The following is a 144,179-nucleotide window of genomic DNA, read 5'->3' as shown; positions in this document are numbered from 1 at the left end:
GATTCGTTGGGATGGTAGAGATGCGCAGGCTCATGCCTTGATTGCGCTGTCTGTCAAACGTACCATTATCCCACATATTCGCTCCTGCAGGACTTCTAAGGATGCTTGGGATGTACTTGCCACATTGTATCAGGCAAGAAATGAGGCTCGTGTTGCTTACCTCCGAAAACAGTTGGAGAGTGAGCATATGAACGAAGGTGATTCAATGGATAGCTTTTTGACAAAGATCAAGGATTTCAAAGAGCAGCTCATTTCTGCAGATGAAATCCTGTCAGACAGTTCACTTGTGCAGACTGTTTTGAATGGTCTACCAGATTCTTATCAGGGTTTTGCTTCCACTCTTCGCTTGATGATGAAAGGCAATCCCAATGCCTTATCATTTGAGGAGTTAGTTTCTGTTTTGCTGCAAGAAGACCAGTCAAGGCAAAACAGGAATATTATGCGTGTCGCAGATCAAGCTTTCGTTGCTAGTCAGAGAAGCGGGAAAGGTAAAGCTGGCTTTTCTTCTAGTAAGTAGAAATCTGCAAATGCTGCGCAACCAAAGAAGGAAGACAAAGATGAGAAGAAGGGTGACAAACAGAAGACATTTTGCAAGTACTGTAAGGGAAATGATCATGTCATCAAAGCGTGTCCTAAGCTGGCTGCGAAAGAGGCTAAGAAGAAAGAGGCTGGTATGGCTGTTGCAGATGCCTCTCCTTCTAACAATGAATCTGCTAATGTTGTGCTAGATACAGAATGAGCATTCAATGCGCAGTGCAGTTATGACCCATCTTTGCATGACACATGTATGTCTGCAGTAGATTCAGATGTATGGTACTTTGACAGTGGTGCCACTAAGCATATCACCTCGCAGCGCAGTTTATTCACTTTCCTTGAGTCTGCTCCCACAGGGAATACTGTCACTTCTCACGTGTAGAAGGATTATAACATCTATATCCCTTTTTCTCAAGAGAATACCCAAAAAACACACATTTTTCTGCCTTTGGATCTAGCTTAGTACGTAAGTCATCCGGCACATGCACATATGCAATACATCCAAAAACTTTCAAGTGAGACGAATCAGGTTTCTTGCCAATAAACTTCTCCTCTGGTGTAACATCATGTATGGCTGCAATAGGAGTCTTGTTCATGATATAAACTATTGTAGAAACAACTTCATCCCAATAGCTATGCAGCATATTCTTCTATGTCACATCAATGCTTGTGCTATCTTTGCAATGTGCCTGTTTTTCCACTCAACAACTCCATTTTGTTGTGGAGTGTATCTACATGTAAACTGTCTCCAAATGCCATTCTTTGTCACAAATCAAAGAACTCATTGGAGAAGTACTCTCCCCCTCCATTTGACCTTAGGCACTTCACATGCTTCCCTATCTGCTTTTCAGCCCATCACTCTGAAATTCTAAAAAATGAGTAAAAACTCCACTCTTTTCCTTTATGAAATACACCCACACTTTCCTCTGTGGTCATCAATGAATGTTAGATAATACCTACAACCACCCATGGACGTAGTTTTTGCAAGACCCCATACATCTGAATGCACAACATCTAGTACATTCCTGCTCGTATTTTTTTATGTGGAAATACATGCTTTGTCCACTTTCAAAATTGACATGCTTCACATACTTTCTGCATACCATCAACCTTAAACTTAGGTGGCCCTACAATTTCTTTAGTCTCTGCATAGACTTCATTCTTTGCACATTTACATGCCCAAATCTCTTATGCCAAATGTTTGTATCTACAATAACTCCTGAACCATTTTCAAACATTGCAGCACTCACTTCAAGCATATTTACATTCAATGTAAACATTTTTGCCCACTCTGTTGCCTTTTGCAACCAACCTTCACTTATCTTTAAAGTCTTCTACCTAACAACCATTAGGGTTAAACCGCACCTACAAACCCTGCTCAATCATCTAGCCAATAGAAACCAGATTCTTTGTAATGTTAGAAACATGAAGTACATCTGCAACAAGGTACTTCACCTTACCATCCTCCATAGACAATGGAACATCTCCAACATGGGAAATCGAATGAGCAGTGTCAATCGAATGAGCAATGTCAACCCCTATTTCAACAAAACCTGGTCTTTCAAGACTCTTCATTTCCTTGAACCATTCACCATGACTTGTCATATGGTTTGAAGCACCTCAATCAACATACCATACATCATTCTTACATGCTGCAACATCATTCCCAGACACAGCATTAACTACATATTGCATAACAAACAACCTCTCATTATCCTCATTATTTCTGCTAGAGGCACATAGTTATTTTGTTGCACTTTTCCATTTCACATGTCATTCTGCTTCTTATAGCAATCTACCTGCACATGTCCATGCTTACCACGGTAAAAACAACCTCTTGTATCATTATGCTGCCTGTGTGTTAATTACCATGACCTCTTTAACTACCCATGCCTCTAAATTGGCCTCTTCCACCTGTGTGTTGTTGTTGTGAATCCTGGCAGTGTTGCTGCCTGCTGACTATAATTCTAATTACCTGTTCAACCACCACCTTGGCTATGGGCTACGGCCCGGGCCTCTACCTCATCCTCTACCTGCACTTGTGTAGAAGGCATGTTGCTCCGAACTTCCTTTGTTTTATGAAGACTGGTCTTCATCCAAACTCTTTTCTTCAATGATCAGCATTGACACCAGATATATAAAGTTGGGAATGTTCTCTCGAGTCTGAATAATAGACATCTTGAACACCTTGTATTGTGGCCTGAGACCACGTAGACATACTTCCACACAAACACCAATAGATGCAAGGGATTCCACAATAGCATCATCAGCAATACAAACACCAATAGATGCAAGGGATTCCACAATTCCCTTGATCTTCAAGACATAGATTATTCACATACATATTTTTCTTCTCGAGAGTATGAAACTCATTCTTCAACTAAATCTTTCGTGCCTTGGTGTTAATCTAAACCTCTAAGCATGAAAGTTATTCCTATCAAAGCTTTTCTGCAACAATCTGGTTAATTCCATCATTTGACATCTCATCTGCAACATAAAATCACCAAAAACAGCACTCTAGCTTAACCTGTACAAAGTGATGTATTCTCTGCAGAGCGGTACTATACTGCACCCAAACTGTCTCTCATAACTAGTGACCTCAATTTGCATACATACACCCCTACATACACCCAATGGCAAATTTAAGACCTCTTTTTAGTACACACAGTGTCTGCACAACCAATTTCTCTTCCTATAGTTCTAGAAACAAAAATCTATAGAGAATCAAAACTTACCCACGCAGTGCACGCCGAACGCCTCTGCGAACTGAAAAATGGAGATCAAGATGCGCCCGAAACACGTTTTTGGTCCAAAAAGTTATATCCAAAGGACTTTACAGTTTCCCTGTAGCCCTGCGAAGACAACTCCTCATCAGAGTGCGTTGCTCCTACCGGCCAGTGCCTCTAAGGAGCTCCCAACAAGGGTGCAGTAGCTAACACACAAAGGGGGAAGAGTAGATGAAGCTCTTACCCTCATACAACTTCTTGTGCTTCTCTTGCTTGCAGCTTAGCTCCATAGCATGAACCAGGCTCCGATACCATGAAAAGATGCAGAGGAGAAGGGAGCTTGAGCTCTTGCAAGCACACACATACTCACACAAACCCTGGAAGAGAATGCACAAGATGAGAGGCTGAAAATTGTTCTTATTTTTCTTCAACAAAAGGGGTCCACAAAGGAGGTATATCGATGCCATCTACCAAACCCGTGAGTGATGTAAATGTCGAACGGTCATGCAGGCGCCTCGTGAGAGTGTCAGCTCATATTGAGCTTGACATCTTAATGGGCACCACTATGATGAAGGATCCCAAGTCCTTGCCTTCGACATCAACAAAGTCCCCACACTCAAGTAACTATTTGGATACTACAAGCGCATACAAGGGATGGTGCCTCTAGATCTTTGAAGACATGATGGAGACAACCTTCTGGACAAGATGTCCATCGTTCCCCCCAATGCCTTAAATTGTGGTATGATTTTGTCTCCCCCACCTACTCCCTCGACTACTATTGCTACTAAATTTTTTGCCAGTTTCGAGGATGGACCTAAATTAGGGAGGAGGGTATGTTAATCATAATGGTTAACATTACTCAAAGCATGGTTACACTTCATGTAATTTATTTTTATGAAAAACCATGCTAAACAATTCATGTAAAAAGATATGGGAAGACCGAGCTTACGACATGTGTAATGTTGGCCACCATGAGCTACAAAGACTAGATGTACATAGAGCTAAACAAATATTTTTGGGCTCCCAATTGTTAATAGGTAGCCGGCCATTATAAAAAAAAGAGCTTTTGTATATAAGTGACTTAATGTATATAAGTGATTTAATGTATATAAATGACTTAATGGATATAAGGCACTTATGTATATAAGTGACTTAATGAAATATGAAAAGGATACAATCCCATTATCATAATTGAGTCTTCTTCTTCTTGCCTCTTGCTCTCTTGTGGCTATGGTGGTAATCTTGTATGTTGATGCATGCTTCCTTACTTGATTGTGAGTGTGTGCTTGCAGGTGATGCTCCCTATCTTCTCTCCATCTTTTTCTTCTCCCTTGTCTCTCTCTCTCTAAGATGCCTCCCTCCTGCTTTTGAGGTGTAAAGGTGTAAGAACCTCCCCTTCTATTCTTGAAATTATTCCCCTCTCAGAAATAGGAGAAAGATCTTGTTTTACCCTATTTTGGCCTAGAGAGAGAAAATATCTAGAGAGAGATAATCTAAAATTTAGATATCTTTAGATATAAAAAATCCTCCTAGTGTCTAAAATGGATTCCCCTGAAACAGAAATTCAAAATGAACTTTCCAATGTGCATTAGAAATTAATTGAAAATGGTATAAGGGACCTTAGCCTAAGGGTCTACATTTTTAAAAAAAAATGGATTATGGTCCTATTAAAGTTCCAATGGGCCAATTGGATTAATCCAATTGTTGGGATGAGATAAATCCAGAGAATAAAAGAAAATACCCAAAAATGAGTAAATTCTCACATAAGATGAAGAGTTGACTGAGTATAAGGTTTATTAGTTAAAAATTATGAGATATTACTAAAAAAATGAGATATTTTAGAATAATGATGCATTTTTTACACCTTGGTAAGGAGAGGGGGACTCTTGAGGTAGGTGCCTATTTCACATGTGTGGAAGGGTTTTTAATTGAAAAAAATTGTGATATTTTTATCTCTCCTCTCTCCTGGATCAAACCAAATCAAAAAGGGAGCCAAACTACTCCAAATTGAGTCAAACTGAACCTGGAAAATTCTAGAACTCAGTTGGACTTGGTTAGTGGCCTCCCTCACCTATAAATAGACCCTTAGTCTTTTGTAAAAAAATATTAGAGCTATATCATGCCAATATTATATTAAAATAATCATATTTTCTATTATCCCTTAAATTTTCCTCTCTTGGGAGCTTGGAGCTCTCTCTCTCTACAACAACTCTTGGAGTTGCTCTTCTCCTCTTGGTGGACCAATTATTTGGTCGGGGGCTTCACTACTAATAGAGAATCATGCCAAACTTGGAGGTAAAATCAATTTTTATGGTTATTTCCAATTTATCTCAATGACTTTCTTCTTCTCAACCCCTCTCAAGCTTGAGAAGCTTTCTAAATAATTGTTTTAATTCAAATCAAGCTTTCCCTTAAAGTCTTAATGCTTAATTAAGAGAAAGTTAATCTATATGCTTATTCATAATGCTTTCTTTAAGTAAATCTCTCTCTCTAAAAGAATAGCCATCTTTATGGCTAAATCCTTTGAAAAAGGATGCTTCTCAATTATAGTCTCTTAATTCAAAGCTAAACTCTAGGCTTGATAAGCTAGAGATTAAGAAAATGATTTTTTTATGATTTTGTGTTGACAAAATAATGGTTATTTCTTTTAGATTATTTATAAGTAGTTAAAAACTACTTTGATTGATTCTAAATGAGAAATAGATTATCCTCTCAATTTGGAAAAAGAGAAATAATGGAATCAGCTTAATCTAGTGGAAAAATCATAATTAAGTTTATGATTATGATTAAAATTATGATTTAAATTTATAATTTGATTTTAAGCATAAAAGAGGAACTAGTATCATATTTCCATTACAAGTTTTTATTCTTTAAAAAAATTTAAGAATTATCAGTAATAGCATAGCGAAGCTATGGTAAATTTTTAAAAAATAATAAATATCTTATTTTTATGCATAATGCTAAAAGAGGACTTCCTACCATATTCTAGGATTGGACATCCTATGTAAAAAGAATGATTTTCATCATATTCATGAGAAATAAGTTTTTGTAATTATGCATAATTAATTGATTATGAGAAAAGAGTAAATTTTGGTAAAAAAGAAGAATTTCCATGATATTTGAGATCCAAGTAATTAAATGGTAAAAGAGTAATTTTTGGTAAATTTATTTTTATGCAAAAAGAGGAATTCCCATGATATTTGATATCCAAGTAATTAAATGGTAAAAGAGCAATTTTTGGCATAATTCAAATTATGAGTATTTATCAAAAGTGGAATTTTAAGCATTATTAATTTTATTGGAAAATATGGGTAGAATTGATTTTTGTAGATTCCATGAATCTTTTACTCAAAAGAAGAATATTGAATATATTTCACTTGAGAAATTTGAGAAAGAATATGAAAATATCCATCAAGAAAAAGTACCTTTAACTAGGCCAAGCAATTGGCAGAAATTTAGAAAAGTCCCATCGATATCAAAAGTAGAAAACAGTACTAAAAGTGGATGTGATAAGATGTGATGTAGAGCCGAATAAATGTAAATGAATGTGACAGGATTAACTGGATGCGATGTGATTAGATGAGATGTGAATGTGATAAGATGAGATGTGAATGTGATTAGATGAGATGTGAATGTGAGTGGATATGGATGAGATGTGAATGTGAGTGGATATGGATGAGATATGGATGAGATGTGATGTGATGTAAATGGATGTGGATGTGGATGTGGATGTGATGGGATGTGATGATATGTGATGTAAATGGATGTGGATGTGGATGTGATGAGATGTGATGATATGTGAATGGATGTGATGTGATGTAAATGGATGATAATGAGATGTGAAGTGATACTTGTACATGTGAATGAATGGAAGGATGTGGATAGATGTGAATGTGAATGAATGGATGGATGTGGATAAATGTGCATGTGAATGAATGAATGGATGTGGATAGATGTGCATGTGAATGGATGGATGAATGTGGATAGATGTGCATATGAACGAATGAATGGATGTGGATGGATGTGCATGTGAATGGATGGATGGATGTGGATAGATGTGAATGTGAATGAATGGATGGATCTAGATGAATGTGATGAGATGTGAATGGATGTGATGAGATATGGATAGATGTGGATGTGATGTAATGTGGATGGAATGAATGAGATGTGATGTGGATAAATGTGGATGTGATGTAATGTGGATGGAATGAATGTGATGTTATATGGATGGAATGAATGATGGATGAGATGTGATGTGAATGGATGTGATGTGATGTGATGTGGATATGGGTAGATGTGAATGGATGAGATGTGATGAGGATGGATGTGACGTGATGTGATGAGGATCTAAATAGATGTAATTGGATGTGATGAGATGTGATGTGGATGAATGTGATGTGATATGGATAGATGTAATTGGATGTGATGAGATGTGATGTGGATGAATGTGATGTGATATGGATAGATGTGATGAGATGTCATATGACATGATTGGATGAGAATGGATGAAGGATGATGGGAATAGATAGGACTGGATGTGGAATAAGCAAAGTGAATTGATTTAGAAGAATGTGGGATAATGAGAAATGATGTGGAACAATGTGGAAAGATGAGAGTTCATTAGAAACTGTATTTATGACCTATTTTTAAATGACTGTTTTATGTCAAAAATGCTAGGGAAGCATTTTGACCATATTGTGAATGAGATCATGGAGACCTAAGTAATAAAGTTGTAACAACAGCAGACGTCTCGCGTAGCAAGGTCGGTCGAGGTTTTGACCAGCCTTGGTTCGATTTAAATGGTGAGCTTCCAGTACGGTGGATGAGGGACCAAGGAAGCGGCCTATGAGTGAAGTGCTAGGTGACCTACGAAGGAGCCTGGAGGCTGCTAACCATATGGTGCTCAGGCGCTCTAGGTCCCCAAAGATACCCACGCGTGCGTCGAGGAAGAAAAATGGAACAAGGTGTTAGAGTTGTTTTCTGAACTCGGGCATGGATCTGGTTAATCGGCCTTGCTAGTCCTCAACGGATGAGTCCATGGCTCTTTTATATGGATCTGTTGGTTGATCTTACTGATCTTCAATGGAGAGTCCATCTGGATTTTCTTATGTAATTATATTTCCGGGTACTATGAGCTAGGAACTATTGAAAAGGTCCCTGAGTGAACAGGTGGTGAGCGTTCTGGTTTTGCCAAGGATGCCATAGGTACACCGATGAAAAAATGATTGGAAATTAGAATTCAAGTTGGATATTTTGGAGGATTATGATCAGTGATACTATGGTTTCATTAAAAGATTGTTTTAAAGACAGCTGAATCTGTGAAACATGCAATTTCATATTGGGTGTGTAAGTGGTGTGACTATCTTAAAGTTTTCCCTTGAAGCGCCGGCTAGGGGGCCTGGGAACTCTTTTCCCTAGTACCCAAGGCAAAACATAACCAAAATTCTAACTGGATCCTATCACTACAGTGGTTGGGCGGTTGGCTAACCCACAGGATTGGATGGGGTTAGGTTGGACTGATGGATCCCTAAAATGAGACTCAATTTTATTATGTTATGATAGATGAAGTAAATCCCGGATAGTCTTTGTTCTATGAAACGGCTGTGCCTCTTGATGAGGAAAAAAGCATTCATCTCTATGATCCAAGTGCAAGTCTCTTCCTTGATCTGACCATGTGACTTACGGGTTCAGTCGGATCAGTTTAGTTAGTTAAGGTTCTTGATGACTACGTTAGAATAAAAATATCTTGGAGAATCTCCTATGTCTGTTGGGCAAGGAAATTTTTTCGGGTTCGGTTTTGGAAGAATCGAGGGATTAGTCTCTTGTCTGGATATCCATGGGTGAGGCCCCGAGTAAGAGGTTCTGCCCTGCACAAGCACAAGAAGTGCTACTTCCGCCTGCTGGCACCCCTGAAATTTGTTGTACGATGGGGGCTGGGATCTTTCAGTTGGTATCAGAGCGAATTGGCTAAAGTGGAACAACTGAGAATCCAGAAATGTCAAAAATTTATGTACCAGTAAAAGATTGTAATTGTGTGATGAAATTCATACAAATTGATATTCAGAAAAAAGATTCATAAATTGGAAATTGGGTCTTTAGATGGAAGTACTGCAATTGTATGGAATCCTTGACTTGCTTGAGGCCTAGATATGTATTTACCTTTTAGTGCCAAGGACCGTGACTACCCGTATATACTGTGGGTATATCTATAACTCTTTACTAACAATATATATGAGTAAATCTAAGCCCTTAAAGTTATAAGCAAAAATGCTATCCAGAGGATGAATTCGAATGCTGGTTGATATGATTTTAGAATTTTGGTTGAGAATTGATGAGTTGATTTGGATTCTGATTGAAAGATGATGATTCTTGAATTCTGGTTGAAGGAAGATAAGTTGAACAAAGCCACAATGAGGATGAATGGGACGAATCCCAGTGATGATGTTAGTAACTGGAATGACGATTATGACTTCAACAAATCACTAGGAGATTAGTGGATTGTGATGATAGATCGCTGCTGTTAACCTTTGACCCAGTGGATCTAATTAAGGGATGACAAATTGAGAACTTGCATGACTGAAATTCTCGTGGAGGAATGTTCAAATGAAATTTTCAGTCTGATGGACCATTATTGTGTTAAGGGTATGAATGATATATTCTGAATGAATTGTTCGCTGATAATGAGTTCTATATGTTCTTCTCGTAGAAGGGATTTATCCCAAGATTCTGTGTGTGGGTTGACTAGACTATAAGGAACCCCATAATCAGTTGGATCTTAAGGTGAAAGAGTTTATCCTCCTGCTGCTACGAGATCAGGACATCTCGCATTTTTTAAGTGGGGTAGGTTATAAGATTCCTCCCTCCAGCTTTTGAGGTGTAAAGGTGTAAGAACCTCCCCTTCTGTTCTTGAAATTATTCCCCTCTCTGAAATAGGAGAAAGATCTTGTTTTATCCTATTTTGGCCTAGAGAGAGAAAATGTCTACAGAGAGATAATCCAAAATTTAGATATCTTTAAATATAAAAAATCCTCCTAGTGTCTAAAATGGATTCCCTTGAAACAGAAATTCAAAATGAACTTTCCAATGTGCATTAGAAATTAATTGAAAATGATATAAGGGACCTTAGCCTAAGGGTCTACATTTTCAGAAATTTTTGGATTATGGTTCGATTAAGGCTCCAATGATTAATCCAAGTGTTGGGATGAGATAAATCCAAAGAATAAAAGAAAATACCCAAAAATGGGTAAATGCTCACATAAGATGAAGAGTTGACTGAGTACAAGGTTTATTAGTCAAAAATTATGAGATATTACTAAAAAAATAAGATATTTCAAAATAATGATGCATTTTTTACACCTCGGTAAGGAGAGGGGGACTCTTGAGGTAGGCGCCTACTTCATATGTATGGAAGGGTTTTCAATTCAAAAAAAAATTGTGATATTTTCATCTCTCCTCTCTCTTGGATCAAACCAAATCAAAAAGGGAGCCAAATTGGTCCAAACTGAGTCAAACTGAACCTGAAAAATTCTAGAACCCAGTTGGACTTGGTTAGTGGCCTCCCTCACCTATAAATGGACCCTTAGTCTTTTGTAAAAAAAATATTGGAGCTATACCATGCCAGTATTATATTAAAATAATCATATTTTCTATTATCCCTTAAATTTTCCTCTCTTGGGAGTTTTCAGCTCTCTCTCTCTCTACAAAAACTCTTGGAGTTCCTCTTCTCCTCTTGGTGGACCAATTGATTGGTCGGGGGCTTCACTCCAATAGAGAATCAAACCAAACTTGGAGGTAAAATCAATTTTTATGGTTATTTCCAATTTATCTCAATGACTTTCTTCTTCTCAACCCCTCTCAAGCTTGAGAAGCTTTCTAAATAATTGTTTTAATTCAAATCAAGCTTTCCCTTAAAGTCTTAATGCTAAATTAAGATAAATTAATTTTTATGCTTATTTGTAATGCTTTCTTTAAGTAAATCTCTCTCTCTAAAAGAATTTAGCCATCTTTATGGCTAAATCCTTTGAAAAAAGATGCTTCTCAATGATAGTCTTTTAATTCAAAGCTAAACTCTATGCTTGATAAGCTAGAGATTAAGAAAATGGTTTTTTTATGATTTTGTGTTAACAAAATAATGGTTATTCCGTTTAGATTATGTATAAGTAGTTAAAAACTACTTTGATTGATTCTAAATGAGAAATAGATTATCCTGTCAATTTGAAAAAAGAGAAATAATGGAATTAGCTTAATCTGGGATAATCATAATTAATTTTATGATTATGATTTAAATTTTTAATTTGATTTGAAGCATAAAAGAGAAACTACTATCATATTTCCATTACAAGTTTTTATTCTTTAAAAAAATTTGAGAATTATCAGTAATAGCAACGAAGCTATGGTAAAATTTTCAAAAAATATTACATATCTTATTTTTATGCATAATACTAAAAGAGGACTTCCTACCATATTCTAGGATTAAACATCCAATGCAAAAAGAATGATTTTCATCATATTCATGAGAAATAATTTTTTTGTAAAATTATGCATAATTAATTAATTATGAGAAAAGAGTAAATTTTGGTAAATTTACTTTTATGCAAAAAGAGGAATTCTCATGATATTTAAGATCCAAGTAATTAAATGGTAAAAGATGAACTTTTGGTAAATTTATTTTTATGCAAAAAGAGGAATTCCCATGATATTTGATATCCAAGTAATTAAATGGTAAAAGAGTAATTTTTGCATAATCCAAATTATGAGTATTTATCAAAAGTGAAATTTTAAGCAATAATGATTTTATTGGAAAATATGGGTAGAATTGATTTTTGTAAATCCCATGAATCTTTCACTCAAAAGAAGAATATTGAATATATTTCACTTGAGAACTTTGAGAAAGAATATGAAAATATCCATCGAGAAAAAGTACCTTTAACGAGGCCAAGCAATTGGCAGAAACTTAGAAAAGTCCCATTGGTATATCGAAAGTAGAAAACAGTACTAAAAGTGGATGTGATAAGATATGATGTAGAGCCGAATGAATGTAAATGAATGTGACGGGATGTAAATGGATGTGATGTGATTAGATGAGATGTGAATGTGATAAGAGGAGATGTAAACGTGATGTGATAAGATGTAAATGTAATGTGATAAGATGTGAATGCGATGTGATAAGATGTGAGTGGATGTGATGAGATGTGGATGAGATGTGATGTGATGTAAATGGATGTGGATGTGGATGTGGATGTGGATGTGGATGTGGATGTGGATGTGATGAGATGTGAATGAGATGTGATGATATGTGAATGGATGTGATGTGATGTAAATGGATGATAATGAGATGTGAAGTGATACATGTGCATGTGAATGAATGGATGGATGTGGATAGATGTGAATGTGAATGAATGGATGGATAAGGATAGATGTGCATGTGAATGAATGGATGGATGTGGATATATGTGCATGTGAATGGATGGATGGATGTGGATATATGTGCATGTGAATGGATGGATGAATGTGGATAGATGTGCATGTGAATGAATGGATGGATGTGGATAGATGTGATGGATGGATGGATGTGGATAGATGTGAATGAATGGATGGATGTAGATAGATGTGAATGTGAATGAATGGATGGATGTGGATAAATGTGATGAGATGTGAATGGATGTGATGAGATATGGATAGATGTGGATGTGATGTAATGTGGATGGAATGAATGAGATGTGATGTGGATAGATGTGGACGTGATGTAATGTGGATGTAATGAATGTGATGTGATATGGATGGAATGAATGTGATGTGATAAGGATAGATGTGGATGGAATGTATGTGATGTAATGTGGATGCAATGAATGTGATGGATGTGAATGGGTGTGATATGGATGCAATGAATGTGACGGATGTGAATGGGTGTGATGAGATATGAATGGATGTGAGTGGGTGTGAATGGATGTGAATGGGTGTGATGAGATGTGATGAGATGTGAGTGGATGTGAGTGGATGTGAATGGATGTGATTGTGATAAGATGATATATGAATGGATGTGATGTAATATGAATGGATAGATGTGATGTGGGTGTAGGTAGATGTGAATGGACGAGATGTGATTATGGATATGATGTGATTGATGTGGATCGGGGTAGATGTGAATGGATGAGATGTGATGTGATTGGATGTGATGAGATGTGATGTGAATGGATGGATGAGATGTGATGTGATTGGATGTGATGTGATGTGATGTGGATATGGGTAGTGTGAATGGATGAGATGTGATGAGGATGGATGTGACGTGATGTGATGAGGATCTGAATAGATGTAATTAGATGTGATGAGATGTGATGTGGATGAATGTGATGTGATGTGGATAGATGTGATGAGATGTAATATGATATGATTGGATGAGAATGGATCAAGGATGATGGGAATAGATATGATTGGATGTGGAATAAACAAAGTGAATTGATTTAGAAGAATGTGGAATAATGAGAAATGATGTGGAACAATGTGGAAAGATGAGAGTTCGTTAGAAACTGTATTTATGACCTATTTTTAAATGACTATTTTATGTCAAGAATGCTGGGGAAGCATTTTGACCATATTGTGAATGAGGTCGTGGAGACCTAAGTGATAAAGTTGCAACAGCTCACGTGGAGAGTCAACGGAGGACGTCTCGCGTAGCAAGGTCAGTGTCGAGGTCTTGACCAGCCTCGACTTGATTTAAATGGTGAGCTTTCGGTACAGTGGATGAGGGACCAAGGAAGCGGCCTATGAGTGAAGCGCTAACCTGCGAAGGAGCCTAGAGAGTGCTGACCATACGGTGCTCGGGCTCTGGGTCGAAGATACCCACGCATGCATCGAGGAAGAAAAATGGAACAAGGTGTTAGAGTTGTTTTCTGAACTCGGGCATGGATCTGGTTGATTGTCCTTGCTGGTCCTCAACGGATGAGTCCATAGCTCTTTTATATGGATCTGTTGGTTGATCTTGCTAATCTTCAATGGAAAGTCCATCTAGATTTTCTTATGTAATTATATTTCCGGGTACTATGAGAGCTGGGAACTATTGAAAAGGTCCCTGAGTGAACAGGTGGTGAGCGTTCTGGTTGCCAATGATGCCATAGGTACACCGATTAAGAAATGATTGGAAATTAGAATTCAAGTTGGATATTTTGGAGGATTATAATTAGTGATACTATGATTTCATTAAAATATTACTTTTTAAAGACAGTTGAATCTATGAAACATGCAATTTCATATTGGGTGTGTAAGTGGTGTGACTATCTTGAAGTTTGCCCTTGAAGCGCCGGCTAGGGGGCCTGGGAACTCTTTTCCCTAGTACGCGGGGCAAAACATAACCAAATTTCTAACTGGATCCTATCACTATAGTGGTTGGCCGATTGGCTAACCCATGGGATTGGATGGGGTTAGGCTGGACTGATGGATCCCTAAAATGAGACTCAATTCTGTTATGTTACTATAGATGAAGTAAATCCCGGATAGTCTTTGTTCTATGGAAAAGAATCAATGGTTGTGCCTCTTGATGAGGAAAAAAGCATTCATCTCTATGATCCAAGTGCAAGTCTCTTCCTTGATCTGACCATGTGACTTACGAGTTCGGTCGGATCAGTTTGGTTAGTTAAGGCTCTTGACTACGTTAGAATAAAAATATCCTAGAGGAATCACCTATGTGTGCTGGGCGAGGGAAGTTTTTCCGAGCTTCGATTTTGGAATAACCGAGGGATTAGTCTCTCGTCCAGATATCCATGGGCGAGGCCCCGAGTGAGAGGTTCTACCTTGCACAAGAAGTGCTACTTCTGCTGCTAGCACCCCCAGAATTCATTGCGCGATGGGGGCAAGGATCTTTCACTCTCCCTCCCTCCCTCTTGCGCACATAAAGTCATTGAGATAGGATTCGAGGGTTCCATATATCCTTCTCTCATTGCTTTCTACCTAGCACAAGTTAAGGTCCACTTGGATGACACAAGTGATGGTAGAGTGAGCCCCTAACAGCTTCACATCGAGGATTTAACCCATTTAGGGTTGGCTAAGTGCATGTTCCCAAACCGAGCCTCGCATCCTCTTATTCCTCTCTCATACAAGAAATTTCAGCATGTGAACTAGCCACAAAAGGCTCAATATCATCTGAGCCACTTTGGAATAAAGGTAACAAAGTATCAATCTGTGGGCTAAATATTTTTTGTATGAAAACATGGGCTGATTTGCATACTCATCAAACACAACATCCCGAGACACAAGAAACTTATTCATTGCAGGGTGAAATAATTGATAGCCTGTTATACCCAACAAAGATACATTTCATTACCTTTGTATCCAACTTGCGATGTTTTTGTTCCCACACATGCATGTAAGCTAATGAACTAAAAATGCTCATATGAGTAATCACTGATTTCCTGCCATCATGCCATGCCTCATACCTAATCATAAATTTCAAAACTTTGATAGGGAACGGTTCAGTGCATAGTTTGCACACAAGAACGCCTCTAACCAAACCTTAGTGGGTAAATCTTTTCTCTTAAGCATACACCTGGCCATTTCCATGAGAGTGCAATTAAACGAGAGTGTGATTACACCTTTCAGTAATACCATTTTTCTATGGTGTGTATGCACTGATGATGAGTAATCCCACACGATGACAAGAAAGAGGTGAACTCATGAGACATGTACTCTCCCCCTCTCGATCGCAAGGTAACAAGCTTACATCCACTTGCATTTTTCAGCCAATGTTAAGAATTTTTGAAAACATGCAAACACTTCTACTTTGCTCTTTAATCCATAGACCTACGTATGGTTAGTGTGGTCATTAAGCAAAGAGCCAAAGAGTAAAGACAAATGATGGTCCACTTGTGGGGAAGCTAACGTCATTTTGTGAACAAGCTACAAAGAATGGGTAGCTCTCACTAATCCATCCTTGGGAAAAGAAGCGCGATGCATTGTTCCAAGTAAGCATCCCTCACAAACATGTTTGAGTGGTGCCTGCAAATCTAGGAGCTCATGCACCATGTCATGCCTCTTAGGGCAAAGAAGTGCACTAAAATTCAAATGCCCAAGCATGTTGTATCTCAGTGTCATGCATAGTAGAAGTCACTACTAATGCATCATGTGACTGCATCACCCTGTCTCATAAGCATCAAGCCTATAAAGACCATTGCGTAAAGAACCTGACATAATAATCAAATCCCCATCATGAGACGATCATGTGCACTGAGCACCTATTGTCCAAAAATTGGACTCAAAAGCCATCCTTGGCAATCATCGAAAAAAATGAGGTTTTTTTTAATGCCCGACACATACAATGTGTTATGCAAAGTAACAACATCACCACTACATGTGATCAACTCTACATCACCACTGTCTCTCACAACATGAGGCATTATCACAATTCCCCCTTAGGTTCATCTTCCAAAGAAACAAACAAATTTCTATAAGAGGTAATGTACTTTGTAGCACCACTATCACCAAGCATCAATGGGATCTGCCACTATCATGCAAGAATCATGTAATGAAGGATCATACTAACAGGTGACAACAAGTGCATCATCATCATGCACCAAGTTAGCTTCATCATTTACATTAGGTAAATCTATAGTGAGACAAAAAAAATCATGCTAATTCGTTTTCTTCTCACTTTTCATACACTTTCTGCATTCCTCAATAACATGACAAGGTTTTCGACAGTAATTGCATCTCTTCTTCTTTTTCTTATCCTCATCTTTGGAAGAAGAAGAGTTTGATGGAGTAGGTGCTTTGGCCCTACACTTGGCACTCGATGTGACTGCCTAAACTTGCCCCTTTACCACGACGAGACATAGAAAATGTACATTCACTAAAAGTCATGCTAGACATGTTTTAACATGGGACTACTCTTCTTGAAGAAGAAGACCCAGCAACTCATCAAATGTGTACAAGATGGCATCTTTCTTCAATATCAAACAAAGAGTAGTAGAAAAACCCTGGTAAGATTCTGGCAATCCATCGAGTAAAAGGTAATAAGAGAGCTGTCCTCCAAAATAAACTCATCAATGTTGTATAGCTGCTCGTAAGTCCTTGTGACCCTGGTAAGATTCTAGCAATCCATTGAGCACAAAAGTAATACGAGAGTTGTCCAAAATAAACTCATCAACATTGTATAGTTGCTTTTAAGTTCTTGTGACACATGTCAATGCATCCATAAAATCACCTACCTCTATATGCTCTCGCTCTAACTGCTTTCATAAGATAGGCAACACGTGTCGCATCATGAATTTGATACAAAGAAGCCAATACATCCCATGCCTGCTTGGTCAAAGTACATGATCAAATGTGTGGAATGATATGCCTCTTGCACGAGAGAGAAATCAATGCATGTGCCTAAGCATCTCTGCAATCCCACCGAAGTTATTCCTGAGAGTGGGAAAAATAGGTGCATGAGGCTGAGTGCCTATCTGACTAGAAACGTCAACACCCATAGTGCTTGACACACTATAGATGTAGATGCTTTTACAAGTCTTACTTGAGTGCGTGATACATAGATCCATAAGTTCTTTAACCAATATGTGGCGCATCATCTAAGCCCACATGGGATAGTTAGTCCCATCAAGCTTGTCCTCAATAGACAACATCCCAAACAAATCACTGCTTCCACCAGCCACACTGCACACAAATGATAAATTCAATGACAATGCACCTATTCCCATAATATGCAAGTCTGATTGTGAAAATCTCAACCAAAATGGATGGAATGTGATAGAAGAGAGGACCTATAAATAAGAACAAAGGTAGAGATAGAGATATGTACCACAAGCGACTGAAGAAAGCTGATTCAAGAAGCTCAAATGAGTCGATGTAGATTTGGTTTGATGAAAAAAATGAGAGCTACAAATCTAGCAATGTGAGGAGACTAAAATGCAAGAAGAAGATACCAAACCAAGTCGTAGGCTGAGATGTAACTTCTGAACTGTTTCCTTCGATGGAGAACCTGACTGCATGGTTGGCTCTGAAAGGGGATGTAAACCCTAGTGCATTGGTCAAAATGCACTTGGCTCGCCACATGGCCACACCATGGTCTTTATAGAAAAATGTGTAACCTAAAAACTACACACATGCGAAAATGCAAAGCTAAAGAGAAAATTAGTAAACTCCCCACTCTAATACCACAGTTGGGTTGGTAAGCTCTCAACTCATAGCACATGCACGCGTGCACACACACACACACACAGTGTAGGCACAGAGAAGAAACACAAAAAAGCTAGGACAGTATCTCCTTGATATGAGTGAATGAAATAATTGTACAAGGATATCTCTAAGTACTAAGTGCCACCACATTGGGGTGGGAAAAAACCTCTAGCTAGAACTAGAGAAAGTAAAAAGTGTATGTGTCCGTGTATAGGGAATGTTCACACCAAAATTGTTCAAAGGACACTATAAGTGTAACCATTTTATATACCCTAAGAGGAGCAAGGTGTAAGTAACATAAGCCACATAATGAGAACATGCCCTTTTTCATAGGAGAACTTAGCCCCCTCCCTCCCTTGTTGGATATGATCACTCACTTCTTAGAAATTTGAAGGATTTTGAGAGGGCATGAGGTGCATGAAGGTTACAAGAGGAAGCTATGGTGGATTGAAGATGAAGAAAGGCATAATTAAAGCAGCAAAGTACACTAATTATAAGATTAATGATACTAATTAGCACTTATCATAAACTCACATCTTGCATTGATGAAAATGAGCTTCATATACTAACCATTTATAGCCACTTGATAGATATCATCCACTTGCCCTCATCCACGACATACATCACTCATTAAGATTCCACCTTTTTTACCTACTTCTAGACTTTGCTTCATCATTTACACATCACACATCATTCTAACCTTTGAAAACCTTTCCCTAAGGTTGACACACTCCCATACATTAACACATACATGTGATAACATATCCAACACCACATTTTCAACACCCCCCTTGATGCCCAAATGTGTCTTATCCCAAGGTAAGAATGTAACATATATAACATAACGTAACACCACATGACATCTTTACCTCCCCTTCATGAAGATACATATATCACTTAGCCTACATCATCGGTGGCTATAAGTGATTACATCAACAAGATATCACACATAATATGAACATAGACATCTAACATAATCATAGACATAATTATACCTAGAATAGATGTTCTTTTAGAGCATCATCAAGAGTTTCTTCCACCATTACATTTGATTGTTGCTTCTCCTTTGACCAAAAATTCTTCTCACGGTGACCTACCTTGCCACATGCACCACATACAAGCTTGGGCTTGTTTGGATGATGACATTGGGCCATTACATGCCCCATCCTTCCACAATGGTTACATTAAAGCAATCTGCTCGTTGAGCTTTATTGTGCACCTTTTAGCTTCTTATCCTCTTCAAATAAAGAGGATTCAACACCTTTAAGAGTGAGATTTGGAAGATTAGTGAGAATTTTTACCTCGAAGAAAACCCTTGAGGCATGCTTTGGATTAAGACCACTATTGCATCCTTCTCATTCACAGATGCCTTGATACCTATAATAAGCTACATCAGAATACTCTTCATCTTATCAACATGATCCACCAATGAGTCCTTGAACTCCATATCAAGCCTATAGAATTGAATTTTTAGATTTCTTTTTGAATTTTTAGCCCTAGCCCCAAACACTTTCTCTAGCTTATCCCAAGCCCTAGCCCTAGCCCTAGCCCCAAACTCTTTCTCTAGCACATCCCAAGCCCACAGAATTGAATTTTTTGATTTATTTTTGAATTTTTAGCCCTAGCCTTGAACACTTTCTTTAGCCTATCCCAAGCTTCTTTGGCATACTCTTTGTTGCTAATGTGATGAATGATATTGTCCACCTAGACTGAACCCAATGATATTGTCAAAATTTTATATCCTTGTTAACCCAAATTTTCATCTCAATATCACTCCCTTCCATTGGTTTGTCCACCATTTACAAATCCCCATGACTCCTTTTGCATTAACAAGTACATGGTCATCATTTTCCATGTGTGAAATCGTTCCCTGCTAAACTTTTCAACTAGAACTTGGCTTGTCATGGCTAATGAAGGGTCTTACCAAGATTTATCAATGTATCTTAGTAGTTTCTACTCCCATGCAAATATTTGAGCTGTGATTTGGCTCAACAGCGGTGGGTGCTAATGATTAAGCCCACTAATCACTCTTTACCAAAAAAATGTAGGCAACTTTTGAGTAGACAATTGAGATAGCTATACCCACAAGTGAGGTTACCACACTTAATCAAGGATTAGTAAAACCTTACTGAAAGCCTCATGAAAGAAGAGATATACGTATGTATCTCTGTGTGGCTGCCATTCATGAAACCAGCCTCACCAACATATTCAACGTGTTCAAAAACCCTTGCTACTGAGACCAGCTCGAATGGTCGTGAGAATAAGTGTGAGTGTGACAAATGATCTTTTTTCCCCTATATTAATGATTCTACACAATTTGTGATGACTTTTCTTAGTTCCTCGTAGTGCTAGGTCTCATCCCCCTAAGAGGGATTGATTTATTGTTAAGAAAATGTGGAGATCTCTTTGCTCAAATGGAGATCACTAGTTTTGTTGAGTGGATAAGGTTGAGATATTAGAATAATGAGCTACTTAATTGCTACTAATGATGCATAAAATCCCTAATTCTAAATGTTGGTCAAAGATTGTGGTGTCTAGCTCTAATACCACAAGTAAGAAATTTGAAGGATTTTAAGAGGGCTAAGAGGTGTGTGAAGGTTACAAGAGGTGTGTGAAGGTTACAAGAGGAAGCTATGGCAGATTGAAGATGAAGAATGGCATAATGAGAGCATGTAGAGCACACTAATTATAAGATTAATGATGCTAATCATAAACTCATGACTCGAATTGATGAAAATAAGCTTCATACAACCATGTATGGCCACTTGATAGATATCCTCCCATACACCACCCCTTACATCATCAAGATTCCACCTTTTTGACGTGCTTCTAGACTCTTCTTCACTATTCACACCACATTATTCTAACTTTTGACAATCTTTTCCCTAAGGTTCACACATTCCATACATTGACACATACATGATAACATATTTGGCACCATGTTTGGCACCACATTTTCAATATTCTTGTGGCACAAGATGTTCTCAAGAGAATGCAGCTCCCTCCCAGCCTAGCAGCCTCATCATATATAATAGCCTCATCATGGTGCATGTTTTGTTATGAGTTGTGCCTCTCATCAGGCGTATTTTATGATGTTGCATTTAAAACTAGAATAACTAGCCCATATAATAGCCTCATCATGGTCCATTTTTCCCTGTTAGTGGCCCATATAAGTTGGCATTTTTTTAATAAAAAACCCATGCTATAGCCAATCAATGTTTTACTCTCAGGAGAGGTGTTCTTTTCTATAGCTAACATACATTCACCATTTTCTTCATCATGAGGACCCACTCCCATGCTACACAAGAGATGACATGAATTTTCAACTTTAACAGTTAGCCTACGTTTTCTAAAGTCATCAATAAGGGGGATTCTACAAAGATCCGCATGACGAAAAAATTACGACCGTGAACAAAAAAAGCTGGCCGTGAAAGTTCAGGCGTTTTAAAAAAATCAAATTTAATATTTCGTGGGGTCCAGTTCACAGCGTGAACCATTTTTTACACTTTCACAGAACTAGAGTTCACGCGAAAAAAAAATCGAATTTAATATTCCATGGGGTCCAGTTCACGACGTGAACCATTTTCTGCACTTTCGCGAAACTAGAGTTCACGCAAAAAAAAAAATCAAATTTAATATTCTGTGGGGTCCGATTCACGGCGTGAACCATTTTCTACACTTTCACGGAACTAGAGTTCACGCGGAAAAAAAAATCAAATTTAATATTATGTGGAGTCTGGTTCACAGCGTGAACCATTTTCTACACTTTCACGGAACTAGAAAAAGATTTGTATCTGTGTAGACTATCAATAATTGAATAATATAACGAAGAAGGAACAATTTATCTTGTCGTACATTGATCAAGCCCTAGGGTAGCTGGCTATGAACTTTATTCCTTTATGGATGGTTTTAGTGGATATAATCAAGTGTGTTCATCTCATGAAGAACAACCATAGCTATATTTACCATTGAGTGGGGAACGTTTACTTATAGAGTCATGCCTTTTGGGTTTTGTAATGCTCCTGCCTATATTCCAATGGGTGATAGGAGCCTATCAATAGTCTTTAAGGAAATGGATGGAGATCTTTTTAGATGATTTTTGTGTTTATGGTACTCATGAGGATATGCCAAAAAAGTTGAACCAAGTGTTTGATAGAAGTACAAAAGGAGGTATATCCCTAAATCCAAAGAAGTGTGTTTTTGGAGTGAGTAAGGTACTCTCTTAGGCCATGTGGTATCTAAAGATGGCATTGTTATGGATAATAGTAAAATATAATAAATTAGTGAGTTACCACCTCCACAGGATCTTAAGCAATTACGTGGATTTTTAGGCCACGTGAACTATTATCGGCATTTTATTGCAAACTTCCGAGTCATTGCTTTGTCTTTGATTGTGTTGCTACAGAAAGATGGTCCATTTATGTGATTAGGTTTGTGTCAAAAAGAGGCTTTTGTATGCCTTAAGCAAAATCTGGTAAAAGTTATAGTCTTAGTACAACCAGATTAGATTAAATAATTTCATATCCATGCAAATTCTTCCATGATAGCCATAGGTGTTATTCTATGCCAATGTGATGATGATAAGGTGGACCACCCTATATATTTTGCAAGTAGAAATTTAAGTGATGTTGAACGTAAATACATAAAAATGGAAAAGGAATACCTCTTGATGGTATTCTTAGTTGAGAAGTTATGTCATTGTCTTTTGGGGATAAAATTGATATTTTATGTAGATCACAAGGCTCTAAAGTATCTCTTGAACAAGCCAGAGTTGGCTGCATGAGTTATCAAATGGATGCTCGTGTTTTAAGAGTTTGATTTTCAAGTGGTAACTAAGCCAGGAAAATTGCAGTTTATATTGCCTAGGAATCTCCATTTGATAACCTCTTTCACATTTAACAATATCTTTGTTAATGTGTTTCCCTTCTTCATCCTCCAAAGGTATTCTAAGATGCTCTTACTCTCTCCTCTTGCAACTGAGGTTAATGTACTAGCTTTGTTGTTATCTTGTAGGGGTTCCATAAATCTATCATGTGTCTGATGTGGGCTTGAGATTAACGAAGCTTCAACTATTGCTGAGTAATTGCTTGAAAGAGAGTCTTCAAGTACATAGAACTCCTCTCCATGATGATCAGAGGTAGACTCTAGTGAGACTCGCAACTCTTGGGACCCAATATTTACTATTGCTTACAATCTAAAGAATGGCATGGGTGCTACTTGTTCTTGTAAGAACTTTGCATCCACGATAACTCGACAATTGATGAAATATAATTCTTCTTAGAAGACAGGAATGAGATTGTGCGAAGCTCATTATTATAAACAGGAGTAAAAAGAAGTACACTATGTTACAAAAGGTACAAAGTATACACCAAATGAAAGGGTGATAACACCTTTAATTAATGTGGCCATTTTTTAATTGACCTTTATAATATGAATTATTTTTTTCTCATAATATTAATTTTCAAAAAATAAAAAATTTTGACACACACACACATCATTGTGTGTGTGTGTGTGTGTGTGTGTGTGTGTGTGTGTGTGTGTGTAGAAACATCCACACACACATATATGTATATATATGTGTTGTATTTGGACCATATATGCAAACATGTACATATATGTGTGTATTTGGACCATATATACAAACATATATATATGTATGTATGTGTGTATGTATGTATATATGTATACACACACATACATGTATTTGGACCATGTATATAAGCATATATATATATATTCATATATGTGTATGTATATAAGCACACACATACATGTATTTGGACATATATATAGACATATATATATATATATATATATATATATATATATATACGTACGTACGTACGTACGTACGTACGTACGTATGTATGTATGTATGTATGTATGTATGTATGTATGTATGTATATTTATATATATATATATATATATATATTTGGACCATATATATAAGTGCGTGCGCGCACGCACACACACATACATGTATGTATGTATGTATGTGTGTATATATATATATATATATATGCATGCACACACATATCTATATATATATATATATATATGCATGCACACACATGCATGTATATGTGAGTGACTGGGGAGTTTTTTGAGATCACTGGACCCCGCCATGCTCGGGCAGGAGTCCGTCAGCTTGGTAGACCGGATTGGACCACATATATATGCATGTATGTGTGTGCATATTAATATATGTGTGTGTGTGTGTGTGTGGACCACACACACACACACATATCTGTATATATATATATATATATATATATATATATATATATATATATATATATGCACACACATTTGTATGTATGTATGCATATATATATATATATATATATATATATATATATATATATATATATATATATATATATATGCACACATATACATCTATTTGGAATATATATATATATATATACATATATTCTTATATTTTATATTTTATATTTATATGTTAATACACACACACAAACATGCTCTAAATACATGTATATATATATATATATATATATATGTACATGTGGCAGTGCCATGTGTATTGCCCGTGCACAGGAAGTACATGTGGTAGTGCCACATGTATTGCCACGGTGCATACAATACACATGGCAATGCCATGTGCATTATCCACACTCGAGAAATACATGTGGTGCCCCTACCAATGTGGTAGCACCCAAGCACCCTATCTCAATGATTCTCTCTCTCTCTCTACCCCCACCCTCTTGCAACGTGGCAGTGCCTGAGCCCCTTGTCTCAACGGCTCTCCCCCAACCCCCCTCGACAGCTCTCTCCCTCTCGCATACTCTTCTCGCTCTGTCCCATACTATCCCCACCCTCTCGCATACTCTCCTCATTTTCTCTCTCTCTCTCTCTCGATCTCACTCTTCTTCACCTTCTCACACCCTCTCTCTCTCTCTCTCTCTCTCTCTCTCTCTCTCTCTCACACACACACACACACACACACATCTAGCCACCTCGCATCTCTCTCCCAGCTCTCCCTCCAACACACCATCCAAGTAGTAATATGCCCTCACACTCGATTACAATCTAAGGGCCTCACTGACATGTCATACGAGATACCACTATCTGGACTCTTTGATCAAACATATTCAAGAAAGTATGAATTCAAAAGCATACAAGCAAGCAAGAAGAGGGAAGGAGAGCTCACAAGAAAACTATTGGAAGGGAATGATGGTGTATTGCTTATTGTCAAAAATGATGGTGTATTGCTTATTGTCAAAAATGACATATGTATAAATGACTAGTTTTCACACTAGGCCACACTAAAAAATGGTTTAGTAACTCTGTAGACTTTCCTTCGTTGTTGACACATTAAGCACATGGTAAGGCTAGTTTATATGTTCTAATGCCAACTTACAACAAATAAATACTCGTTGTTACGGATAAGATGGCAAAGCTGTTAGAAGTCATCTCATGTCTTTACTAGACACCAGGGCCTCTGTTGTGGGTGTGCCCGCCCTTTGTAGGTGTTTTCTCATTTTTTTCTCTCCCCATATTTTTTCCCCATTTTTTCCTATTTTCTTGCTTAGGTGGTTGCCTTGTGTTGGCAGAAGGACCCATGAGCTGGCCAACTGATCCTTCAGGTCCACAACCTCTCACAGCTGCTGCTGTGGCTGACTTGATACAGCTGGCCGACTGGTGCATTTTGCTAGTTGTGGAGAATTCAATCCCTGTCAACTGCCTTTCTACATGCCGACTGCTTGTTTGGGGCCATATAAAATGGCCCCATAGCCTCTTGCCATTGTATCTTATATCACTTTGGGATCTTGTGTATATAGAGCAGAGTTACACGCATATCTCTCTCCTTCTCTTGTGCTGTCTATTTTCTGCAATCTACTTACTCTTGTGGTCTCTGATTTGGTTATCATCTCCGCTACGTATTTTGACATGGTATTATTTTATGTGGATGATCTCATTCTCACCGACGGTCATGTGGAGCACATTGGTGTGACGAAGGCTGCCTTGTCAAAGGAGTTTGAGATGACCGACCTAGGCTTACTCCACTTCTTTTGGGATTGGAGATCTGACAGACCCAGAGGGGATTTTTTGTCTCTCAGCGCAGCGGTATGTTCATGAGTTGCTTGAGGCCTTTGGGATGGAGAACTGCAAGCCTATTACTTCGTCGATGGACCCGAATACAAAGTTAACTGTTAATGATCCTTGTGAGCTAGTTGATGCCTCGCAGTATCGGAAGTTGGTTGGTTCATTGATCTGGTTGCTGAACACCAGATTGGACTTGAGTTTCTCCATGGAGCTGTTGAGCTCTTTTATGCAGACACCATTGAAGTCTCATTGAGAAGCAGGATTGCGGATCTTGAGGTATCTGCAGAGTACGGAAGATCTAGGACTCTTCTACACAGGAGGGGATGGAGCCAGACTCCAAGGTTGGAGTGACTCAAATTGGGGAGGAGATCCAGACACGAGGAGATCTACTTCAGGTTACAGTTTTACCCTCGGCTCAGGAGCAGTTTCTTGGAGCAGTAAGAGGCAGCCAATTATTGCCCTATCTTTGACAGAGGCAGAGTACCGGGCTGCTTGTGGTGCTGCTTGCGAGGTTGTGTGGCTACGGAGGCTACTAGGCGAGATTGGGTTTTCACCACACGGAAGGAGCCCACAGTCACCCAATGTGATAACCAGAGTTGTATAGCTATTACTCGAAACCCGATCTTCAATGCCCGGACGAAGCACATAGAGATACAGTATCACTTTGTACGTGAGAAGATCTTGGCTGGTGACATCTTGCTACTTTATTGTTCTACAGAGGACAATGCGGCGGACCTCTTCACGAAACCTCAGGCTATGCTCAGGCGGCACTTCAGCTCCCTAGGGTTGGTTTCATAGCCGGGAGCTGAGAGGGGGTGTTAGAAGTCATCTCCTGTCTTTACCAGACACCAAGGCCTCTATTGTGGGTGTGCCCGCCCTTTGTAGGTGTTTTCTCATTTTTCCTCACTCCCCATATTTTTCCCCCATTTTTCCCTATTTTCTTGGCTTGGGTGATTGCCCTATGTTGGCAGGAGGGCCCATGAGCTGGCCGACTGATCCTTCAGGTCCACGACCTCACAGCTGCTGGCCGACTTGATACAGCTGGCCGACTGGTGCATTTTGCTGGTCGTGGAGAATTCAGTCCCTGTCGCCTTTCTAAGGCCGACTGCTTGTTTGGGGCCATATAAAATGGCCCCTTGCCATTGTATCTTGTATCACTTCGGGATCTTGTGTATATAGAGCAGAGTTACACGCATCTCTCTCTCCTTCTCTTGTGTTGTCTATTTTCTGCAATATACTTGCTCTTGTGGTCTCTGATTTGGTTATCATCTCCATTGCGTATTTTGACTTAATAAGTACAATTGTATCTTATTAAGTTGAGCATGAGATAGACAAATAGACATACAGACAAATCAAGTCCTTTGACAAGTCAAGCCTTTGTGGTACTACAATTGTGTGTGAGTATGAGTGAGAAATAAAGAGATGTTGTGGGAGGACTATGTCACTGCGTACAAAGACTAAGGTCTTGCTTATTAATAGAATTAACCAATAAGTCACTCCACCAACTAAAAATGGCCATGCATAGATAATTACCTAAGGAGAAAGAGTTGGAGGCTCTTTAAGCTATCGGAGCGTAACCCAAATCAAGCAAATTATTCATCCCAACCCCCCTCAAACATGCCCCTATTATGGGATAAGAGATTAAGGTACTTGAATCATCATAATGGTCTTACGAATTCAAAGAAATGAGATCTCGGTATAGGGCTATCACTGTTGCAATTCACTATTTACGCATAACAGCGTTGTAAATCCCACTCTTTACATCAAACGTAAGCGTACTCACACGACTTGTTGATGATAAAAATCGAAAAAACTATATTGCCCATCTCACTTATCATTCTCCAATTATCATTCTCAAATGCCAAACAGTTGGCGAAGGCACGTCTCGTAGAAGAGGGATGGGTTGCTACAATTGGAATATTATGAGATAAAGTATCTTGGAGAACAACTTGATTATCTTAATGTTGACGTATTTAGAGTTGGATATAAAAAATGTATGAAGAGTTTTAACATGCATTTATGCCCCATGGAAACAAACTTGAAGCTTGTCAAAGATAATGTTTTAAAGCCTATTAATGTCACTTATACAAGTAATCAAATGGTTATTTGATCTATCTAAAAATACACAAGACAAGATTTATGTTTCTTTGTGACTATTCTCGGAGTCAATTCATGGATGAACCCAATTAATCTCGATAGTTGGTAACAGAGAAAGTTCTCAGGTATCTCCCAAAAAAAAAAATCGGCTATGGACTAGATATTATGCATCTTGCATACACAAATGCTGATTGGGGAAATAATATTGGAGACAGAAGATCTACCTCACTTGGAAGTAGTGGTCAAGCAAGAGGCAACCCACCAGCGCACATTCATCTACTGAAGTGGATACAAAAGGGCAACAAATGTCACTAGTGAAATTGTATGATTAAGAAGCAAGATGCTTGAAATTATTAGTATTTAAAATCAATAGCCTATTAGAGTGCTTTATGATAATCTTTCCAATATGTTCTTGCCAATAACCCCAATTTTCATGCAAGGACAAAGCACATTGAGATACATTACTACTTTATATGGTGATTTGTTATGGATGAAGAGGTGGCCATAGTTTTCTTTACAACACATATACACACATGTGAACAAGTCTGCCCCCTGTCCCCTTGTACTTTATATGGCGATTTGTTATGGATGAAGAGGTGGACATAGTTTTCTTTACAACACACACATGTGAACAAGTCTGACCCCTGTCCCCTTGTACTGTCACTCCCAAGCTACAGCTAGCACAAACAATCCTATAGCCTCACCTAAAGACTTTAGATTGCTTACCACTACAAGTATGCACTTGAGAGAGGAAGGGGAGGAGATTAATTTTAAAACATTAAACTAATCCGGAGGCGCGAGGGGGTGGGGGTGGCCCAAAAAATTGTGAACTAGCTAGGAAGTGTAGACATTTTAAACTAGCTATGAGAGAGCTTGAAGAGAACTTATGGATTATATCTTTTGAAAACTTAAAAGGGAAAATTCCTGTAAAGATGCACATCAACCTGCACTCTCTCAGTGAAAAATTTATGGATGTAGAAACAAACACGGAAGGAAAGAATGTCCATGCTTTGCTACATGGTCGACAATAGGAAACACAAAAGATGTCTAGGAACCTTTAGCCATTGCAGGTTCCTGGTTTACAAAAAGGGAATCGTAGGACAATGATCTCGCAGTCTCAAAGAAGTAAGAGACGCTCTCCTCCGGAGTTCCTACAAGGACTCCATGACCTAAATTAAGAATATGCCGTTGCCTACCAGCCAACTTTACAATTCTGCAACACGAAGCCTTGTTAGTCTTCACAGCTTGAACACCACCATATACTAACATAATTAGAGAACACCAACGTACCTCTCTATCTCTTCGGATATAGCTGGCATAGGTGCAAATAGAAGAGCCGGATCAACATTGCCTTGAACACCCACTAGCTTATCAAGGCGTCTACGTCCATCAGCCATGTCAACCGTCCAATCCAAGCCAATAACATCAACACCGGTTTCTTGCATGCGCTCTAAAAGTCCGCCATTTCCATTGATATACAATACCAAGGGTACACCAGGACAACTTTCCTTCACAATTTTGACCATCTGCATGCATAATGTCACTTCATAAATGGATGTGATCACAAACCGGTAAAGAGGGCGCACACATAGTAGGTTGGAGAAACTCGTGATGCTAACTTCATAAAAAATTAGGCTCTAGTTGTCACCAATTCAGCCCCTGGTGCAATCACGTTTGATCATCACTCACACACACACTTCAACAAGAATATACATAAAAGCTTCTACCTGCTGAATGTAAGGCTTTGACCAGGAATCCCATTGCTCTGGTGTGAGTTGGCCACCCCATGAGTCGAAAATCTGGACACATTGTGCACCATGCTTGATCTGAAATATCATGTAGTTGGCAATCTCTTGAGCAAGATGACTGAGCAAGTCCCGCAGCAGCTGCGGAGACTGATAGCACATACTTTTTATGACTGTATAGGTGCGTGTAGTTCTTCCTTCAACAATGTAAGTTGCCAACGTCCAAGGTGCGCCAATAAAGCCAAGAACAGCAGCACCATCACCAACCTGAGAAACCATAGACAAGACAAGGAGAGGAAGTTCATTTAGTTGGTAACTGCTGTGCATAAAGGCATGAAAGCTACTGTGTGTAATGCATAGACAGCGCAGAAAAACAAGCAGAGGTGCTAGGCTCTCAGGAGCATGCATTGATTCTTCTGATACCCGTCATATGAGATGGGACACAAGGTGATGCTCAGCTGACTAGGAAGCCACAATCACAACATATGAGAAACACCTGCACATGATCAGCTCAAACCAAAAGAGGCCCACATCCCCATGCTAGACTTGCCATCCATATGGAGGTGATGGGATGTTGGAGCAGTGTCATTGACTACATCATTGCACACCCCCCCCCCCCCCCCCAACACACACCCACACACACAGATGTCATATGAGATGGGACAAGCAGATGCTCAGCTGACTGGGAAGGCATGATCACAATGTCAAGGATTCACGGGACAGAATCTGAGATTCTCACGTGATGGAATCCTCCCACAATCTCCTAAACACAAGACAAGTACATTCTTAGTTCCTATTTAGGATTTGGCATGCTAGCTCGCCACCCAGCCATAGATCCAAGAACGTCGGGGATCACCCCCGAGCATAGGTGCTAAGGCTCCGTCCATACAAACCACATCAAAACAGCACTCCCGTCCCATACCGCCAGGCCCCCGATGTGCACAATAATACAATACAACAATAACCCACACTTCTATAGATTTTGCCAATAGCCAATATTAACTTATAAGCTGCCTTCACCCTTATAATCAACCTGCTTACTAATCTTTTTGACCCCCTAACCCACAGATTAGCCAACTTAACCCTAGGATTAGTCACCCTAACCCTAGGGTTAGCCTCAAGTACATAACATACTTCCCTCTTCAACCACTTACACACTCGGGAGTGAATCTGGGACATTCCTACTAGAAATCTGACTCTCAAGTCCAGCTCACCCAGAGACAAGCTTAAATTAAAGCTGTTACAGTCCCTAGAAATCTCATGTGAGCTCCGATTACTACAGAGACTCTAGGATTTGGGGGCACCATCAGACATGATCTGGGGGATCATTGCATTACATGAATCAGTCACAGGGTAGGTGAGATGCCCAGGAAGATTATCAGAGGAGATCTCCAATACCATCGGAGCAAATCAAGGATGCCCACTGTCTCCCACTCTCTTTGGCCTCTATATCAACAAGATTCTGGCCTTCATCGATAAAGGAGGGGGAGGAGGCGTATCACTAGCAGGCATCCTTGTTTCCATACTATTTTATCCTGATGACATTTTGCTTATTGCAGATTCTCCAGAGGCATCTTGACACATTGTAGGACTTTTGTGCACAGCAGGATAAACCAAGGTTATGTTCTTCGACACATTCCCTCCTTTCACATCTCAACTTGAGTGTCACCTACATGGGCAGCCCAGTGGAGATCGCACACTCATATATGTGTACTTGGGAGTCACTTTTTCTGAACCGGTCTTCTCGATGAGCCATGCTACAGAGAGCAGACTGATGCGAAGAGTATGCATCTCTCGCTCTCACTCCAAGCACATTTCCAAGAGTCGAGGACCAAGATGTGGCTATTTGACACCTTGGTCACTCAGGCATTGATGTACGGAGCACCCTTTTGGGCACCTGATCTTACAATGGCCAAATGGCCGAAGATAGAGAGGCTCAAGTCATGATGCTCTCCCATATGATACGCAGCAAACCATCGGTCCAACATGATATTATCTTTGCAGAGTTTGCTACAGCACCCATGGTAGTAATGACACTCTTCCAAACAATCACATACATTCACACATGATGCCATATCCCCCTGGAGACTCCCGAGGCTTGCCCTACGGTCCTCCCAGCAGCTAGCAATAGATGGGCATGAGTAATGGTATAGCTGAGTATGCACCTCTTTCACAAGGTCGGGACTCAAGATGGATCACCTCTCCCGCCACTCCAATATGACCCGGACTCCCCATTCATGAGGCTCTCTCAGAATGACAGGAACCGGGTGATCAGATATGATTTATTGGGACTATCCATACAGGATACCTGCAACACGTGAGCCACTCTCACACAAATGGCAGTACTATATGGACACTTTCATGAGGCTTACAGAGGATAGTTTCATACCGAGGGCCAGATATCTAGTTGCGGGTGTCATCGCACCGCCTGAGGATAGAGACAAGGAGAGCCATGCAGATACCTCGTGAGGAAAGGATATGCACTATGTGCCAGTGGGAGGTCGAGTCAGAGGAGCATTTCATATGCAGGTACACCGTATATACCTAGGTGAATCTAGGAACATGCCCAAATTCACCTTTTAGGAACGTGCATGTTATATACTCATGGTAGTCAACCCACAAGACTATATAACTATCGACTCCATTATGCATAGTATGGACTAGATACTATGACATCCCCACTAACGTCATCAGTGCCCAATAGTGGGTGTAGAACTCTGTATCAAGATATGCTCTCACACGCGCACTCAACACACACACACACATAAGAGCATATATCCACACAAAGCCCTTCGTACTGAGTTTCTATCAAACCTCCAGAGATGCAAGGTAGAAAGCACTAAGGGAAGTAGCAAATAGAAAGAATTAGTACAGCAAAGAAGTAGTTGATAGGGCAAATGCACCACAAAAGATAGAAAGAATTAGCACAATATCAACTGGCCACAACTCAGACGAAAACTTCACAATGTGAAATCTGCATGTCTGCTAATACGGCTGAATTATATACCTAGATGAATCCAGGAACATGCCCAAATTCACCTTTTAGGAACGTGCATGTTATATACTCATGGTAGTCAACCCACAAGACTATATAACTATCAACTCCATTATGCATAGTATGGACTAGATAGTACGACATCCCCACTAACGTCATCAGTGCCCAATAGCAAGTGCACCGTATATCATGAGATACTGGGGAGGTTCCACTATCTCGTCCGAGAGGGGTTTGGACCCTTATCTAGGATCATGGATTACCCAGATCAGCAGTGCCTAGGCCTCTTCCCACTAGACCTTCATCGCCACAGAGACTCACTAATTAGGGAGTAGAGACCCCATGGGAGACATCCACCCTGGCCCCGGGCAACCATCACTCAATTCTTCCTACCACAAGAGGACGTCACACCAGCCATGGATCATGGATGACATACCCACAGCCTCATTGAGCCACACATTCTCAAGTGCCCGACCTCCCGCCAGCCCCACTCCGGTGTGACTCTAGATCGGGCCACGACACTACAGCGAGTCCAACGTCCCAGACTCCCTCAACCTCGCTACTGTAAGAGGATTAGGGCCATCATCTTACACCATCACAGGACTTCCTCACCCCAGCTCAGCTTTACCACTCTGAGTGCCATGTTGTGGCACCCCATGCGGGATATCTTAGGATGATATGCGAGCCTTATGCTCTTTGTACATGGATCACTCCTAGCATCTCAACTTTAGCATTATAGCTTTGTCATTTTCTTTCATTTTAGTACTCATGATGATGTATTCTATGGACATGATGTTATCCTTTTGGTCTCATAGGTCATTATTGGCCTTTTGTAGACGTTAATATCACTCTCTCTCTCTCTCTCTCTCTCTCTCTCTCTCTCAGTTTAGGGTGGCCCCACCGGTTACAGATGCCCTTTTTCAGACGGTCACTTAAAATCAGCATGTATACACACTTGACAGAAATCGCCTCCCACGACTAGCACTAGAGTCCTCTATGCAATTATACAGCAAGAGGGAGAGGGAGCGATTGAGACGAGCTGGACTGCCCCCCTCCTCAGCAACATAACCACTACCATTACCGATACATGCATGGTACTCTGAGGTAGTCGAGTGGTTTCATGCACATGGCATACAAATGGACCATCTCCCCCCCTTTAAGTATAGCTTGGATTCCCCATACCTTGATCTCTCACGTCAGGAGATCAACCGGATCATCCAGTTAGATCTACTCGGACTACACATACACCACACATGGGTGTCTCCATCAGAGATTGGTAAGAAGTGTGAGTTCTACAGAGATCACTTCTTGAGACTCTCCGAGGATGGATTCTTTGAGATCCCGGGATACATATAGATACACATGTCGCATGCCATGCGTATCACGATCGGCCAGCTCAGGGTATCCTCCCACCGCCTCAAAGTAGACACTAGCAAAGCTGAGGATATCCCACATGAGGAGAGGACATACACAATATGCATCACAAGAGCAGTAGTGGATGAGGCCCATTATATGCTCAGTTGCCCGGCTTACTATGAGATACGAGGGAGATTCCACTGTTGGGTTTTATGTTGTGTATGCACCCAGAGGAGTGCTAGTGTTCATCAGTAGATTACTGGGGCACTTTTTAAATCAGTTAGTGGAGGTTTTTTCCCTCAGTTTAGCTTAGTTACACTTATAAACAGTTTATAAGTGTTTTGGTCCACCCGGCACATTTTATGGCCGGACATGTGAACACATCTTTTTAGGTCACTTTATTATGTGGCTATTGTACTTCACATTATAATCTGAATACACAACAAGAGTCGTGTTCTCTCTCTGCTTCCCACGCTTGTGTTTGCTGTACCTCCAAACCCTAACCCTAACAGCTGCCAGCCTTCATTTGGTATCAGAGCCTCCAGGTTACCCTTGCCCTACCCGTACACTGCAGCCTTCCGTACTGCACTGACCGTACAGCCTCGCCTGCAACAGCCCGTACACTGTAGCCTTCCGTACGAGTTCGCCAACAGCAGCTACAGTTCTGTTCCGTACACCTGTGCCTACTCCGTACACAGACAGCGCCTCTGTGCACATCTGCGCATGACATTACTGTTCCGTACACCTGTGCCTGCTCCGTACACAGACAGCGCATCTGTACACACCTGCGCAAACAGCCGTACAGCTGTCAGTACAGGCGACCAGCAGCATTCAGAGTTCCGTACCAGCTTCTGTACCAGTCGACTGTACCTGCTGTGCTTCGACTGCAGTTTCACCTCCTGCTTCCGTACTGTACCTGCTCGCCCAGCTTCTGTACTGCTTCCGTACCTGCTTCCGTACAGTACCAGTCGACTGTACCTGCACAGTACAGTCAACTGTACTTGTTCATTACAACTACACAACCTACTCAGTACAACTGTGGTAAGCATTACAAGTTTTGATTTTTGGGCATTTTTATTTTCTCTGTGAAAATCCACAGGCAGATACAGGCAGACTTTCTTGCAAAGAAAACTCTACAGGTTTCTTGCAAGGTTTTGGGTGCAGTAATTTTGGGTAATTTTTGGGTATTTTGGCACTGTGTAAGCCATTTTTGCTGCTCTACTCAGTCAGTGGTGCATTGAGTTGTACATTCAGAGGATTGATAGTGCAGGCATATTTGGGTAATCTGTATTCAGTGGAGTACAGTTGCTTTCAGGGTTCTTGCTATTGGGTTTTTTGATACACAGGTACAACATTGTGCATTGGCATAATGGCAAATCAACAACAGAGTGATGTATTCACGTATTTGTCTAAGGAAGACAAATTGGACGGCACGAACTACTCCTTGTGGAGTTTTATGCTGAAAAATGTGCTTGTGGCAAAAGGTCTTTGGGATTTTGTTAGTGGTGATGAGCCACGTCCAGGTCCATTGGCTCTAGAGACTCCTCCCCAAGGGGGTGCTCGTGGACGAGGACAACAGATACAGGCTCCAGGTCAGCCATTGCCTGTTCAAAGAACAAATGCTCAGAAGACATGAGATGCCAGAGATGCACAAGCCTTGTCACTCATTGCATTGTCAGTACAGAGGTCTATTATACCTCATATTCGTTCAGCTGGCTCTTCACAGAATGCATGGGTGACTTTGGAGCAGATGTATGCTGCTCGTAATGAGGCTCGGATCTCATTTTTGAAAAGAGAGCTGGAGAATCAGAAAATGCATGAAGGAGATGATATGTCTAGCCACTTAAACAAGCTGCAGGATTTGAGAGAGCAACTCATCAATGTGGATGAGATTATTCCTGAGACAGCTTGTGTCCACCATCTTGCACTCTTTGCCAAGATCTTACTTGGCTTTTCATACCTCTTTGAACCTCAGCATGAGGAATGCTACTGAACCCCTTAAGTATCAGGAACTTGTTGCTCTCTTGCTACAAGAAGAGCAAATGAGGAAGAATATGAATATGAATACAAGTGCTGAACAAGCATTTACTACAGGTCAAAAAGGGAAAGGCAAATCTCAGCCAAAGAGTTCAAATCAGAATTCAGGTGATGGTGGTTCATCTCAGGATACCAAGAAAGGTGATGGACAGCCCAAGAAGAAGGGCAAATGCCATTACTGTAAGAAGCCATGTCACAAAATCACAGAGTGTAGAAAGAGGATTGCCAAAGAGAAGGCAAAGGAATCTGGGATGTCTGTAAATGATGCCTCTAAAGCTCCTCCAGAGACTGCTTCTTTTGTTGAGGACAAGGATTACTGTTTCTATACATGCAGCTATGATGCCTCTTGGTCTTCACAGGCACTCAGTATGACAGAGCATGCATGTACTTGGTATTTTGATAGTGGTGCTTCAAAGCATATCACATCTCGCAGGGATTTGTTTTGTCATGTAGGCCCTGCCCCTGTTGGCAAAACTGTTCAGTGTGCCAACAATGCTTCATATCCAGTTCGTGGCATTGGGGAGATTCAGCTCACAGCCATTGATGGCTCCATTCTCCGCCTTACAGATGCCTTATATGTACCAGGGATAAAGAAGAATTTGTTGTCCATTTCTTCTTTAGCACATTGTGGTATGCAAGTCCACTTTGATGATGACAAATGCATGGTCAGAGACAAAGCTAATGCTTTGACCTTGATGCTTACTGGTACATTATGTCATGGACTTTATCAGTTGGATGCATTTCAGCCAGTGGATCAGTCTGCTTATAATGCATTCACTCTTACTCCAGCTATGGTTGATGCGGAGTTATGGCATGCTCGCATGGGGCATGTAAATTTTGGTAGTCTTATGCTTATGCAGCGACATAACATGTTTAAAGACCTACCTCTCATGGAGAAGCCTCCAGATCACATTTGTGAAGGATGTATTTTGGGAAAAATGCATAGGTTTTCCTTCCCACGTGATCAGGCTCTACGAGCAACTGCAAAGTTGCAACTTATACACAGTGATCTTTGTGGTCCCATGCAGACGAAGTCATTGGGAGGTTGCTTCTATTTTGCAACATTTATTGATGACTTCTCTCGTATATGCTGGGTCTATCCTTTGACACAGAAATCACAGGTATATGATGCATTTTTGGCCTTTGTAGCACTTGCTGAAACAGAGTCAGGATGCAAGGTTAAGACTCTCCGTTCTGACCGAGGGAGGGAATATATGTCACACATGTTGAATTCCTTTCTTGAGAGTAGAGGTATAAAACATCAGTATACTACTCCTTATACTCCACAGCAGAATGGGGTTGCAGAAAGGAAGAATCGGTCACTCATGGAGATGGCCAGATGTATGCTAAAGGCAAAGAGGCTATCACATATCTTTTGGGTGGAAGCTGTCATGTGTGCTTGTCATATTTTGAATCGATGTCCCACAAAGGCATTGGTTTCCATTACTCCTTTTGAGGCTTGGCATGGCCGCAAGCCTTCGGTATCACATTTTCGTATCTTTGGGTGTCTTGCATATGCACACATACCCAAAGAGTTGAGGAGGAAGTTGGATGATAAAGCCATAAAATGTATTTTTGTTGGGTATAGCCGTGAGAGCAAGGGCTACCGGTTATATGACCCACTATCCAGGAAGATATTCACTAGTCAGGATGTGATTTTTGATGAAAAATCAGAAATATCCATGGCTGGTTATGATGCAAATCAGGCTGAAAATGATGTGTTTGAAGGTCTACTACCTATGGAGTTTCATTCCACAGTTGGTGATCCAACTCATGAGGGTACAGGACAGCCAGCAAATCATGAAGGTGGTGCAGAAATTCAGCAGCAAATTGAGCCAGAAGCTGAACCAAATATGGGGCAGCAAGCACCACAGGTTAGACACATACCTAGATGGTATTTGAGGGCATTACAGGACAGCCGTCTAGAGGGTCCTCTTGCTGGTCGTACTCGTAGGGAGACACGGACCAATGAGCATGCACACATCATGGATTTGAATATGGTTATGGCAGCCAGTTTACAGGATGATGATGAGCCTGATTCATTTGTGGATGCACGAGATAATGTGCATTGGAACAAAGCCATGCAGGATGAGCTTGATTCTATTAAAAGGAATCAAACATGGGATTTGGTTGATCTGCCCAAAGGCAAGAAAGCAATTGGTACTAAGTGGGTCTATAAGTTGAAAAGACATGCAGATGGATCCATTGACAGGTACAAAGCCCGTCTAGTTGCAAAGGGCTATGCACAGAAGAAGGGCATTGATTATGAGGAGACATTTACTCCTACATCCCGTATGTCGACACTAAGGTGTGTCATTGCATTGGCTGCACATCGTGGTTCGGTTGTTCACCAGTTGGACATAAAGACTGCTTTCCTACATGGGGACCTCGAGGAGGAAGTTTATGTATATCAGACCATAGGTTTTGCAGAACATGGTCATGAAGGGAAAGTATGCAAGCTGAAAAAGGCCTTGTATGGTTTGAAACAAGCTCCACGAGCTTGGTATGCAAAGATAGATGCTTTCCTACTCACTCAAGGATTTGTGAACAGTCCATCAAAAGCCACTTTGTACGTAAAGAAAGAAGAGAAAGATCTACTAGTCATCAGTCTTTATGTAGATGATCTCTTGCTCATGGGATCAAATGATGACAAAATTGCAGCTTTTAAAGTGATACTGCAACAGACATTTGACATGTTTGATTTGGGGCTTGTACACTACTATTTGGGCATACAGTTTGTGCAGGATAACAGAGGCATTGGGTTGTTGCAATCTCGGTATGTTGCTAAACTTCTGGAGAAGTTTAAATTTCAGGATTGCAAGCCTATTAGCACTCCTATGGAGCCAGGGATGAAACTGTCACTACAAGATGACAGTATTTCCTTTGATGCCACTACATATGCTCAGGCTGTTGGGTGCCTTATTTACTTGTGTACTACACGGCCAGATATTCAGTATGCAGTCTCTCAGTTGAGCAGATTCATGCACAGCCCGCAGTTGTCACATTGGCAAGCTGTGAAGCGTGTATTCCGATATTTGCAGGGTACCTTGTCTCTTGGATTGCTTTATCCTGAGGGGGGTGACATGCAGTTATACGCTTACAGTGATTCAGATTGGACTGGTGATTTTGATATCACACATTCCACTAGTGGAAATTGTTTCTTTCTTGGCTCTTCATGCATTTCTTGGCTAAGCAAGAAACAGACCACAGTGGCCACTTCGTCTTGTGAGGCAGAATACAGAGCAGCCTACACTACTACTGTTGAGTGTGTTTGGCTGCGTCGTCTCATGACTGATATGGATATTTCAGTGGAGGAGCCTACACCTATCTATACTGATAGTCAGAGTGCCATTGTTGTGGCCAGGAATCCTGTGTTTCATGCTCGCACGAAACACATTGAGATTCACTATCATTTTGTTCGGGAGAGACTCCAGGCAAGTGATATCAGTCTGATCTACTGTCCTACAGATTAGAATGCGGCAGACATCTTCACCAAGGCATTACCACGTCCGAAATTCGAAGCATTCCGCACTGCTTTGAATTTGTTTCCTTTTGGTGGATGATGTACAGTGATCACATATCACTCCAGGGGGGTTTGTTGGGTTTTATGCTGTGTATGCACCCAGAGGAGTGCTAGTGATCATCAGTAGATTACTGGGGCACTTTTTACTTCAGTTAGTGGAGGTTTTTTCCCCCAGTTTAGCTTAGTTACACTTATAAACAGTTTATAAGTGTTTTGGTCCACCCGGCACATTTTATTACCGGACATGTGAACACATCTTTTTAGGTCACTTTATTATGTGGCTATTGTACTTCACATTATAATCTGAATACACAACAAGAGTCGTGTTCTCTCTCTGCTTCCCACGCTTGTGTTTGCTGTACCTCCAAACCCTAACCCTAACAGCTGCCAGCCTTCATCCACTGCCTCTTCCGAGAGGGATTCGGACCACTCACACAGGTGATACAGTTTGAGGATCAGAGGTGCTTTGGAATGTACTTGATGGAGCTCAAACGACACAGGGATGTAGTGTTGAGGCAGCATGCTGAGAGACAGCCTTGGCTCCGACAGGCCATCACAGATTTCTTTGTGGTGCATACATCCACATCGGAATCCACTGCCCACAACAGTTCCTCTACTATGACATCAGAGCCCACCACCCGTACCCACGCTCTAGCTCCACACCCCAGAGGAGTTCTTAGTCAGAGAGCTCGCTCCATTCTGCGAGCCAGACGTCCGCGACCCAGAGCATCAGGACCCTCCACAACACAGAGACAGATTTGTGAGGTTCTCCGCCGACGTGTCACGCTCCCATCACAGAGGCCTAACATTCACTCCACCATCAGATCTCGGTTCTAGCCGAGGCGGGTATCGTCATTAGCTGATCACAACATATCTCACTCTGCACAGGATCATCTGGTGATCACATGTACTGTCAGATGTTTTCATTTTACTTTTTCTTTCAGTTTTCCATGGCTCAGTATATCCATGGTACCATTGTATTACTTTTGGTCTCATAGGCCCTTGGGGTCTTTCATAGACGTTAATATAACCTTCTTTCTTTCTTTCTTTCTTTCTCTCTCTCTCTCTCTCTCTCCCATCATTTTCATTGTGCACTAGCACGCGACCCCCTCCGCCTCCCTTTCAGTCTCACCTGCGCCCTCTGCTCCCACTATATCGTGTGTCCCACTCGCCTATGCCCTCTACTCCGTCACTTTCATTGTGCTCCTGCGCGCTTGCAGCACGCCACTGCCCTGCCTGCATTACCTCCCATACTCTAGTTCATGGGCCCTACCCGCTAGCACTGTACTACTAGGAACCGGCACAGAGGAGAACCCTTCAATCCAATAATGGAGGGCTCTCCAGACACACACACCAAAGGTGGACAAGAAAGGAAATACAGCACAGTTTGGACTCTGGAGTAATACATAGAAGATTATGGATTCCCATATTAATGGCACGAATGACAACCATAAAGGAGGTATGCAAGTTGAAGGACTTGGAAATCGAAAATATGCCCAAGAAGCTTGGAGAACTACCAAGGGCACACGAGCTTATGTGCATGTGGCACGCCTCCATGCAAGAGGAAATGGATAACCAGAAATGCAGGCCCTGTTGATGAGCCAGCTAAACAAGATGCGGGGAGAATTGATTAAGATGGTTGAAGCCAAAAACAGCCAACAAACCCTGCTCATCACGGGGTTAAGGCCCAAGTCGCCGCACTCAAAGCAGAAAACACTAATCTGAAAACATGCACACAGTATGAGGAAGGTGAAATTCAACCATCTCTTAATGATGAGCTGAATATACTTAGGGAGCAAGTGAAGTCCCTCCAAGAGAAGGAGGAGAAAATTACCAGTGAGGCAACCACATGCGCTGAAATGATCCAAAAGACACAGAGGCAAGTGGAGGAAGCGGGCAATTGGATTGCGGCCGCCAAGAAACAACAAAACCCACCCTCAACCCCAAACATCATCAATGACACGCTTGAAGAGGAGAAGAGACGAAAGATCTGAGCACCACATGTGAGAGTGGTGGGATGGAAGGAAAGGGTCTCACCGAAAGAAGATGCCATAGCACTATGCAGGAAGATGGGATTCCCGACACCCCCTTCATCGAGGCATGGAGAGTGGGTAAGGACAGCACAAAGGAGCACGGACTCATCCTCAAGTTTGAGGGTTTGGAGGCAAAGCAACCAAAAGGCAGATCTTAAAGGGGGGGAAAGACTTATCTTGAGGATGACCTCACACCAGCCCAAGTCACACACAGGAGGGAGTGCATGCCATGCATACTAGAAGGACGGAAGGCAAGGAAGTGGGCAGTGTACAGAGATGGGAGGGTGATTATCACCGAGTGGCACTCTCCATGACAATGCGCAACCTATGAGACCAAGATAGAGATTGCGGTCTGGAACTGCAATGGCCCTATGCGGACAGATGCAGACCTGTTTGAGGAAACATTCAGAGGGTGTGACATGGTCCTATATAGAGAGACACACCAATGCCCGGGGAGCCGACTACCCGGATATAAATGGGAGTCCGTCCACCGCCCACAACCACGTATAGCAAGAGGTGCTAGAGGCTTAGGAGCAGTGGCCATATTATACAGAGAGGAGCTACAGCATGTGATACAGGTGGTCAGATGGGATGAGGATCATGACCGCGAGGGCCCGAGACATCTAAATTTGCAGTGTGCTACTTTGCACCAGCCACATCCAGATCTTCCGCCCGTGGGGAGTCTCCATACTTGCCACTTTATGATGATATTATGAAGTTCTTGTTGGATTATATATCATCTCCAAAGGGTCTGCATACACCTTTTCATGCTTGTACTGGTCATTTTATGAGACTCTACATTGGCATATTTAGCAGATATTATTTAGGCATTTTTCTACCATTTTTTAAGGTATTTTATAGCATTTTATGCTACTGGACAGTTGTCGGCCTGCTCCAACTGACCAACCAGCTCTCTAGAGGGATATATAAGGGTGCTCACCCTTCCCCTCACTTTTCATCTCATTCTTGCATATCTGCTAGAGGTCATTGGCTATAGCAACAGTCTCTTATGCTTGTAAGCACCTACGGACTTCCCTCGTGCTCATTTTCAGCAATAATCAACTGTTTCCAGTCTTATACAGTTTGAGCTTTTGGCTCTACAACCTATAATGCTCTTTCTTTCATGGTATCAGAGCCGAACGATGATCTACAAGCAGAAAAGTGCTGCGTTTTCTCTCTAGGAGCAGAGGTTTCTAGGAGTTGCTGCGTTTTCTGCATCTGTAGCCTGGGACCGTTGCGTTTTTGTTGTTGGAGACTGAAGCTCTTTTCTAGGTGCTGAGGACTGGGTTCCTGAGAGATTTGCTTTCTCTAGTTCTCTTTAGCCACCCTCCCTCCTTTTCTTCTTTCCTCCTCTTGTTGTGCACAGCTTGAGGGGAGGCTATTTGCTGTTTTTTTTACAGCCCTCTTGCTTCAAAGAAGATTTATTGTCAGAGGATAGGGCTCTCGGAGATTTCTTTGCTGCCGTTTCTTCTCCACACTCTTACGCACTACAGTGGGCTGCGGTGGTGCTTAGCACATTGTCAACGGGACTACCTGAGTCTGAGGAGGATTATATGTCAGCAAACATGGCGTCCAGAGATTTCTCTACAGTTGTTCTTTCTCCAAATTCTACCCTAGGAACTTCTAGGGCTGAATCCTACTATCTCTCCTCCACTGGGGCACTTTGGATTCATCAAATTCTGGAGCATTTGTGCTATGCCGACACTTCCCCGGTTACCATCTTCTCGGATTATCAGAGTGCTATAATCTATTGCTCTAGCTCAGAATCCTATGATACGGGGACGATCCAAGCATATTGAAGTGCATTATCATTTTGTATGCGACTGGATCAAGTTGGGACTTCTTCGGCTGGCCTACTGTTCTACCAAGGACAATGTGGTTGATCTCTTCACCAAACCACTTTCGAGAGCTACTTTGGAGGTGTTTCTTCTGCATGCTCGTATTGGACCGCTCCTCTGGCGCTGAAGAGGCGGTGTAGGATTATATATCATCTCCAAAGGGTCTACATACACCTTTCCATGCTTGTACTGGTCATTTATGAGACCTTGCATTGGCATATTTAGCAAATATTATTTAGGCATTTTTCTACCATTTTTTTAGACATTTTATAGCATTTTCTGCTACTGGATGAAGTCGGCCTGCTAGAGCTGACCGACCAGCTCTCTTGAGGGATATATAAGGGTGCTCACCCTTCTCCTCACTTTTCATCTCATTCTTGAATATCTGCTGGAGGTCATTGGCTGTAGCAACAGTCTCTTATGCTTGTAAGCACCTACGGGCTTCCCTCGTGCTCATTTTCAGCAATAATCAACTGTTTCCAACCTTCTACAGTTTGTGCTTTTGGGCCTACAACCTCACCCCAGTGAGAGAGCTATGTTTTTGTTTCTATTTTATTTTCCATTCCATGATGAGATATGCCATGGACATTATTGCATCACTTAATCTCATAGATCCATTGGGCCTTTTGAAGACAAAGAGATCAATGCACATGGCAGAGCAATGATTAGTATGATAAACAGCCTTTGCATGCTAGTAATGAATGGTACATGTCTTTTCCCACACACAAGGGTCCCAACATGCTTTCCTGCTAGTGGAGGATCTAGTATGATAGACTATGTTCTGGTCTCCCTAGATGCTATACATCTTATGGTGGATTATATGATTGGCCCCAAATACCCAGAGTCAGACCATACTCCTCTCTATTTCAAAGTGAACATTTCAGGCATGACAAAAATGGAAACATTCACCGCAGTAGATTGGTCTTTCAATATGGACAATAAAAAGAGAAAGGAATATGCTGAAACCATTGACAAATCACTCGGAATCACACACAAGCTGAGTTGGACTGATGTAAAAGAAGCTAAACTATCAGCGGCACACTCACTATTGGGCAAAAAGAGTAAGAAGAGATGCATCAAAGGGCTGCCACACAATAAATGGTTTGATGAAGAATGTAAGGAAGCCAGGCTGAAGCTTAAACAAATGCAAAATGGTGATGAACGTAGGGAAGCTGAAAGGCATTTTCACGCACTCACCCGTAAAAAAAGGAGGAAATACCTGTTGGATAAAGAGTGGGAGGATGCAACTGAATTTGCCAAAAATCCAAGAGGTACATGGAGAGGCACCAAAGGGAAGAAAACTGATATAATGAGAGATTTCACTGAGGATGAAATGCTCCAATATGTCAAAAAATTGTATACACACCCGCATGCTCCACCCATGGTCACAACCACAGTCCACCTCCATGATGAGGCATTTTTCTCATTAGAAGATGTGAAGGAAGGTTTAAAGAAAATGGCTAATGGAAAGGCCGCTGATACACTACACCTCAATGCTGAGCTAATCAAATTGACAAAAGAGAACACAAAAATGTATTGCCCGCCTATTGAATGATGCGATTGTTAATTGTTTTCCGCCAGATTGGCAAGAGAACTGGATTAAACTATATATAAAGGAGGAGATCGAAACCAGCTTACCAACTATAGAACCATAATGGTTGGATCCACTATGGCAAAGCTATTTAGCACAATAGTTGAGAGCAAACTCAGTTTGTGGACAGAAATGCACAAAAAAAGAGCCATTGGACAAGCTGGTTTTCGAAAAGACCACAATACTGCGGATCATCTGGTCACAATACGAGTTCTCATGGAGGAGAGCCGCTTGCAAGGAAAGCCCCTCTTCTGTTGCTTTATATACTTTAAGAAAGCATTTGACACAGTGCCAAGAAATAATTTGTGGGAGAGAATGGTACACTTAGGGGTGCCAAACGACATGAGAGTGGCAGTAAATAAATTGTATGAGAAGGTGGTGTGTCAACTTAAAGCCACAAATGGGATGTCATCCATTTTCCACAGTAACATGGGTGTTAAACAGGGCTGCCCGTTGTCACCAACATTATTTGGTTTATGCATTGACAAGCTGGAACAAATGATAAGCAAACAGCATCTGCTGAACAGATTGAAGGCCCCAAACTCTTGGAAAACACAATATTACTGCTATTATATGCAGATGATGTAGTGCTCTTCTCATACACAGCAAAAAACATGCAGGAAATGATGCACACGCTTCAAAATTTCTGCAAGGAAAGTGATCTAGCAGTAAATGTTGACAAAACCAAAATAATGGTAGTGAAAACACTGCAGCCTACCAAAGCTCCAAATATTATGTACAATGGTCAGCAAATTGAAATGGTGCACTCATTTAAATATTTAGGAGTTAATATTCCAACAAACCACAGATGGAATCAGTGCATACAAAGAAGGATTGATGCTGGATGGGGGAAATATTACCGCTTTGAGAATGATTGCAGCAACAGTAACATCAGGAGATGGCACATCAGACGTATCTTATTTGATGCTTATGTCGTACAAACTACTGTGCTATACGGAGTAGAGGTATGGGATGGAAGTATCTCACCATCAACATGGAATGACCTTGAGAAGATGCAAAAGGCGTTCCTCAGAAGACACCTAGGAGTCAAAACCACTACACCTTACTCTATATTAATGCTTGAAACAGGCAGCAGACCCATCGAGCTTCGAGCACTCCAAAGGGTTTTCAAGTACATAAAAAAGGTCAAGTCCATGCAGATGGGGAGACTACCGAAGAAAGTTTGCTAGCAAGTAAAAGACCTCAAAAAACAAACAAAAGCAAGATGCTATCTTCAGGATGGATGCATGACATCAAAGGCTGGTTTCAAAGATGGGAGGTAGACTCCTATCTAAATGCAGCATCAGATGAAGTAGATGAGAAGGCATTTCATCAAGCACTATTGGAAGCACTCCACTGTAAATGGCAATCATCAGAAAAAAGGGCTAAATTTGAATATTATGGCTCACACATCAACCCAAACTATGGGGTTACATACTCAAGTGAAGAAGACAATGCTCAGAAATACATAAGCATGCCTATTCCCGCCAATGCAAGGAGAGGTCTTGCACTTATCCAGACTAGGTCACACACACTCGAGATTGAAAAAGGAGCATGGAGCAATATCCCAAAAGAGAAAAGACTATGCAAAGTATGCACTTTGGGAGCAGTGGAGATGGAGGAACATGTCCTTTTAACATGCCCACAATATGACCACATAAGAAAGGACTTTAGTACCATTCTAGAAGGATATCATGACTTGGTGGATCTGCTCACACATGCCAAGCTTGCTGCTGTAGGCATTTATATCACCAAGATTCTTAAACATCATGGCTACCTTACAGCACAATGCGACCATACGACAAGCTCCATATCACTCCCATGAAGGGAGAAGGCTGTGTATTTCCCTCCAATGAAGGGAGGAGGCTTTGTTTTTTTTGTTTCTTACAGCTTTGTAATAATTTCGTGGAGGTCCCATGGGCCGTTTATCGGCTCCCAGAGGACGATAATACATTCTTCTTCTTCTTCTTCTTCTCTCTCTCTCTCTTCTACACACCATCATGATGATGATATTTCATCCTCAATAGCTCCATGTGTGATCTCCTCTGATATCCAATATGATATCAGAGCTCAAGCCATGAATCTCTCCTCCTCATGTTGGCATCTCTGCGTTTTTAGGGTTTCTGCACCTTTAGGATTTGTGTTTTTAGGGTTTCAATGTTTTTTCCTAATCAAAGCCCAACGTTCATCCATTCAGCCCATTGTTTTTTCCTCATCATGCCAATCTGTGTTTTTATGTGACGGCCATCATGATGTGCTTTCTTTGCTGCCATCTCAGCTGCCTTTGATGTAGCTTCTGCCACCTGTATATCTCCTTGCAAGGCAACACTAGGATGTCTACACCACCACGTAGTCATCTAATCCACTTCATGTGCTGACCAGCAGGCAGCCCGTCAGCAACATCAACATCATCTACACTCAGCTGAGGGACTTTAAAGACATTTGGATGCCTTACAGGATTTTTGCACTGAGCATGACCGCACTATTAACCTCGGTAAAACCAAGGTAATGGTCTTCAATACCTCCCACCCCTTCGCATCCAGATTGGGCTTCACACACAGAGGGGATCCTGAGGAGTCTGTCTCACCCCATGTCTACCTTGGTGTCACTTTCAATCACCCACGTTTCGCCATGCTTCCTGCAGCACATGCTAGAGTGACACGGGGATAAGCAACCTTGAGCTTACTTGAGCGGCCGTGCTTCGAGTGTAACGGGCACGCCCGTGCCATGGCTTAATCTTCAGCATGAACTGTCTAATCCCTGATTAGTGTAGCAGTGTCAGTAGCAAAAGCATCATCATCTTCAGTAGCATCAGCAGCACATCATCCACATGATCATCATCAGCATAACCATCAGCATCAAACAGCATCATCCACAGCATGGAGGACTTGAGAACCTGGTCAGCAGCCATCATAGCACTGTCGGCAGCCATCCAGGGGAACAAGGCTGCAGTCGGCAGCATCTGCAGCTATGGACAGCTGGTGTGGGCAACAACAGAAGCTAAGCGCAGCAAAGAAGGCATTATTTTCAGCATTTTCTCCCACGACTTGCTGGCCGACAGCATGCATTCTGGCCGACTGGACCCTCAGCATTATATATAAGTAGCTCACATAATTCAAAAGTTCTTAAGTCATATAATCAGAAGTTTAGTTCATCATTCAGCCATAGCAAGTAGGAGTTATGTAGAAGGGGCATAGGTCAACCCCTTGGGGCTGACCAAAGCTCTCATTCATGTAAAACCATCAGTTACCTTTTTGTAACATAGTAACACAGAAAACCTGAACACTAATCTCTCTCTTCTTCTGTCTCCTATCTATCTTAATCATAAGTAATTAGCATCATTGTTCTTATGCATGCTTAGGGCTGTGGATCCGTACAGCAAGGCATCGGCACATGCAACATTGGTATCAAAGCATTCAAGCTCAGCCCACTAAGCTATGTCCCAAGGAAGGTGCACAGTTCCAACAGAAAGGATGTAGCAAGGTAGCAGATGGAGTGGTCTGCAACAAGCGAAAGAGGATGCAGTCCCTGAGGGTAGGTACGCACATGGTTGTTAGAGACGTCAGAGGCGTTTGGTACGGGGCGGGTATGGTACGTGCCTCGATAGACTCGTATTTTTAGAGACATTAGAGGCATATTCGAGGCGTCTGTTTATATATATATATATATATATATATATATATATATGTATATACATATGTACATATGTATATACATATATACATACATATATACATACATATATATATATATATAGTGAAAGTTGAGAGAGAGAGACTAGAGTGTGTATGTATGAGCCTTGAGGGAGGGAGAGAGAGGGTGTGTATAAGAGAGGCAGCGAGAGTGTGTGTGTGAAAGAAAGAAAGCTATATTGAACATCTGCAAAAGGCCAAAATGACCTATGACACCAAAATAGTACATCCTCATCATCTGGATACATCATCAAGATTCAAGGGTACAAAGTAAAATGAAATGAATTGAAATGAACCGGTAGAGTATAGAGATAGCTCCAGAAGTGGGTATAAAAAATATCATCATCCTAGTGTGTTGGAAGTTTGAAGTTTGAACTTTGGGTCTTGAGAAAGGCTTAAGAAAGGGAGGGAGAGAGTGTGTGTGTGAGAGGGGCTGCCTTGGGCCCTTAAAGCCCCCGTCTAAAGACTCAAACCAGCAAAAAAAAAGTGGACGCCTCGATCAGGCAGTCATACGCCTCGAACTGTTAGACGCATGCCTCGTAACAACTATGGGTAAGCAGACCATGTACCTCAGTAAGCTCCCAGATCAGTTCCAAAGGCCTAGCAACAGGCATGATCAGTTCCGGTAGGTGACCCATCGCTATGTCAAGGTGTGATCGCTCCCTACAGGAGGCCTACAGTTCGGAAGACAATATACACATATTTAGAACACTTAATTTAACTGTTATTAAACAATGGAAACAACATCAGCAACACAAATACTGGAAATACAAATGACACCAGCACTATAGCCAGAAAGAACCGGCCCCCCTCTCAATACTTTTTGTATTTCTTGGAGTATTTATATTTGTACAAGTGTCACGGGCCTGACATGCCAGATTTCTCCACAAGGGAGTGAAAACAACCAAATAAAACTGGTTCAAGTCGATGAAGGGGTGTTGGTCTGAGTAGCCCCAAATCACAGGCTCATTCCCACCTTCACTGGGTGTACACGTGCCTTCACTGGTCTTCCGGGACCGTGCACCAACACGCCCGTACTAACGCACGCCAAGGAGTATACCGCGGAGGGAGCATGGCCCGGTTCTCCCCAATGAGCTTTGCTCCCAAATTCCCTGGTGAGTCTAACCTTCACTGGCTCTCAGAAGCTCTGAGAGCGCGGTTAACAACACCACACAGGGAAGTATACTGACCTCACCAGGAAGAACATTCCTGAGCATGATCAGCATATACATGCTTTGCTCCTACACTACACAACTTAAAGAATTCTCTGAATTTTAATTAACAAATTTCAGTATTACACAAATGAGAAAACATGAGGGCACCTGGTACGGTGAGTACAATCCAGGTACAATTTGTAGCGGGTACAATCAAGCACATCAGGTACAGCCAGATAATATTCAGGTTTTGTACTTGCAGGAGGTACATTAAATGATTCACATGTGTGTAGGTACAACCAGCCAGGTACTATGCAGGTTCTGAACTTGTAGCAAGTACAACAGGTACATCAAATGCTTCACACGTGTGTAGGTACAACCAGCCAGGTACTATGCAAGTGCTGTACTTGCAACAGGTACAGTAGGTACATCAAGTGCTTCACATGTATGCAAGTACAACCTTCTGGTTCAACACGTGCAGTCACTGGTTATAATAGCAGTCTGCAGGCAGATACAGGCTTGGTACAGCAGGCGGGTACTATACAGCACCAGGTAGAGGCCTAGTATAGCAAGTGTCTGCTGTACAACAACAGGTACAGGCTTGGTACAGCAGGCGGGTGCTGTACAACAGCAAGTACAGGCCTGGTATAGCAGGCGGGTACAGCACACGTACAGTAGGTGTGGGCAGCCCTGCAGGCAGGTACAGCAATAGCTTCAGGCGAGTACAACACGACTGTAAGGCAGGTACAACACTCAATTCAGCCTTTTGGGAAGAGAGGCGATGGAGAGAGAGAGCAACCAGCAGGCGATGGAGAGAAAAAAACCACCAGCCACACACGTGGAAAAAAGTATTTTAAAAAAGTGTTTCATGCAAAGCCTTTATCAAAGGTTATAAAACCTTAATACCCATTTAATACTATGGGCACCCACACTAGAAAATGTCCAGCCCTTCTTTTAAATGTGTGTGAACACATTGCCTTATAAATATTAAGGTTGGCTATGACTTACAAATTTTTACATTTTGAAAAGAGAAAAATGATAATACTTACCACCTATTCACACGCCATACCACCAAGTCAGCAAACAGCATTCCACGGTACACTGGGGGCATCCCCGTCCAGTGTACTGGCACGACAGAACAGGGAGACACGCGCAAATAAGTCATGCAAAAACAAATTTATGCATGCAAGCATAAATGCATGTGCACAAATAATGGACGAAATCTCCCTTTCATGAAACTTGTACAAGAGGTTCTTGTCGGGCACAAAACTGGCGCGACAAATATAAATAAATGTGTCCTGGTCTTCATTTGGAGTAACAGTCCCATAGGTGAGACACCATCCTGGCCATACACGGGTGGCACCAATAGACTCCCGTCCATACAGCACGAAGCAAATCACACACGGGTGCATAGTTGCCAGGCGTTTCAGAAACGACAGGTATGAAACGGGTTTCATACGTTTTGAAACGTTTCATAAAAGATAAGAAACGGGTACAAAAAGGTTTCATACAAAATAGAAAAAACATGTATATTTTTAACTTGAAATATAGAAAAGAAAAAACTGTTGACATAACTTATAAGAGACCACATTGAATTCATTTCAATAAAAACAAAATACATGTAAGATATGATGATATCACAAATCACGTGGGTGATCACTGATGACTAAGCAGAAATCAAAAGGATCACCACGTGGGTATCGAGTCATGACTCAAAATCCAAGATCAAAATAAATAGCATGTCCAAAGTTCAAACTAAATAACATGTCCAAATAAAATGATACTGGCAGCAGCTGCTAGCTACTATCTGCATCCTCATCTGCATCCTCATGCTCATCCTCATCTGCATCTTTTGCCTTTGCAGCCTCACTCTCAAGGTCACTGCCGGTAGCCGAGTCCTCAAATGCCTCATCCTCTAGAGGTGCAGGTGCACCACTAGTACTAGCCTCTCGAGAAGATCGTGTAGTGCGAGCCGGAGCCATGATCTCCTCATAGAGCATAGAATAGATGTCTCTCGCCTCCTGAGGAATGTCGGGAATCTCCTGCACTTCATGATATCAATCTTATCTGGATTCACTTGGCGAGGCTCAATGGGATGACCCTTTTGTTCTAGCAATCAGAGATTGCAATGACAAAAGACAAGCCTCTCCAATTGTGCTGAGGAGAGTCTATTTCTCTTTTTCGTGTGAAAAAGAGCCCATGTACTCCAGTTTCTCTCACAAGGCCCTGAACTGCAATCCTGGGAGAGAACTCTCAATGCAATCCGTCCAAAATAAAAAAATAAAAAAATAAAAAAAATAAAAAAATAAAAAAATTGGATGATGAAAAAAACGCGTTTCATACAGGACGAAACGTTTCGAAACGTTTCGTACGTTTCAAACCTGTATGAAACGCGTTTCTATGCAACTGTGCACGGGTGACACGAAACTGGTTCTCGTCCGTGTGACGCAGCATTGATCGCACACGGGTGGCACTGATCTGACTCCCGTCCATGTGACACCATAAAACTGGCCCTTTCACATGGGACACTGGCCTGGCCCCATGTGAACATGGCACAAATCTGGCCGCTCTATGGAGAGAGAGTCCCATAGAAGTGGCTCCAGAAATGGAGATAGACCAAATGGTGACATCCCCCCAGGCTTCTAAACAGTTGACCTTAACTGAAAAGCCTCAAGATATGCCTGTAAAAGCTGAGGGTAGTCAACAAAATAATCCTAATCTACCCACTTTGCATCAATTGGTAAATAATTTTTAAATTTCACAAGGTATCTCTTAGAAAGCTTCCCATGTGGTAACTTTCTCTCCTTGTGAAATACAATCTTTTCTGGCTAAAGGATCTCCTCAAGCTCATCAACTTCTTGCGGATCTTCTGTGCCAGGCTCCTCTGGAGCTGGCCCCACATATTTCCACAAAAGACTCACATGAAAAGCATTGTGAATCTTCCAATGGCTGGGTAAAGCAAGCTTGAAGGACACTTCATTGATCTTGTCAGTCACTTTGAAGGGTCCATAATATCGAGTAGAAAGCTTTGGATATGATCCCTCTCGTCCTGGCCTCTTCCGAAGCCTAGCTTTCTCAAATTTCAGCAATACCCAATCACCTTCCTTGACTTGCATGTCTCTTCTATGCTTGTCAACAACCCTTTTATGCTTATCTTGTGACCTTGCAATGGCTGTCCACACCTGAGCAAAGGCTACATCCAAGTCACGCACATACTCATCAGCTGCAAAAATCTCATCCTTTGTACGAAGGATGGGTGACAAGATCACACTGCCATAAATAATCTCAAACGGGGCCTTTTTCGTGGAGACATGAACTGTGTTATTGTAGGCAAACTCTACAAGTGGAAGATACTTCTCCCATGCAGTCTTTTGATCTGCCACATAACACTTCAACAAATCCAACACGGCTGAATTTGCAGCTTCACTTTGGCCATCCGTTTGGGGATGACAAGCAGATGAAAACTCAAGTTTAGTGCCCGTGTTATCAAATAAAGCCCTCCAGAAGAGGCTCGTAGTCTTGGGATCTCTATCCCCAACAATGGACTTAGGCATACCATGATGCTTGAAGATGTTAGCAAGAAAAAGCTTCACCATATGATCAACTTTAATGGTTTTCTTGACAGGCAAGAAATGAGCTTGCTTGCTAAACCTGTCCACAATGGTCCAAATAGCATCATTCCCATGTTGGGATCCAGGCAAGTCCATAATAAAGTCCATAGTAATACTTTCCCATGGCTGCGAGGGAATAGGCAATGGCTGAAGCAAACCTGGAGGCTTTTGCCTGTCAAATTTCACCTTTTGGTAAGTAAGACATGCACGTACATATGCCTCAATGTCTTTACGCATGCTTGGCCAAAAGAAATCTCTCTCAATCATGCATGTAGTAGGCATGATACCTCTATGGCCAGCATAGGATGGAGCATGGCATTCCTCCATAACCTTTGGACGCATATCCTTCACCACACATTAGCAGTTATCCTTCATAAGATAACCCTCTTTGATCACATAAGAGGCATGTGAGTGACCAGCCATCAAATCAATCCATATATGGCAAAAATCAGCATCCAAATCATACAAATCTCGCATGGTAGATAAGTCCCCATGAGAGGCCACTGAAACTGCAGCCACATAAGGCCTCTTGGATAATGCATCTGCCACCACATTTTTCTTTCCCGGAGTATGTACAATCTGAAAATGAAACATGGAAAGAAAGTTTGCCATTCTCATCTGCTTCTCCGAAAGCTTTGTTTGAGATAGAAAGTATCTCGAGCTTTGATGATCTATCTTGACTACAAATTCAGTCCCAAGAAGATAATGTTTCCATATCTTTAAGGCATGAATTACAACCAAGAGCTCTTTCTCATAGATATCCATATAAAGCTCGGCATCATGCAATCGACGGCTCTCATATGCAACTGCATGACCTTCTTGATTTAGGATAGCCCCTATACAATTGCCACAATCATCACATTCCACTATGAATGACCTTTGCAAGTCGGAAACAATCAATACGGGTCCACATATAATAACATTCTTGAGTTGCAAGAAGGCATCCTACTACTTTGTGGTCCATTTAAAAGTGGCTTTCTTCTTCGTGAGATCATGTAGAGGGGTGGCAATCATAGCAAAATGCCTTATGAAGCGCCTGTAATATGAACATAACCCCAGAAAACTACGTACTTGATGTACATTTTGCAACTCTAGCCAATTCCGAATGGTTTCAATCTTGGCAGGATCCATTCTTACTCCATCCTTGGATACAATGTGACCCAAATAGTGTATCTCTGAAAGAAAGAACTCACTTTTCTTGACATTAATGAAGAGTTTATGCTTCATTAATGCCAAGAAACACTGTGGCCAAATAAGTTCTGTGCTCCTACTCATTCTTGGAGAAAACCAAGATGTCATCAAAGAATACATCTATGAATTTTCAATGGGGTCAGAATATCCTATCCATCATACGATTGAATGTGGCTGGGGCATTGGTGAGACCAAAAGGCATCACCAAAAATGTTGGAAATAAGTGCACACTAGGTGTACTATTTCTCTAGTCTACATTTGTCTAGTTTCAGTTTTGTCTTGAGTCTTGAGTGTGTGCCATGTGGCACCTCTACATTTATCCCATAAGCACTCTCGCTCATGGTCTTGTACTTGGCCCTATTTATTCAGGGGTCACATCAATGGAAAGAATCTCTCAATTTTGCTTCATTCCTTTGCAGTCTTCCTCATGTTTTAGTTTAGTATGATACCATGCTAGATTTATAACATGGTATCAGAGCCATGAAGATCCCTCTTCTCTCCCCTCAGTCTGCTGCAACCATAGCGCGTCATCTCCATCTTCTCCTTTCAATTTACCTCTCCCAGATATCCTCTACCTCTGCCCCGCTATCCTTCTCCGACATCTGCCCCAAAAATCTGCGCGCCATTTCCTGTTTCTGCCCACCGGCTGCTCCTGTTGGCCTCTACATCTGGCCGCACCTCTTCAGCTGCAGTTCGTGCTTCTCCTGCTCCTGCGCAATCTCTGCCCCGCCATATTTCTGTCGCCACGATTCAGCTCCAGCCTGCTGCAAATCTGCACCATCTTCCCCTGGACCGCGCCCCCTTCTACGCCTCTGCCTCTTCATCTCCAGCAAGGCCTGCGCTGCATCTGCCCCGCCATCTCCTGCTGGAACTGCCCGCTTGTCTCCTCAGCCTCTAGCCGCTCCTATCTACCCCGCCATTCTCTCGTTGCTGCATGTTCGTGGAGCTGCTGTCTATACCAGGCCGGGTGCTGCTGTTCAGTTAGTTTGTGCCTCATCATCTTCTCCTCCGGCCTCCACTCCAACTTCCATGTCTCCATCTTCTACTCCAGCAACCTCTACAGCAGCAGCAGCTCAAGGCACTCTCCATCTAAGAAGTATTTTCAATCTACTCTCTATTTCTTGAAAAATCAAAAATCTCAGTTCTGAATTTCATTTACTTCTCTATCTTGTACGGGATTAGACACTGCCAAATATGGTAAGACCTTCCCATCTCTCTCATAATTGTCTATGCTTTCATGCTATCTACCACCATTGATCACCAATGATATAGATCATGGGGTAATGTCATGACTATTTGTCTACATGGACTTATCTTTGTCCCTATCCAAGAGGCACCCCTGCATTACTCACTCTAGCAAGAGGATTGCCCTTGAGGAGGGATTATCAGTCAAGGTCCATCTCTCTATCTATCTACAATCAGTCAGTCTCTCTGTCTATGTGTCTATCTTGTGTGATCTTACAGTCACATGTATCTGACACTCTGTCTATCAGTCTATATGCCTCTCTTTTGTGGATTAGCTACCCACATTCTCTTGGCATTTTCTGTCTATGTCCCCATTTATCTTCTATCTGTCAAACTCTCTCATGTCTATCTGACAGTCTCTCTCTCTGTGGGACCACTCTACTGGCTGATTATCTCTCTCTCTATTTGTCTATGATCCACTCTTGTACCTACCCTTGTGAACCCATATGAGGATATCACTTGAGGTGGGGTGTCTCAGGAGCTTTGTCTGTCATGTCTTATGTCTTGTCTCTCTGTCTTTAGGTCTTTATGTCTGTCTTCTAGTCTTGTCTTTCTATCTTTCTCCTAGTGTGCACTTAAGGAGGGTGTTGTAAAAAAGTGCACACTAGGTGTACTATTTCTCTAGTCTACATTTGTCTAGTTTCAGTTTTGTCTTGAGTCTTGAGTGTGGCACCTCTACATTTATCCCATAAGCACTCTCGCTCATGGTCTTGTACTTGGCCCTATTTATTCAGGGGTCACATCAATGGAAAGAATCTCTCAGTTTTGCTTCATTCCTTTGCAGTCTTCCTCATGTTTTAGTTTAGTATGATACCATGCTAGATTTATAACAAAAAATTCATACAATCCAAAAGCTGTCCTAAATGCAGTTTTGTGGACATCCTGTGGCACCACTCGTATCTGGTGATAACCACTCTTCAAATCTACGGCTGAAACAAGCCGAGCCATCAAGCTTATCCAAAATGTCATCAATACGCAAGATTGGAAATCTATTCTTGATGGTAAGCTTATTTAGAGCTCTATAATCCACACACATGCAGAATGACCCATCTTTCTTTTGAACAAGAAGCACGGGAGAGCAATAAGGTAAGGAACTTGGCTGAACCAAACCTTTCTCCAAAAGCTCATTAACCTGCTTCATGATCTCTTCTTCTTATGCCGCACTCACACGATATGCAGGTTTATTAGGTGGAGAACTACCAGGCATAAGATCTATGCGATGATCCTCGGGCCTTTGAGTAGGTAATGCTCCTGGCAATGCATCAGTAAAACAATCTTTGTATGCATGAAGAAAATTCAGCCTATCCTGAGTCAAAATATCCACATTTTGATGACTTGGTTCAATGCTATCACGAATAAAATTGCTTTATTAATCTGGATGTGAGATACAATTGGGATAGAATCCCCTTCCTTGCCAGCATCAATACCATGCATGCGGCCTCTATGCATAAAGGAAATCATGTTTGTCTTGTACTCTTTGCGGGGCTCAAGCCTATGATACCATGGCTTGCCAAGCAATACATCGCATCCATTAAGTGGGGCAACCAAGAAATGCTCATGATCAAGATAATCCTGAATATGTATGCGCAACTTCCCAATAAGTGGGGTAATCTGCACCTCTTTACCAACAAAGGCAGCTTCTGCTTCAATTTGAGGCTCCATGTCCTCAACCTCAATACCCAAGGAGGCTGCCATCTGAATAGAGATGAAGTTATCTGTTGCACAATCATCAAACATAAATAGAGCAAGCTGATCCTTGATTTGACCCCATGCTTTGCATACCATCCTCACTTTTCCATCACGCTTTGTGTTTCCCTACACATCGGGAACTGCATGCACATTTGCCTTGGGTTGCTGGTCCTCATGCTTGGGTTCGCGGTTGGGGCATTGTCTAAACATATGCTCTTTGCTGCCACAAGAAAAGCATTTCCCCTCCTTTGCATATTGCTCCCTTTGCTCGGGGTCAAGCCAAATAAAACTAGTTCAAGTCGATGCAGGGGTGTTAGTCGGAGTATCAAATCACAGACTCATTCCCACCTTCACTGGGTGTACACATGTCTTTCACTGGTCTTCCGGGACCGTGCACCCAACAGGAACGCCCGTACTAACGTAGGCCAAGGAGTATACCGCGGAGGGAGCATGGCCCGGTTCTCCCCAATGAGCTTTGCTCCCAAATTCCCTCGTGAGTCTAACCTTCACTAGCTCTCAGAAGCTCTGAGAGCGCGGTTAACAACACCACACAGGCAAATATACTGACCACACCAGGAAGAACATTCATGAGCATGGTTAGCATATACATGCTTTGCTCTTGCACTACACAACTTAAAGAATTCTCTGAATTTTAATTAACAAATTTCACAATTACACAAATGAGAAAACATGAGGACACCTAGTATGGTGAGTATAATCCAGGTACAACAAGTACAATTTGTAGCGGATACAATCAAGTACATTAGGTACAGCAAGATAATATTCAGGTACTGTACTTGCAGTAGATACATTAAATGCTTCACACGTATGCAGGTACAACCAGCCAGATACTATGCGAGTATTGTACTTACAACAGGTACATCAAATGCGTCACACGTGTGCAGGTCAACAGGTACATCAAATGCGTCACACGTGTGCAGGTACAACCAGCCACGAACTATGCAACAGTAGGTACATCAAGTGCTTCACACGTGTGCGAGTACAACTCGGGTGCTGTACAACAGCAAGTACAAGCTTGGTATAGCAAGCGGGTACAGCACATGTACAGTAGGTGTGGGCAGCCCTGCAGGCAGGTACAGCAACAGCTTCAGGCGAGTACAACACGACTGTAAGGCAGGCACAACACTCAATTCAGCCTTTTGGGAAGAGAGGCGATGGAGAGAGAGAGAGAGAGAGAGAGAGAGAGAGCAGCCAGCAGGCGATGGAGATAAAAAAACCACCAGCCCCACACGTGGGAAAAAGTACTTTAAAAAAGATGTTTCATGCAAAGCCTTTATCAAAGGTTATAAAACCTTAATACCCATTTAATACTATGGGCACCCACACTAGAAAATGTCCAGCCCTTCTTTTAAATGTGTGAACACGTTGCCTTATGACTTACAGATTTTTCCATTTTGAAAAGGGAAAAATGATAATACCTACCACCTGTTCACACGCCACACCACCAAGTTAGCAAACAGCAGTCCACGGTACACTAGGGGCGTCCCTGTCCAGTGTACTGGCACGACATAACAGGCAGACACACGCAAATAAGTCATGCAAAAACAAATTCATGCATGCAGGCATAAATGCATGTGCACAAATAATGGACGAAATCTCCCTTTCATGAAACTTGTACAAGAGGTTCCTGTCAGGCACAAAACTAGCATGACATATACAAATAAATATGTCCTGGTCTTCCTATGGAGTGACAGTCCCATAGGTAAGACACCATCTTGGCCATACACGGGTGGCACCAACAGGCTCCCGTCCATACAGCACGAAGAAAATCACACGGGTGACACGAAACTGGTTCCTATCCATGTGAAGCAGCACTGGTCGCACACGGGTGGCACTGATCTGGCTCCCGTCCATGTGACACCTTAAAACTGGCCCTTTCACATGGGACACTGGCTTGGCCCCATAGGAACATGGCACAAATCTGGCCGCTCTATGGAGTGACAGTCCTATAGAAGTGGCTCCAGAAATGGAGATGAAACAAATGGTGACACAAGGTTAAGGGAAAGCAGGCATGGGGACAGCAATGAACATATGCTCAGTTCTTCATCAAAGACTTGGAAGTGGAGATCAAGAGTGAAGGTGTTCAGACCCAAAATTATCGGTCAACAGAAGTCAGTAGGCAGTCAAAGTCAATAAGCAGTAGCACTTAAAGGTCAAGTCCAGGGAGGAAGGATGACAGAGTTCGACCCCGTCATCAAGTTTAGCAAAAGGGAATGTCATGTGCACACCCGTGCCATGGCTTAATCTTCAGCATGAACTGTCTAATCCCTAATTAGTGTATCAGTGTCAGTAGCAAAAGCATCATCATCTTCAGTAGTATCAGCAGCACATCATCCACATGATCATCATCAGCATCAAACAGCATCATCCACAGCATGGAGGACTTGAAAACCTGGTCGGCAGCCATCGTAGCACTCGGCAGCCATCCAGGAGAACAAGGCAGCAGTCGCGGTAGCATCTGCAGCTATGGACAGCCGGTGTGGGCAGCAACAGAAGCTAAGCGCAGCAAAGAAGGCATTATTTTCAGCATTTTCTCCCACGACTTGCTGGCCAACAACATGCATTCTGGCTCACTGGACCTTCAGCATGATATGTAAGTAGCTCACATAATTCAGAAGTTCTTAAGTCATATAATCAGAAGTTTAGTTCATCATTCAGCCATAGCAAGAGAAGTTATGAAGAAGGGACATAGGTCAACCCCTTGGGGATGACCAAAGCCCTCGTTCATGTAAAATCATCAGTAACCTTTTTTTAACATAGTAACACAGAAAACCTGAACACTAATCTCTCTCTTCTTCTCTCTCCACTCTGTCTTAATCATAAGTAATTAGCATCATTGTTCCTAAGTATGCTTAGGGCTGTGGATCAGTACAGCAAGGTGTCCACACATGCAACATCCAGGCACATTCCGAGGAGCCTAGGACGAAGGGTTGGCTTTTTGACACCCTCATCACACCAGCCCTGATGTATGGAGCAGCCTTTTGAGGCCAGATTTATCCGATGGGGAATGGCAACGAGTTGAGAGGCCCCACGTCATGATGTTCTCCTGTATGATCCGCAACAAACCATCAAGCCCACACTAGATTATCCACGCAAGGTTTGTTACAGCCCCGATGGTAGTGGGTGCACTGTAATATGCAGAAGCTTCGGAGAAGGATCGGTAACTTCAATACTCAGAATTCAACACTCTTTTTCGCGACGGAAATTAACGCACAAACTGAAAGGAGATGTGCAGAAAATAGAGAGAGAGAGAGAGAGAGAGAGAGAGAGAGAGAGAGAGAGAGAAATGAAATGAAATGAAATGTTATATTAACGTCTTCAAAAGGCCATAATGACCTATGAGACCAAAAGTTACATCATGGTGGATCTGATACAATGTGTGGATAAAAAAACCCAGAAAATGAAAAATAAAGATGATACTACTGGCACCTAGAAAATGAAACTGGAACTGGAATATAGCGAGGGGGGGGGTACGCTATGGAGGTGAGTGGAATATAGTGAGGGGATACAATATCATGTGGGACGGAGGGGTACACTATGGAGGTGCCTCCATCTCATAATATGTGCCGCATCGGACACTGGCGGATCTCCTCAATATCCTCTGTGGTCAGCACCCTGACTGGGTGTCCCGCATGCCTCGCAAGAATAATCCGAATCTGCCGCTGCAACCTCCGTCTATGCTGGGATGCCCCCCTCCGTAGTCGTGGGCGTCTGGACCACCCAAGCTCAATCGCACGATCAATCAGTGTACCCCTGGAGTGGGCGGTATCCATGTCCTGCTACTGCTGTGGTCCATCTGGCGCAGTGATGGCTGGACTAAAGAAATCTGTAATGTGCCTCTGAGTCTGGCTCTCTGTGCGCCTAAGCAGGCTATCTCTATGTCTCCGCAGCTCAAGCAAGAACAATCCCAAACACCTCTGGTCCTGGTACCCCATGACTCTGGAAAGTGGTCCAAAACCCTCTCTGAACAAACAGTGGAAACGACCACGTATCTCATAGTATGCAGTACAATGGCATATATAATGCAGCTCTGTCTCTGGCTCCCCATGGCATACTCGGCATATCCTGGCCTCAGCTGGTATACCTCTATATCAGCCAATCTCAATCTCAAGCTGGTGTGAGGATGTGCGAATCTGACCAATAGCACATCGTACTGCATGAGACAAGTGTACATCCATGTAACTGGGTCTGATCACAAAACCATCTGTTGTGAGCTGAAGAAAATGCTCTCTGTAGAAAGCCATCTTCGTGCCCAGCTCCTCAGTCGGCTGTATCCATGTCCTCCTAATGTCCAGCTGAACTAAATCCTGACGGATGAGTCTGGTAATCTCTGTCCGTGTGAGAGTGAGAGGGTGCCTCCAGAGAATACTGGAAGGGAGGCAATCTGTCCATGCTAAAACCATGTGCCTGGAACCAAGATGTCATCTGTCCATACCAACAAGCCGTGTCTCCCTGTAAAGCTAACTGTCGGGAGGACTCCAGGGCGAGGCATGCATATCTGTCTCGGGGGAGATCCCACAAGCCATGTATGTAGGAGACTGATCTCGTAAGAGCCTCAATCACCAGAGGGGCAGCCGCCAGCTCTGCTCGAATAATCTCATGAGGTACCACGGCCTTGGCTCTAATAATCCTAGCAATCATAGATACCAAAGGCCTCTCCATACCTCTCCACCCGCCTGTGCTGTGATGGCCCACTGAAGGTCCCCATATCTGCACTCCATAAAGCATAGCTGATGTCACTAGAGTGTCAAAAAGCCAAAGTTTCGTTCGAGGTTCCTGAAACTGAACTTGCGAACACATCCTCTCCAAACCACCCAGGGCTGCATGTGCTCTAGTCAATCTAGTCTCTGCTGCTCTCCTCATCGAAAACACTGGCCCACTGAATACTACCCCAAGATATGTATATGCATCTGTATACTCCACAATCTCTTGCCCATATGTAAATGTGGAAGCTGATCGCCTAACCCACTGTGGCGTGGTGTTAAACACCATAACCTTGGTTTTGCCAAGGTTGACAGACAATCCACTATCATGTGCAAACTCATGTAAAGCATCCAGATGACGCTGCATACCCTCAGGGGAATCAGAGATCAACACAATATCATCAGCATATAACAATAGTGGGATCCATGTACCTGCTAGCTAGGCTCCTCTGTCCCCCAATCTCTCAATGTAGTCAGAAGCCTCATCCACATACATACCAAACAGTGAAGGAGATAACACGCAACCTTGCTTCACTCCTATAGTGGAGTGAACCAAAGTAGAGACCCCCTCTGGGGTGCGTACCTGTCCTGCAACTGATCTATATAAAGCCATAATCCATATGAGCTGTGTGGGTACCCCCATCTCCTGTAATCGCCTCATCAATCTGGCTCTGGGCACTGTATCAAATGCTTTGCGGAAGTCCACAAAGCTACAATAAATCCGTCGCCCATGCGACCTGCCCTCCTCAATAATGGCCCGGAGAGTCAAGATGTGGTCAAGAGTAGAGAAACCTCTCTTGAACCCTGCCTGTCCCTCTGCTCGAATGCCAACTCTCTCTGCCCGTCTACTCAACTGCTGCTCAAGAATGGATGCATACAATCGTGCTAGTGTGTGACCAATCATAATAGTGCGATAATTCCCTGGCTCCATAGGGTCCCTTGACTTGAAGATAGGCACAATGGTGGACCTACTCCAAGTCTCGGGTAAGCCTTCGCACATAGCACGATTGAACATCACTGCTACAAGCTCTGCCAGCATGTCTCTCGCATGAATAAAGTGCTCAGCGACCAATCCATCATGATCATATGCTCTCCCAGTCTTCATCCTATCAATGGCCTTCCTTACCATCTCTGCGGTAAAGAAAGTACATGTCTGTGGGCATGGTGCTGGCGGGTCAGGAAAAGGTGTCTGTCCAGGAACTGTATATAGAGATGCTGCATAACTACCCCAGACCTCTGTAGAAGTGATGGCCAAAGCAGGGGAGGACTCATGAAACAGACGCCAAGCCTCCCTCGAATCCTGGCTCAAGAACAGCTGGTATAATTTCTGCTCTAGCTGAGCAAGGCCGGCCCGCTTCTTCCTTCGCACAAGACGTCGGAAGGCAATACGTGACTGTCGGTGAGTAGTGACTCCCAGAGCAACCTCCCGTTGCAGTCGGGCTCTGGTCTCTCTGCACTCCTCATCATACCAGCTGTTCTGGGGCATACATCTAGAACGCTGTCTCTGTCCAGGCTGAGTATGTGGATATGCCTCTCTCGCTGCATCATGTAAAGTCTCTGTCAGTATATGGGTCAACTCCTCCAAAGGTCTCCCTGGCTCCTCTGTGTACAGACGTTTGTAAATCCCATCTGTGTAGACAGCATCAGTCTCTGAGGTAAAAGTATATCGAGTGTGATCTGCCCCTCGTGTCCTCTGAGCTGTGGTAAAGTGAAAAGAGATAGTCAATGTCAACAATGCATGATCCACTACTACCCCAATGGACCGAGATCCAACTGTGAAGTCCTCAATGCATGAAACAAAGCTGGGCATAGCCATAACATAATCCACTGTGCTAGCACCATGTCTATGTGGAAAGCAAGTAAATCCAGCTGCTGACGGAAACCTCTGCAAGCCATTAAGTATGGCCAACCCATGTGCAGTCCCCATATCTACCAAATATCTCCCATACTCTGTGCACTCCACATCCTGTGAGCGTCTGTCTAATCCCATATCCAGAGTGTCCAGCTCTCTCAGCATCTCCTCCGAGGTATCATAAAAGGCTGTCTGGCGGTTGCCCGTCCGGGCATTAAAGTCCCCTAACAGGATGATGTCTCCATTCCTAGAGAACTCCCATATGTCATCATCTAGCACAGAGAAAGGAGACTGCCCTCTAGGTGCTGCATATGTCGATGTACTAGGAGCAAAATAGCATATGGCAATATACAGGAATCTGCCTGTGTCGGCCCTCAGTCTCACCCACATATATCTGGCCTGATCATCTCTCCGAACGATGTGTAGAAGCGGTTGCAGCTCCTCCCTGAAAAGAACTGCCACCCCTCCTGATCCTCTACTATTGTGTACCGATCTCGTCCCTACTCTGCAAGCTGTCTCCCATCTGTATCCTGTCACCTGTGGCATCATCTGACCAGGAGCCTGGTGAGTCTCCGAGTAGAAGACTATATCTCTATCTCTAAAGCTGTCCTCAAAGGCACCTACATCAAGTCTGAGGGATCCATTGCAGTTCCAGGCTGCCAGCTTTAATTTGGTCCCATAGGTCTCGCACCGTCATGTAGAGCGTCGCTCCACGATGACCACCCTCCCTTCTCTATAAAATGCTATCTTTCCCTTTTCTCTTGCCGCTCTAATCTCTGGCATAACTTCCTTCATATGTGCAAGCTGTGAAAGAGTAAGATCATCACCAAGAAAAATGCATGTATTCTTTAAAGTGGGTCGTCTCTTCAAGAACTCCTTCTTCGCCTCAATAGAGGGGAAGCGAAGTATGAGAGCTCTTTCCTTTGATGTTTCCCCGTTGCCTCCGCTTTTTTTTGCCCACTCTCCAAGCTTTTGCGTGTGCCGGACTGTCAATCCCCATCAACACCATAAGCTCTTTCACCTCCTCTTCAACTTTATCCCTGTCTTTAAGGCCGGTAATCCTCACATGCAAAGCACGTGTACGTCTTCGTTGTTCCTCTTCCAAAGTCATGTTAATGATTGTAGGTGTAGGGGTTGTTATCTCCTTACCTTTACCCTTCTTGGCGACCTCTATCCACTTCTCCGCTTCATCCATCTTCTTTTGCGTCTTGGTGATGACTTCCACCCATGAGGAAGTCTTTGCTTCATGTTGCTTCTCTTCTTCCTTAATTGCCCGTACTTGTTCTTTGATAACCTTGAGCTCTTCTATCATTGATGGCTGAATTTCACCTTCTTCAAGTCCACCATTTGCCTTCGCCTCTGCAAGCTCCCTCTGAAGAGCTGAAATTACGCCTTTGAGCGTGTTGACTTCCCCGTGAAGGTCTTTGACTTCCGCTAAGAGATCCTCCTTCTCCTCTTTCCACCGCTTACCCTCATTGAATACCATTTGGAGAAAGTTGGCTTTCTCCTTCCACCATCCCTCCATCTCTGCCTTCCATTCCTTCATTTCCTTTTCCACATTTGTTATCCTCTTGTTTGTGACCATAAAGGTCGCCTTCATTGGGTTGCGCAAGGGGGAAGCCATGGAAGAAGCGAGAGAGAGAGAGAGTTATGCTGCTGCCTTGGGGGCCTGAGCAAGGGTGGGTGGGGAAAGGGGGGCCGACAGCCTAACGGATAGATAGACTGGCCATTGCCAGCAGAACTGTGCGGCGTACAGGGCAACAGGGGGGAGCGAAGCAGGCGGCGCTAACAGGGCGGCGGAAGCGGACAGGGCGGCGGCGGCGGCGAGCAGGGAGGGAAGGCGGCGGAAGCGAGCAGGCGAGAGGGGGTGACAGAAAGTTCGAACAGGGCGGGGGCGGCGAACAGCAGGCGGGAGGGGGAAGCGAAGCAGGCGACGCTAACAGGGCGGCGGAAGCGAGAGAGCGAGAGAGAGAGAGAGAGAGGACACGGTATTGGGTCCCAATTACCCTCTGTAAGGCCCCCACCACGGATGGTGTATTTGCTTTATTAGAATGATGAGAAATCTGAAAGAAAATACAGCAATCTTGGACCTCTTCTTGGCTGAGAAATCTCTGCCATTGACCTTCGCAGTCCTTCACCCCTTTGCATAAGCAAGCCCTTGGCTGTCTTGGCCCCTTGGATTGCTTGAGCACTTGGTGAATGATGAGATCATTGAATGGGATATCCACAATGTCTGGTTCCGCTTCGTCTTTGACCTCTGAAGGGGTTGGACCTGCATATGGCTTTAACCAACTGACATGGAATACATCGTGCATAGTCCAACTCGGAGGTAGCTTTAACTGCATAGACACCTCATTAATCTTTTTCCGGATGGGAAAAGGTCCAAAGCTCCTAAAAGACAACTTTGGGCATCGCTTGCCCACCTGTTTCAGTCTTTGCTTCATAATCCGAAGATAAACCCAATCTCCTTCCGAAAACTTCATATTCCTTCGGTCTTTATTGGCCTGTCGAGTGTAGGCCTCTTGCGCTTTAGCCAATCTGTCTTTTACTGACTCTAAGATCTCCTGGTAAGACTCCGTCACTCTGTTCGCCTCCGGTACTGAAGACGAAGTCTGGTTAACAACGACTGGAAAGGTCTTCCAAACGCTGCCTCATATGGAGTCCTACCAATAGCTGAAGAAAAAGAATCATTCAAAACAGCTTGAACTAAAGGTAAATACGATTCCCACTTACCTTGCTGATCGTGGACATAACAATTCATTACACCAAAGGCCAACTGGTTGTATATCTCTGTCTGGCCATCTGTCTGTGGGTGGAATGCACTGGAAAATTCAACTTAGTACCAAAGTTATCAAACAATGCCCTCCAAAAATGACTGGTAAACTTGGCATCTCGGTCTGACACTACGGTTCTAGGAATCCTGCCAATCGGGTACCAATGCCAAATGAATAACTGGGCAACATCCTTGGCGGTCACATTGGCCCTGCAAGGAATAAGCATAACAAATTTGCTAAACCTATCAACAATAGTTAAGCACTGCGTATTACCCTTACTCGGACTGGGAGGCAAATTCGTAACAAAGTCCATGGAAATGTCTTGGAAAGGACCCTCAGGAATTGACAAGGGCTGTAACAACCCTATCTTCTTTCCACGAGGAGCTTTGACCTTTTGACAAATGTCACAGCGTTGTACATATGTAAACACATCACGCCTTATCTTTGGCCAATAGTATTGCCGTTCTAATTTCTCCACACTCGAATTCATGCCCCTATGACCACCTTTAATGGCGTCATGGGCATCATGGAGAAGAGCTGCCCTGGACGACTTCATGACACACAGTCGGCCTTTGTAGAAAAGCCAACCATCGCGTATCAGAAAATGGCATGGTCCTGTGGCATCCAATGCCTGTTCCCACTGTGTACCGAATTCCTCGGAATCCGCGTACGTGTGCGTCATGTCCTCTAGTCCTGTACCAACAAGATCAAGTCTAGTGATCTGAATCGTAGACACTTGTCCCTTCCTGCTCAAAGCGTCGGCCACTGGATTGGCCTTTCCTGGAAGGTACTTAATCATACCACCGAACTGCGGGAATATCTGACTCCAGCGGTGTTGTCAATCACTCCACTGTGCACTTGGCATTGTCTGGATCCAACGTAATGCCTGATGGTCACTGCGAACCTCGAAGTCACGGCCATACAGAAAATGTTTCCAATGTTTCAAGGCCTGTATAACTGCTGGGAGTTCACAATCATAGACTGAGTAGTTCTTCTCGGCAGGTAGTAACTTACGAGACATGTAAGCTACTGGATGACCATTCTGTTGCAATACACCTCCAATGGCGATATTACTCGCATCGGTGATCACTTGAAATGGTTCGTCCCACGAGGCAAGTGCTAAACAAGGCGCTTCAGATAAAGCCACCTTGAGGTTCTGGAATGCCTCCAACGCTCGTGGAGTCATTCGAATCTTTTGCATTCTTGTTTTCACTCTCTTTAGCAGATCGGTGAGATCTGCCGAGAGGTCAGAAAACTTGTCGATGTGGGTGGAATATGCCTGGCATATACCCACAAATGATCTGATGTCATAGGCTGTCTGAGGTACTTCCCAATTGACAATCTCGGCCACTTTAGCCGGATCAAGTCGAATGCCTTCAGCACTAATTATATATCCCAAGTAGTGCACCTAGAACAGATAAAATTCTGACTTCTTTTCATTGACATAGAGCTCGTTGCTTTCCAACAACTTAAGGACTTTCTCCACATCAATGTCATGCTGCTCAACCGTAGCTGAAAATACTAGTATGTCGTCCAGAAATATGAACACACACTTTCCAATCAAATCCCGAAAGGCACGCATCATCATGCGGTTAAATGTAGCTGGGGCGTTCGTCAAGCCAAATGGCATGACCACAAATTCATAGTGGGCCCGTTTTGTACGGAAGGCTGTCTTGGGGATGTCCCCCTCCACAATCCGCATCTGGTGGTACCCACTCTTTAAATCTAGTTTCGAGAACACCTTTGCTCCATTCAGCCTCTCGAGAATATAGTCTCGAGAATATAGTCAATTCGAGGCATCGGGAATTTGCTCTTGATAGTCAGCTTGTTGAGTGCACGATAATCGACACACAAACGGGAAGACCCATCTTTTTTCTTGACAAATAAGATTGGCGCTGCAAATGGCGACACGCTGGGGCGGATGAAGCCAGATTGCAACAATTCTTGGAGTTGGCGGTCCAACTCCGATTCCATTGCCTTGGAAAGGCGATACGGAAACTTGCTCGGGGTTCCGAGCTTGGAAGGAGGTCTATCTTGTGGTCCTCTGGTCTCGACGGGGGAAGCTGGGGAGGGAGGCTGTCTCGAATAAAAATCTTTTGGAACTTTTCATGGAGAACCGAGTACTTCTCGGAAGCACTGGCCACCGTCTGGGCTGTCTGGATGTAAATCATTGCACATTGTGCGCCTTTCCTGACTGCTCGCTTAGCCTGTAAGTGGCTTATGAGCGGAAAGTTCGGAATTCCTGGCTCACACTTAATGGTCACTGGGGCGTTTGACACATTCTGATTGATCTCCAAACGTGTGCTTGTCCCACTTGACATCAAGAAGAAACTTGTGAAACCACTGAATACCCAGAATTATGTCTGCTCCTACAAGAGGGGCAACCATAAAATCACGCACAAACTCTATGCCCTGAATCACTAAATTAGCACCTAGAGCTTCATACTTGACGCTGGTTGTCATGCCTGTGCTAAAACCCTCAACCTGCTTGTCCACCGAAGTCAGCTTGAAACGGGCACGCCTAGCGGCCTGTTCCGTGACCACATCCTCCGTGCTGCCGCTGTCAAACAAGACAACGACTCTCTGGCCACCTATGTAGCCAAAGGACTTGAGCAATTCGTTGCGCTTATACTCCTAGTCATGGGCACCCTTCTGCTTATCTTCGAGCTCTCGGCTAATAATTGCTCCAACTGAAGCACCAGGGTTTGAAGAACTAGGGGTAGCCGCTGGGGTCTGTGTGGGAGCTGAGCTCACCACGGAAGCTGTGGAGACGGCGGCGGCGGGCTTTGGAGGCTTCTTAGGACAATCCCGAGAAGTATGTCCTTTTGTATGACAAAAGAAACATCTACCCTCCTTCTTGTACTGAGAAAGTTCCTCAGCACTTAACTTGCCACCTGTCTTGCCTGCCTCCGCTTTCTGGTCTGGAGTAAGCTTAGACGCATTGTTCGAGTTCTTGGAGCCAGAGGCTCCCGGGCTCTGTCCTGGGGAAGACCCCGTCTGGTTCTGGCTTTTGCCCCCCGAGGCGGTAGCCCTGGGAGAAGCCAGCTGGGAAGTCTTGGGCTTGCCACCATTATGTTTCATTTCTGCACTCTCCGCAAGCGAGAGTGCGTCCTCAAAGGTGGCTGGCCTAAACATTGAATTCGCGTGTCCAGGCCATACAAAAACTGCCCTTTCTTGTCCGTATCAGATAAGCCTAATTGCAGACATAACGTCGAAATTTTATTGGCAAATTGAAGGACTGGTTGCGCGTTCTGACGCGCTCCCCTGAACTCATCTTCGAGTCGTTCAAGGTAGTGGGGCGGTAGAAACCGCTGCTTAAGGTCGCGGACAAACTCGTCCCACACATAAGCTGCCATACCTGCTCTGGTGTGGGCATGAGCCCACTGAGTCCACCAAGGAATGGCCTCACCTTCCAAGTACCAACTGGCTAAGATCACTCTGTCAGTATCTGTTTTTCTAACTGCTGCAAAGTAAGCTTCAAATTGATGTAACCATGAATAAAGAGTTGTGGGATCGAGTTTACCATTATATTTACTGAAGTTCATTTTCTCGGAAAAATGATTCGAGGGCGCCACCAGTGTCAATCTGGCGTCCAAGGCTCTGAGGTAACGCTCGTGTTCCACGCGTTTGCAACTCAAGCAAAGAGCTTGGCTGCCGCTGTGACCCCGCGAGAGGGTCCCTGTGTCGAGGATTTGGTATCTAGGTTACGGAAGGAGAGGGAGGAGCAGATGGAAAACGCGACACTAAAGAGCAGGTACGCTCCTCCAGAGCCAAGATCCGCGCCTTCTGCTCATCCAACTTGGTTGTCTGTTTTGCGATTGCTCACATCATCTGCTGGAACATGTCTGTGACACTCAATTCTGGTGCCCTAGCTGGGCTGCCTGGTGCACTCTGGTCCCATGGTTCTTGGTCTCTCTCGTCGTCGAAGCTCACTATAGCATGAAAATGCAATTCCTTTCCGGAACGCAATCTGACCATCCACTATCTGTGTGGGAGACGTCCGGAGGCTTCCGGAGGCTAGAAACCAACCGTCCTTCGAGAGACAGGTATAAAATCTCTCTCTCTCTCTCTCTGGGGCCTATGGGACACAGACCAGGCCACTGACAGAGATACACATAGCAGTATGGAACTGTAATGGTTCACTATGGGTGCAGCCTGGACGACTGGAGCATGTTATGGTGGGGAGAGACATCATACTTCTGACAGAGACACATCAGAGCCCAGAGAGAGGGCTACCTCGAGTAGAGGGATTCCAGTGGGAGTCAGCATACAGGAGGACCACACGCCAGGGTACCTCGAGAGGGTCGGGGGGAGTAGCAGTCCTATTCAGACGGGAGCTACAGGGGAGACTGAGAGTGGTAGCACAGGATCCAGAGGCCAGATACATGTGGATCAGCTTACAGCTCTCACAGGACAGGCTTATATACATTGCTCTATGTTACTTTTCTCCATCAGGATCCTCCTATGTCATTACAGAGGACATGCCACAGGAGGAGGAGACAGGAGCCTCGCCATACACTTGTCTGTCAGAGGAGATTATGCATTATTCTACACTAGGGGAAGTATTTCTTACGGGCGACTTCAATGCCCACACACAGAGCAGACAGTGTGAGGTGTATGACTATGATGACATGGAGATCCTCCACCCTGTGGATCCAGAGGAGATAGGGGCTAGTCGGGCATCAGAGGACACTGGACCAGACAGAGGGCATTATGGGGACCACTTACTAGAGTTGGGAGCCAGGCATCGTCTCGTTATTTATAACGGGATGCTACAGTGGCCGGGATCAAGAGGGCTGACATGCTTCCCACATGGGGGTCATACACGGACCGGAGGCACGGTGGTAGACTACATTATGGGGTCTTTGGAGGCATCACAGCTTGTCACCTCATTCTCCATTCCACCTCGTCCTATTGGGGCAGATCATACATACTTGGCATTTTCACTAATCACCAGTATCACCAGCCCCCCATATACCGACGCCACACACTACCATCTACTTCACACATGACATGGCAGACATATACACTGGCAGAGTAGAGGATGGGCTCCTACTCATGGATCCCCTGGCATCTATGGATACCATTACAGCCCAGCTCGCATCACTCCTACACACGGCTGCATTACAGAGCTTCCCACATCGTGTACACTCAGGAGAGCCTGCGAGACCTGGGACTATGCCCCAGAACAGATGGTATGATGACGAGTGCAGAGCCCTATACTCACGACTCCGCATACAGAGAGCCTTGGGAGCCATCACAGAGCAGGAGTCGAGGAGAGAGATGAGGAGACTTACTCGCCGCAAAAGGCGGGCCTTTGCAGAGATACAGGAGCTAGAGATCTTTCATTTCTTCATGAGTAGAGATAGCCCTGTCTCATGGCGGCACTTCAGAGAGCCCCGGACCCCGACACCTATTGCAGACCCACAGACATGGCACACATATGCAGAGGGTCTATACCATGCCCCACAGCAGCCACCTATACCTCAGCCACAGGAGCCTCGACCTACCACAGCTAGCTTCTTTACCCACTCGATGGTACAGGAAGCTATCCGCCGCCTACAGCATGGACGGGCCGCCGACCATATGGGCCTGCAGGGTGAGCATCTCATATAAGCAGTAGATTCTTTAGCTCCTTTTCTTGCACACCTGTTTAACAGGGCACTAGCAGAGGGTTTGCCTGCGGAGTGGACGATGCACACCATTGTGCCGATTCACAAAACAGGGGATATGCTCGATCCGAGCAACTACAGGACGGTTATGGTTGGCCACGTGTTAGCCAAACTCTATGGTGCAGTGCTGGAGCAGGAGCTTAGCTTATATGCTGAGCGAGCAGGTTTACGCTCATCAGGGCAGGCAGGCTTCAGGAGAGCTTTCTCTACCACTGACCATGTATTCACTTTGAGATGTATGATTGATCAGGCCAGAGTGAGGAAGAGAAAGCTCTATTGCTGCTTTGTGGATTTCCGCAAGGCATTTGACACAGTACCACGAGAGAGGCTCTTTCAGCGCCGCAGTCTCTTGGCATACCAGCAGATATGACATGGGGCATCTATGCATTATATGAGCAGGTTTTTGGGCGAGTCAGATGTCCAGGAGGTATGTCCGAGACTATTGCTAGCACCATTGGTGTGAAGCAAGGATGCCCACTTTCCCCCACGCTATTTGGGTTATACATTGATGAGGTGGCTGACTTCATCACACGGGGAGGCGGAGATGGAGTTGATTTAGCAGGTACCTCAGTACATATTATGCTCTATGCTGATGATATTGTATTAGTGTCTGAGTCCCCAGGTGGTCTACAGCAGCATCTACATGCACTCCATGATTTCTGCACACAGAGGGGTCTTACTGTGAACCTTGGGAAAACCAAGGTTATGGTCTTTCATACATCGAGACAGGGCAGGAGTCAGCTGACATTCACTCTCGCAGGATGCCAGGTGGAGGTGGTGACATCATACGTGTACCCAGGGGTTACCTTCTCTGCAGCAGCCACACGCTTTACCATGGGTTCAGCAGCCAGAGCTAGATTGACACGGGGATATGCAGCATTGGCTATGCTAGAGAGACAGTGCCACCAGGCGCATTTTCAGGAGCCCCGGACGAAGGGGTGGCTATTTGACACATTAGTCACACCGGCATTGATGTATGGAGCAGCAGTATGGGCGCCAGGCCTTGCTACCCATTGGTGGACACAGATAGAGAGACCACAGGCCCTCATGATGGCACGCATGATACGCAGCAAACCGTCAGTACCTCATGACATTATCCGAGCAGAGTTTGCTGCGCCTCCTATGATGGTAGAGGCCATATTTCAGACTATATGCCTGCTAGACAGATTCAGAGAGATGCCACAGGACAAATTATCATACAGAGCTTTTCAGGCATCTAGACAGTTGGCTGAGGCAGGAGACAGAGGATCATGGTATGCACAGGTCACACATTGGTTCTCACAGCATGGCCTAGACATGGATCATCTACCACCATTCCAGTATGACAGGGATGCACCACATATCCGTCTCTCTCATAGTGAGAGGAACAGAGTATTGAGACAGGATCTATGGCAGCTCTATACACGAGAGACATGGATATCGCCTACACAGCCTCTTCCACCGAAGATGCTATACTACAGAGATCACTTCATGAGTATCACTGATGATGGATTTATAGAGAGGCCTAGATACATGGAGGGCTTTTTACCACACGGCTCCCGAGTGGCTATTGGTCAGCTCAGAGTTTCATCACACCGATTGGAGATTGAGACTGGCAGAGCAGCACGGATCCCCCGAGAGGAGAGGGTATGCAGATTGTGCAGAGAGGAGGTGGAGAGTGAGGAGCATTATGTATGCAGATGCAGAGCATATATAGCCATCAGAGAGAGATATCCCATTTTATTCAGAGAGCCACATTCCCTACGCCAGATCTTTGAGACAGCAGACCAGCGCATACTGGGGAGATACATTCTAGACATACAGCGCCACAGAGAGACATTATTACAGGCTCAGACAGCTCCAGAGGGGGGGCGACAGACACAGATTACTACATTTTTTCAGAGATCCATACCCCTCCCAGCCCCTACACGGCAGGGAATTACTCTCCAGAGAGCAGAGACACTTAGAGCCCGCAGGAGACAGAGGACACCTGGCTTTCGGACACCACGCCTATACCAGAGAGAGATGACAGAGATCAGAGCTCAGTTTCACAGAGAGGGTGCGGAGCGACTGGCTCGCTTCAGAGCACACCCAGGCATGTTCTTCAGGGAGCTGTGGACACCCCCTTCACTGATGTATACCATTTTATACCCCCAGTATGGTACAGGATGGAGCTAGCTAGGTTGCATATCATGATTGTATACTCCATGCATATCATGATTGTATACTCCATGCATATAGCTTTGCATTCTCCTAGTAATAGAGCTCCATCCCCTGCACACCCAGATTCAGCTTTTTTATTCAGTACTTTTTCATTTTGTTGGGATGACAGAGGATACCCCATACAGGTACTCCGATTTGTCTCATAGGCCGAGTTCGGTCTTTTGGAAGACGTTAATAAAATCTTTCTCTCTCTCTCTCTCTCTCTCTCTCTCTCTCTCTCTCTCTCTCTCTCGGATTTGACATTCCCAGCTCATAGCTCTCGTCTTTGTTTTCTTTTGTACCATGATAAGATTACATGGACACTATTATATCACTTATGGTCTCATAGACCCACTGTGTCTTTTAAGACATTTTTTAAAATCTGATCTAGGTGCATGAGCAGAGAGCTCTCATATCACCCTAATACATCCCTCATGGAGGGAACCTTTTGGTCTCATACGTCAGTCCACCGAAGATGCTATACTACAGAGATCACTTCATGAGTATCACTGATGATGGATTTATAGAGAGGCCTAGATACATGGAGGGGCTTTTTACCACACGGCTCTCGAGTGGCTATTGGTCAGCTTAGAGTTTCATCACACTGATTGGAGATTGAGACTGGCAGAGCAGCACGGATCCCCCGAGAGGAGAGGGTATGCAGATTGTGCACAGAGGAGGTGGAGAGTGAGGAGCATTATGTATGCAGATGCAGAGCATATACGGCCATCAGAGAGAGATATCCCATTTTATTCAGAGAGCCACATTCACTACGCCAGATCTTTGAGGCAGCAAGACCAGCGCATACGGGGGAGATTCATTCTAGACATACAGCGCCACAGAGAGACATTATTACAGGCTCAGACGGCTCCAGAGGGGGGGCGACAGACACAGATTACTACATTTTTTCAGAGATCCATCCCCCTCCCAGCCCCTACACGGCAGGGAATTACTCTCCAGAGAGCAGAGACACTTAGAGCCCGCAAGAGACAGAGGACACCTGGCTTTCGGACACCACGCCTATACCAGAGAGAGATGACAGAGATCAGAGCTCAGTTTCTGAGAGAGGGTGCGGAGCGACTGGCTCGCTTTAGAGCACACCCAGGCATGTTCTTCAGGGAGCTGTGGACACCCCCTTCACTGATGTATACCATTTTATACCCCCAGTATGGTACAGGATGGAGCTAGCTAGGTTGCATATCATGATTGTATACTCCATGCATGTAGCTTTGCATTCTCCTAGTAGTAGAGCTCCATCCCCTGCACACCAGTACTTTTTCATTTTGTTGGGATGACAGAGGATACCCCATATAGGTACTCCGATTTGTCTCATAGGCCGAGTTCGGTCTTTTGGAAGACGTTAATAAAATCTTTCTCTCTCTCTCTCTCTCTCTCTCTCTCTCTCTCTCTCTCTCTCTCATGCAATGCAATAGTTGGTCTCACCTCTTTTCTTAAGATACTCAATGCCTCTCCCACAAACTGCATCTTATCAAGATCTATTTTCTGCAAACATGATAAACCCTCTTCCGACCGAATTGGATGTTGAATGACTGGGCCTTTATTCTCGTCTATCTCAAAATCTATCCCAATTGCAGGTAAGGGTGTTAGTATGTCTGAAAATATAATAACTCCATCTGGTCGAAAAGCTTTCCATGGCTGTAGAGAAATTTCCACGATCAAATCTACTGTTTCTGACCTCTCCCGGAAACATGGATGTTTCTCAGCCAGCTTTCTGTAAGCAGCCATGTATCGCCCAGCCTGCCTCATCATCCATGCAGGTGGCCGTGGAACATTCTCTCCTTTTGCTGCCTGTACCAAAAGTGGATCTGCCATCACCATCTTTCAGAACTTGGGAATCAACAAGACTGAATAATTCATTCCACAAATCTTTATCATAACAATAGACAAGCTTTGACAAATAGCAAAAATTACATGTGGACCTTCCATTCAAGTATGTAGCACAAACAGTCCCATAAACTACCAAAACAAGCTGTTCTAGTCTCTAAAACAACTTCCAGCCTTGGCAATAATTACCAAGAGCACCAACATGATCTGACTCAGACTTTCCATTACAAATTTCCTCGATCTCGGCCTCATGACAGCGGGGCACATTCACAACAGCATTATGTACCTAGAGCTAATCCTCGAATTAGTGAGCCTAATCTAGCAGGGTTAGGGGACCATGGGATTAGGAGATAGCAAGCAGATACAGTGGGCTAAGGTTCAGAATTAATAAACTAGGCTACTGGCTATCTATAGCAGGTTAGCTATTTATAGCGGTAGTTATCACTATATAAGTTATGCCTTGGGTTATTATTCGTGTAGTCAGTTGTGCGGTGCACTTCTAATGGGTCCATGCCTAATCCTCGGATTAGCAAGCCTAATGCAGCACAATTAAGGGACCTTGGGATTAGGAGATAGCAAGCAAATACAGTGGGCTAAGGTTCAAAATTATTAAACTAGGCTACTTGCTATCTATAGCAGGTTAGCTATTTTATAGTGGCAATTATCGCCTTGGGTTATTGTTTGTGTAATCAGTTGTGTGGTGCACTTCTGATGGGTTGTGCCTAGACCAAAGTTTATACTCCTGTCATGGACATGGCAGATCACAAATAGCCTTGCCGAGGGCCCGGATGGTATGGGATGCCATCATGCCAGTGCTGACTGGTGTGTATCTGTGGAGTGGAACCTTGGCCCCTCACTCAGGGGTGGATCGAAGTACTAATCCTACAGTTGGGCGGTGAGCTTGCCTGCACCCCTTTTCTCCAATATTGTGTTGGACTATGTTTAGGAGATCTTGGTTAGATAGGCCTGGTAGGCCTCTTACAGAAGGGATCAAGATGAGCTCGATCGACGCACCAAACCATGTCAGATAGCAGTATATCTTGAGTGTGGACAACTCCCCCATGCACCCAAGGGGTACCATAGACAAATCACTACAGCTTCAGAGACAGCTCCAGTGCCATCATTGAGACAGCTCCAGATCAGGGAGATCCTTTAGCGGGTAGGAGTACTCTGCCACATGATGAAGACATGGATAGTATGTATTCTGAATATAATGATGACCCATGAATCAGCCATCATGATGTCCTTGAGACCTTTTGTACATGTAGAGCCGGGGCAGTACATGGCACATTTTGTTCTAGTTGAAGAGTGTCTTGTTTAGTAAGGAGCTTTTTCTTTCCATAGTCCCACTTTCAGGATTACATGTGCTACTTATGGTCACATTGAGCCTTTGGGTCTTTTATAGACATTAATCAATCTATCTCCCTCTCCCTCTCTCGAGCCACCTTCCCACGCCCAGCGAGGATCTCCAAAGCCTTCTACACTCTACCCCCATGCTTGATATCCTTGATGGCCCCCTCCTCCTACCGGGGGGTTAGTTTCATAGACTGTATGACGACGATGGTCTCATTTTGTATTATATGGCTCGGATTTGACATTCCCAGCTCATAACTCTAGTCTTTGTTTTCTTTTGTACCATGATGAGATTACATGGACACTATTGTATCACTTTTGGTCTCGGGTCTTTCTGAAGACATTTAACATAGCTTTCTTTCTCGTCCCCAATATAGGTGAGCCTCCTCCCCTAGCCTCTCCTCACGCAGTGCACTGCCACTTCCGCACCATGCGCATAGGCGCTAACCACTCTTTCCCGCCTTGCTATGCTCTATCCGCTGCCGCACTACGTGCATCTCTTACAGAAGGGATCAAGATGAGCTGGATCTACGCACTAGACCAAATGTCATATGGCAGTATTTCTTGAGTGCCAAACAGCTCCCCTATGCACTCAAGGGATACCGTATACAAATCAGAGCAGCTTCAGAGACAGCTCCACTGCCATCATTGAGGCAGCTCAACATCAGGGACATCCTCCAGCGAGCAAGAGTACTACCACATGATGAAGACATAGATAGTTTTGGGTATTTCAGAGCTCATATGTGTGTTCATCTTCGCTATGTACCCGTGTTTGTGTACCCACTTGTGTTAGTGCCTGAACTGCCCCAAAAGGGATATGCATATGTGTGTGTGTGACCTTGTTCATATGTATGTGTGTGTGAACACCTGCCTAGGTGTGAACACACCCTGATATCTAGATAAGATAAGTGTGTACCATGTGGCATTAGTTTATTGTTGTGTATGATTTGTGTGAGTCAAAAGATAAGGTTTACAACCTACAAAAGCATGTACTTGGTGTAGCTTCAAAATAATCTTCTAATCAAGCTTATAATTGAGTCGTGCAAACTGTGACGTGGGAAAACTATCCAAGGGGACTTGGTGACTTGGGGGTATGTTAGCCCGCCCCGAAGAATATACATCTATATGGGGAGGAGGTGCAAGGAGAGGCAAAGCACGGACCCATGGTAGGCACACCTAGGAACGCACTCACACACCGGCACTCGGCACCCTCGAAACCTCGCTCGCACCCGGGAAGGCCCAACGTGCCTACCCGGTGCGTGAGTGCGTTCCTAGGTGTGCCTACCATGGGTCCGTGCTTTGCCTCTCCTTGCACCTCCTCCCCATATAGATGGGGGCGGGCTAACATACCCCCAAGGCACCAAGTCCCCTCGGATAGTTTTCCCACGTCACACAAACCTCTCTCTCTCTCTCTCTCTCTCTCTCTCTCTCTCTCTCTCTCTCTCTCTCTCGGTCCAACAAATGGGATGGATTACAAGGAGATTTAAAAAAAGCATGGACAAGCCGGACACCAAGCAAACGTGAGTTCAGAACCCAACAGCCGTGGAACTCTTAACCAGAGATGTGCTAAAGGCCATCAAGGACATCTTGGTGTTCCAGGATGACCAACAGGAAAAAGACATAACTGAGCTCGGAGACAAGATGGCAAAGATGAGGGAATAACATGGCATGTAGGTGGGAACCCTTGAGCGAGAGATTTCAGCTCTCAAACAAGCCTCCCAAGAGCATAAAGAAGAGGCCCAGAAATTCACGGAAGAAATTCAAGGTCTTAAAGGGAAGAGGGGGAAATCAGCCCGTCTCTACTTTCAGAGGTTGAAGACCTCAGAACCCAACTCCATGAAGGCCTCGAGAAGGGATGGGCAGATGTCATCAAACAAGAAGTCGGGAAGGAATGGACAGAGGTTGTCAAGAAGCAAAAAACAGCCCCAACACCAACACTATCATTACAGCCACGCTTGAGGAGGACAAGCACCACAAGGAGAAGGCCCTCAATGTGAGGATCATAGGGCTGAAGGTAGAAGGCTCACCCATGGAGGACGGTGAAGCCTTATGCAAACAAATGGGAATACTAGGTGCCCCCCCCCCCTCATGGAAGCCTGGCGCATGGGGAAGGACCCTACAAAGGAGAGGCCTCTCGTCCTAAAATTTAAAGATGGAGAAACACGCATAGCCTTCTTGCAAAAGAGGGCCACATTGAAAGGAACCAAGATCTACCATGGAGATGACCTTCTTCCTCCATGTGAGATGTCGAAAGATCGCTCGTGCCTGCTTGGAGCAGCCTCTTGCTCTGCAGGTGGGCACGGGTCTCACGGCACTCCTCATCATACGAGCTGATCTATGCAAGAGTTCCACCTGGTGGTCTGGGAGTGGTTATGGTGTGTGGCTTCTAGTGCCTCCTATTGTACGGGACAGTGGACGGACTCCCATGTACATCTCCTCACCTCAAGTAGCCGGCTCCTTTGGCACTGGTGTGTCTGTGTAAAGGATCATGTCACGCCCTCTAATTGTGTCCTCAAACAAGCCTGCATCTGTATGTAGAGCTCGATTGCAGTTTTAGACCGCAATCTCTAGTGTGGTCCCATAGGTCGCGCACCGTCATGTAGAGCGCCGCTACGTGATAATCACCCGCCCATCCTTGTATACTGCCCACTTCCCGGCTTTCTAGGCCTCCATCACTTGTACCATTCCCACCTGTTTGTGCTCACCCATGTGAGCATGCCTATTTAGCCAATCTCGAGCAAGAGTTGTACCAATTATTTCTGGGACAGGACTCCAAGGAGGCCTAAACGATCTTCCAGGATCACCCCCTACCAACCTCAATCACCTCACCTGACATATGGTGCACCTACGCCACTTCCCTTTACCACGTCCCCGGACAGCCACCCCTCCCTCACCCACCTGAGCCTTGTATCCCCCATTCCTCCTTCTACTTGAGCATGGTGAGAGATGCTATTGTAGGATGCAGAATGGGAGAGCACAGGATCGTGTTTGTTGAGCACTTCTCCCATCCAAGGGATGTGTTGGCTCCACTTTTGGTTCATGCGTTTAACAGGGCCTTATGTGAAGGTTTTCCTGCAAGTTGGTCTTCTAGTACCATTGTGCCCATTCTGAAGGCAGGTGACCTCATGGCCCCCGGTAACTACAGGACTATTATGATTGATTGCCTTATGGATCAATCTTGAAGTATGAGCTCAGCAGATGGACCAAGGAGCATAGACTCAAAGCACCAGGGCGCACGCAGGTTTCCGGGGGGGACACTCCACACTGGAACATCTTCACGCTACATGGATCATTGAGGATGGGAGAGCTGTAGCATGCGGAAGCTCAGTGGAAGAATCGGTAACTTCAATGCTCAGAATTCAGCAATCATTCGTGATGAAGATAACACACAACAAAGAAGAAGATGTGTAGAAATAGAGAGAGGGGGACACAGCATTGGGTCCCAAATACCCTCTGTAGCATCCCCACCATGAATGGTGTATTTGCTTTATTAGAAGGATGTAAATAAAGCCTGGTTCTTGACCTGCACTCTTCACCTTGGCTAGAGCACTCCCCTTGGTTGTCTTGGCCCTTGGAACACACCTGCCCTTTGTGAATTATGAGATGCTCTAACTGATTTCTGCTCTGGGTATTTATACCCAAAGAACTGCTGGTTGGCTGGCTCTTACAGGGGTCTGCCAGTTCAGAAAATCCCGACGATTAGGTCTTCAAGCACTTAATGCTTTTTGATTCATGTGTTTTCACACTTGTTGGATGGCCCTTCTTGCACAAGTCCCTGACTGCTGTCCAGGCCTGCGCGGGCTGCATGGGCAACCTCTAGGCTTGGCCACCTAGCTGGGCAAGGCCCCTAGGACCTATCCGCTGCCTGGTCAAGCCCCTTGGGCTGGCCAACAGCCTGCCCAGCCCCTCCATAGGCTGGTGGGCAAGGCATGGGAGCTTCTTGGCCCCTTGGGGTGGCACAAAGCCTGCCCCTTGCCCAATCGAGAGATAGAATCTCTCTTCTGGGGTAGCCGTACGGGCTGGAGCCCTTTCTACATGCAATTCCTACATGCTTCTACATATGTCTGGTGTCCGGTTGCAAACCCAACACTCAGATCATCCAACATCATTCCTGAGGGAAAGTCACAGTATCCACTGGCACTGCTTCATGTGCAGGACAATGCACACCCGAACTTGGACGCATAGAGTGGAACCTTGGCTGACTCGTCCTGGACTGGGCTCACATGGGACCAGTTTCCACTCCAGGTCCTAACTTCTTGTTCAGATATGTCTACGTGGCAAGCACAAGCCTTCATCACTGACCATGCTTCAGCTCCGACATCATCACTGCTTGCTTCTGCACTAGTCTTTCTACTCAGTCACCTCACATCAGAGGGCTCTTGTACATATGTTCACTCACAATTATATATAGTCTCACTCACATATTTTATGCTGTGTTGTGTTGCTCTGATCTCTCGTACATCTGGTCCTTTTGTCCTTTTGCCCTCACAGAGCACTCCCCTTTGGCTGTCCTGGCCCTTGGAACACACCTGCCCTTTGTGAATTATGAGATGCTCTAACAAATTTCTGCTCTATGTATTTATACCCCAAAGAACTGCTGGCCGAGTGGCTCTTACAGGGATCGGCCTGTTCAAAAAATCCCCACGACCAGGTCTTCAAGCAATTAATGTTTTTTTTTTCGTGTGTTTTCACATTTGTTGGATGGCCCTTCTTGCGCAAGTCCCTGGCTGCTGTCCAGGCCTGCGCAGGCTGCATGGGCAGCCTCTAGGCTTGGCCACCTGGCTAGGCAAGGCCCCAAGGACCTGTCGACTGCCTGGCCAAGCCCCTTGGGCTGGCTAATAGCCTGCCTAGTCCCTCCATAGGCTGGTGGGCAAGGCCTAGGGACTTATGGCCCCTTGGGGTGGCACAAAGCCTGCCCCTTTCCCCAATCAAGAGAGAGAATCTCTCTTTTGGGATAGCTCTAAGGGCTAGACCCCTTTCTACATGCAATTCCTACATGCTTCTATAGATGTCTAGTGTCCGATTTCAAACCCAACACTCAGATCATCCGACATCATTCCAGAGGGAGACTCACAGTAGGGATTGGCACTGCTTCATGTGCAGGACAATGCACACCTACCCTTGGACGCGTAGAGTGGAACACTGGCTGACTCGTCCCGAACTGGGCTCACATGGGACCAATTTCCACTCCAAGTCCTGCACTTCTTGTTCAGATATGTCTACATGGCATCCAAGTGCGGGATGCACGTGACAAGAGCTCACGGGCGTCGAATATACTGTTGCTTTGTGGATTTCCGTAAAGCTTTTGACATTGTCCCACGGGCCACATTGATGAGGAGACTTGAGTACAAGTAGATATGCTTTGGGGGATCCTTGTCACATGCGGAAGCTCTGGGAGTCTTCTTTCAGCCCTAAAGGCCTATCCTAGAACAAATGGATGTAAAACACAAGCAAGAGATGGAGAGAAGAGAGAGAGATAGATGAGTTTCAATATACTCATATAGTACAAAAAAGGTGCACAATCTGGCTAGCCATAGGCTGCCCCTTCAAAAGGAGTTCATGACTCAAAAAGAGTCCTATCCTACTGATTCAATCCCTAGGGGACTCAATACCTAGCAATGCTCTTGGCTTAGCCTTTAATAGGCTCACAACATGCAAGAAGTATGGCCGACCTGCTGTTGGCCAGCAGAGAACCACCCGACTTGCTGTCCAGCATGTGTGTTAGCCAGCTACAGTCACTGCAGCCAACAGCCCTCTAGTTCTTTTCTGGAGTTCTGCTGCACATACTTGAGTTTGGCTCATGCCTGAAATTCCTGTTTATTCTGCTGCCCTTCAGGGATTAGCTTAGAGATTAGCATGTACATGTCATGCACATGACACCCCCCTGGTAAACTTGATGACGTGATTCCAATTTCTAACCCTGGATGACTATCATCAACCCCTTGTCTCCTAATGGACTCCCAAACCTATCATCCTTCCCTTCCTGGCACCCTTTTCACTAAAAACCCTACTCTCTTCTCCAATTCTACTCCAAACCTGATGAGGATCTGTACATCTGTTCCACTTTGTCCCCTATTCCTTCATGCCCCGTCCCTAAACACTTTCTTTGTTTTTTTTTCCCCGAGTATTGAGTCTGCTGGCGCTCTCACTCCACCCCTTGGACGATCATCCTCGCTTGGAACCGTTGCCTGAAAGCCTTTCCTGGTATGCCCCATGTGGCATCCAACTCACAAGACTGCCATTCCCCTTGGGTCTTGTGGAACACCACCAACCAACCTCTTGGGAAATTCATCCATGTTTTGTGTTACTCTCCTTGGACTATGCACCTTCATCTAGGAGTTTAGCCTGCTGAACCTGATATCAATACAATGTTGCCTAGTCACCACACCACCAAAAGATCAAGACACGGGCAATGGTTTCATCCATGCACGATGCAGTAAGGGTGGGTGGGACATGGGCAGCAACAATATCTCAGAACCAGCCTGAAGCTCTAATACCAATGTCACATGCGGAAGCTCTAGGAGTCTTCTTTCACCCGTCTTGGAACAACTTGATGCAAAACGCAAGCAAGAGATGGAGAGAAGAGAGAGTGATAGCAGAGTTTCAGCCCTAAACACCCGTCCTATCCTACTGACTCAATCCCTAAGGGGACTAAATACCTAGCAATGCTCTTGGCTTAGCCTTATATAGGCTCACAACATGCAAGAAGCCTCGCCGACCTGCTGTCGACCAGTAGAGAACCACCCGACCTGCTATCCAGCATCTATGTCGGCCAACTACAGTAGCTGCAGCCCATAACCCTAGTCCTTTTCCAAGGTTCTCCTGCACATACTTGAGCCTGGCTCATGCCTAAATTCCTGTTTATTCTGCTGCCCTTCAGGGAATAGCTCTCATGTACTTGCCTCACACTTTACGAGTCTATCACTAGCCCAGTACGGGACCATGGGGTGACTCAAAGGTCATACACAACACTATCAGGGTGAAACAAGGCTGCCTCTTGTCTCCTACTCTATTCAGCCTATACATTGATGAGATATCTGACTGCATAGACAAACAGGAAGGAGCAAGGGCACGATTGGCAAGAGTCTTGATACCTATCCTATTGCATGCAGGCGACATTGTCCTTATCTATGACTCACCAAAGGAGGCTACATAAGCATTTGGATGCATTGCGGGCCTTTTGCGAGGACCGGGACCTCACTGTGAACCTTGGGAAGACCAAGGTTATGATCTTTAATACCTCCCGGCAATGGATAGGCATATCCGAATCACAGTTTACATCTACTGGGAAGCCCGTGGAGCATATGACCTCTTATGTATATCTTGGGATCACTTTTGTTGGACTGCAGTTCTCTATGCGGAAGGCATTTGAAACCAGATTGATGCAACTCTAGGCTCACTCAAGAGGCAATGCTCACAAATACAAGCTCTGGCTATTTGACACACTAGTCACACCTTCACTGTTGTATGGAGCTCCCATCTAGAGTCCCAATTTGTAGAGAAGACGGAGGGGGGAGCCAGCTGATACAGATATGGAAGAGGTATATGATGGGTGGAAGCTGATGGAGAGGCCCCTAGTGATGATGATCTCGCACATGATTAGGAGTAAGCCACCAGTGCCACATGAGATTGTGCGAGCGGAGATGGGGGCTGCACCGATCGTGATACATGCTCTATTCCAGACAGTGATGTACTCGCACAAATTATGGGAGCTCCCACCAGATAGATACCCCTGGCTCGCCCTAGAGTCCTCCAGACAGCTAGCACTAGACGGAGACACGCAGTGCTAGTATGCACAGGTGAGCACTTGGTTCGGTATACATGGCATGCAGATGGGGGCACTCCCCCCGTTTCACTACACCATAGGGGCCCTCTCCTTTGCTCTCAGCCACACGGAGGTCAATGAGGACATTGTGAGACTCGATACTCAAAGTACCTGGTATTCACCCGTTCAGCCCCTAGGGACGAAGATGGCCTTCTACAGAGATCATCTTCTTCGCTTTTGACAGAGGATGGTTTCATCATATGGCGTGCTACATGGACACACATCTGTCATTTCGGGTCCAATGTGCAATTGGACAGATCCGCACCTCGTCCTATCAGTTGAGAGTGGAGATAGCCAAATATGGGCCGAGGGTAACTGTACAGTGAACCAGAGGATAGGATATGCCACCTTTGTCATACAGAGGCTAAGACAAAGGCCCACTATACATGTTGATGCCCATTATACTATGAGATCAAGGAGAGGTTCCACTACCTCTTCCAAGAAAGATTTGGACCACTTTCTAGGATCATGGATTTCCAAGACCAAAGTTGCCTGAGGCTCTTCCTTCTAGAGCTCCTCAGACACAATTAGTCCTTTTGCGGCAGAGACCAATTGCACCTGCCCTAGGACCAACACAGAGAGCTCTCACTGACTTCTTCCAGACCAGAGCTCCACGAGCAAACCCACCCACTACACTCGACCTCCAAGTTAATGCAGGGGCCTGGCCAATAGGAATGACTAGACAGAGCCATCGAGCTATGCAAAGCCTGATGCCCCCGACGTTGTGGCCCCACCCACGCTCGCGTCACCACAAGAGGATCAAAGCCATCACAGGTATAAGCATCGCTCGTCCTCGCTGAAGCTTCCGCTCCCCCCTGCTCGCGCTGCAGCCTGCACACACACCCGCCTCTGCTCATTAGCGCCCCCCGCCTCTGCTCATTCGCCCCCCCCCCCTCTGCTCGTTCGCGCCAGCCCCCCCTGCTCCGTCTCCTTCGCCCCGCCCCCTCCGCCCTCTCCCCCCCCCCCTTTTTTCGTGTTTCATCCGCCCCCCCCCCCCCTTTTGCCGCCTTTGTTTTAATCCCCTTCCCTCATTTTCTTTCCGCCCCCCTTTGTTCTCCCCCTCCTCTGCCGTCTTCCGCCTTTCCCCCCTCCGCCCCTCCTCGCTCCGCCTCTTGGGCAGCTCGGTTCCTACAGGGCTTTCCATTTACGCTTCGCCTTCGACAAAGCTTCAGACTCTGATGGAGGCTCCTCCCGCCCCACCTCAGAGGGACTCTTCCGCAGCCCCCTCGCCCGCCCCTGAGGATACCCCCATCAGGCTTTCTCTTTCGCCAGAAGAGGAAGCGAGCCTCGCCGCAGAGGTGGAACGCCTCCAGGCACATTCCACCATCTGCCGTATAGTCGGCACTCACCCAGCAGAGGGGAGATCCGGGATCTTCTCCAAGCCCGCCTTCTTGCAGATGTGGGCAAGATCCTAGACGTTCAGCTACTGGGCCGCAGACATTACCAGATTGAGTTCGAGACAGCCCAGAGCGTGGCCCAGGTCCTAGCCATGAGTCCCCTTGACATCAGGGGCGCTCGGGCCTTCTTCAGACCTTGGCAGCATGGCTTTGACCCACCAGCGACCGAGCACCGCAGCAGCAGGCCCCCGATGGCCCACCCACAAATGCGGCTCGGCAGGCAACCTTCGGGACACCTGCTCAGCCCACAGAGACCTCGGATTGGCAGCCTGGACAGGGGCACCGTAGAGGGAGACAGCCACAGCAGTAGGCCCAGAGGCCGATGCAGCAGCAGCAGTCACAGTCTCAGCATCACTGGGTTCCAGTGAGGCTTTGCTCCCCTCCAGGAGGAGACCCCAGCGCAGACTGAGGATCTGGAGATGCCAGCACCCCCTCCTTCGCCCCCACCCCCCCCTCCCCCGTCCCCCCCTCCCGCCAGGCTTCCGCCTTCGCCTCCTCCCGTTCCCGCTCCCGTTTTGTCAACAGCTCCTTCCCCACCCCCTTCTCCCCCCCCCCCCCCCTCCCCCTCCGCTCGCCTCAGCTCCTCGAGAGGCCCTGGCAGTACCCTGGCGCTCACCTGCTGTCCAGCGGGCACTGAGCACCGACCTTGCTCGAGCACCGCAGAGGAGACCTACCATGCCGATTCGGGCTTCACGGATATCCTCTATCCACAGTCGGCTGAGTAGGCTCGACACTAGACAGCGCTCGGAGGCTTTTGACTACTCCTTCACACGGCTTTTTGGAGCGGAGGGCCCCCATGAGCCAGCACCCATCAGAGTGCATGTGGTGATACCTCTGGCCCGAGGGGAGGAGGCACTTGATTCAGCGGTGGCCTTCTCCTTCCCTCTCTGTGGCACTAGTGACCAGGAGTGGACTCTGGATCTTGCTCTTAGCATACTGAAGACTCAGGCAGTTGAGTTTTCTCACCATGTGAGTGATCTGGAGGTGACAGACGTGATAGGCCGACTCTGGGAGCTAGCTCGTCCAATAGTGTGGTCTGGGGGCTGCAGCAAAGAGGCGTGATGTCATGTGCATCACAGATGCCATGGACATTTCTAGGGCTAAATCCAGAAGGGGCAAGCAGATAAAGACTATGAACCAGTAGAAGATGGACATGGAGCAGAACTTGGAGCCAAGTATGGATCAGAAGGCCGTTGGCTGCATGGAGGCTGACGTCCGCAGTACCAGATGGCTGTCGGCTGAGTGGTTGACTGTACCAGAAGGTGTGGCAGCAGCAGGCGCATCAAAGACAACAACCAGATCCAGTCGGCTGCATTTTAGGGACTTTTATGAAGCTGTAAAACTGGCCGACCAGCAGTCGGCCAGTTCATCATTTATTCCAAGGGGCTATAAATAGCCCCCTTGCTCAATGTCTTAGGCATTCCACCCACTAGGGGTGTGAGTCAATAGGAGGTCCCATAGGGGACAGAATTTAGGGTTAGGAACCTTTTTATGAAGGCAGCCCATGGCTGCAAAGATATGTACCTTTTTGTACCATAGTATATACTGAATTTCCAGCACTTCTCTCTCTCTCTCTCTCTACTCTCTCTCTACCTGTGTTTTTGCATCAGATGGTGTGTTTTTGCATCAGAAGGTTTCCAAGAGTGTTTAGGGCTGAAAGAAGACTACCCAGAGCTTCCGCGTGTTACATTGGTATCAGAGCATCAGGCTCAGCCAAGCTAAATACTGAAACAGTCCCAGATGATGGTGTACAGGTCCAAGGTACAGGAAAGTACACGGATTCGAAGCCCAAGGCGGGAACACAGATCGGGAAGAACTCCCAGGAGGTTTGTTGGTGGTGTTCCACAGTGCCAGATGGGGATGGCAGTTCCGTGAGCCAGATGGGTTCTAAGGGAACGGTCCCAAGGGAGGTTGATCCTCCAAGGGTGATGTGAGAGTGCCAGACTCAGTTCCAGGAACGAAGACCAAGACGGTGTTCAGAGTCAGGGCAGGAATGGATTGTGGACTAGAGGAAGACCAGATGCATAGATCTTCATCAGAGACAGAGTGGTTTGGAGAACAGATCGGATTTTCAGAGAAAAAGTTTGCCAGGGATGGATGATGATAGAGGGACTTCGGAACAGGATTGGGATGATGACAGTCATCCAAGAGCAGGTTGGATTCCCGTCATCAAGTTTAGCAGAGGGGGATGTCATGTGCATCACAGATGCCATGGACATTTCTAGGGCTAAATCCAGAAGGGGCAAGCAGATAAAGACTATGAACCAGTAGAAGATGGACATGGAGCAGAACTTGGAGCCAAGTATGGATCAGAAGGCCGTTGGCTGCATGGAGGCTAACGTCCGCAGTACCAGATGGCTGTCGGCTGAGTGGTTGACTGTACCAGAAGGTGTGGCAGCAGCAGGCGCATCAAAGACAACAACCAGATCCAGTCGGCTGCATTTTAGGGACTTTTATGAAGCTGTAACTGGCCGACCAGCAGTCGGCCAGTTCATCATTTATTCCAAGGGGCTATAAATAGCCCCCTTGCTCAATGTCTTAGGCATTCCACCCACTAGGGGTGTGAGTCAATAGGAGGTCCCATAGGGGACAGAATTTAGGGTTAGGAACCTTTTTATGAAGGCAGCCCATGGCTGCAAAGATATGTACCTTTTTGTACCATAGTATATACTGAATTTCCAGCACTTCTCTCTCTCTCTCTCTCTACTCTCTCTCTACCTGCGTTTTTGCATCAGATGGTGCGTTTTTGCATCAGAAGGTTTCCAAGAGTGTTTAGGGCTGAAAGAAGACTACCCAGAGCTTCCGCGTGTTACACGTGAGCACACAGAGAGAGAGGCGTGGAGGTTCGAAAAACACAGAGAGAGAGAGAGAGAGAGAGAGATCGTACGATTTTGGGGGAAATCGTTAGAGCATTTTGCCCTTGTGTTCCCTTTTATTAAAAGTAAGGTCTTGAGACCTTTAAAAAGAAAAAATAGTCTTTGGCCCAAGTTCAATGTGAACTTGGCCAAGGACTTTTAAAAAAAATCCTAAGCCTTTAAAAAAAGGCCATGTACAAAGATATACAAGAGTACATAGAGGGGGTCATTTAGGCCTGTAACCCAACAACCTCCCACTTAAAGGCATAAATGGCGCCTTTAAGCTAAGTCACTCCCACCATCTGTATGCATAGCTGATGTTGTGCTTTGGGTAAGCACTTAGTGAGAGCATCTGCAGGGTTTTGTGACGTATGTACCTTAACAACTGTGATAAGGCCATCCTCAAGCACTTCTCTAATGAAGTGATACCGCACGTCAATATGCTTTGTGCGCGCATGGAACATGGCATTCTTTGCCAGACATATGGCACTCTGGCTATCACAACCAAGCATAGGTGCCTTGTCAGGCAAACCAAACTCACTGCATAAACGTGCCAACCATATGGCTTCTTTGGAAGCCTCAGTGGCTGAAATATATTCAGCCTCTGTAGTAGACAGTGCAACTATCTTTTGTAGTCTAGAGCACCATGAGAGAGCACCTCCTGCAAGCGTATATACATAACCACTTGTGGATTTGAATTTTGCGTGTATGCACATCACCAGCCATGTCAGAGTCACAAAATCCCTTCAATTCCAAAGGACCCTTACCATAACAAAGGCATTTGTTTTTAGTCCCTTTTAAATACCTCATAATGGACTTTACTGCATCCCAATGCAATTTGCCTGGATTAGCCATAAACCGGCTCACAACTCCCACTGCATGGGCTATGTCAGGCCTAGTAGCAACCATAGCATACATAAGTGAACCACAAGCTGATGCATAAGGAACACCTTGCATATCATTGGTTGCTTGATCAGATTTGGGGCAATCATCCTTGGAGAACTTAACATATGGCTGTAATGGCACACCAAGAGGCTTTGCATCAGCCATGTTAAACCTGTCCAGCACCTTTTCAATGTATTTTTCTTGAGACAAATACAATATGCGCTGGTCCCTTTGCCTTCTAATCCTTACTCCAAGAACATGTTCAGCTGCCCCAAGGTCTTTCATGGAAAACGCAGATTTCAGCTGCTGTTTAAGAGCATCAACAGTGCTTCTTTTCTTCCCAGCAATCAACATATCATCTACATAGAGCACAAGAATGATAGGGCTGCCAGTATGTCAGGCATTTTTCTGTAAAGGTGTTTTGAGTCCGTGTACATATGGGATGCGTGGTGTGCAATAAAACTTTGCCCTGAATGCCATGGCAAGTGTACAGGCCGAGTGGTTTTACAGTGAGTCGGTATATGCACGTGTCTTTTTTTGGGAGCAAATGCTGGGATTTGAAAGTTTTATAGCAACGGTGTGGTGTACGGATGGTTGCTAAAAGTAGGGCACCGACTGGGCAATGGATGTGTTTAGAAATAATGATGCTGATGACGAGGCTGTGGGCAGCTCTCGCATTTATTTTGGAAGTTGTGGGCGCGGCGTGATGACCCGAAGTACAAGGAAAAGAAGGGCTCGTATTGTATTGTGTGGCCATCATTGAAGCTTTAAAAAAAAGAATAAAAGAATAAATAATATTAAGTGGCCAATAATGTAGAATGGCCACTTGGAAGCTTTTTTGGACCGCCACCTCGACGTCTAGAAGGGAGGAGAGAAAGAGAGGATGGCCGCTTCGGAGGTGAGGGGTCGCCGAGTAAGAGACGGGGGGATCAGCTTGTAAAAAAGTCTAGAGAGGGAAGAAAAAAGGAGGACGTGCGGTGGAGTTGCTGCAGAGGCCAACGTTGGTGAAGCTGCCGTGTGTGCGCACTGGAGTGATCGAAGAGAGCGAAGCTGAGGAGCTGCAAGGTATCTTGTGGCAGCTCTGTAGGTGTGGCCGCCCTGCTGTTTGTTGAGGGGCTCTCTGGCGCAGCTGAAAGACAAGTGGTGAAGCGCAGTGTGGAGAGCAAAGACGTGAAGGACGCCTGGTAGAGCAGAGGCTGGCGACGGCTGGACTAAGAGCTGCATAGAGGGAGGCTTTGGAGACGCCTTGCTGGCGCTGCAGAGACCAGAGCAGAGGCTGGCGAAGAAGCGCTATATGGCCGCCTTGTGAAAGCTGTGGAGAGGTTTCTTTAAAGCCAGGCGGGTATTGTTGCTACAGACAGAGACGACTGGAGTGGGCTTGAGGGGCTGGTGAGGGCGCTGACAGGTTGGCGCAGCTGCTGTAGGCGCTGCTTCTTGGTGGATAGGTGTGCCGTGTGGTGCCTCTTCCATAGGTGCACAAGTGCTTAATTGGCTACCATACAGGAATCATATCACTCCACGCTGTTCTTTTCCTCTCTCTCCCTCATGTGTTTTAAGTGCTGCTCTCTGCAGAAAGGGGAATGAAGATCATGATGAGACACAAAGGTACAGGCTGTTGGAGCCTCGTATAGAGTTTTAGAGCTCTTGTAGACTTGTATGCCGCGTGAAGTGCTGTTCATAGCAAGGGGAAGAAAGACTGTGATGAGAAATCAATGTAGGGGTTCTTGAAACCTTGAATTATGTATGGCAAGGGTCTAGTGGACACGTGAACCAAGTGTGGTTCAGTTTCTTTTGAGTCATGGGCTGCTACAGCCACAGTCAAGGGAGACAAATCTATTGCAAGATTGCAAGGCGGGTGAGGTTGTGTGAGCTATGAGAGGGAGTGTGTGATGTGTTAATAACGGAAGTGGTGGCAGTTGTGAACTTGTCTTTGTGTGATTGCTCGCCTGCTGATGTGATCAGGCTGGAGCTCGACAAGCTTTTGTCATTATTTTCTGTGTGTGTGTTTGGACAATTGTAAGTTCCCCTCTGTACTCCGCCGATTGAGTTGCAGATTAAGCAATAGAGGTGTTTTGCTTTTCCGATTTGAGCCTGTGGTGTGTGATGGTGGTGGATGGATGAGGGTACAGGAGTAGGGATATGAGGAAAGGTGTGGTCTGCTACTGATTTTCTTTCCAGCTAGAGAAGCTGGTGGTGCCCCTTGTGCTTGTGAGTGTTCCGAAGGTGGTGAGTCGGCGAGCTATAGTGGCCTTCTGGTGTTCCTGAGCTGCCTCACATCTTTCTGGTGCCCCCACTGAGGATTGCTCTGGTATTTCCTTCAGTTTATCAGGGTGTGTGCCCTGGGAATTGAGAGTTTCAGGGAAGGAGTTTTCTTGGATCTGAGGTGAAGTTGGGGGTTAAAATGATGTCTTATCCAGAGTTTTATGGTAGCCCCAATGAGGATGTGGCAGATTTCTTGGAAAGGATGGAGGTTGCATGTATAAGCAACCATATTAATGAGTCGGTACAGGTGTTGCGGCTACTGAGCATTTGCTTGAAAGGGGATGCAAGGACCTGGTACAGGACTTATGAAGAGTCATTGAGGGTTGCTGTTCCACATCTTGATATGACTGAAAATGGATTAAAGACAGCACTTAGCAACAGGTTCAAGAAGGTAGAAGACCCCGACAAGGTTTGGCTTGAGGTGCAAGCTCTGACACAAGGTGAGTTTGAATCATTAGATGATTATATGAAGAAATTTTCTTTGTTATGGGAGACTCTATGTAGGGCTTTAGGGGAAGACCAGGTACCGCCTGACATGATGAAGAAAAACAAGTTTGTAGCCGGGCTTAAGAGGAGTATTCACTGGAAAGTGGAATTGAAGAAGCCCAGGTCTTATGAGGATGCGGTAGAAATTGCTAAATCAAAAGACTGGAAGCTGCAGCGGATGAATCAGCTGGGGATGATTCCAGTTGTAGCACAGCCGGAGATTCGTAGAGTGGAGGCTACACCCATGAATGCAGTGATTGAGAGGATGAAGCCCACTGAAGCCCAAGCTATGCAGATGGTGCCACAAGCTAGTCAAGGAGTACCTATGGTTCCTGCAGGTTCTGATGAGGGATTGCGACAGGATATGAAACAGATGGTTGATCTTATGAAGAATTTGAGCTTAAATTTAATGGGAAGTACAGGTGGTGGAAGTGGTAGAGGCAGAGGCAATAATCATGAAGGGGGAGATGGACAAGCAGGGTATGGACGTGGTCGTGGTAGGGGCCGTCGTTTCATCCCTACATGCTGGAACTGTGGTGAGCTTGGTCATCTGAGTACAGATTGTGATAAGCCTCAGCGTATGGGTGGTGATATGTACCCACTACCTTCACAGTTACCTGATAGGTCAAATGATTATGGTATTGATATCAGGGATCAAGCAGGCCCCAGTGGAATCACAGCTGAGGAGAAGGGGAAGGCAAAGGTCATGAATGTTGCTACTCTGGAGAATGTTCAGGTGAGAGAAGAAGGGGATGTGATGCCTGTTGGCAAACGCACAACGGATGAAAGAGAAGGAAAAGGGGTGGCTGGACCCAGCCGTAAGAAGGGGAAGCAGCAGGAAGGAGAAGATGTGAAAGCCAAAAGGAAACGGAAGCCTCGTAGAAGGTTCCAGGTGTCAGACTTCCCACTGGGGGATGGGCAAACCAGCTATGACTTGAAATCTGATTTGGTGAACAGGAAGGCCAACATCACCTTTGGACAGTTGGTGGAGATGGTGCCAAAATTGAGAAGGCAATGGAAGGGACTTGTGAATCCAATGGAAAAGGAGTCAGGGAAGAGGTCAGTCAAAGTACTATCTTTAGAAGAGCTTCCAGATATTTGCCCTATTGTGGAGGTGTGGAGTAAAGGTAGGAACCTTGGTCAGGCCTATATAGATGGAGGAGCTCAAATCTGTGTGATTACTCAATCATGTGTGGAGCAGTCAGGTTTGAGGGTGTCTGGGGTTTCTGGTTTTCGAATCAGAATGGCTAATCATCAAAAGGTAAAATGTCTTGGTATGATAAAGGAATTGGAAAGGCTGTTGGAGCCTCGTATAGAGTTTTAGAGCTCTTGTAGACTTGTATGCCGCGTGAAGTGCTGTTCATAGCAAGGGGAAGAAAGACTGTGATGAGAAATCAATGTAGGGGTTCTTGAAACCTTGAATTATGTATGGCAAGGGTCTAGTGGACACGTGAACCAAGTGTGGTTCAGTTTCTTTTGAGTCATGGGCTGCTACAGCCACAGTCAAGGGAGACAAATCTATTGCAAGATTGCAAGGCGGGTGAGGTTGTGTGAGCTATGAGAGGGAGTGTGTGATGTGTTAATAACGGAAGTGGTGGCAGTTGTGAACTTGTCTTTGTGTGATTGCTCGCCTGCTGATGTGATCAGGCTGGAGCTCGACAAGCTTTTGTCATTATTTTCTGTGTTTGTGTTTGGACAATTGTAAGTTCCCCTCTGTACTCCGCCGATTGAGTTGCAGATTAAGCAATAGAGGTGTTTTGCTTTTCCGATTTGAGCCTGTGGTGTGTGATGGTGGTGGATGGATGAGGGTACAGGAGTAGGGATATGAGGAAAGGTGTGGTCTGCTACTGATTTTCTTTCCAGCTAGAGAAGCTGGTGGTGCCCCTTGTGCTTGTGAGTGTTCCGAAGGTGGTGAGTCGGCGAGCTATAGTGGCCTTCTTGTGTTCCTGAGCTGCCTCACACCATCCTCATCAAATTTTGTGTACAAACAATGATCCGCATGGCTCCTTTTGTACCCATGTTTGAGCATGAAAGCATCAAACTTTTTGTACCATTGTCTAGAGGCTTGTTTCAGCCCATACAAGCTTCTTTTAAGCCTACATACCAAATGTTCCTTTCCAGGAATAACGAAGCCCTCGGGCTGCTTCATGTAAAGTTCCTCATCAACATCGCCATTTAAGAAAGCTGTATGCACATCCATTTGGTCTAATTCCAAATCAAGGGCAGCCGCTATGGCAAACAATACACGCAAAGTGGTCATCTTCACTACAGGAGAGAACACTTCCTGAAAGTCTATGCCCTTCGTTTGAGCATATCCCTTTGCAACCAGCCTTGCTTTATACTTGGGTTTTGCATCAACTGTCTTGATTTTATACACCCATTTGTTAGGAATGGCTTTCCTTCCCTTGGGCAATTCCACCAAGTCCCAAGTATCATTCGCATGCAAAGCTTTGATCTCTTCCTGCATAGCAAGCTCCCACTTCTTACTGTGCTCACATGTCTTTGCCTCTTTATAAGTAAGAGGCTCCCCCTCATCTGTCAGCATAATATAATGCAAAGAGGGATCATATCTACTCACATTCCGCCTTGGACGAGTCGACCGCCTTACCCAATGATCCACATTCTCTGGCAATGGGTCTACATCAGGTGGTACAACAATATCATCAACAATGGGCTGCTGTACATCATTTTCAGCCCTGTTTTCAGCATTGTTATGTGGCTGCACATGCCCTTCAGGAGCCTCATTTTGTTGTCCAACATCATCTGGCTCAAACATCACTGGTTCATCAACATTTTCAGTCATATGTGGTGCATCCTGAGGGTCAAAATCAGGCCTAACAGGTGGCTGTACATGCTGAAATTTGACCTTTTTATGGTCATCCTTAGAGGCACAATTGTTTTTAAGCAGCCTTGCCTCATTAAAAACAACATCCCGGCTGCGCACAACCTTTTTGAGCTGAGGTAACCAAATCCTGTAGCCCATTTCACCTTCTTCACCATATCCCATGAAGAGGCCTTTAATGGACTTGGCATCCAGTTTACTCCTCAACTCAGGCCTTATATGCACAAAAGCTTCGCAACCAAAGACGCGTAAGTGATCATATGAAGCAGGTTTGCCAGACCAAACCTCCTCAGGGATGTCACCTTTCAAAGACATGTGAGGGGATCGATTACATATATGCACTGCAATTTTTAGAGCTTCTCCCCAAAATCCATGAGGGAGATTAGTTGTGGACAGCATGCATCTCACCCTCTCACATAGAGTCCTATTATATCTTTCAGCCACACCATTAGAAGAGGGGCTGTATGGAACAGTAAGCTCCCTCTTAATGCCCAAATTTTCACAAAACTTCTTAAATTCAGCACTTGTGAACTCCCCCCCATTATCCGTACGCAAGCATTTCAGCTTTTTACCTGTTTGGGTGGTCACAAATGCATGAAACTTCTTAAACGCAGCAAAGGCTTCATCCTTAGATCTGAGCAAATGAACCCAAATTTTTCTAGAATGATCATCAACAAAGGAGACAAAATAATGTGCACCCCCCATAGATTTGGTAGGCATGCTACAAACATCAGAATGTACAAGATCAAGTACACTAGACTTACGAGAGACACCAGAGTAATAAGAACGCTTTACTTGCTTGCCATATTCACATTCATTACAAAAATCAAGCTTTGTGCCTTTAGCATCAAGCTTCTTCAAATTACAAAGTTTAGCAAGGCCCTTTTGGCTCATATGGCCAAGCCTCTTATGCCACAACTCCATATGCGAGTTAATTTCAGCCAAAGCAATAAATTTGCCCAACAAGGCCTTTCCATGCAAGCAATAAAGTGTTCCTTTCTTTGTACCTTTCACAATCAGCCGTGAGCCTTTTGTCATTTTCCATGATCCTCTCTCAAACAAAACGCTGTAACCATGCATATCCATTTGACCAACAGAAAGCAAACTCTTCTTGATTCCTGGCACATATCTAACATCATGCAAGACAAACTCATTCGTGCCATCTATAGAAAGATGCACGGTGCCAATACCCTCAATGGAACATGCATGATTGTTTCCAAGGTATACATGGCCATGGCTGCCTGCAAACAAAAGTAGAAAAACACTCCTTAATAGGAGTCACATGAAATGAAGCACCGGAATCGACTATCCAAGTCTGGGACAATACATCATTAACAGTCAACAAAGCATCAATGAGATCACTCTTGGTGATTTGCATGTCCTGTGCATGAACATTGAGAGAGGCATCAAACTCATGAGCATCATCGGCTGACAAAGTGGCACATAGGATGTCCTCTACATCTGACAGCTCCTCAATAACAACACTAGAAGCCACATTGGCCTTCTCTTTGTCCTTTGAGCTCTCCTGTGTGTCTGTCTTGACTTCCTTCTTCTCTTTCTTTTTGTCTCCACCGCTCTTCTTCCTTTCCAACTCTGCTTTGTAGTACCTGCATTCGGGTTTCTTGTGACCTTTCCTGCCACATTGATAGCATGTCACATCACCCTTGCCTTTGCTGGCATTTCCCCTTTCTTTACTCTTACTCTTACTCCTCTGTGCATAAGCAGTCTTCTTCTCTGTCCTGCCTCTAACCATGTTGGCTGAACTGCCACCCTCTCCACTTGCTTTCCTCCTGATTTCTTCGTTCAATATAGAACCCCTAACACCATCAAAGGTCAAATTGGGATTGTTTGACAATGAGACCACCAATGTCTCCCAAGAATCAAGTAGAGTCGTCAGCAAGAAGATAGCTTTGAGCTTATCATCAAAAGGGGGCAAACCTGAGTCCTGTAACTGAGATAGAGTACCTGTAAACAACGACAAGTGCTCTGCAGCGCTCTTGGACTCATCTAACTGCATGCCAACAAGTTTTCGCATCAAATGCACCTGATTAACTGGCGTTGTATTCTCATACGTTGCCTTCAACTTCTCCAACAGCTCAAACGCATTCACAAGACCCTTGAGGTCTACCAAAATCTCATCAGAGACGGCCATTTTAATGTAGGTAATGGCCTTCCTGTTCAATGTAAGCCACGCTGCATCTGTCATATCTTCTGGCTTCTCTGCTTCAAGTGCCTTGTCACAATCTTTGAGAAAGAGGATTCCTTGAATCCTATCCTTCCAAAGATCAAAACCTGTTCCCTCAAAGCGCTTGATCTCAAAGAGATTCTTTACGTCAGAGGAAGATGATGCCATGGTTGCACAAACGAGAGGGCTAAAGTGCTGAAATTTTGGGCAAACTGCACCAAAACGGGAATGTAGCCTCACTACAATGTGCACAACGGCTCCAAAGGGTCACAGGAGCAAATTGGGCCAAAATATGCAAGTTTCGGCAAGAATAACAAATTCTGAATTTTTTTGTGCAGAAAATTCAGCAAGCGAATTCTTGCCTAAAAACAACAAATGTTGTTGTTTTTACCCTCACAGAGCATTCATAATGCAAAAACACAGCAATTGGGAGCATCTATAGGCAAAAGCCCCAATTTCTGGCATGAAATTGCAGCAAATTGACTCACAATTGGCCTTTCGGAACCAAAACTTGCTCAATGTTAAGAAATTACAGCAAATTAGACATTCCCCAATTCAAATACATCGAATGTGCACCTGTGTAAACCTGCGTAAACCTGCAATTTGCTGTAAACACCTGTTTCTGGGACCTGTTTTCAGCAATTTTGCCGATTTCGGGTAGTGGGGACCAAGTACAATCGTTCCCACAAGTTAATACATCTTTGGAGAACCTGCAGTTTGCTGTTATGACCTGTTTTTGACCTAATTACAGCCTGTTTTGGGCTGTTTTGATACTCTAGGTACCCCAGACGACCCCGGAAGCAGTTCGCGATGGAAGCGAGAAATAGCGCGTGAAAAGCACTTCTTGCTTGCTGTCCAGCCACCTGCGCATAGGATTTTGAACCCTAATGGGCTCTGATACCAGTTGAAAGGGAGCAGGGAAGGTAGCAGGTGATGCACAAGGTCCAATAGTGTGGTCTGGGGGCTGCAGCAAAGAGGCGTGAGCACACAGAGAGAGAGGCGTGGAGGTTCGAAAAACACAGAGAGAGAGAGAGAGAGAGAGAGAGAGAGATCGTACGATTTTGGGGGAAATCGTTAGAGCATTTTGCCCTTGTGTTCCCTTTTATTAAAAGTAAGGTCTTGAGACCTTTAAAAAGAAAAAAATAGTCTTTGGCCCAAGTTCAATGTGAACTTGGCCAAGGACTTTTAAAAAAAATCCTAAGCCTTTAAAAAAAGGCCATGTACAAAGATATACAAGAGTACATAGAGGGGGTCATTTAGGCCTGTAACCCAACAGCTCACTTCTTTGATTCCGGGAGTGCGGATGCCTCCGGGGTTCGCCACTTGGTGGTTCGCATAGTGGCAGACCTAGCACGCGACCCTGGATATGTATGTATACACGAGGTTGCTCTCTCTGAGCGGGAGGCAGTCGCCATGGGACACAGCCACTGGCGTCTGATCCACTATTCTCCATCCAAGCCGCTTGCGAAGGCCCGCCGTATGGCTGAGACAGCCTCCACCTCAGCAGGTCATCCATGAGGATCATCTCATGGAATGTACAGGTCCTTGGCGACGCACACTATGTACGCTATCGTGGATGCTTGAGGCAGGAGCTTCAGAGATGCCTGGTTGGGGGCAGTATTGATATTCTGATGATGCAGGAGCACCATTTGAGTGAGAGCAGGATTCGGAGATATGGTTCCGTGATGCCTGGCAGATGGGACACATGGGCAGGGAGGAGTATGTATGGTCATTGCGGATGCATGGCGGCAAGCCATTGTGGATCACGAGGTCATTGTGCCTGGTAGAGCACAGTATGTTATTCTAAGGATGCACGATGAGCTCTTTGGCGTGCTCAATGCTAGTGCCAGAGCAGAGTTCTGGACCCTTGTTACAGATGCATTGCCCAAGGCCGCACATTGGTGTGTCGGAGGAGACTTCAACATGCTTGAGGACCCGGCCGATAGGGTGGGAGGCAGTCATGTTATAGTGCACGGCACGGAGCTTGCAGCTTGGGAGCGATTTTGCATGGCACTGCGGATCACTGATGCATGGCAGCATGAGGCTTTCTCCCGCTCTCAAGACAATCTTAGTTTTTCTCGGTCGGATCGCCGGCAGGGAGGGACTAATCTATCACGGATTGATCGCTTCTATGTGGGCAACAGGTTCGGGGAGCGTGGGGGCTCCGTTGGCATTCTCGCTGACACTTCTTTTTCAAACCATGCGCAGTTATCTTGACACTTGAGGAGGGGACACGGGAGACCAGCTTGCAGTTGAGGATCCCAGAGAGGATTCTTACAGATTCCAGTCTTTCTGAGGACGTTGAGAGGATATGGCATGATAGCCAGAGCTCTAACCTGGATGCAGCAGGCCAGTGTGCCCAGGGACTCACCGAGCTCAGCTCTTTTTTGCACGCTGTAGCCTTGACACGGCTGGGAGAGACACAAGAGCGGGAGCGCCGCTTGAGATGTAGCCTTGCTTCGCTCCAGCGCCTTCAAGAGCAGCAGCCTACATGTGAGTGGGTGGCGTCCCAGCTGAGCCAAGCACGCCAGGAGGTTATAGAGAGGCAGAGGAGCAGAGACATGAGTTCTACTATCATCGCCAGGCCTCACAGTGGACGCAGCTTGGTGATAGAGTGACTAGGGAGTTCTTTGAGATTACCGGACCCCGCCATGCTCGAGCAAGTGTACGCCAGCTCAGGAGACAGGACGGCTCGTTAGCCACTGAGCCCGGGGAGATTAGAGCCATTGCCACTGAGTTCTATAGAGACCTGCTCTCAACGGAGCCAGCCACGGAGGCACGTGAGGCTTGCAGACAGACTGTGTGGGCCTATGTACAGAGGAGGGTCATAGATCGTATGCGCACAGTTCTGGGTGAGCCTCTTTCAGAGGATGAGCTTGCTGAGGCTTTGAGGGTCCTTCCGCGCCATAGTTGCCCTGGGGAGGACGGATTGACGCCTGCCTTTTTTATGCGCTATTGGGACATTTTGGGGCCAGGCCTCCGCAGGGGCTTTCAATATGTTTTGGACACTGGGGTGATGCCACAGAGCTTTTCAGAGGGCTTGATCTTTCTTATCCCCAAGGGGGAGGGAGTGTCTGATGATATTCGGCAGTGGAGACCTATTACGATCCTCAATACTGTCTACAAGGTCCTGGCCAAGGCCTTGAGTTTGAGGATCCAGCCCTTCCTTGGGGAGTTGATTCATGCTACCCAGACAGGATTCGTCAAGGAGCGCAATATCCTTGACAACATTTTCACCTTCTGGGAAGCGACGGCCCGAGCTAGATTTCTCGGCGAGGACCTGGTCGTTATGCTTCTCGATTTTGAGAAGGCATACGAGAGTCGATTTGGGTTTCCTAGAGGGCACTATGCTTCGCCTGGGTTTCGAGCCAGTCTGGATTCAAGGGGTGGCGGCTCTATATTCCACAGCTCGTAGCCAGGTGCTGATGACAGGAGGACGGGGGCCGAGTTTTGAGTTGACCAGATCAGTCCGTCATGGGTGCCCTCTCGCCCCGTTTCTTTTTCTCTTCTTTGCTGAGGCTATGAGCATGTATCTGACAGCAGAGCAGGTTGGTTTGAGAGGACTCCAGCTCCCAGTCCGGGGTGAGGACCTGCTCGATTCTGAGTTTGCTGATGACACGGGGTTATTTTTGCATGGCCAGGAGGCCAATCTTCAAAGGGCAGAGTAGTCGCTACAGGTTTTTTGTGCAGCTTCGGGAGCATTGATCAATTGGCGCAAGATAGTGGCCTTTTGGATCAGTAGCGCTCCCACTCAGGCATGGAGCCCAGACCCGGGTTTTAGATGGATTCCTCCTGGAACAACAGTGCGGTATTTGGGATGCCAGATTGGACTTGATTTGTCACATGAGCAACAGATTGCCCCGCTTCTTCTGAGCATTCGGAAGAAGCTTTTGTATTGGAGTACAGCTCGGCTATCCTTGGCTGGGAGGGTGGTGGTGACAAATCGGGTGCTTTTAGCGACCATGTGGTACATCACGTCTTGCTGGATCTTCTCGAGCTCTTGCATCAGCCAGGTACAGAGGCTGATCAGGACCTTTCTTTGGTCTGGGCGGGACGATCAGCTAGCCCGGGCTAAGGTTGCTTGGGTAATTATTACTCTTCCGCTGGCCCAGGGGGGCTTGGGCATTATAGATCCAGTTGATCAGAGTAGAGCCTTATTGGGGAAGCTTATTGTTCGGGGGCTGCTTCCAGGCGCTGAGCCTTGGAAGGAGCTTCTTTTTCAGCGACTGCAGGCTAGGGCTCCTCCAGCAGGGGGCACTTGGGCACCAGAGATACGATGGATCTTCATAGAGATGAGGAGGACAGGCCTCAGTAGAGGATGGGAGGACAGATTTGCCTTGAGCATCCTGCGAGCTTGGGACTGCTGAGACCGCGGCTTTCTCAGAGACCTCCTACTTGTGATGAGGAGTGGGCCAGACAGGCGCTCATTTGGAGCTCTGCGGTACGCACTGAGCAGGGTCATATGTTGGGTTCTCGACCTCGTCTAGCTTGGGGACCATTGGCGGCAGGCCCAGCACGCAGTTTTGGAGACTGGCAGGCCTTCTGCAGTCTCCCAGAGGAGGTCCAGGTGGACAGGCTTAGTCACTTCAGAGGGGGGCTGATTATGAGGGATGACATTCAGGAGGCACTCACTGAGGAGTGGTTCACGCCTTTTGAGCCAGCGGCCCCACGGTGGATGGGAGCCTTTACACAGATGGAGATCCTGATTGCTGTCAGAGCCTGCACTAAAGATGGTAGATGCCTCTACTATGAGATCCAAGATGAGGGCAGACTTCAGAGAGTGGAGGCGGAGTCGCCTTTGGTTGCAGAGTGCATCTTTCAGAGGGTACGGGTAGTGGCCGCCGCTTCTCGAAAGTGGCATATTGATTCAGACCCTGCAGATGTGGACTCTAATTGGCGTATTTGGGCATATGCTGCGCGCCCCTTGGCCCGGCTCCAGTGGGACCCTGGCGAGTACGAGTGGCATAATCCATATGCGTCCCCCGAGGCCACAGAGATTACCTTTTTCCAGTACACTGTTTGGTTGGGGAGGCATATTTTGACTGCGAGGAGGATGGTCTCTCCAGCCACAGCGGAGCATTGGCGGCTATAGGGACTCTCACAGGAGTTCCTAGAGGATTTTTGGGCCAAGCTCTGGGCTAGTCGACAGGCACGCAGGATCTCGACTTTTCAATGGTGGCTGGTTGCCCACAGGGACTCTGCAGTTTGCACCTGGCTTGTCTACAGCGGTCTTCCGGCGGCCTGTGTCCGATGCGGCCACCCTTTGGAGACACAGCGACACTGCCTATGGGACTATCCACAGGCACAGCAGATTTGGTTGAGGATGCTGCGCATTTTGGCCCCCCTCTCTCTAGAGGGCATGTATACGTGGGGTGCCGCTGCTTGGTCGACATCGTCAGGGCCTGCTCTAGGATACGAGACGGAGCAAGACAACCAGCCATCAGATTCATTAGGGGCCAGCCTCGCCTTGTTCCTTCACCGGATTTCTCGTCCGCCGTCTGGACACAGGAGAGGGATTTACGATGGGAGCTCCTCAGCAGCCTCACCATCTGGTTCACCTAGAGAGCCCGGTGTTTCAGGGCCTTTGAGGGGAGACTGGAGCCACCAGAGACTGTTCGGGGGATTTGGCACGAGCTGATCCACACCCTGCGCGGACAGTATGACCGCATCCACGGCGACTCGGATGCGGCGATCTTGCGGCGCCAGGCCTTCCACACCACTTGGCGCAGCGGCCCCTTCTATACACTACACGCGGGTACCCCCCGCTGGCATTATAGGCCACCTGTTTGGCTTTTCCCCCTCCTATTGTATGATATAGCTCTCAGTTATTTGTACTGATCTTTGTACCTTTTTGCACCTAGGGAGAGTCTCCCTAGCTGCCTTGATTGGATCTCTGCTCTGCCTTCTTATGAGCAGGAGATTTTTTTTTGTAGCCCAGTGGGTGTTTTTTTTAACAAATGAAAGGATCTTTTCTCGGGGGGGGGGGGGGGGGGGGGGGGGGGGGGGGAAAGAGGATCAAAGCCATCATTTCCCACCACCATATGACTTTCTCCTGCTGGCTCAACTCTTTACTACATTCGGTACCATGATGCAACGCCCTATGCAAGATATTTCAGGGTGATGTGAGAGCTTGATGCTCTTTGTATTGGGATCAGCTTTGGCATTTCAGCTCTTGTTCCTTTCTTTTATATTTAGTACCCATGATGATGTATTCTGTCACCAATTGGCCGACCATTTGGTCCATCTCCAGATTTGTGTCTCGTTCACTTGAGGCCAGGCCGGTGTCTCATGTGAAGGGGCCAATAATTTTGCATAACATGGACAAGAGCCAGACTAGTGCCACCCGTGTGTTAGCAGGATGGTGTCGTATCGACGAAAGCCAGACTGGTGCCACCCGTGTATGACCTGGACTGTGTTCTATCCATGGGATTGTCACGCCATGGAAGAGCCAGTATTTGTGCCATGGGACTATCACTCCATAGGGAGGCTCGTGCCTGGATCTGTGTCTTACCTATGGGACTGTCACTCCATAGGAAGACCGGGATTTATGTTTTCTGTCGTGCCATCATTGTGCCCGCCGACAGATGTTTAGTACTTGTTCCATGAATGGGAGATATGTCCATGATACTGTTTGCACATGCATTTATGTTTTGCATGTTTGGAACTGTTTTCGCATGACTTGTATTTTTGTGTTTGCCTGTTTGACGTGCCACTTACTGAGCGGGGACGCCTGCTGCTAGTGAGTCATGAAGTTTGCTCTGTCTTCTGACGAGTTTTGTTGCGTGTGAACAGGTGGTAAGTGTATTGCACTTGTTTATTTTATAGCATTCTTTTTAACCTTTGTTTTTATAAGGTTGCAAGTTCACATTCATTAAAGAGTGGGCACCCTCCCAAATATTTCATGATGTCCTTGGTAGGGTGGGCACCCACGTATGGGTCAAGGTGGGGAGAGAAACCCCTCACTTAATCTCATGTGTGGGGGTGGGTGCATGGCCACCTACCTTGAGACTTTGGAACTGGCCACCTCCATGCAACTGTGGTGGGCCGGCCAGCTGCTTATCATGCACCCTCTTCCATCGCTTAGGAGTGAACCTCCTCTTGCATATATTCACCTGCGCACAGTTTTCCTGGACCTGCTCTCAGACAGCTGCACGCTGGTGGACTGCGCACAAGCCATCTCTCCACTTGCCCTCAGGTTGCTGCGCCCTCCTCCTCAGGCAACTGCGCTCCCCTCTACAAGCGGTTGCGCCCTCCTCCTTAGGAGGCTGCGCCCTCCTCCTCAGGCAACTGCGCTCCCCTCTACAAGCGGTTGCGCCCTCCTCCTTAGGAGGCTGCGCCCTCCTCCTCAGGCGGCTGCGCTCCCCTCTACAAGCGACTGCGCCCTCCTCCACATGCGACTGCACAGGCGGCTGCGCCCCCAGACCTCCAAGCAGCTGCGTACTCTTCCCTCTCGCCAATAGGCTGCTGCGTCCCTGGTGTCCATCTCTTGCAGCTACACTTAGACGCCTCGGGTATTTGTCTTTCACTAGCGAGCTACAGGTAAGTGGATTGAGATTTAAGCAAAGGACTTTGATGTAAATCTGAAAAGGAATACTCTTTGTTGCCCGTTCGGTGCCGGGTAGTCCAAGCTTCTGGAGAACCAAGGTCCATGGGTGCCGAGATCGAGAGAGCCAGGTGTTAGTACGGGAGCACCTGTTTGTGCGTGGTCCTGGAACACCAATGGGGCACTCTCCGCTGATTCCAGTGAAGGCATAGGACCATAGAGACTAGACTACTCAAGTGGGTTGCTCTCCTTCGAACGTCTACTTCGAGTCTCTTGTTTGGTAACTGTATTCATCTCAGTTGTACATGGACATCATCTCGTTCATTGAACCCATGGAGCATTGTATCTTTTAAATACTCCCAATAATATATCATATATTGAGGGGAGGGTCGGCCCGTTCCGTGTCCATTGATCAACATTTCATTTCATTTCAGTTTTCAGTTGTTATTGAGTTGTCCATTCAAATTGTGATATTAAGTTGTGCTATTACGCGTGTGGGTGTCCAACGGAGTCTATTCCCACTTGACGGGATCTGTTTCATTGGTATTAGAGCACAGTTATTTCCCTCTTCTTAGTGGGGAAACGAACTTGTGTATTGGACACCCCGCTTCTAGCACACTTAACACAATGGACAGCCAAGGCAACCCTTTGAAAGTGCCTAATTCGAGGGGCCCATCTAGTGCTTCGCGTGGTTCTGATGCTTTACAGGGAAGGCACAAGCCCCTTGAGAGGGTAAATGTCAAGGGGACAACTGTCTCGAGGAAAGACAGTCATGCAAGAAGAAGAACCTAATGCAATGAGGGCTGAATTGGAGCATATGAGAAAGCTTCTGCAGGCACAAGAGGAAGAGCTAAAATTTTTGCATGAAGATCCCCATGTGCAAAGTGCCATTGAAGCCAGGAAAGCCGATGCAATGGTAGATGTGACTTTTGAGTCCATGGCACGGGAAGTGGGCAAGAAGCCAAGGGAGTTGGCACTTTCCTACCTCCTCCGCAAAGGTGACATCAAAGAGGGGGAAGATGGAGAGCTGAAATTCAGAAATCCACCTCGCTTGAAGCATGGAGATCCCACATCTCAAAGGTTGAGGTCATTTATGCAAAGGGAAGAGGTGACAGTCACCTCTCGTCATGCATCTTCTCCACAAGGCACAAAGGCTGACAGGTATACGTATGCTAGTGCTCATGGAAGACATGATGGTCACATGCATTCAAGACATGTATCCCATGGAGGGGATGACAGGTCTGCCACTAGAAGAGCTTTGCCTACTGAGTTGTCTCATGGAGAGACATTGCCTTATGCAGGAAAGTCACATGCATCTGATTCTCAAGTTCACATGCCACCGTGCTTCATGAAACTTCCATGATGGCCCATGAAGCCCATGCAGATAGGGCTACCCCGTTGAAAAAGGGGAAAAGAAAAAGAGAGGACCATGAGCCTCATGCCAGAAAGCTCAAGGAATTTAAAGCAGGTGACAGGTCTGTTAAGTTTGATGTTTTTCATGGAGAGCATGATGCTTCCAAAGTGTTAGCATTTGTGGCACAGTTTGACATTGCTTTTAGCGATGAGGACTTCACTGAGAAGTCTAAAGTACGCCATGCTAGCATGTTCTTGAAGGGGACCGCTGCTCATTGGTGGATCACTGAAAAGATCACCAAAGACCCCATTTGCACCTGGAAAGAGTTTAAGGACAGATTTTATGCTCACTTCTTACCACCAAATGCGGAGCAAACTCTCACCCAGAAGTGGGATAGACTTGAGCAAAGAGATAATGAAAGTGTGCAACAATATGTCAATAAGTTTTGGAAAGCGTTGCTTGAGGTAACTTCTTTGGATGCAAATCACTGAGAATGAAAGAAAGAGGAAGTTTCGCTCCGGATTGCAACCAGCTTATCGTTCGGGCATTGAATTGCACCCGAAACATACTTTGCAACAGCTTATAGCCTCTGCTCTTACTAGGAGCAATTGGTGCTCAAAATTAAGCAAGATCAAGGGGGTTCAAAGGGCAAAGATAAGGCTGTCCCAAATCTGCAAAAAGGTGGACAGCCACCTAAAAAGAACTTCCGGGAGACCCAAAAGGAAGGTAAAGCTGAAAATACCTCATCTAAAGATCAAGGACCAAAGAAGAACAAATTTGGCTTGACCCCCGAGCAAAGGGAGTAATATGCCAAGGAGGGAAAATGTTTTTCTTGTGGCAACAAAGAGCACATGTTTCGACAATGCCCTGACCGCAAACCAAAGCATGAGGACAAGCAAACCAAGGCTAATGTGCATGCAGTTCTCGCTGTGCAGGGAAACACAAAACATGATGCAAAAGAACAGATGGTATGCAAAGCATGGGGTCAAATCAAGGATCGGCCCGCCTTATTCATGTTTGATGATTGTGCAACCGATAACTTCATCTCTATTCAAATGGCAGCTGCCTTGGGTATTGAGGTTAAGAACATGGGACCTCAGATTGAAGCAGAAGCTGCCTTTGTTGGTAAAGAGGTGCAGGTTACCCCACTAATAGGGAAGTTGCGCATACATATCCAGGGTTACCTTGATAATGAGCATTTCTTAGTTGCACCACTTAATGGATGTGATGTATTGCTGGGCAAGCCATGGCATCATAGGCTTGAGTCTCGCAAAGAGTACAAGACAAACATGATTTCTTTTATGCATAGAGGCCACATGCATTTCATTGATGCCGGTAAGGAAGGGAATTCCATCCCACTTGTATCCAGATTAATAAAGCAATGAAAAAGAGTCTTTCTGCGTACCTGGCTTTTGTTCGTGATAGCATTGTACCAAGTCATCAAAATGTGGATGCTATGACTTACGATAGGCTGAATTTTCTTCATGCATTCAACGATTGTTTTGCTGATGCATTACCAGGTGAATTACCTCCCCAAAGGCCCTAGGATCATCGCATAGATCTTGTGCCAGGCAGTTCTCCACCTAACAAACCCGCATACCGTGTGAGTGCCGCACAACAAGAAGAGATCATGAAGCAGGTGAATGAGCTTTTAGAGGAAGGTTTGGTTCAGCCTAGTTCCTCACCTTATTGCTCTCCCGTGCTTCTTGTTCAAAAGAAAGACGGGTCATTCCGCATGTGTGTGGACTATAGAGCTTTAAATAAGCTTATCATCAAGAATAGATTCCCAATTCCGCGTATTGATGACATTTGGGATAAGCTTGAGGGTTCGGCTTGTTTCAGCCGTCTTGATTTGAAGAGTGGTTATCACCAAATACGAGTGGTGCCACAAGATGTCCATAAAACTGTATTCAGGACAGCTTTTGGATTATATGAATTTTTGGTAATGCCTTTTGGTCTCACCAATGCTCCTGCCACATTTAATCGTATGATGGATAGGATATTCCGACCCCATCGCAAATTCACAGGTGTATTCTTTGATGACATCTTGGTTTTCTCCAAGAATGAGCAAGAACATGGAACTCATTTGGTCATAGTGTTTGAAGAGTTGCAGAAGCATAAACTTTTCATTAATGCCAAGAAAAGTGAGTTCTTTCTTTTCGAGATACATTATTTGGGGCACATTGTATCCAAGGATGGAGTAACAATGGATCCTGCAAAGATAGAAACCATACGGAATTGGCCAGAATTGCAAAACGTACATCAAGTACATAGTTTTCTAGGATTATGTTCATATTATAGGCGTTTCATAAGGCATTTTGCTATGATAGCCATGTTAGAAGTCATCTCCTGTCTATTTTTATACACCAGGGCCTTTGTTGTGGGTGTGCCCGCCGTTATGAGGTGTTTTCTCATTTTTCCCCACTCTCCGTATTTTTTCCCCATTTTTTCCCATTTTTCCATGGTGTGGATGGATGACACATGTTGGCAGGAGCCCCGAGTGCTGGCCGACTACACCTCATGTGCTCCTGGTGGCTGGCCGACTGCCTATGCTGCAGTCGTGGAGCTTTTTATGCTGGCCGACCTGTTTTGTACAGTCGTGGAGATATTCTGCCAGCCGACTTGCTTTATGCAGTCGTGGGGAGCCCTCAAAGCGCTGGCCGACTGCATCCATGGGGCATATAAATAGGCCCCATGCTCCTCACCATTTTCTCATTCAGTTTTGTACGGGATCTTGTGTATAGAGAAGAGTTTACACACCTATCTCTCAGTGTTTCTTGTGCTGTCTATTTTCTGCACTCTACTTGCTCTTGTGGACCCAAGTTTGGTTATCATTTCCGCTGCATATTTTGACATGGTATCAGAGCCCTAGGCTCTTGATAGATCTTGGGAGTTTTCTGAGCAAGAGGGGGATAGTTAAATTGCTGATTGGTGGACTGTTTTGGACTGTTCGGGAAGAGAAGTTGCAAGAGGAAGGCGGGCTAAGGTGCTGGACAGCCACTTGCAGGTTTAGAGTTTTTTTTCCCACCCACCCACCCTTTTTCAGTTTAATCCCCGCGATGGCAGATTTGTTAGAAATGGCTGAGAAGCACGTGAAGATCCCGACTCTCCCCACGTTCCCTGTGGACCGTCAGTTGGACGGAAACAATTACGGCATATGGAAGGTTATGATGGAATCTGTTCTAGAGTCTTACGACCTCGCTGATTTCGTCGTTGTTGGAGTTCCACGGCCGGAAGTAGAGGAAGGGGAGTTACTGTCGATCCAAAAGGACCAGGAGGCACAGGCACAGATGTGGGATCGTGTCAACGCCAGGGTCCGTTCGTTTATTTTCCTCAATTGCACACCACAAGTGATCAATCATGTAAAGCACATGACTGTAACGCGCGGAAGCTCTGGGTAGTCTTCTTTCAGCCCTAAACACTCTTGAAGACCTCCTGATGCAAAAACGCACCATGATGCAAAAACGCAGGTAGAGAGAGAGTAGAGAGAGAGAGAGTGAGAAGTGCTGGAATTTCAGTATATTCTATGTACAAAAAAGGTACAAATCTGTACAGCCATGGGCTGCCTTCATAAAAAGGTTGTTAACTCCTAAATCTGTCCCCTATGGGACCTCCTATGATCCAATCCCCTAGTGGGAGAGAATGACTAAAATGAGGAGCACCCTTGGCCTTTTATACTTGCTTTTGGACTTCTAGGACTGCTGGAAACTGGCCGACTGCTGGTCGGCCAGTTCTGAATTTATTAAAATGCTTATTTAATTAGCCGACTTCATGCGCCTTCTTCCTGGTTCAGCCGACAGCTTCTGTCCTCAGCCGACTGCTCCCTGGTGCTTCTCCAAGTCCAACCTGTCCACTACTGCATCTTGTGCTCCACAGTCTGACTCTCTCTGGTTCATAGTCTTTTTCTGCTTGCCTCTTCTGGATCTAGCCCTGGAAATGTCCATGGCATCTGTGATGCACATGACATCCCCCTCTGCTAAACTTGATGACGGGAATCCAACCTGCTCTTGGATGACTGTCATCATCCCAATCCTGTTCCGAAGTCCCTCTGTCATCATCCATCCCTGGCAAACCTTTTTCTCTGAAAATCCGATCTGTTCTCCAAACCACTCTGTCTCTGATGAAGATCTATGCATCTGGTCTTCCTCTAGTCCACAATCCATTCCTGCCCTGACTCTGAACACCGTCTTGGTCTTCGTTCCTGGAACTGAGTCTGGCACTCTCACATCACCCTTGGAGGATCAACCTCCCTTGGGACCGTTCCCTTAGAACCCATCTGGCTCACGGAACTGCCATCCCCATCTGGCACTGTGGAACACCACCAACAAACCTCCTGGGAGTTCTTCCCGATCTGTGTTCCCACCTTGGGCTTCAAATCCGTGTACTTTCCTGTACCTTGGACCTGTACACCATCATCTGGGACTGAATCAGTGTTTAGCTTTGCTGAGCCTGATGCTCTGATACCAATGTAACACGCGGAAGCTCTGGGTAGTCTTCTTTCAGCCCTAAACACTCTTGAAGACCTCCTGATGCAAAAACGCACCATGATGCAAAAACGCAGGTAGAGAGAGAGTAGAGAGAGAGAGAGTGAGAAGTGCTGGAATTTCAGTATATTCTATGTACAAAAAAGGTACAAATCTGTACAGCCATGGGCTGCCTTCATAAAAAGGTTGTTAACTCCTAAATCTGTCCCCTATGGGACCTCCTATGATCCAATCCCCTAGTGGGAGAGAATGACTAAAATGAGGAGCACCCTTGGCCTTTTATACTTGCTTTTGGACTTCTAGGACTGCTGGAAACTGGCCGACTGCTGGTCGGCCAGTTCTGAATTTATTAAAATGCTTATTTAATTAGCCGACTTCATGCGCCTTCTTCCTGGTTCAGCCGACAGCTTCTGTCCTCAGCCGACTGCTCCCTGGTGCTTCTCCAAGTCCAACCTGTCCACTACTGCATCTTGTGCTCCACAGTCTGACTCTCTCTGGTTCATAGTCTTTTTCTGCTTGCCTCTTCTGGATCTAGCCCTGGAAATGTCCATGGCATCTGTGATGCACATGACAATGACGCTGGCCAGAGGCATATGGCAACACTTGGCTTCTCTTTATAACAGGGTATCACCCATGAAGAGGATCTCCTTGGAAGTGCAGATGCGGGTTATGAACCCTGCAAAGTCCTCGACGATGCGGGAGCACATTAACAAGCTGCAAGCCCTTCAGCAAGAAGTCCTCTAGGCTGGGAAGGAGATATCATCTGAAGACATGACCATCACTTTGCTGTCCCACTTGCCTGCTCAGTATTCTGCTTTCTACTCGTCTTTGATTACCAGTGGCAGGCTCAGCACCATCACGTGGGAGGAGCTTGTGCCCATGGTCCTGGACCAGGAGGAACGATTCACGAACCCTCCTCAGGGTGGAGGTTCGGAGGCCTTAACTGGCCAACGGTCGAAAGGCCGTAACACGGGCAAAGGGCAAGCTTCGTCGGAGAAGTCTTCTAAGACAAAGTCCTTTACTGACCGCGAGAAACTAAAGGCAGAGAGGACCTGTAATGATTATGGCGAGAAAGGCCACTATTGGAGGCAGTGTCCCAAGCGAAAGACCGAGAAGGGTGAAGATTCCTCAGCAACAATCATGAAGACTCCGGCTTTTGTGCACCTGGAGGTGGAGGACACCGATGTTTCATTTTCTTCAGGCAGGGAGGAGGAGATTGGAGGACTCTCCACAACGGATACTCGGGAGTGGATTCTAGATAGTGGTGCTTCCAGGCACATGACTCCTTCCCGTTCCGGTTTACAAGATCTTTGCAGGTTTTCTCGTCACATTCTTACTGGGGATACATCCACTATCCCAGTTCACAGTGAGGGCAGGATGGAGATAGTTCCCGATGGCAGAGGGGGGAAGCATTCCTCCCGGGTGTTGTATATTCCGTCACTTTGTTTTCATCTGTTGTCAATGCATCAGGTTTGCAAGACTGGCGTACGGGTGGAGTTTGATGAGCACTTTGTTGCTCTCCGGGACAAAGCAACAGGCCACGTAGTTTGGGAAGGCGGAGTGGAGAATGGAGTTTACAAGCTTTCAGCACTCTCTCCCCAAGGTCCTCAGGTTTGTGATGAGTGGCAGTCTGGTAATGGCCACTTAAGTGTGGTACGTTGCAGGTGCAGGCTTTCCGGGACCAGATGGTGGATAGCTTGCCAGTAGAAGGCAGCAGTTGGCAGGAACTCTCCAGTACTGATGTTGGTAGTTCTTGTGTTCGTCAGTCAGAGGAAACTAAACAGGTAACTTATGCTCTGATGTCTCGTAGTATTCGGGACAAAGAAACTCCTGTAGATGAGGATATTCTTTCCACGGGGACCTTTCGGAAAGCCAAGCAGGTGGTAGTTGATTACTTGCAGAAGGAGGTGGTTTCTTCAAGCTTTGTGGTTCCGGATTCAGAGGGGGTGGTTGCCAGGTTTCAGAAGGCCTTGCGTGGTCTTCAGCAAGTTTCCAGGACTTGGTTTTGCACCGTAACAGGTGTTGATCCTTGTGAGCAGTGTGATGCCTCTTTGACTCAGAAGCAGAATGGTTCATTGATCTGGTTGATGGACACCAGATTGGACGGGAGCTTCCTGATGAGGCAGTTGAGCTCATGGTTGCGGATGACTCTTTGGGAGGCAGGATTGCGTTTCCTGTGGTTTCTGCGGCATGCGAAGGATCATGGACTCTTTTACACAGGAGGGGGATTGTTGGATGGAGTCCGACTCCACGGTTGGAGTGACTCAGTTTGGGGAGGAGATTCGGACATGAGGAGATCTACTTCAGGCCCAGGAGAAGTTTTACAAAGCAGTAAGAGGCAATCATCTTTTGCCTTGTCGAGGACACAGGCAGAGTACCAGGCTGCTTGTGATGTTGCTTGTGAGGTGGTGAGGATGCAGAGGTTGCATTGCAGGTTTGGGCTTCCACTGGAGGAACCCATGGTCATCCAGAGGCACTTTGTTCGTGAACAGATCGTTGCTGATGACATCTTGCTATCAAGAAGGACTTATTGACGCGCATGGGGAAGCTGGAGGCCGAAGCGGAAATATGGAAGGAAGAGAAGCTTACCATGCAAGAGGAGTGGGAGAAGGAAAAGCTCGCCATGCAGGAGGAAATCAACCTTTTGAAGGGCGAAGTGGCATCCTTACGCGATCGTCCACGGGAGGAAGGAGAGACTCTTGAGGTGGACAAAGAGGCAATCAAAGAAGAGATCACCAAAACCCTCACCCACACAATCGAGGGAAAAATGGAGGCGGCCCGCGAAGGATGGGTAGAAGTGATGAAGAAGAACATCAAAAAGGAGGTGCAAGAAGATGTACAAGTGATGAAGAAGAACATCAAGAAGGAGGTACAAGAAGATGTACACATGATGCAATCTACTCTTGATGAAGAGAAGATGCGACGGATCCGGCGCCTCAACATCCGAGTCACAAGGATACCAGAGAGCACTACCTCCACGCCCGAGATTGACGGGCGGAACCTATGTACCAAGCTAGGACTAAAGGAGGATGAGCCGCTCCCATTCACTAGAGTATGGAGAACAACCCCAAAGGACTCCACCAAAGGCAAGGCCTTAGTGCTACAGTTCCCGAACGAGGAGAGTAGGATGAGCTTTATGAGAAGACGGGCTATCTTGAGGAGCTTGCCAGGGGACCCCATCTACTTCGATGATGACCTCACATGGATGCAACTGGAGCACAGAAGATTATGCATGCTGAAGATCAAGGCGGCACACAAAGAAGGGAAGAAGGCACATTATAGGGATGGTCACATCTACATTGATGGCGGGAAGAGGGTCGAATAGCGCCATCTGGCCTATGAGACACGGAGGAAACAACATGAAGACAAAGAGATACACATAGCAATCTGGAACTGTGATGGAGTCCTATGGACACATCCAGGGAGACTTGAGGAGGTGATGGAGGGCCGGGATATCATCTTGATGACAGAGACACATGAGAGCCCGGAGAGGGGGTTACCACGGGTTGAGGGTTATCAGTGGGAGTCAGCTCACCAACAGGGGATGAGACAGGCCACCTCCCGAGGTTCAGGAGGTATTGCAGTGCTTTTCAGGCATGGGTTACATGAGCATGTTCGAGTCGTAGCACGAGACTCGGAGGTGAGATACATGTGGATTAGCTTACGCCACTCGGAGACCAGATGGATTTATATCGCCCTTTGCTACTTTCCTCCGAAGGGGTCGCGGTTTGCCACCACCGAGGAGCCGCGTGGAGGAGAGGCTAGTGAGTCTCCATACTCTGTCTTATCTGAGGAGATCTTACACTATTCGACACTGGGAGAAGTCTTCTTGATGGGGGACTTCAATGCATGGACTCAGAGCAGACAGTGCAACATCTATGACTTTGAGGATCCCTTGAGACTAGAGCCGCTAGCTACAGAGGATACAGGGACCACTTGGATCTCCGCTGATGGAGGAGCTGACAGCACTGTGGATATGGGCAATATTTGCTGGAGCTTGGGGCCCGACACCATCTCGTTATTTATAACGGGATGACTCAGTGGCCAGATTCAGTGGGTTGACTTGCTTTCCAATGGGAGGCGGCAATAGTACAGTGGATTATGTGATGGGATCCCAGGAGGCAGCAGATATGGTGTCTCACTTCACCGTACCACCATGCCCCATTGGGGCGGATCATACATACCTATTCCTCACTTTCAGGACCTAGCCGAGGTGTACGACTATCATGTTCATGATCAGCTATTTGCCTTAGATCCATCGGCAACCATAGCCATGCTCACCTCCCATCTCTCACATGTACTGCACTCCGAAGCCGCGAGGAGTTTCCCATACCACATACAGACAGGACGGCCACCTACATCTGGGAGCATGCCCCAGAACCGATGGTATGATGATGAGTGTAGAAACCTTTACCGCAGTCTCCGAGTGCAGAGGGCTCGCAGGGAGATCACCCAGAGGCAAGCAGGCAGGAGGATGCATACTCTCACCCGCCGTAAGCGGCGAGCTTATGAGGCTCAGTACTGGGACACATCTCACATGCTCATGAGCAGAGATGCTGCTGCTACTGGAGGAGACTCAGAGAGCCCCGTCCTCCCCCACCTATTGCCGATCCTCAGACCTGGCAGACATATGCAGAGAGACTTTATGATGTGCCTGCACAACCCCCTATACCACAGCCCATAGAGCCATGCTCCACAGTCTCCACCTTCTTCACCCCACCTATTGTTAGGAGGGCCACATGCCGACTCCAACATGGACGGGCAACAGATCATACAGGATTACACGGAGAGCATCTCATCTATGCTATTGATACATTGGCACCATTTCTTGCTCATCTCTTCAACAGAGCTCTGTCAGAGGGGTTTTCGGCTGAGTGGACGATGCACACTATTGTGCCGATCCATAAAGCGGGAGATGTACTAGACCCCGGGAACTACAGGACCATCATGATTGGCCATATATTGGCCAAACTATACGGGGCAGTTTTGGAGGCAGAGCTGAGCACTCATGTAGAGGTTGGGGGATTGAGAGCAGCAGGCCAGGCAGGCTTCCGTCGAGCCTTCTCGACCATCGACCACATTTTTACATTGAGGTGCCTGATTGATCAGGCCAAGGCACGGAGGCAACGGCTCTTGTTGCTTTGTGGATTTCCGCAAGGCATTTGATACTGTGCCCAGAGAGCGCCTCTTTCGGCGACTACAGACACTAGGCATACCTTCAGACATGATGTGGGGCATATACAGGCTATATGAGCAGGTCTTTGGGAGAGTCTAATGCCCAGGAGGCTTATCCGACACAGTTGCTAGCACCATTGGTGTGAAGCAGGGGTGCCCCCCACGCTCTTTGGGCTCTATATTGATGAGGTGGTCGATTACATCACACAGGGAGGAGGCTCTGGGGTTGAGCTATCAGGTATTACTGTCCATGTTATGCTTTATGCTGATGACATCGTCTTGGTATCCAACACGCAGGTTGGGTTTCAAAGACACCTTGTGGCTCTTGATGACTTCTGCGCACAGCAGGGGCTCATAGTGAACCTTGGGAAAACCAAGGTTATGATCTTCCACACTTCACCCGCAGTCAGGAGCCACACTACTCTCACATTAGCAGGAGGGCGGGTCGAGGTGGTGAGCTCTTATGTTTACCTTGGCATCACATTTACTAGCTCAGCTGCACGCTTCTCCATGGCTCAGGCAGTCCGAGACAGAGTGACCCGGGGGTATGCAGCTCTTGCTGGCCTTGAGCGTCAGTGTCATCAGGCACATTTTCAGGAACCCCGCACGAAGGGGTGGATCTTTGATACATTAGAGACACCAGCCTTGATGTATGCAGCAGCGGTTTGGGCACCAGGGCTTGCAGCCTCCACATGGGTACAGCTGGAGAGACCACAGATCTTGATGCTCTCGAGGATGATACGCAGCAAACCATCCGTCCCGCACGACATTGTTCGAGCTGAGTTTGTTGCACCACCTATGGCAGTGGAGGCATTGTTCCAGACAATCTCCTTTATATACACGATGAGGGAGATGCCCACGGAGAGATTATCCCGCCGAGCTTTTGAGGCATCCAGACAGCTGGCCGAGGCTAGACACACTGGATCTTGGTATGCACAGATGCTACAGTGGTTCTCACATCATGGGATAGACATTGAGCGGTTGCCACCTTTTCAGTATGATCAGTCTGCTCCACGGGGTTACCTCTCTCTCAATGAGAGGAACAGAGTGATGAGACAGGACATATGGCAGCACTACATACAGGAGACATGGACAGCACCAGAGAGCCCACTACCACCGAAGATGCTGTATTACAAAGACCACTTTATGAGCATCTCAGGGGATGGGTTTATACATCGACCGCCGTACATGGATGTATACATGCCACACAGCTCTCGCGTTGCTATTGGACAGCTACGAGTCTCATCACATCAACTAGAGATAGAGGCTGGGAGAGCGGCACGGGTTCCCAGAGCTGAGCGGATATGCAGATTGTGCCGCGAGGAGGTGGAGACTGAGGATCACTTTGTATGTAGATGTAGAGCCCACCAGGGGGTCAGAGATAGATATTGCAGGATTGTTTGAGGAGCACTCTTCACTACATCAATTGATGGAGGCCTCGGACCAGCGATAGCTTGGCAGACTACTACTACTAGAGCTTCATAGTTCTCGAGAGAGACTCCTCCAGACACCCGCTCCCACTAGGGGTGGGAGACAGTCCCAGCTCACAGATTTCTTCCAGAGAGCTATGCCAGTGCCAGCTGATGTACCACGTGGGGTGACCGCACAGAGAGCAGAGGAATTGAGAGCCAGGAGGAGACCTAGACAAACTGGACATAGAGCACCCCGACTCCGTCACCGAGAGATAGCAGCTATCCGAATGAGACACCAGATGGAGACACAGGAGAGGCTAGCTCGCTTTCATTCAGACTCAGGGTACATGTTCATGCCATTCACAGCCTCAGCATCGGCGATGTATGATATCTTATATCCCTCTTATGGCACTGGATGGAGTTAGACATAGATCTGCATAGCATGCTTGTACTACCCCTTCAGCATATAGAGATGCATCTTGCCTTAGCACTCCATCCACATCCCCACCCCCCTTATATTGTTTGTATATGGGCTCCACCGATCCATGATGATTCACAGTTGTATCCAGACACATGCACACTTTTTCTTTTGTTTCTTTTCTTCCGATGACCGGAAGAACACAGTTGTATTATTTTTTGTCTCATAGGCCGACTTTGGTCTCTCGTAGACGTTAATATATCTTTCTTTCTTTCTTTCTTTCTTTCTTTCTCTCTCTCTCCCATCGGGATGGAGTTCCATCCTCCTTAGGCGCATCACCTATGGTGTTACTTTGATAGCGAACATGTTATCAGAGCCTCAGCTCATCGACTGCCCGCCATTTTGAACCTTTGTGCCTCTGCTCCACCAAACGGCCACCACCTGCACCATCAACTATTCTCGCCCCATCGGATCCCTGTTGCGTGGATATAATAAAGGCTTAAACCCTCTTACAAGCCTTACGTAAGGCTTATTAAAGGGCCTTATAAGGCTTATCAAAACCTTAAAGCCTCCGCCTCTCCTTCCGGACTCGCCACTAGCACGGACAATTACTACGACTCGCTTTCAAACGTCCTCACCACCACGTGTACCTGCAACAACAGCAAATTATCATTATCGTTGGTACCTACAAAAATCACATTTGAGGGTTTAAAAATTAAGGTGAAAGTCATGTAATTGACGCTTTTGCAAACTCCAAAAACTAGGGCTTTCTCAAAATTGAGGCAAAAATCACCTAATTAAAGCCATAGCAACACCAGATGTAGCATGCGATAGGTTGATCATCGTAACGCGCAACAAAGCCTTCTTTAAACCTGTGAGTTTATGCAATTCCACTTTATTTTTAGAGAGAAGAGAAGAGAGAGAGTGAATAGAGCCGATACATGGGTCCCAATTACACACTAAACCCCCTCCCCTTTGCAAGCAGGAGTATTTGCTTGTATTTACTTGGAGAACCTTGCACAATGAGTATGAAAGATAAATGAAGACTACCCAACGCAAGGACAAAGTAGACCGAACGCAAGCTGAACCACATGTTGTCCAAGCTCCCTTGAATAACTCTTCAATGACCACTGCAAACCCAGAACTGAGGGATGCACATATGTTGGCTGAATGCTGAAGAGGTTCTTCGCGACCTTGGGACTGTGGCACAATAAAGTGTTGAATGTTGATTGTATGCACAAGGGCCAAAGGCTCTAGGCACACATCACTGCTCTTTGATTGCTTGTAGACTAATTTGTGATGGATGGTTTATGTTCTTTGAACTTGGCACTTGCTTATACATGATTTTTGGTTGCAGGTCGATTCACTCTAGAGTTGTTGGCTTATATATGGGACAAGAAAAATGTAGAAATTCAGCATTAAATGTTGCGCATGTTTCCTATGTTTGTCCTTTGCGCTCGCCGACCTGCTACTTGTAAGCCTTTTATGCTGGTCGACTTTTGCTTGTAAGCATTTATACTAGCCAATTGCTAATTGGAGGCATCTAGAGCCTGCCGACTGGCTGCCCCTCCTCTCCATGTTGCCTAGATGATGGCTGACCTACTAGATATGCTAGCCGACATGCCTTGGAGAGATGGCATAGGGTCCTTAGACCCACATGCAATACAGCCCCCATGATGGGGTGCCTTATGGGCTAGCCCATGTGCATCCGCCCCTATAATGCTTGCTAATGCAATGCCTAATGTTAGGGTTGACCTCTACATGTACCGATCTCATGAATTCTCCAAGTCGGTAAGAGGATTGACACGTGCAGACGCCCTATGGCTTTGGAGGCAAGCACATGTCCCGGACTGGCATACGACAAAATATTCCTAAAAAGATAATCCTACTGTAGAAATGTTGCAGTCACGTAGAGCCACTGTGTCACATAGCACTCTAATGCAGGGTGCATGTGACATTCCCTCCTAAGTAGCTTGTGGTGGCAGGCTCATGGCTTCCAAGTAGTCCGCTAAGAGTTGGGGGTACTCTGGAAAGAACTCTTTGTCGAGCCATATAACTTCATGGGTGCCACGGTTCTTGAACTTCCTGTAGAACTGCCTTTGTCTTCGACCGCATCCACACTTCCATCTACAGAGGAGAATCTCTTCAGGCTCAATAACTTCGGCTTCATCTACCACATTCAACTGTTACTCATCTGTAATATCCTGCAAAGCTAGACCAATGTAGGGCTTCAATGAAGAAACATGGAAAACATTATGCATAGTCCAACTATCTGGAAGCTTAAGCTTCATGGAGACATTGATCTTTGTGATGATAAGAAAGGGTCCGAAGCTACGAAAGGAGAGTTTTGGGACAATGTTTGCCCACTTGCTTTGATCTTTGCTTCATTATCCGGCGATATACCTAATCCCCTTCTTTAAAGTTGACATCTCATCTTGACTTGTTGGCTTGCCTAGTGTATGCTTCCTGTGCTTTGGCAAGGCACATAACATTTCACATAACCAGCCAGCACACCGGTCCCTCTTTCAATCTTCTCCAACCATCATCACCATTTCATCCAAGATCTTGGCCACCTATGCAATGAAAAGCTTGCATTTCTATGTACTGCTCCTAGGAACTCATGAGAGGATGGGTAAATGAAAGTAGGCGTGACATTAGACTCTACTTTAGAGAGGCTAGGACCTGGGTACATAAGGTTGCTTTACACTTCTTACGGCTTTGTGAGCCTAAAACTTCATATTTGAAGGGGCCTTTCTCTCTCTCGAAAGGACATCCAACAGAATGAGCTCTCTAGGCATTCCTTGCTCTCCTCTACACCAAACTCTATGCCAGAAATTTTTTATGCTATTATTTAGTTTAGCGAATTTCCAAGTAACAATGTCTATCAATGATTGATTGCCTCATCACATGTATGCCAATATAACAACAAAGCAGGTGAATATCATAATCCAATAAACTTGGTTGGCAATCGCATGACGCTAAATCGCAGGCATTTCCGCACCCAACCATTGCACAATGGAAAATGGCTTCGTTGTGCTCGCTTACGTTCCATCATTCATATACCCACCACCCCCCCCCCAAAGGCCGGATCTCACTCGGGTGGCCAAGTTGGGTCCCATTCTGAGGGGTGGAGCCATTCTGTAGCTAACCTTGGAATTGATGCAACATCCCCAGGCTCATGAAGTCGAAAAATTTCTCCAGGCTGCGCAATCCGCATTTGTCAAAATGGCAAGTGGTAGGGATGCTGATTGCCAGTTTCAAAGGCAGAACGGAAAGCATTGCTTACAGCGGTTCTCCTCTCCATTGCCCTTGAAGAGTTCATTATCCACTTGATGGAAATAAAACAAAAATCCTTAACAGAATACCAAAGCATGCCAAGCAAAGAGTGTTACCATTTGACTGCTGCTGAGAAGCACGGACTGTAGCATAGCCATGGCGAGCACTCTGTGCAGGGTCCTTCAAAAAAAATCTGCCTGAACAATGTAACTTTTCTCCAGAAAGGCTTCCAGCAGCAGCACCCACGGACAATGTGCTCCATGACCTACTAACATAAAGTTCACAAGCTCATCTAAACAGCAAGCACAAAACCCTAAAATAATATTAAAAGTCCAAGCAGAAAACCCTAAAAGCAGGAGAATATCATTCGGTAATCTACAAAACCCTAGAAAAAGATCATTAAGCAGAAACCCATATTTCACAAACTTACAGGGAAAAGCAAGCACAAACCCTAAAAGCAAGAATAAACCACAACCAAACAGAAATCCTAAAAGCAGGGCATAGTAAACATGAAGAGAAATGCGGAATGATAGTGGCTCACCTGTAGAGAGCTGTGGTTGAGGTGGCCATGGCAACAGTAGAGCCCATTTGAGGCTGCGAGGACCAACAAAGATAATGGGGGGCTCAGTGAAAAGGATTTGAAAATTTTCGAGTGGATAACGTAAAATTACCAACTTGATAATAAATCATCTTCATAACTTTTTTCCCGATATTCGAAGCATAACTCACTTTAATATAATTTCCAGCTTCGTCCCAAAAACAAAAAAAAAAATCTAGCTAGTAGCAAAGATTATAAAGAACGAAGAGGTTCTCGACTGAAATCACGATATCTTCGGAGTCAAACACCCCCTATATGTAGAATCTACCAAGGGCTATGGAGTCAAACACCCCTCTAGAGTCTATATGGAATGCACCCCACCAAGGTTAGGGTGTTTGAAGTCCATGATGAGGTAGTAGGTTCAAACCTCATTGGCCGCTTGACATGGTGCTTTGTAAAGATAGGGGTGTGAGTTGTAATTTCTAATCCACCAAACTTTCATTAAAAAAATTTATCAAGTTGCACGGCCAGAAACAATGTTGTTATGCACTTCCCGTATAACCTCAATGGTGACGACTCTAACTAGTTGCCAAGCTAGTGCTAGCACTTTCGTGTATCTCCTAATGAGGCTTGTTTCCAGTAATGACATCTTAAGTACCTGCTCTTTTAAGCTAGTTCATGACACCTTCCAAAGAGGATCGGTCAAAACAGCCAAAAAGTGTTGGCTATAGTCCATTTCTCGAGTTAGTCTGTGGTCGAGAGTTTGCGATGCAAAACCTTCCAAAGAAGAAGGTTGTAGCAGGCTATTGAAGTTGCTTTCTAAACTGATGCCATTCGTCTCATCCATGCACAATAGTAGCTAGGTCACAAGTTTGCCACTTCTTGGCACAAACGCACGAAGTCTTCTCTATCGTTTCTTTGATTTCCCATTCCTTGGCTTTGAGACTACCAAGGCGTTTACCTTAACCATTACGCTAGTTGTTTGTAAAACCGCTTTTGCTGGAAAGTATTCCTTAAGTGGACCACTCATCTAGGTAAGGGTGAGTAACTTCTCTCAAAATGCATATTCTACTAAGGGTCAGTATTCCTTAAGTGGGCCACTTATGTAGGTAAGGGTCAGTAACTTCTCTCAAAATGCATATTCTACTAAGGAAGTGCTAAAATTGAATTTTATGTTCACATAATCCATCCACTTTTGATTTCTAATGTCCCATAGGTATTGATATCTTTGCACAGTTTTTTTGTGAATTGGCCTTATAAATATTACATAAGGCTAATCCTTCTCTCTTGCTCTCGAGACCACTAGATCCCCTATTAAGGGTCGTTGACCTATTCACATGAAGTGTTTAATTGCGCTTTTCCAACGTTTCACAAATGCCTTAGATCATAGAAGAATGTAAGGAGTAGACGAAAACAATTTGTATTTTCAAATGAGGCCCTTTCAAGGGAGAGTTCTATCTTGGCACCTCAAAGCCAAGTCAGTGTAGGACAAGCGTGCCCTTGGAAATCGCACAGCCCACTAACCCATGGAGTAAGAACCTTAAAGCCAAGTCAGTGTAGGACAAGCGTGCCCTTGGAAATCGCACAGCCCACTAACCCATGGAGTAAGAAACTCCAAACCCTAAAACATAGGATTTTATGCAACCTTTCCTTTGGATGTGTACATAGTCTGAGAAAAAACCTCCGAGTAGAGTTTTCTGAGCGGCTATTTTTTAGATGTGTAAAATTTATTTTCTCTAAGGAATATAGTCCTAATGCATAGTCTCTAAAGCAAGCCCCCCTTTGCTTTGTGTTCCTTTACCACGTGAATATGTAAAAGACATTCTTAGGATAACATTTGAAATGGGAAGGGGGGTCGCCCCATAAATATAGCACCTAGAGGCTCGGAATTGGGAAAAACAAAGCCAATCCACATCTCAAGGATGATGACCAAATTTGATGGAACTAGAGATCCTATATTCAGTACCTAGATAAGTTTGATCAAGTTTGCAAAGCCATGGGAAAGATTGATGATCCCACTAAGATCTACTCATTTGAACTTTTCCCTGAAGGAAAAGTCCGAAGGCTAGTGGTTTTAGAGCATCAAACCCACTTGAAAAGGCGAGCTATAAGATCTTGAGACACAATGAAGGAGGCCATGCTACCAGATGGTTATAAAGGAAACGATCTTGGATGGTGGTGCTAATGTCAACGTTATCACAAAGGAAACAATCTTGGATGGTGGTGCTAGTGTCAACATTATGACAAAGGATTGTTAGGAGGCCTAAGGAAGCCCACCTCAAACCTCATGGTTAAGCTTTATGAGATGGGAACACATCCAAACCATTAGGCATCCTACGAGATGCAAATATTAAGACCTTCAGGCTAAGTTTCCACCATTCATTTGTGGTCATATTGGATTTGCAAAGAAGAGGATCGTACACTATGATCCTAACAAGGTCTTTGGATCATACAATATAATCCTAAGAAGAACACATGCAATGCAAGTCTAGTTTCATGACTAGGAAACCAATCACGTTTACATATGCAAGGGTAACCAATCCTTGAAAATAGATTTGAAAACAAGGAAAACTCATTCCATGGGTTGAGGCATTCTCACTAATGAGTCTAATGACACAACTATCCAAACATGTGCAATGAGTTGTTAGTGGATAGTGAAGATGAGAACCAAGACCAGGAGCCTCTTCCATACCTTGATGACTTTGAAGCTCCATTGAGGAATCAAATTTCATATCTTGAAAACCATGGGCAATCTTCCACAAAAGCTTGCAAAAAGGTTTGTGAGACTAACCTTGTTCATGCCTAGCACAACATCCCTTTGGGAGCAAACAATGACTTCGAACTAGGGGCAGCTAGTGATTCATCCACACTGAGGACTCCTCTAGCAAGTTTCGCATTGCCCATAGCCATCCGGCCATGAAGGCGAAGACTACATATAAGGCCTAAGAAGTATCTTCTCCCCATGGGGATGAAACTTCATTAGCTTCGCTACGTTGAGGCCATGGATTCACATGGGGCCTACTCTAGACAGTGGGAACTTGACCTAAACAAGATTACCCTTTAGGCCAAGACAGTGGTGTTAATAAAGGTGATGAGGAGTCCACGAGGTCCAAGGTAAGTTCCCGAGTACTTTAAGTCCTATATCATTGGGAATAGAGTGGTACACAACAAGAAGGCTCAAAGAAGCCCAAATGAAGAGCCTCAAACCTCATACAATAGCCTCACTCTAAGATTGAAGAAGTTTAACTTCCTGGCTTGGTGAAGAACCTAAGCGAGTATTTATTACCAAAGACCTCACTCGTGAGCAAGAAGAAGAATTAGTAGCCTTGCTCAAAGAGCTTCAAGATGTTTTCACCTAGAAGTGCACTGGAAGAATTTCTCTGGAGTGGTGAAACACACCATCATCCCTCTCCATGAACATCTTAAACCATCCAAATAAAGAGCCTACCACATAAATCCCATGTGGTCAAAAGAAAAGCTTTAAAAGCTCAGTGATGTGGGATTTGTGTATGAGATTGATCACACTCAATGGTTGTCACAAATAGTGAACATTGCCAAAAAGAACAAAAAGCTTAGAGTGTGTGTTAACCTCAAAAAGGTTAATGCCACCACAGTTTGTGATCACCACCCCTTGGCTTACATGGACCACATGTTTGTGATCACTGCCCCTTGCCTTACATGGACCACATGTTGGAAATAGTTGTCGCCGAAGCAAAGACTTATAGCTTCTTGGATGGCTACAGTCAAGTGATGATCAGCAAAACTAATCAATACAAGATTTTCTATGAAGTGGGGAACCTATGCTTATCGCATCATGCCATTCAACTTTACTAAGATCCCCGTCACCTTCTAATGTTTGATGTGTATATCCTTCAAGGATCTCCTCTAGAAGATCTTGGAGACATTGAGTGCACTCAAAGTGGAAGGAGCATCTTGCTCACCTTAGGCATGTTTTTGAGAGATTTCGACTCTACCGCATCTCATTAAACACACTCTTGGAGATATTGAGTACATTCGAAGTGAAAGGAGCATCTTGCTCACCTTAGGCATGTTTTTGAGAGATGTCGACTTAATCGCATCTCATTAAACACACTCAAATGCCAATTTTGGGTTAAACATGATGTCATCCTTGGACACATTATCTCTAAGAATGACATCTTCACATATGAGAACAAGATCCGCATGATCTTGAAATTGTTGAGATATCGAGCTCATCTAGTGAGGCGGTGGACACTGATGACCCGCCTGGGGGATAGGCCCCACACTTACACCACTGGCATGGTTGGTGAGATCATGGGTGCCAGCTCATCTAGTTGGGTTCACACTATAGAGAACCCTAGTATGTATTTAGTTGAGTACCTTTTCATAGGTATGTACTCTTATCCTTGTATATGGTGTGTTGAGTGTTGTGTGAAGTAGAAGAAGATTTTCAGCCTCTCACCTTGTGTGTTCTCTTTTAGGGTTTTGTGAGTGTGTGTGTGCTTGCAAGAGCTCAGGCTCTCTTCTCCCCTGCATCTTTTCATGGTATCAGAGCCTGGTTCATGCTAAGGGCTGAGCTATAAGCAAGATAAGCGTGGAAGCGGTAGGAGGGTAAGAGCTTCAACTACTCTTCCCTATTTGTGTTGGCGAGACTACACCCTTGTCGGGAGCTCTACGGGAGGCATCGGCAAACGATCTCTGATTGAGGAGCTTTCTTCGCGGGAGTAAAGCTATAGGGCAACTATTCTGCCCTATTGGACTGAATTTTTGGGCCAAATACGCATTTCGGGCACGTTTACGACCTCCATTTTTCAGAAAGCAGGCGATTTTGAGCACTACGGGTAAGTCATGATTCTCTGCAGAACTCAGTTTTAAGAACTGCAGGAAGACAGATTGGTTGTGCAGACACTGTGTGTGCTGCAAGGAGGTCAACAGTTGCCATCGGGTGTATGTATGCACATTGAGATCACTGGTTGTAACATTTGAGTGTACTATAGCACCGCTACAGAAAATACAGCAGTTTGTGCAGGACAAACCAGATTGCTATTTCTGGTAAATTCGTGTGTTTGGCAAGATGTCAAATGATGGCATAAACCAGATTGTCAAACTGAGAAGCTTGATAAGAACAACTTCCATACTTGGAGGTTCAGGTTGATAAGAACAACTTCCATGCTTGGAGGTTCAGGTTGATAAATTCCCTGATGGGAAAGGGTTACTGGGACTAAATAGAAGGTGAGCATGAAGAGGCACCGGAGATACGGGAGATCAATCCGACTGCGCAGATGTGAAAGAGTTCAAGGATTAGAACCAAGGAGCCAGAAAAGTTATGTATTGGCTCTCTATGAGTATACAGGACACCATGATTGGGCACATACAGGATGCCAAGTCCCCTAAGGAGGCGTGGGACACCTTGGTAAAACTCTATGAAATGAATACCAAGGCACGAAAGATACAGTTGAAGAATGAACTTCATACTGTGGAGAAAAAGAGTATGTCTGTGAATGACTATGCATTGAAGATCAAGGATATTGTGGAATACCTTGCATCTATTGGTGTTTCAGTAGATGATGATGATAAGGTGGAAGTCTGTCTACGTGGTCTCGGGCCACAATACAAGGCGTTCAAGACGTCTATTCAGACTCGAGAAAACATTCCCAATTTCACAGATTTGGTGTCTATGTTGATTATAGAAGAGAAGAGCTTGGGTGAAGACCAACAACCTTCACAAAATAAAAACAGTTCAGAGCAACAGGCCTTCTACACAAGTTCAGGAAGAGGACGAGGTAGAGGAGGCCGTGGACGCAACCAAGGAGGCCGTGGCTGAACAGGTAATCAGAATTATGGCTAGCAGCAGCAAACAACAACAGTCCCATAATTCACAACAACAATAACACACAGGTGGAAGAGGCCAATTCAGAGGTAGGAGTCAAAGAGGTCGTGAAAATTGGCAAAGGCAGTATAATGATACACGTGGATGCTTTTATTGTGGTAAGCCTGGACATGTACATGCAAATTATTTTATAAGAAGCAGGCTGACATGCAAAATGGAAAATTGCAAACAACTATGCATCCTCGAGCAGAAACAATGAGGATAATGAAACATTGTTTGTTATGTAGCATGTCGTTAATGCCATGTCTGAAAATGTTGAAGTAGCACATAAAGATGATGTATGGTACATTGATTCAGGTGCTTCGAACCACATGACAAGTCATGGGGAGTGGTTCAAGGAGATGAAAAACCTTGAAAGACCAGGTTTTGTGGAAACAGAAGATGACACTACTCATCCAATTGCCCATGTTGGAGATGTGCCATTGTTTATGCAAGATGGCAAAGTGAAGTACCTTGTAGATGTACTTCATGTTCCGAACATAACAAAGAATCTGGTTTCAGTTGGCCAGATGATTGAGCAGGGTTTGCAGGTTCAGTTAACCCTGATGGTTGTTATGTTGAAGACTTTAAAGACAAGTGCACGTTGGTTTGCAAAAGGCAACAGAGTGGGCAGAATGTTTACATTGAATGTAAACATGCCTGAAGTGAGTGCTGCGGTGTTTGCAAATGGTTCAGGAATTGTTGCAGACACAGACATTTGGCATAAAAGAATTGGACATGTGAATGTGCAGAGAATGAAGTCTATACAGACTAAAGGAATTGTGACAGGGCTGCCAAAGTTTAAAGTTGAAGGTATGCAGAAAATATGTGAAGCATGCCAATTTGGAAAGCAAACAAAGCATGTATTTCCACGTAATAGAAATGTGAGCAGAAATGCACTAGATGTTGTGCATTTAGATGTATGGGGTCCTACGAAGACCATGTCTATGGGAGGCTGCAGGTACTATGTGACATTTATTGATGACCACACAAGGAAAGTGTGGGTATACTTCATGAAGGAGAAGGGTGAGGTGTTCACTCATTTTCAGAATTTCAGAGTTATGGTTGAAAAGCAAACAGGGAAATATGTAAAGTGCCTAAGGTCAGATGGAGGGGGAGAGTACTTCTCCAATGAGTTCTCTGAATTTTTGAAGAAGAATGGTATTCGGAGACAGTTTACATGCAGATACACTTCGTAACAAAATGGAGTTGCTGAGCGAAAAAACAGACACATTGCTGAGATTGCGCGAGCATTGATGGAAGAGAAGAATATGCCGCATAGCTATTGGGCTGAGGCTGTTTCTACAGCAATTTACATCATGAACAGGACTCCAACTGTAGCCATACATGATGTAACTCCAGAGGAGAGGTTTACTGACAGAAAACCTGATTTGTCTCATCTGAAAGTCTTTGGATGCATTGCATATGTGCATGTGCCAGATGAGCTGAGAACTAAGCTAGATCCAAAAGCTGAAAAATGTGTGTTTATTGGGTATTCCCTTGAGCAAAAGGGATACAGGTATTATAACCCTGCTACACGTGAGTTGAGGGTAAGCAGGGATGTTGTTTTTGATGAGATGAGCAGCTGGTATGCTGCTGAAAAAGAAGCTGTTGGGGCTGATGTGAGTGGAAATGTGGTTACACAGAATGCAAGTCAGCAATCACAGTCTTTAAATGGACTAGGAGAGTCCTCATCTAGTGGTTCAGTTGATAGACCATGGAGTGGCAGGCTGTGATTAGTACATCACATAAAGGCAAAGAGAAAGTGGTTGAGCCCCTTAGTATGCCTAACATTTCTGCAGGGCATTCTCATGTTGATGGAGAGTTTAGTGGCTCAGAGATGAGCCTTGATGAGGATCTTGGGATACCAGCTATGAGAACACCTGGTGTAAAGAAGGCTATGGAAGCCATGAAAGCTCTGTGAAGATCTGGGAGAGTGAAGAACCCTGTGCAGAGGTTTACCTATGACAGTTATGTGGCACATCACTATGCATACATGGCAAAAGTTATGCAGGTTGTAGAGCCCACATGCATTGATGAGGCGGTTGGAAATGTGTGTTGGGATAAAGCTATGGATGAGGAGATGGATGCACTATATGGAAATGAGACTTGGAATTTAGTGCAATTGCTTGAAGGCAAGAAAGCCATTGGATGCAAGTGGGTGTACAAAGTAAAACATAACAGTGATGGAAGCATAAGCAGGTACAAGGCTAGATTGGTAGCCAAAGGATATGCGCAGACATATGGCATTGATTATGAGGAAACTTTCAGCCCAGTTGCCAAGATGGTAACAGTGAGAGTTGTGATAGCAGTGGCTGCGTCAAAGCAATGGTCTTTACATCAGATGGATGTAAAGAATGCATTGCATGGGGATTTGCAGGAAGAGGTGTATATGTTGCAGCCACCTGGTTATGAAGATGTGAGTCACCCCGAGCATGTTTGCAGGTTGAAGAAAGCCTTGTATGGCTTAAAACAAGCACCAAGAGCATGGTCTGACAAGATTTCTGAATATCTTGTCACTATTGGCTTTCATGTAGCCAATAGTGAATATCTTGTCACTATTGGCTTTCATGTAACCAATGCAAATTTCTTGCTGTATGTGAGACACACTGATAGAGGGGTTGTGCTTGTTGTCATCTATGTAGATGACTTGATCATTACAAGGGACCATGATGCAGAGATCTTTGATGTAAAGATCTTGCTTAGACAGAAGTTTGAGATAAAGGATCTGAGGGAGCTCATATATTTCTTGAGCATTGAGGTGATTAGGTGGATGCTCATCCATTAGGTGAATATGTAGAGTTCCCTCTTGGAGGTGTGGTCAAGCATAACATTTTTGGCACTGTTGCCGGGGAAACACCTTTGTTTCTTCCATACTCTTTGAATTTCAGCTCCCATTGCATAGTATTCATTGTCGCCTTTGCTTTTTTGTAATGCATTGTATGGAAAATGGAAGGATAAGGTGTGTCTGGTTGAGGAAAAAAAAATAGTTTTGATGATATGAATGTTGTGGAAAGTAGTTTAGGAAAAGATTCATTGGTTACTCTTAATAATTTTGATGTTAGCACCACAAAAAACACCAACGTGAAGAAGCAGGTTGTGTGTTGTTTTCTTCTTTTTTTTAAAATTCAAAAAAAAATCAAAAACATAAGGGACCATTGATTGAGCTAGGAACTTGCATTTCATTCCCGCATTGGCACAATCTAATTTTCATCAATTGGATAAGTATTATGCACCCAAGACTACAAATTGCCGACACGGAAAACTTCACGTCAAAGTCAGGAAGTTCTTCACGACGTGAACCATTTTTCTGCAATTCCACGCCGGCGAGTCGCTCACGAAACCATCGCTGGGATTTGCGACGGAAATCACGGGATTACATTCCAAAAATAGAAACCCTTATCTTGACACCTCTAACACGATTCAGTCCACCAAAAATTGGATCACGTGAAAGTGCTGTAGACTTTCACGACGTGAACCATTTTCGAAGTAGTTCACGGCGTGAAACACTTTTGAAGCAATTCACGGCGTGAAACACTTTTTGTTTCACGACGTGGACTCAATCCTGCTATTTCACGAGAAAACCAAAACCAACGAATTGACAAAACTAGGGCTATGAGGGTCAGATAAAGAAGGAATTTAATCTTAAGGATAAAAATTGGATCACGTGAAAGTGCAGTAGACTTTCACACTTTTTGTTTCACGACATGAACCATTTGTTCTGCAGTTTCACGACATGAACTATTTTTTTTGGAAGTTTCATGACGTGAACTAAGTCTTGCTATTTCACGACGTGAAATATTATCTGTTAATTCACGCCTCCTAAACAGAGTGATAGAACCAGGAATTGAATCAGTTTGGGTTGGATACTATCTTATCAAATCATACATACATGCACTTAAGATCTGAAAAACTCATTGGAGACGATCTTACGCCTGACAATAGTGCATCAAATCATCCAGGAACTTCCTATCAAAGAAGTGTTGGATCGGGACAGTCCACGCACACACTTGAGTGTCTTGAGAAACTTGACCACCGCAGAAACCAATAGTGAGGAATCCATGGAAGAAGGGATGAGATAAACTGGGTTTGGGGAAGGTGACAAACCACACTCTCCAACCAAGTCCAGTGGAATCGTTGAGATATCCTGGGGATTTTTTGGTCTCCAAACCAGTCATGATGAAGAAGCGCAATCTGCAGGCATGGGTTTGTCAACTAGCACTAGACTCGGTCCAAGACAAGAAGAGCAATTTCAGATGTTGAATTGTAGGCTATCAAATACTGGCACCCTTCGAATTAGACAAGATATGGAAAGTGCACTTATGGGTCAAATATTCTTTCCCACCACTGAGGAAATGCAACGAAGTGAGGTGGAATGACAACTCCGAGAACTAAGCTTAAGGAAACAAGAGCTTGATACTCGTAGGACAAGAGCTGAGAGAAAGGAGACAGATAATGTTAATCATCTCCAATCACGAGGAAAGGAATATGAAATTGCTACAAGTAGAGGCGATGGGGTTATTCTGAACCTGGAACACATCAATGAGGAATCCAGAATGGAGGAAGGGGTTACAACCAGAGAAGAAGAGGGTAACATAGCCAACTTGGCTGTAGAAGTTGAGGATCGGCTCTATACCAAGAAGGACATAGAGCTAATGATCAATCACCCTACATTCTTACAAGATATGGAGCTCTTAATTACATAAAGACGCACAAAGGCTACTATTGAGGAATCCCACTAGGATACCATAACCGGACAAGTCCACGAACCTGAGATACCAAGAAGAGTCAATATGGGTAGGGGACGAGGTCTAGGAAGGGAGGGAACAATTTCCCAGAGACCTAGAAACGATCCAACCATGGACCAACATGTGAAACCTGCGCACCAGTTAGTGATGTGACCATGATACATGCCTTTTTGCTGACCTTAGAAGGAAAAGCTCATCAGTGGTTCATAACCCTTAAGCCTGAGGACAAGGTTAACTTCACCAAGTTAAAAAATATTTTTGTGCCCAGCTTTGCACACGTAGTGGGGGTGACAGATGGAGCCCTGTGGCCCAACTACATAACATCAAACAGAAGGAAGATGAGTCTATGAGAGACTATGTTTCTCGCCTGAAACACTTGAATTCAAGATGCAAAATTTAGGAAAGATTGACAGATGATCACTTGTTACCTTGTTTCAGGAGAGGGGTTAGAGACCATAAAATGCATGATTACTTGGTACTAGCCCGGCCAGCTACCCTTGATGCATGTTGCAAATTGGCAATCGAATACAAAGATAACATGTTATAATTGCCACAACTTGAGGATGTTAGAACATCGGTAGCAACCACGACTTCGCGTGTCTCGAGTCATCAAGAAATTGAAACTCGAAGCAAACAAATCGGACATATGACTGTGGATGAGCTAAGCAATGCCATATTGGAGAAATTAAATGTAAGGGAAGTAAGAGAGATGTCGGGCGGGCCACCATGGGCATAGTCACCTTTACCCCCATAGGGAACTGGTGTGGTGCTCCATGTGTAGACTAAACCATACCACCACTGAATGTTCGCAGTTAAGGACAAGACCATTACTATATTGTGCACATTGTGTAAAATTTGGCAATCATGACACATTATCGTGTAGATTTCCAAGGTTTCAAAATATAGCAATCATGACACATTATCGTGTAGATTTCCAAGGTTTCAAAATATAGCACAACTGCAACCAAATAAGCCCCACTGGCTTTGCCGGCCCCACCTGTGCAAACCACTACACTAATGTACAACCCAACCCTTCTTACTTACCTAGGGGGATGTTTCGGGTACAAGACGGTTCGCCCTTGCCACCACCAGTTCTACCGCCACAACCACCACAGGCCAAGATAAAATCAAGTAGTGATTGAAGAGCCATCAGAAGATATTGAACTGGTGCGGGAACTAGAATTTAGTGGGGAATACTATGACGATATGGGTGATGTCACGCCAGAGTATTATGTCCTACACAATAGCAAGCCAGTACCTGTGTTTCAAACCATGGTACAGTGGAAGGGCAAGGAAATCAACTCAAATATGAGAAGAGGACCTTTACAATGCTATGGCTTGGTGGGCCACATCGAGCAGCTAAATGCTCAAATAAGAATATGACTCATATACACCAGCCACAACAAGTGGTGACCACACCTAATGACATGCCAGTGCTCACTTACACTAAGTGTGGAATTGATCATCTGATCAAGGATTGTCTCTACTGAGCAAGTGGTTCAGCTTCTACTGCTAATCAGGCCACCATTCGAACCATTAGTGTACAATCTAAAAGATCACACTGCTCAATGTCCTAACACGAGCTCAAGCTCAGTTAGGTGACAAAGGAAGGAACCGGGCAGATGCTACTATTTCCAAATCTGGTAGCAAGGAGAAGAGTGAAGAAATTAGGAAAGGGGGACACGCGGGTTACAATCCAAGACGGATCCGAATAAGATACAATTGATACCGGATCCACACAATCGAAGGAAGAGGGGGATCAAGGAATTAATCTGGAAAGGTTAGACCTGAAGATTTTTGAATCTACATGTGAAACTTGCGGACCAGTCAGTGATGTGACCATGATACATGCCTTTTAGCTTACCTTAGAAGGAAAAGCTCATCAGTGGTTCATAACCCTTAAGCCTGAGGACAAGGTTAACTTCACCAAGTTAAAAAATGTTTTTGTGCCTAGTTTTTCACGTAGTGGTGAGACAGATGGAGCCTTGTGGCCCACCAACTACATAACATCAAACAAAAGGAAGATGGGTCTATGAGAGACTATGTTTCTTGCCTGAAACACTTGAATTCAAGATGCAAAATTTGGGAAAGATTGACAGATGATCAATTGTTACCTTCTTTCAGGAGAGGGGTTAGAGACCATAAAATGCATGATTACTTGGTACTAGCCCGGCTAGCTACCCTTGATGCATGTTGCAAATTGGCAATCAAATACAAAGATAACATGTTAGAATTGCCACAACCTGAGGATGTTAGAATATCGGTAGCAACCACGACTTTGCGTGTCTCGAGCCATCAAGAAATTGGAACTCGAAGCAAACAAGTCGGGCATATGACTATGGATGAGCTCACCAATGCCATATTGGAGAAATTAAAGGTAAGGGAAGGAAGAGAGATGTCAGGCCATGGGCATAGTCACCTTTACCCCCGCAAGGAACTAGTGTGGTGCTCCATGTGCAAATGTCCACAGTTAAGGACAAGACCATTACTGTATTGTGCACATTGTGTAAAATTGGGCAATCATGACACATCATCGTGTAGATTTCCAAGGTTTCAAAATATAGTACAACTGCAACCAAATAGAGCTCCACTGGCTTTGCCGGCACCACCTGTGCAAACCACTGCCACTGATGTACAACCCAACCCTTCTTACTTACCTAGGGGGATGTTCCGGGTACAAGATGCTTTGCCCTTGCCACCGACAGTTCTACCACCACCACAACCACCATAGGCCAAGATCAATCGAGTAGTGATTGAAGAGCCATCAGAAGATATTGAGCTGGTGCGCGAACTAGAATTTAGTGGGGAATACTATGAGGATATGGGTTATGTCATGCTAGAGTATTATGTCCTACAGAATAACAAGCCAGTACCTATGTTTCAAACCATGGTACAGTGGAAGGGCAAGGAAATCAACTCAAATATGGGAAGAGGACCTTTACAATGCTATGGTTGTGGTGGGCCACATCGAGTAGCTGAATGCCTAAATAAGAATATGACTCATATACACCAGCCACAACAAGTGGTGACCACACCCAATGACATGCCAGTGCTCACTTGCACTAAGTGTGGAATTGATCATCTGATCAAAGATTATCCCTACCAAGCAAGTGGTTCAGCTTCTACTGCTAATCAGGCCACCATTTGAACCATTAGTGTACAATCTAGGAAGATCACACCGCTCAATGTCCTAACACGAGCTCAAGCTTAGTTAGGTGACAAAGGAAGGAATTGGGCGGATGCTACTATTTCCAAATCTGGTTGCAGGAGAAGAGTGAAGAAATTAGGAAGGGGGACACGTGGGCTACAATCCAAGACGGATCCGAAGAAGACGTGAAGAATCCGACTGTGAGCTGCGTTTTAGAGCTTGCGTGGGAGCAAGGCAAGAGGCCTATATCAAAATTTTGAGGTATAATCTCCTCAGATGCAAGCATGGAGGCAATCTACAGCATGTTGTCCAAACAGGAAAAAACAAGCTATGGTGATTAAGAGATAGATTAGGGTTTTTGCTAATAAACTAAACCTAATTGGGTCATGCTCTGATACCAAATGTTGGATATGATAATTCAACTATGAATATTGATCAAAACATACTCAAGGTGGATCAAAGCTTGCACAAAACATCATGAATATGAGGGACAAAAACTAGTATATGCAGAAATTTGCTTTGAGATTAACACAAAAAGACTCTAATTATAATTAGGCATGAACCAAACTTACATAATCACTTGATCATGACTTGTACCTCATTTAGAGACTCCTCTACCCTATTTTTAGTTGCATGAGTTGCATGAACCATATGCACCAACCATTTGTAGGCTTTACACCAACCACTGACTACTAGCTAACCACCACACATTAAATTGGACTAAGGAGTTGGGATTACATTTATCCAACATTTTGACCCTTGACTGATTCCTAAACCCATGCACTCAACCCTTTGGTGGATCCCAAAATCTATCTCCATGCCCAACATTACTATAAATGTAATCATACCATATGGATCCCCAAACCTCTCCAACCTAAGCTCCTACCTCAAGTCACATCACAGTCACCTACCCTTCAATGGGTACCCAAGGCAACATCTGTAATCAAGATTACTCATCAAGACAAAGGGAAGCAGAAAGTCCTATGTGACACAACCATCCCCAAGCTACCGCTGACGAACTTTCTTATAGGTATACCTTCAACGTCAACAATTTCTCCACCTATCATTCAGAGGCTCGATAGGACCACAAAACTCCCATCAACTCGTACTTCCTTGCCACCCTCATCGAAATATCTTCAGGAAGTGCCACCCCCTACTTTGCCATTCCCTAATTGGAATAGACTCCTCTCTTTGGCAAACTGGGCATGTAGTCACAAAACCCGCAATGGGGTGCTGGCACAGCATAGCCTCTGTGTACAAAACCTATTATAGGGTGCACACCAAAAATAAAAAATCCCACGGCCGTTCCTTTCTAAGATTCTAAGTGCCATAGCCATTCCTTCATTAACCACAAAACCCTCAACCATTCCTTCTCTTGCCCACTGAAACGACTGTTTGCTGACTCTCTATTCAAAGCCCCGGTCGTTCCAACCAGTTTTCGCGAGCCCACGGCTGTTCACTCAAGTTTTCACGGCCGTTCACTCAGCTTGCCATGCCCGTTCGTCACACTATTCAACTTCGCATGGCCATTCGCTCCAGTTCCCATGTTCGTTCACTTGTAGTTTGACTTCGCACGCCCGTACACTTAGTGTCGCATGCCCATTCCCTAGACTTGCCACGGCCGTGTCTTCCTCACATGGTTATAAATATGGGCCCCCTCCTTCCATTTCCTGAGTTTTGACTCTCAGCCTAGCCAAACTATTGCAAATTTTTTCCCCAAGCTCTTACCCTCACAACTAGCCACAGCAGTATGTCAGAAGCTTCCGACTCATCCCTGGAAGTGCTCCACCACACTTCTCTGAGGAGGAAGAGACCTACCAGTGTCGCGTCAAGGAGTATGTGAAGCACCCCACCTAGCTCTCCCACCTGGGTGAAGCATTGATGAAGCAAGTCAATGGACACAATGTCCATTCTCTGATGAAGAATCATCGTAAAGTTGAGCACATGCTCCTTTACTACAACACTGGTCCATGCTATAAAGCTGTTGTTGCAGCCGACCCAACGGTGGTGTAGAAGTTAGAGTAGCTTGGATTGGGCTGACTGCCCACCTTGGATCCTTGGGGGCTAGATTTATATAATGCCTTATACTTCACCGAACCTTATGATGCAAATCAGCACACTAGAGTTATCTTGGATATCGAGGGGCGAAAGCACCCAGTCTAGCTCAGCGTGGGGCTTGTGTGAGGGGCTCTTGCACTCCCACATATGGAGCAGCCATATGTACGCCTCATCAACGCCCTTAAGCTCACCCGTTGCCTATACAAAAGCAATGCTAACAAAGATGGAGTTGAGGGGAAAAATCTCCCAAGAAGACCTTATGATGCCAGCAAGAGCTCTGTAGTTTCTCCTCACCACTAGGTGGATTGACAGGTTTAGTAGGTGCAGCTTAACCACCTTAACTCGTGTGTACTAGGGGCAATAGGTCTGGTGTGACTACCTCTTGTGAGAGCTACATGCTGTATGCTCAAACCCCCAAGGCAAGTTGGCGGTAGCAACTTTACTCACCAGGGTCCTCTATTATGCGGTCGGATGGGAAGAGCTGCCATGAGCAATCCGGTTGAGCAGACCAGATGCTGTTGTTTCTTCTTTAACCCCTCTATCCACCTCTCCCATTTCCCCACTAGCCAACAAGCCACACCACGACGAACTTACACCTATAGAACAGGCTCAGTCACCCCCAAGCCCTAGGCCTACACAGGAAGAGCTTGTTGCTGCTATAGGTAGTAGCCACCAAGAAGGCCACAGAAGAGGAAGAGGAGTGCCAGAGGCATGACTTCCTTAACAGAAGCTTATATGACACCACCCCCTAATAGATTCACGATACCTTCTCATGATCAGGATGGGCCTTCCTTCCCCCAGTGACACATAGAATACAGTCAACACTCTCCGTTGGGCTCACGCTACAAGCAGTTTCAGTTCCAACCATAATTATGCAGAGCATCCATGCGGCCCGAGGAGATGTGCCTAACTTTGCCCACGGATTTTCTAACATGGCAACTGAACTAATCCAATAGATAACACACTACATCTCTCGATAGCAAGAAGTAGCAAAAATTTCATAGAGGGAAATATTATTAGCTAAAGCCAAGGAGAGAGCAGTGTTTGAGTTATACCAGACCAACATACAATTCATGGAGCTGCAAAAAATGTTCGACCAACAAACATAGAAGTTGGGCACTGTTATCAGTAGAATCACCGACCTCCAGCAACAACAAGTCAATCAAGCCCATAATGTAGTGGCCGTGAGACAGCACACAAAGAGCTTATAGTCATTGAGGGACTGCATTAGGAGGCCATGAGCCGGGCCCAAACAGCAGAAGATACTCTAGCCCACACCACCGTCGATTTTGCAAAGCATCGTGCCTTAACAGAGACTACCCTCTATCACCTACATGAGCAGCTAGGAGATACTGAGGCCTAGGCCACCTAGCCTCCATCCACTCCATTGGCTCCTTTGTCTAGCTCGCTCAATGACAAGGTGTATGCGCTCATGGAGACCACCACAAAGCTTCCCATTTTGGCATTCCCCCGTCAAACCCATCAGCTTCTCGATCTACAGTTCCGAGCCATCCGGCTTAACCTTCTCCAACACGATATATATATTGAAGAGTCCCTCTCTTGCCCACAATATACATATGCTCTATCCAATCTCCCCATAGATAGCGTAACTCTCATCCCCCATTTTTTCTTCCAAGGTCTGCTCACCTTCCAACACCCTCGCGATCTCTTTGAACTCCCCTTCCACCCCCTTCAAGCCACCCTCACAGCCGCTTGGAGTTTACTACTTCGCTACTATGGCTTCCCTGTTGCCACAGCCCAATCTGCTAATCTCATCAATTTATCTTTACCGGATGGCACTGCAGTATCTCCACACAGCTAGTTGGCACGTCGTTCTCATGATGCTTACCTCTCTCTTGTAAATGATCCTACACCCTACTCGGGCCTGGCTTACTCATTCTCTACCACCACTGCTTTATTCAGATCTAAGTCATGGAGGCCATTGGCATATGCCAATTTGACACACCACACATTGCCTTCCCATGGGAGTACAATGAAGCCGAGGCTGTTGTCGCAGTCAACTTTTTCTATGCTCATGATCCTCAAGTTGTGGTTGCAGTTGGCCCTGCCCCAAATGATAACAATGACGGCACTGATGGGCAGGGTGGCTTGCCTCCTCCACCCCCATAATCTTCTTCTTCACCACCCCCTCCTCCCCCATCAAGCTCCTCGTCTTCACCTCCTCATGCATAACCCCCAAACCCACCACCCCTCTCAAGCACCTCCACTCTTCCTCTTTTTGGCGCTAAACCTTCTTCTCCTCCCCTTCACTTTCCTACTCCATCCCCATCACCCACACCCCCCTCACCACCTTCACTATCCCTCAACTTAGGAATGCATATAGCATTCTAGGATATACCTTCCACATCCGCCAAACCCCCACCTTTTCTCGATGTCGACCTCACCACGTGCCCTTCATCATCGACACCCCCCTCCACCCTCGTTCAACCCACCAACCCACCACTCGAAGAAGGGGAGATCCCGCCACCACCACTATCTGAGCGCAAGGAAGTCGAACCCTTTGAATTGGCATGATCATTTGGACCGCACGGAGTTCGAGTAGGCCATCGCCATCTTGCTCAATTGCCAACTCCGAAATAACCCATCATCCATGTCACGGACCGCCTCAACATCCATTTCCTTCGCTCGTACCTTGATGCCAAGCACACAACTTGGTGGCGTGACCACCCACCCCGAACCCGCGATGGGTACCACCCGCCACTCGGCCGCTACTGCTCATCCCATAACGTTTGATCTCATGGGCGAGTAGTCGGCCTGGTGATGGCCCTTCCTCAACAAACCCTTCATATGGGAAGTCCACAGTAACGCGCCCCGCTTAGTGAGGATCAGCCCCCCCGATTACCTTCCCATTCAAAGATGGTGAGCCTGGAAAACCTTCCACGAAGAACAACTGCAGAACCCAAAGTTGCAATTCAACTTCCCATCGTTTGTGCCCCTGTCACCCCAACATCCATGTACTGAAGAATCCATGGTCAGGCGCTTCCATGAATAAATGGAATCAGTAGAGTTTTAATAATAAAATTGATCAATAGGAATATGCTTAGAACTCGAATAGTTAAATAAAAACCTGAAGACTTCTCAAATGAATAGATCAATGGCTGTGCCTGATTCAATTTTAGGAAAAAAGCGTTGATTCCTTCAAGTTAAGTCTGTAATAGTTTCCCTTCTATCTGGTTTATTCAGATGAAGGTTAGTTCAATATCTTGACCTCATTAGAAAAATTCGTTATAAGAAATTCAAAATGGTGGAATCGTCCCCATTTTTCGGGCATGGGAAATTTTCCCGGTTTCGGTTTTCGGAATGACCACCAGCTTAGTCTCATGCCCGGACATTCGAGGGTGAGGCCCGAGTGGAAAACCGTGCCCCGCACAAGAGGGAGCTGCTTCCGCTCTGCCAGCAATCGAAAATTTGGTGCGCGGAGGGGGCAATGGGATCTCACAGTTGGTATCAGAGCCATGTTATAAATTTACGTAACAGCATCAGAAATTACTTAAAATTTTAAAGTAAATCTGGGAAATAATGTTTTTGCTTGTTAAATTTATGTTGAACGAACTTCAAAAATTGAAAACTCATAAATTCAATTGGAAATTTATAGATGGATACCCCAAATCTATCTGGCATTCCTAAACTCTCCCAGAGTCAGGATATGATAGCCTTTGCATTCGAGCACCTCATCAACTTTGCTACGACCCGAGTAAGCAGAGTGAGACTCGCTCGTCATTTTGAGAGTCTTTACTTTCCTGATCCTCTTGAGCGATGTCGGTATATGTGGTTCTGAGGAGGACGATGTATTAATGTCAGTACCAGTCAGCATCAGGCTCAAGCAAAATATTTCCTTAGCCATGATTCTGATAAGGCTAAGGCTTTGTTTAGCATGTTCAACTCTTTGATCATTCACCCAGGAACTTCAGAATTTCATGCCAAGTTTTTAGGCTTCTTAGCCGCTTTATCCCTAGAAGTAGAATTACTGTATCTCTTTCTGTAATGAATCGTGTGTACCATGGCATGTCTCCTTCGCAGTTTCGCTTCTTATGCAAATACGATTGAGGCAGTGATTTTGGGAGCCGTGATGCTCTATGTATATATCAAAAACTTTTGATAATAAACGATGTTTTGCAAAAAAAATCCAAATTATTTTCATGATTGTGAATATGGTTAATAAAATTATCAGAGTAAACCTTGTTTCATGATGTATGATGAAATAATTATCTGTTTAAAGAATAAATCACAAAAATTAAATAATCATGAATCTGTTGTCGGAGTTAAGTTGATGAAAATCTCGTTTTGTCAGAGTCATGAGGCATGCGGCCTGTGCAAGGCAACCGGATCCTCTAACCGATGATGAAGAGTTAGATCTGTATGTTCAAAAAGCCCTGCATAGATCTCAACCTGGTCCCTTCAAGGGTAAAGGGGAGCAGTTAGGTGTAGTGGAAAAGTGGATTGAGGCAATGGAGGAATACGTTGATGTAACTAGCTACACTGAGAGAAGCAAGATGGCTTCGCCAGGTTAAAGATTGTGGAAACGGCCAGGGTTGCTTAGAGGAATCACTGCGAGACTAACCATCTCGACCAGAATACCCAGACCTAGACCGATCTTAAAGCTTACCTCAGAAAGAGGTTTTGTCCTCCGGGCTTCCTTGAAACTAAAATGAAGGAGTTCTTGGAACTAAAACAGGATAGCCGGACAATTGAAGAGTACTGTGACATGAAAAATTGATATCTTTCATT

General features: G+C 45.0%; 1 protein-coding gene across 3 annotated transcripts; it reads right to left on the bottom strand.

Moving 5' to 3' along the window:
• Positions 1–29,462: 29,462 nt before the first annotated feature.
• HEME1 (Uroporphyrinogen decarboxylase) lies at positions 29,463–123,787 on the bottom strand. 3 transcript variants are annotated; one of them, XM_086816033.1, is made up of 7 exons: positions 123,632–123,787; positions 123,207–123,355; positions 76,937–77,302; positions 30,321–30,605; positions 29,884–30,119; positions 29,605–29,806; positions 29,463–29,569 (listed from the first exon to the last, which is right to left on the bottom strand). In XM_086816033.1, the coding sequence occupies exons 2-6, from the start codon at positions 123,246–123,248 to the stop codon at positions 29,641–29,643; spliced, it is 1,095 nt and encodes a 364-aa protein (XP_086672159.1). In that variant the 5' UTR covers positions 123,249–123,355; positions 123,632–123,787; the 3' UTR covers positions 29,463–29,569; positions 29,605–29,640. The 3 variants fall into 3 exon arrangements, with proteins under 3 accessions (XP_086672159.1, XP_086672158.1, XP_086672157.1); XM_086816032.1 differs by having other exon boundaries at positions 29,463–29,806; XM_086816031.1 differs by having other exon boundaries at positions 29,463–29,806; positions 76,937–77,319; positions 123,632–123,716.
• Positions 123,788–144,179: the final 20,392 nt, after the last annotated feature.

This window comes from Cibotium barometz, chromosome 21, assembly GCF_041138505.1.
Source record: "Cibotium barometz isolate CiBa-2024 chromosome 21, ASM4113850v1, whole genome shotgun sequence".
Taxonomy (NCBI): Eukaryota; Viridiplantae; Streptophyta; class Polypodiopsida; order Cyatheales; family Cibotiaceae; genus Cibotium; species Cibotium barometz.
The sequence above is the reverse complement of the archived record's forward strand: the minus strand, read 5'-3'. Positions and strand labels throughout refer to the sequence as shown.

Bases quoted from the DNA above. Each gene is read 5' to 3' on its own strand.
- HEME1 (XM_086816031.1), bottom strand. From the start codon at position 123,678: ATGGGCTCTACTGTTGCCATGGCCACCTCAACCACAGCTCTCTACAG. The intron at 30,606-76,936 runs GTGAGACCAACT...ATGGTTTCTCAG, and splicing joins TGAGTATCTTAAGAAAAGAG to GTTGGTGATGGTGCTGCTGT. The intron at 29,807-29,883 runs GTACGTTGGTGT...TTCGTGTTGCAG, and splicing joins ATATCCGAAGAGATAGAGAG to AATTGTAAAGTTGGCTGGTA.